At 61.0% G+C, this 126,322-nt stretch overlaps 6 protein-coding genes across 10 annotated transcripts; 2 read left to right on the top strand and 4 right to left on the bottom strand.

Annotated features, from left to right (window-relative positions):
* The first annotated feature begins 20,958 nt into the window (after positions 1-20,958).
* SBNO2 (strawberry notch homolog 2) lies at positions 20,959-55,678 on the top strand. Of its 3 annotated transcripts, XM_012934130.2 has the most exons (32): positions 20,959-21,123; positions 28,026-28,193; positions 33,151-33,221; positions 33,974-34,064; positions 40,346-40,507; positions 42,604-42,684; positions 42,831-42,927; positions 43,381-43,535; positions 43,665-43,798; positions 43,896-43,986; positions 44,078-44,221; positions 46,410-46,527; positions 46,936-47,041; positions 47,242-47,395; positions 48,767-48,943; positions 49,113-49,210; positions 49,518-49,597; positions 49,891-50,082; positions 50,375-50,538; positions 50,651-50,782; positions 50,962-51,097; positions 51,430-51,542; positions 51,623-51,694; positions 51,851-51,959; positions 52,095-52,169; positions 52,388-52,531; positions 53,126-53,220; positions 53,609-53,701; positions 53,865-53,996; positions 54,086-54,162; positions 54,307-54,497; positions 54,594-55,678. In XM_012934130.2, exons 2-32 carry the CDS (start codon positions 28,089-28,091, stop codon positions 55,070-55,072), a joined length of 4,068 nt encoding a protein of 1,355 aa, XP_012789584.2. In that variant the 5' UTR covers positions 20,959-21,123; positions 28,026-28,088; the 3' UTR covers positions 55,073-55,678. The 3 variants fall into 3 exon arrangements, with proteins under 3 accessions (XP_012789584.2, XP_054984450.1, XP_054984451.1); XM_055128475.1 differs by lacking the exons at positions 20,959-21,123; positions 28,026-28,193; positions 33,151-33,221; positions 33,974-34,064 and adding an exon at positions 36,483-36,694; XM_055128476.1 differs by lacking the exons at positions 20,959-21,123; positions 28,026-28,193; positions 33,151-33,221; positions 33,974-34,064 and adding an exon at positions 37,934-38,228.
* Positions 55,679-56,377: 699 nt separating this feature from the next.
* GPX4 (glutathione peroxidase 4) lies at positions 56,378-58,729 on the bottom strand. The gene is made up of 6 exons (XM_055127492.1): positions 58,569-58,729; positions 57,422-57,516; positions 57,177-57,321; positions 56,907-57,058; positions 56,795-56,819; positions 56,378-56,686 (listed from the first exon to the last, which is right to left on the bottom strand). The coding sequence occupies exons 1-6, from the start codon at positions 58,650-58,652 to the stop codon at positions 56,594-56,596; spliced, it is 594 nt and encodes a 197-aa protein (XP_054983467.1). The 5' UTR covers positions 58,653-58,729; the 3' UTR covers positions 56,378-56,593.
* A 3,868-nt stretch (positions 58,730-62,597) lies between these two features.
* Positions 62,598-69,558, top strand: POLR2E (RNA polymerase II, I and III subunit E). The gene is made up of 7 exons (XM_055126294.1): positions 62,598-62,756; positions 64,656-64,830; positions 67,758-67,873; positions 68,200-68,280; positions 68,506-68,564; positions 68,709-68,787; positions 68,911-69,558. The coding sequence occupies exons 1-7, from the start codon at positions 62,700-62,702 to the stop codon at positions 68,974-68,976; spliced, it is 633 nt and encodes a 210-aa protein (XP_054982269.1). The 5' UTR covers positions 62,598-62,699; the 3' UTR covers positions 68,977-69,558.
* A 1,074-nt stretch (positions 69,559-70,632) lies between these two features.
* Positions 70,633-88,133, bottom strand: ARHGAP45 (Rho GTPase activating protein 45). Of its 3 annotated transcripts, none has more exons than XM_055127183.1 (23): positions 87,832-88,133; positions 86,533-86,863; positions 82,352-82,495; positions 82,131-82,215; positions 81,963-82,035; positions 81,590-81,656; positions 81,364-81,501; positions 81,196-81,260; positions 80,953-81,063; positions 80,753-80,833; positions 77,071-77,259; positions 76,704-76,841; positions 76,275-76,465; positions 76,029-76,138; positions 75,862-75,945; positions 75,655-75,759; positions 75,403-75,575; positions 74,336-74,524; positions 74,111-74,248; positions 73,240-73,466; positions 72,950-73,145; positions 71,634-71,730; positions 70,633-71,206 (listed from the first exon to the last, which is right to left on the bottom strand). In XM_055127183.1, the coding sequence occupies exons 1-23, from the start codon at positions 87,919-87,921 to the stop codon at positions 70,899-70,901; spliced, it is 3,330 nt and encodes a 1,109-aa protein (XP_054983158.1). In that variant the 5' UTR covers positions 87,922-88,133; the 3' UTR covers positions 70,633-70,898. The 3 variants fall into 3 exon arrangements, with proteins under 3 accessions (XP_054983158.1, XP_054983156.1, XP_054983157.1); XM_055127181.1 differs by lacking the exon at positions 87,832-88,133 and adding an exon at positions 87,646-87,744; XM_055127182.1 differs by lacking the exon at positions 87,832-88,133 and adding an exon at positions 87,646-87,744 and having other exon boundaries at positions 75,655-75,756.
* A 1,462-nt stretch (positions 88,134-89,595) lies between these two features.
* Positions 89,596-115,122, bottom strand: ABCA7 (ATP binding cassette subfamily A member 7). The gene is made up of 47 exons (XM_055128792.1): positions 115,058-115,122; positions 114,023-114,232; positions 113,845-113,938; positions 113,477-113,618; positions 113,163-113,263; positions 112,948-113,027; positions 112,073-112,144; positions 110,943-111,153; positions 110,471-110,610; positions 110,166-110,282; positions 109,838-110,005; positions 109,469-109,668; positions 108,794-108,970; positions 108,227-108,449; positions 107,902-108,123; positions 107,623-107,824; positions 106,889-106,999; positions 106,524-106,695; positions 105,953-106,084; positions 105,707-105,846; positions 104,784-104,921; positions 104,413-104,597; positions 104,222-104,321; positions 103,543-103,745; positions 103,300-103,360; positions 101,278-101,388; positions 101,043-101,194; positions 100,269-100,393; positions 100,066-100,167; positions 99,643-99,888; positions 99,063-99,095; positions 98,384-98,561; positions 97,890-98,056; positions 97,481-97,658; positions 96,505-96,620; positions 95,552-95,696; positions 95,303-95,426; positions 94,417-94,546; positions 93,475-93,595; positions 93,341-93,403; positions 92,655-92,761; positions 92,291-92,432; positions 91,654-91,788; positions 90,994-91,097; positions 90,661-90,753; positions 89,939-90,179; positions 89,596-89,810 (listed from the first exon to the last, which is right to left on the bottom strand). The coding sequence occupies exons 2-47, from the start codon at positions 114,086-114,088 to the stop codon at positions 89,667-89,669; spliced, it is 6,414 nt and encodes a 2,137-aa protein (XP_054984767.1). The 5' UTR covers positions 114,089-114,232; positions 115,058-115,122; the 3' UTR covers positions 89,596-89,666.
* Positions 115,123-116,076: 954 nt separating this feature from the next.
* Positions 116,077-125,851, bottom strand: CNN2 (calponin 2). Its single transcript, XM_055127202.1, has 7 exons — positions 125,717-125,851; positions 122,610-122,731; positions 121,524-121,590; positions 121,306-121,443; positions 119,635-119,751; positions 119,388-119,534; positions 116,077-117,278 (listed from the first exon to the last, which is right to left on the bottom strand). The coding sequence occupies exons 1-7, from the start codon at positions 125,777-125,779 to the stop codon at positions 117,006-117,008; spliced, it is 927 nt and encodes a 308-aa protein (XP_054983177.1). The 5' UTR covers positions 125,780-125,851; the 3' UTR covers positions 116,077-117,005.
* Positions 125,852-126,322: the final 471 nt, after the last annotated feature.

The raw sequence follows: 126,322 nt of genomic DNA, 5'->3' as shown, positions 1-126,322 counted from the left end.
CAGCGACGTGCCCGCCGGTTGGCCCCGCCACGGAGCCCCGCCCCCACGGCCGCCGAGGATTGGTCCGTTGGGCGCGGTGGGCGGGCGCCAGAGTGGGGATTGGGTCGCGTGCGGCCTCGCCCCGGAGTGAGTGAAACGAGCCTCCCATAGGTCCGCGGAGACGCCCGTCAGGGGCCAGGAGGCGGGGCGGGGCCTTGGGGTGCAGTGGGGGGGGTGTCCGAACCCCCGTGACTTTGACCTCTGGGTGAGTAGGGTCGGGGCCGATGCTCGCGATCCCTAACGGTCTCCTCGGAGCAGCAACGGGGCGGGAGTGACCCTCGCGCACCCTACTGGGGGCTTCGACCCCTCTTTGAGGTTGGGTCAAAGGTCAAAAAGTGGCTTTAAGTGGGGTCCCAGACCAATACAGCCAGGAGAGCGCTGGTCTTACACACCAACGAACAGGGTTCGATCCCCGGCACCCCATAGGGCCCTGAGCCCCTCCAGGAGTGGCTCTGAATACAGTTCAAGGAGTCAGCCTTGAGCACTCTTGGGTGTGGTTCAAATACGGAAAAATAAACTTTAATAAAAGCAATCCCCAGAAATGTCATCCAAGGAGGCCAATCTCAGGTCATTAAGCAGTTCTGAGGACCCCAGAGGAGCAGAGAGATGCAGAGGATATCACCCACATTGCTGGCAGGTGGGATAACTGATCCCAGGAAAAGGCTCGAATTGAAAAAGAACAGGCCAGAGAGATCATACACCAAGGAAGGTGCTTTCCTTGCACACCTGCTGGCCTGATTTCCGGCCTCCGGCTGGACCAGGAGTGAGCCCCTAGTCAGTGATATCATAAGCACCATCAGTTGTGGCCCAAAAAAACAAAACAGTACAAGAAAAAGAACAGGCAAAATAGAAATGGAGAAATTTAAAAGTTTTTTTTATGTGTATCTACATGTGTGTACACATAGAAACACATTCACAGAAATATTCATGTTTGGGGGCCTCACACAACAGTGCTCAGGACTTAGTCCTAGCTCTGTGTTTAGGTATCACTCCCATGGGGTGCCTGGAATACAACCTTAGTTGGCTGCATGCAAGGCAAGTTCCCCACCTGCTGTACTATCTCTCTATTCCCTGTATCTATTTAACTTTTTAAATTTTGTGTTTTTGGTTTTTAGGCCACATCTAATGGTGCTCAGGACTTATTCCTGGCTCTATAGTCAGGGATCACCCCTGGTCTCAGGGGACCCCAATGGAATGTCGGGGCTCCAGCCCAGGCCTGCTGAGTCCAAGGTGAGGGGCCTTCACAATGTCCTATCTCTCCGGCCCCCAGGTTAAGATCCTTGCCTTATACCTTGGTCGGAATCCCAGGCACCTCATATGGTTCCCCAATTATCATTATGTGTGACCCCTAAACACTGCTGGATGTGACCCAAACACCAACAATATATCGGTAAGTAAAAGTTAATTAAGCTTTTAGCAGCCAGAGAGATAGCACAGAAGTTAAGGGGTGTGGCCTCATATGTCTCAGCCCAGTTCAGTTTCTGGCACCATATATGGTCGTCTGAACACTGCCAGGAGTGATCGCCGAGCACAGAGCCAGAGATAAGCCCTGAGTACCATTAGGTGTACGCCCACAAAAATACAAATAAAATAAAATCATCTTTAAAAAATAAATTTTTCAAGGGCTGGAGCAATAGCACAGCGGGTAGGGGGTTTGCTTTGCACGCGACCGACCCGGGTTTGATTCCTAGCATCATATATGGTCCCTAAGCACTGCCAGGAGTAATTCCTGTGTGTAGAATTACTTGCCGGGTGTGACCCAAAAAAAAGCAAAAAAAAAACCAAGCAAAACATTTTTTTTCTTTTGGGTACAGCTAGCTGTGCTCAGGGGTTACTCCTGGCTCGGTGCTCAGGTATCACTCCCTCCTGAGGACTCAGAGGACCTTCGGGGTTCAGTTTTGTCACATGTAAGGCAAGAGCCTTACCCACCGTACTAACTCTTTTCTGGCCTTTTCTTTTTTCTTTTTCTTTCTTTTTTTTTTTTTTGCTTTTTGGGTCACATCCACGATGCACAGGTGTTACTCCTAGCTCTGCACCCAGGAATCACTCCTGGCAGTGCTCGGGGGACCATATGGGATGCTGGGAGTCAAACCGGATTGGCCTCGTGCAAGGCAAACGTGCTACCCACTGGGCTATCTCTCCAGTCCCCTTTTCTCTTCTTTTGTAGAAATGTGTTAATGGTTCTTTTTGTCTGTTGGTTTGCTTGGCTGGTTTGGGGGCCACACTCAACAGTGCTCAGGGCTTACTCCTGGCTCTGTGCTCAGGGATCACTCCTTGCAGGCTTGAAGGGCCATATGGAGTGCTTGGGGATCGAATCCGGGTTGGTCACATGCAAGGCAAACGCCCTCCCCCCCGTGCTATCCCTCAGGCCCAATGTCGGTGTTTGGATGCCGTGGTACAGCCCTGGCACCGGGCATTAGGGTACTGAGCTGCAGGGAATGACCACGTAAGCTCCTGATTCCATAGCCCAACCCAGAAACTTTAGGAATTGAAAGCACTAGATTTGGGTTCCCCTCTCGGAGAGTCCGACAAGCTACCGAGAGTATCTCGCCCACACGGCAGAGCCTGTGAAGCTACTTGTGGTATATTTGATATGCCAAAAAACAGTAACAACAAGTCTTGCAATGGAGACGTTACTGGTGCCCACGCAAGCAAATCGATGAGCAACAGGATGACAGTGACAGTGACAGATTTGGGTTCCAAGGCAGTGGGGATGCTGACCCCCAAGATTTGTGAACTCCCTACCGCTATGTGTGCAGAGCTGAATGTGCTAAGAGTATGTTTATGGAGAACAAACAGGGCATTCCAGGGGACCTTGTAGGAAGGGGACAAGGAGCTGCAGCCATAGAACAGCGTGGGGGCGGAGGTCGCCTTGCTCGTGGCCAGCCCTGGTTCCAGCCTCTGTGTGGTCCCCTGAGCCCACCAGGAAGAAGAATGTCTGAGCACAGAGCCAGGAGTCATCACTGAGTACTTCCAAGTGTGGCTTTTCACCCTGCCCACCCCCCAAAAAGTAAAAGGAATAGAAGCTGCAAAGGAGGTTGGGGCGGGGGAGGAGGCAGGAGTGGAATGAGTGAAATTAATCCATTTCAGCTGTTCACCCTCTGGTGGTCCTGAGGGTGATTTGAGTTGCCCTGGGTACCAGAATATCCTCTCCCTTAGCTCCAGGGTCTTGCAGGGATGTCTCCAGCCCCCTGTGGCCATCAACTGGCTCCCCCACATCTAGGAGTCCATCGGCCTGCACCGACCTCATGCACCGGAGCCTTCCCTGAAGAAATACTGGTGCTTGTGCGTGGGTGCGTGTGTGTGTGTGTGTGTGTGTGTGTGCGCGCGCGCGTGCTCATGCACAGTTGCATGATTTGGGCACCACTCGCTCTGAATCAGCCTTGCTGCAGGAACTGTCATTTTTGTTTGTCTTTGGCATTTTGGTTCACACGTAGTGATGTTCAGGGGCTACTCCTGGTTCTCCACTCAGGAATCACTCCTGGTGGTGCTTGGGGAACCGTATGGGATGCCAGGAATCAAACCTGGGTTGGCCCCGTGTAAGGCAGATGCCCTCCCCGTTGTACTATGGTTCCAGCCCTCAGAAGCGATAGTTTTGTTTTTCCTTGGTGGGGCTTGGGGAGCCACATCTGGTGGTCTGAGGGGGTCTGTGCTCGGAGCTCGGAGCTCGGGGCTCTCTCTCTCCCAGGGTAGGGGAACCATCCCAGCCAGAGCAGCCTTGGAACCCTCAGCTCTTGCACGCAAAACCTGCACTCAGCCACTCAGCCTGTCGGGTTTATGCGCGCTTGCTGGCTCTGTCTCTGTCTCTGTCTCTCTGTCTCTGTCTGTCTCTCTCTTTTCCTCTCTCTCTCCCTCTCCCCCTCCTTTCTCTCGCCCCCCCTACTCCCGCCGCCGCACTTGCACCACTGGACTCCGGCTCTCTGCTGTCCCCTGCAGGCCGAGTGTAGGACTCCACCCGAGATGCGCCCAAGGCAGGATTTCCACAGTCGCCAGCAGGGGGCAGCATCGATCCGCGAAGAAGCCAGACCGGCTCGTTGGTGGGGGGGGTATCTCAGTGTAGTTCGCCCCTTCCAGAGGGGAGCGAAGCAGTGACACCCCGTTAGGACCCCAGAATCTTTCCTTTCCCTCTATTTGGGGCCATCTTCATAAAGATGTGTCCCCTGCACCGATATCTCATACATGTTTACATATAAATAATCAAAGAACCAAATCACAGAGAATGTCTTTTTTTTTTTTTTCTTTTTGAGTCAGTCACACCCGGCGATGCACAGGGGTTTCTTCTGGCTGTACACTCAGGAATTACTCCTGGCGGTGCTCAGAGGACCATATGGGATACTGGGAATTAACCCAGGTCGGCCACGTGCAAGGCAAACACCCTACCAGCTGTGCTGTGGCTCCAGCCCCAAGAGAATGTCATTCTTATCATAGCACTGTAGCACTGTCGCAAGCGGGCACCAGTGACGCCTCCCTCCGTTGTGAGACTTGTTACTGTTTTTGTCATACACCACAGGTGGCTTGCCAGGCTCTGTGGGGCAGGCGGGGATACTCTCGGTAGCTTACCAGGCTCTCCGAGAGGGACAGAGGAATCGAACCCGTGTCAGCTGCGTGCAAGGCAAACACCCTACCTGCTGTGCTATTGCTCCAGTCCCATTCTTATCATGAGCATAGAAATACAACAATATTTTGTATTTTGAAATTCACACGAATTTCACAATGAAATTCATGTGAAAGATTATATTTACAACAGTAAATAAGCATATGACTAAAGTAATTAATTAATAGAAGATCGTGACAATGCTGGCCAGAGCAATAGTACAGCAAGGAAGGGCTGGCCTTGCACGCAGCTGACCTGGGTTCCATCCCCAGCATCCCATAGGGTCCCCTGAGCACAGCCAGGAGTGATCCCTGAGTGCAGAGCCAGGAGTAAGCCTTGAGCACCGTTGGGTTAGACCCAACCCCCCAAAAAAAATTGACGGGCCGGAGGGCCGGAGCTATAGCACAGCGGGTAGGGCATTTGCCTTGCACACGGCCGACCTGGGTTCAATCCCCGGCATCCCATATGGTCCCCCAAGCACCGCCAGGAATAATTCCTGAGTGCAAAGCCAGGAGTAACCCCTGAGCATGGCTGGGTGTGACCCAAAAAAGAAAAAAAAAATTGACGGGCCAGGGCCTGAGCGATATTACACTGGGTAGGGAGTCTGCCTTGCATGCGGCTGACCTCAGTTCAATCCCCCGGCATCCCATATGTCCCCCGAGCACCACCAGGAGTGATCCCTGAGCACCGAAGGGCGTGGCCCCCCAGAAAACAAAACAAAAAAGATCGTGACAATGTTTAATTAGCTGATAATTTTAATATTCAATCACTTGAGGGGGTGGTTTGGGCCACACCCGGCAGTTCTCAGGGCTTCCTTCTGCCTCTCCACTCAGGGATCACTCCGGGTGGGCAGCTTAGATGCTCCCATGCAGTGTGTGTGATCAAACCCAGGTGAACTGCATGCCAGAAAAGCACAGCCCTGGGCTGGAGCAATAACACAGCGGGCAGGGTGTTTGCCTTGCATGCGGCCAACCGGGTTTGATTCCCAGCATCCCATAGGGTCCCCTGAGCACTGCCAGGGGTAATTCCTGAGTGTCAGAGCCAGGAGTAACCCCTGTGTATTGCTGGGTGTGACTCAAAAGACAAAAAAAAAAAAAAAAAAGCCTAGCCCTCGCCTCGGCCGCTACGGCAGGCACTTTTCTTCTTTCCCTCTCTCCACGGGAGAATGTCGAAGAAGCTAACAGGAAGGCTGGGGCGATAGTATAGGGCTTGCCTTGCGCGCCCCCAAACCAAGTTCACTCCCTGGCACCCCCTAGTTTCCCAAAAGCCTTGCAGGAGTGACCCCTGAACCCGGAGCCAGGAACCAGCCTGGAGCACCACACACCACTGGGTGTGGTGCCCAAACCCCAAACCAAACAAACAAGAGAGATAGCATGGCCGAAAGGATCTTAATAAGATCGTCAGGTATTTATTCCGGGCTGGAGCGATAGGACAGGAGGGAGGACGCTGGCCTTGCCTTTTGCATGGGCGTGACCCAGTTTCAATCTCCGGCATCCCCTAGCCCCGCCAGGAGTGATTCCTGAGCACAGAGCCCTGAGCCAGGTGTGGCCCCCAAACCAAAATAAATAGAGAGATCAAGATCATAGACTCTAGGGGGCTGGAGCGGTAACACAGCAGGTAGGGCATTTGCCTGGCATAAGGCTGACCCGGGTTCGATTCCCAACATCCCATAGGGTCCCCTGAGCACCTCCAGGAGTAAGCCCTGGGTGCAGAGCCAGGAGTAACCCCTGTGCATCGCCGGGTGTGACCCAAAAAAAGAAAAAAAAAATCATAGGCCCTAGCCCAGCTTACATCAGATGAAAGCAGGTTCCCCAAAACCTGCTGCCCTGGAGAACCCTCGGGTCTGTGTTTGGGGGTACTTGTGATCTTCACACCAGTGCTTGCTCCGAGCACCTAAAGGGCAGGGCCAGGGTTGCTGTCCCACTTCCTCCTCAACAGCAAGAATCCTGTGGTACCAGAGGGCAGGGCACACAGCCAGAGACGCACCCAATGTACCTCCACCATGCTCTCTCAATTCCATGAAATGGAACTTCATTTTTTTTTTTATGGCTTTTTGAGTCACACCCAATGGTGCTGAGGGCTGACTCCTGGCTCTGCACTCAGTAGTGTTTAGGGGACTCTAGGGGGTGCTAGGGATTGAACCCGGGTCAGCCGCGTACAAGACAAGCATCCTACCCACTGTTCTATCACTCGGTCTCCCTGAAAATTTAAAAACTTTTTTTTGTTGTTGTTGTTTTGTTTTTTGTTTTTTTTGTTTTGTTTTGTTTTGTTTTCTTTTTGGGTCACACCCGGCGATGCACAGGGGTTACTCCTAGCTCTGCACTCTGGCGGTGCTCGTACCACATGGGATGCTGGGATTCAAACCCGGGTTGGCCGCATGCAAGGCGGCTCTGATTTTTTTTGGTGAGGGGCTACCCAGCAGTGTTCAGGGGCTACTCCTGGCTCCGTGCTTACGGGGTGTACTCTCAGCTGTACTTAGGGGAGGACCGTGTGGTGCTGGGGTTCTAACCTGGGGGTGCACATTGGAAAGCATGCTCTCAGCCCTTGGAGCTGTCTCCTCCATTCCCTAGCATGTGGGGTGTGGTGGGGTGGAGGAATCCTGAGGCTCTCAGGAATGGCTCCTGATGGCGTTCAGGGTGGGGGGTGGCACCACATGTGGTTCACGAGCTTCACCTGAGGTCAGCAGTATGCAGGGCTCCTCTCTAGCCCCTGGCACACTCTCATCCCTTCCGTTCATAGACTTTTCTCTTTGGGGAGGCCACACAGTGCTCCGGGTTCTGGGCTTACTCCTGGGGGAGTGGTTCGTTGGACTCTAGGGGATCCATGTTGGCTTAGTACAAGGCTTTCGGGGTCACCCGTGGCGATGCTCAGGGGTTCATCAGGAATCACTCCTGGTCATGCTTGGGGGACCCTATGGGGTGCCGGAAATCGAATCCGGGTTGGCTGCGTGCAAGGCAAACGCCCTCCGCACTGTCCCAGAGACCTTTTTTTTTTTCTTTCTGGGTCACACCCGGTGATGCACAGGGGTTACTCCTGGCTCTGCACTCAGGAATTACCCCTGGCGGTGCTCAGGGACCATATGGGATGCTGGGAATCCAACCCGGGTCGGCCGCGTTCAAGGCAAACGCCCTACCCATTGTGCTATTGCTCCAGCCCCCCAGAGACTTTTTTGATGTTGTTCTGTGTTTAATTTGGGGGCTACACCCAGCTGTGCTCAGGCCTGACTCCTGGCTCTGTGGTCACGGATCACCCCTGGCGATTGCTCCAGGGCTGTATGGGATGCCGGGATCGAACCTGGGTCGGTCGCATACAAGGCAAACGCCCTCCCTACTGTCCTATGGCCCAACCTGAGTCAGACAGCGGGGTGCTTGCTTGCACGTGGCTCACCTGGGTTCGATCCCCAAAACCCCACAGGGTCCCCCAAACACCTCCAGGAGTGATCCCTGAGTGCAGAGTCAGGAGTCAGCCCTGAACACCGCTGGACGTGGCCTAAAAAACACTTCTTTTATTCTTTTTGGGTCACACCCACCGACCACAGGGGTTACTCCTGACTCATGCACTCAGGAATTATCCCTGGTGGTGCTCGGGGGACCATATGGGATTCTGGGAATCGAACCCGGGTCGGCCACATGCATGGCAAACGCCCTACCCGCTGTGCTATTGCTCCAGCCCCAAAACACATTTTTTTTAAACTTTTTTTTTTCTCTTTTTAGGTCACACCCGGTGATGTTCAGGGGTTACTCCTGGCTCCTGCACTCAAAAGCTACCCCTGATGGTACTCGGGGGACTATATGAAATGTTGAGAATCGAACCCGGGGTTGGCCACGTGCAAGGCAAACTGTACTATCACTCCAGTCCCAATTTTTTTTTTCTTTTTGGGTCACATCCGGCAATGCGCAAAGGTTATTTCTGGCTCTGCACTCAGGAATTACTCCTGGTGGTGCTCAGGGGACCATATGGGATGCTGGTTATTGAACCCGGGTTGGCCGCATGCAAGGCAAACGCCCTACCCGCTGTGCTATTGCTCCAGCCCCCAGCCCCAATTTTTTAAAAAAAAACTTAGAAGAATTCTTCTTTTCAGGGAGCACACACCACTGGGGGTAAGAATCACCCGGAGAAATCCAGGCTCAGACAGTGACCCTCACAGCCCTAGGGATAGGAGCTAACCAGTAGGTGAACAACACCCCAGAGCAGGGCTGGAGCCACAGGACAGAGCCTAGGACCCTTGGCTTGTATGCAGCGACCCAGGTTGGACAAGTGATCTGGCCACTGGACTCTTGCACTGGCCCCTGGACCCCTCCGTTTTCTTGGATGGAGGTATTCACTCTCCCAGGAGGGTCTGGCTTGAGGAGGAGGGTGGTGCATCGCGCGAGCGTCCCTGGGAACACTCCACTCAACTCTGCAGCTTGACCTCGTGCACGCCGCGCGTGCTCGTGCACGCGTACCCGGTGCAGTGTGCGCGCGTGTGTGCGCATGATTGAGACGTGACTCAGCAGGGCCCTGACTATACCGTTCAGTTTCCTGGGGAAGGTTCCAAGGTGAAGGTTCAGGGAGGCCTGGAGCAGGTGACCTCAGCATCAGCCGCTGGCCAGCGCCCCCACCCTGGATGGCCCCCGCCCGGGGCGAGGCTTGGTCCAGCAGCCTTGGTCCTTGAGGCGCCCCGCCCCCCACTCTCAGCTGCAGCATCTGGCCGCGGGGGTCACGCACGCTCCGTTTCCCCTGCCTGCCCATAGCACTTCAGGGTTGTTTTTTTCTGCTTTTTTTAGGTCACACCTGGCCTGGACAGGACTCGGGGGACCCTCTGGGATGCCGGGGATCGAACCTGGGTTGGCTGCCAGTGCCTTACCTGCTGGCCTATCACTCTGACCCATTAGTGCTTAGGTTTATTAAAAATAAAACTGGGGGGGCTGGAGTGATAGCACAGCGGGTAGGGCGTTTGCCTTGCATGCGGCCGAACCGGGTTCAAATCCCAGCATCCCATATGGTCCCCTGAGCACCGCCAGGAGTAATTCCTGAGTGCAGAGCCAGGAGTAACCCCTGTGCATCGCCAGGTGTGACCCAAAAACCAAAAAAAAAAAAAAATAAAAAAATAAAAATAAATAAAACTGGGGGGTGGGCTGGGATGATTGGACAGTGGGGAGGGTGTTAACCTTGCAGGCATCTGACCTGGGTTCGGTCCTGGGTAGCCCAGTGGACCCCAAGAGTCCGCCAGGAGTGACCCTTGAATGCAGAGCCAGGAATCAGCCCTGAGCACCGCAGGGTGTGGCCCAAAGCAAACAAACAAACAAAAAGCCCACTTTTGGGGGATGGGATGGGGGAGTGTTGGTCCAGGGCTGACTCCTGGCTCAGTCCATACCCTGGGTTTTGCTCTTTCACTTTCTTTTGGTTTGCAGCTCACACCTGGCAATGCTCAGAGGTTCATTCTGGCTTTGTACTCAGTAATTAGTCCTGGGCAGTGCTTGGGGGACCCTATGGGATGCCAAGGATCGAACCCGTGTCAGCTGCAGGCAACTCAGGCACCCTGCCCTCTGTACTAGCCATCCACTCTTTCACTTTTGCTTGAGGCACTCCCAGCTCTGTGTCAGGTATGACTCTTATGGGTACTGGGGACGGTTGTAGTGTCAGGGGTCAAAACTTAGGGCTGGGGCTGGATCGATAGCACAGCGGGGAGGCGTTTGCCTTGCACGCAGCCAACCCAGGTTCAATTCCCAGCATCCCATAGGGTCCCCTGAGCACCGCCAGGAGTGATTCCTGAGTGCATGAGCCAGGAGTAACCCCTGTGCATCACCAAGTGTGACCCAAAAAGAAAAAAAACAAGACACAAAACTTAGGGCTTCTGAAGCTCTCTCATTCTTTGATCCATCGATCTAGCCCCCACCCCGTAAACACTGTTGCTGCTTCTTTATATTATCATTTAACAAATAAATCCAAAAAAAATTTTTTTTTTGCTTTTTGGGTCACACCTGGCGATGCATAGGGGTCACTCCTGGCTCTGCACTCAGGGATTACTCCTGGCGGTGCTCAGGGGACCCTATGGGATGCTGGGAATCGAACCTGGGGTCGGCCACTCGTAAGGCAAATGCCCTACCCGCTGTGCTCCAGCCCCAATAAATCAAATTTATTATTAAATAGACAACTACAGATCTACTTTATTATCAGATTAACGAATAGTTGATAAAATGTTTATTTCACCAAAATATTTTATGATGCAACAAATCAAATTCATTTAATAGACAAATGTATACAATGTATTATCTGATCAAAAACTTTTTAATAAAGACTTATTAAGCTATATTGATTACTTAATCAAATTTGATTTTTTTGAACCACATCCGGTGGTGCCCAGGGCTGACTCCTGGTTCTGTGCTCAGGGATTATTCTTGGCAGTGCTTGGGGGCTCCTATGGGATGCTGGGGATCGAACTCGTGCAAGGCAAACACCCTCCCCACTTTCCTATTGCTCCAGCCCTGTAAATGTGTCCCTTCTGGTTGGGTTTTAGGCCATACCCAGTGATGCTCAGGGCCAACTCTTGACACTGTGCTGAGGGTCACCCCTGATAGGGGGCTGGGGTGCTGGGGACTGACCCAGGTTGGTCACCGGCAGACGAGTGAGCACCTTTCCCTCTGGACTACCGCTCCGGCCCCCATCAGGGCTTCTTCGGGCTGTGAGGCCCAAGCCGTAGCACAGCGCCGCCGAGGAGGGCAGTTGCCTTGTATGCAGCCGCCCCGGGTTCGATCCCCGACACCTCCTAGGGTCCCCAGAGTCCCACCGGGAGTGATTCTTGAGTGGAGAGCCGAGAGTCAGCCCTGAGCCCTGCCAGGTGGAGCCCAAGAAAAACGTCAACAAAACAAAGATAAAACAGGTCTGCCTGGGCGGTGCAGCCCCTGAGCACGCGCCCAGCCTCCCCCGTCTGTCTGTTCTCGCTCCAGATTCTTCCATGGCTCCGTGTTACGTCCCCTCCCCCCCAGGAAAAAAAAAAAAGTCTTCTTCCAGCCCTCTGGGGCCCTACACCCCGTCCACGCTGGGCCCCTTCCCTGCCGTCCTGCCTTTTGGGTGGCCACTTGCCCTGCCCCCCCTCCTGCCCACACAGGGCGCGCAGAGGGCCATGCGGGGCGGATCTCAAACCCGTCAGACAAGTTTGCTGTTCCCTGAAGTCTCGCTCAGAAGCAGCCCTGGCCGGGCCCGGCTGGTTCCTGCTCTGGGCTCAGCTGGGGCCAGCGGGCAGCCCGGGCAGCCCCAGGGCCACTCTGCTGCCCAGAGGACGCTGCCGCCGGGGCAAGGGCCAGGTGAGTGCGAGTGGGGGGGTGCCCCGAGGGGGTGTGGCTGCCCTTGCGGAGGGAGAGGGGGGTGGTGAAAGGGCACGAAATGGGGAGGAAGGGAGAGAAAGGGCCAGAGGATCTGGGAGACGGACAGACAGACAGACAGAGAACTTGAGAGCTTGGCTGAGAGAGGGAGGCGGACAGGGACGGAGACAGCCAGACAGCCAGACAGGCAGAGGGGGGGATCTGAGACTCAGAAGCAAACGCCAGGGGCAGAGACTGAGAGGGACGGACAGACACCCAGGGAGACAGACACCCAGAGACCCAGGGGACAGGGAAGCAGGAAGAAGGGCTGAACAGCGGGAACGCGGGGGCTGTGCGATCTTGGGGGTAGGTACTGTCCCCCCCCCCCACCACCCTCCCCTGCCTCAGTTTCCCCTTCTGCACTTTGGGCCTCAGGGGAGAGGCTGGCGCGGGACGGGGGTGGGGGCCGACTGCCGGGGACAGGCCAGGGAAGTGGGTGTCAAAGGGAGAAGTGGTCAGGAGCTGCGGAGGAGGGCGCTGGTCCCAGGCCGGGGAACACTGGGGCTTTCCAGAACAGGGAGAAACAGGAAGCAGCAGCAGCAGCGCCCTGCCCCCTGGGGCCGGCCTGCCCACCTGCCCCTCTCACCTGCCCGGCCAAGGCTCCTCCCACCGTCCAGCCCCCAGGGTCGCCTCTGTTTACCCTCAAGGCGGCCACAGCCCCAGAGGAACGTGGCTGGGCGTGGGGCAGGGACCAGCAGAGCACCTTCGGGTGGGGAAACTGAGGCAGTTGCAGGTGGCATGAGGCACACGCGCACACACTGTCTTTTCAGCTGCGGTCATGTCCAGTGAGAGAGGGAGCCTGTCCCCCTCAGGCAGGCTGGGGGACCCTATTTTTATGGACAGGTATCCCTCCTTCCCTCCTTCCCTCCCTCCCTTCCCTTCTTTCCTCTTTTCCTCCCTTCCCTCCTTTCCCTTCTTCACTCTCTCCCTTCCTCCCCTCCTTCTTTCCCTTCTTCACTCCCTCCCTCCCTTCCCTCCCTTCCTCCCTCCCTTCCCTTCTTCCCTCCCTTCCTCCCTTCCCTCCTTCTTTCCCTCCTTCCCTCCCTTCTCTTCCTTCCTTCCTTCCTTCCTTCCTTCCTTCCTTCCTTCCTTCCTTCCTTCCTTCCTTCCTTCCTTCCTTCCTTCCTTCCTTCCTTCCTTCCTCCTTTCCTTCCCTCCCTCCCCCTTTTGCTGCCCCACCTGGTGGTACTCAGGGCTGACTCCTGGCTCTGTGCTCAGGGATCCCTCCCGGCGGTTCTCAGGGAGACCTACAGGGTGCTGGGGATCCAGCCCGGCTCAGACGCGTGCCAGGCAAGCGCCCTCCCCGCGCTGCCCTGTTTCTCCAGCCCTGCTTAATTTTTCCAGGAACAGCGCGCACGGGGCTGGAGAGTGGGTGGGGCTTTTCCCTTGCTCGCAGCCGCCCCTGCCTTGCTTCGATCTCGGGCTCTGCCTGGAGCTCCCCAGGCCACTGGGCAGAGGGCAGCCCCTCGGCACTGCTGCCCACGGCCACCCACACAATCCGCTATTTTGGGACTGCGGGCGGGAACAACACCGGGAACACCCGGAGGCCAGGTGTGGAGGTTTTGTTTACAAAATTCTCAGTTTGGTGGGGCTGGAGCGGGGAGGGCGTTTGCCTTGCGCGCAGCCAACCTGGGTTCAACATCCCGTAGGGTCCCCTGTGCACCTCCAGGAGTAATTCCTGAGTGCAGAGCCAGGAGTCACCCCTGAGCATCACCAGATGTGACCCCAAAAACCAAACCAAAAAACTAATTCCCAGTTTGGGGGAGCAGGAGAGGTAGGACAGTGGGCAGGGCTCTTCCCTTCAGTGGCTGACCCTGGCACCCCACAGCGTCCCTCAGTAGTACTGCCAGAGCGAGGCCTTGAGCACAGAGCCAGGAGCTAAGCCCTGATCTCTGCCGGGTGTGGCCCCAAACGAAATAAGAACAAGACATCCGGTTCGAGTGGACTCTGTCTCCCTTGCCACGCCGTGTGCGAAACCCCGGCCAGGGGGAAGTTTAGGGGGTTCCTGCATGGAATGGGGCCCAGGGCGGTGACTTCAAAGGAAGCAGCAACATCACAGAGTCACAGAGGGGATGGGGAGATAAAACCGCGGGTCGTGGGGGGGCGGTGCTCACGTGCCCATCCCAAGGCTGTATCCCTGGCACTGCAAGCATGACCAGGTATGACCCCCCCAAAAAAAAACCCTAAACTAAATTGAATAGAGTCTTATCGGACAGAAGCTTGACCTTCAGGGCCCCTGTCCCAGCAGGGTGGGACCTCGGCACCCATAACCACCACCGCTCCCGCGCCCCGCACATCCATGTCGTCCAAACCCTCCTTTTCTGGGTAATTACCGCACGGGGCTAGTGCGCATACGCGATGCCCAGGCGGCGCCCTCGGCACCACGTGGTTGGTTCCCCCAATGCTCCCTAGGAGAGACTCCTGAGCACAGAGCTGGGAGTAGCCGGAGGGGACCAGTGGATTTTCAGGGTTGTTTTTTTTGGGGGGGTCACACCCAACGATGTGTTACTCCAGGGTTACTCCTGTCTCTGCACTCAGGAATCACTCCTGGCGGTGCTGGGGGCGGGGGGACCATAGGGGATGCCGAGGATCAAACTCAGGTCAGCCACATACACGCAAGGCAGACGCTCTCCCCCCCCCCCCCCCCGTCCTATCGCTCCGGCCCTCAAGCATTGGCGGGCATTTGGGTCTAACCCAACAGTGCTCAGGGCTGACTCCTGGTTCTGTGCGTGGCAATCACTCCAGGTGGTGCTCAGGGGACCCTATGGGATGCCGGGGGAGTCAAACCCGGGTCAATAAGGCAAGCGCCCTCCCTGCTGGACTATCTCCAGCCCCAGATCGACATTTCTGGTTGGTTGGTTGGTTGGTTGGTTGGTTGGGGGGCCGCACGGGCCATCTCTTACTCCTGGCTCCGCGCTGAGGAATTACTGCTGGTGATGGGCGGAGGACCATGTGGGGTGCTGGGGATTGAAGCTGGGTTTGCCGTGGGCAAGCAAACGCCCTTCCTGCAGTCCTATCACTTCTGTCCACCCCCCTCCCACCCCCCATCTATATATTTTGATCATGCCCAGCAGTGCCAGGGGTCCCTGGCATGCAGTGAGAGGGACTGAACCAGGGGCTTCCTACTTGCAAAACCCCTTGAGCTCTCCTCAGGCACCACCCCCGCCCCCCCTTGCCCTCTTGAAGTACTCAAAGGCTAAGTGCTAGCGCTAGTTCCTTAGTGGTCTGAATCTGTAACAGCCTCATGACAGTTTGCCGGCTTCCTTTGAGGCCCAGAGAGGTTAAGGAGTTTTGTGAGGGTCACACAGCATGGTAAGTGCACTGTCCGCAGGGCTGGGGCTGGGGGTGGGGGTGGGGGGGGCTGCAGCTTTCACGCCACTGAGGTCCTGCGTGCTGGCTTCCTTTTGCTTTCTGAAGGCTGCCTGGAAATCCCCAGATCTGATTAACTCCCGAGACATCCCCTGACGATGCTGACTCCCGTCTTGCTCAGAGCACCAGACCCGCTCTACCCGGGGCAAAGTGACAGGGACAAACCCAGCCGCTTCCCCAGCTGGGTGTGACAAGGAACAAGAATCTCTGTGCCCACCCCACCCTCCAGGGCCTGAGCGATATGGAATCAGGGAGCGTGCGTGCCTGGTGTGGGGCTGGGTCCATTCCAGGAACCCCAGAGTTTCCCCAGGCCATCAGGAGGGATTCCTGGGCACCGCCAGGCGTGGCCCCCTCCCCAGATAAAGACCATAGCCTTGCACCTGACTGGAGCGATAGCACAGCAGCGGGGAAGGCATTTGCCTTGCACGTGGCTGACCCGGGTTTGATTCCTCTGTCCCTCTCCGAGAGCCCGGCAAGCTACCAAGAGTATCCTGCCCACATGGCAGAGCCTGGCAAGCTCCCCGTGACGACATATTCGATATGCCAAAAACAGTAACAACAAGTCTCACAATGGAGACGTTACTGGTGCCTGCTCAAGCAAATCAATGAACAACGGGACGACAGTGCTACAGTGCTACCCTTCTACCCCAAGTCCCTGGGACTAAGTTGGGTGTCCCCTTCACCCTCTCCTCCTACCTGTTTCTTGTTTTTTTTTTTTTTCTTTTTGGGTCACACCCAGCGTTGCACAGGGATCACTCCTGGCTCTGCACTCAGGAATTACTCCTGATGGTGCTCAGGGGACCCTATGGGATGCTGGGATTCGAACCCGGGTGGGCCGCGTGCAAGGCAAACGCCCTCCCTGCTGTGCTATCGCTCCAGCCTCAGGAATTACTCTTGGTGGTGCTCTGGGGACCCTATGGGATGCTGGGGATTGAACTAGGGTTGGCTGCGTGCAAGGCAAGCACCCTCCCACTGAACGATTGCTCTGGCCTCCTCTGTCGTTATTTTGTGAGTACGCCCTCCCCCCACTGCTTCACCCTTTGACCTCAATTTAATTTCTTTTTCCTTGCGGAGAGCACACCTGGCAGTACTTGAGCTACTTCTGGCTCAGGGGACCTTATGGGATGGCAGGAATCAAACCCCGTTGTCCAAGTCAAGGTGGGCTCCCAGCCTGGGGTGCTCCAGGGACACTATGGGATGCTGGGAATCGAACTGGGTCGGCTGCGTGCAAGGCCAACGCCCTCCCTGCTGTGCTATCGCTCCAGCCCCCCAACTTTAAAATGTTTAATGTTGTGGCCGGAGCCACAACATTAGGGCTGGGGCTGGAGCGATGGCACAGCGGGTAGGGCATTTGCCTTGCACACAGTCAACCCAGGTTCAATTCCCAGCATCGCATAGGGTCCCCCGAGCACCCTCCAGGAGTAATTCCTGAACACAGAGCCAGGAGTAACCCCTGAGCATTGCCGGGTGTGACCCAAAAAGAAGAAAAAAATTAATTTTGGGGGGCTTGAGTGATAGGACAGCGGGGAGGGCATTTGCCTTGCAGGCGACACAACTGGGGTTCAATCATAGGGTCCCCCCAGCACTGCCAGGAATAATTCCTGAGTGCAGAGCCAGAAGTAACCCCTGAGTAGCGCTGGGTGTGGCCCCAGAACTCCCTCAAGAATCATTTTTTTAAATGATGATGATGATGATGATGACGATGATGATGATGAAAATTGTTATGCCTCATCATCCAGTTAAGTCCTTACCTGAGAATTTATTCAGCTGTTTGTTGCTCGTCGAGCCGTCTATGTTACAGTTTGTGTTGGTTGAGTTTGGTCATCTTCTACGTTACTTTCCATCTAATTTGGGGTGATCCTATTGGAATTCCAGCGTGGAGGAATTCGGAGGGGTCACGTGGCCACATATATGGCTGCACAGTCGAGAGACTTCAGGATCTCTGGTCTGGGCTGACGAATTGACAAGGTGGTAGCTGTAGGAGGTGGGTGGGTGGGGCTGCCTGGACTTCAGGAAGTAGATGGACAGATGGACGGAGGGAGGGGGTGCTGTGTGGGAAGGCTGCCCATCCCAACTCTGAGAAGACCCCAGAGTTCTGGGCACTGGGGTAGCTGAAATTATGTGCAGTTCTGGCTCCCATGCAAGTAGCAGGTTTTATTTTATTCGATTTAGGTTTTGGGTTATCCCCTGCAGCACTCAGGGCTGACTCCTGGCTTTGTGCTCAAGGATCAGTCGTGGGGGGTTTTGGGGGCCCTCTGGGGTTCTGGGGATCAAACCTGGGTTGGCTGTGTGCACAGCAAACACCTTAGTCGCTTTCCTGTGGCTTGGCCCGCTTATTTTTATTATTCTTATTTAAGAGTTTTGGGGCCGCCCAGGGGCATTGCTCAGGAGTCCTTCCTGGCTCTGTGCTCAGGGGTCCTTCCTGCTGCTTCTTAGGGACTGAGCTGGGGTGAGCTGCATGCAGGGCAAATGCCTTAGGCCCTGTACTTTCTTTCTGGCCTACAAGTCGGTTTTTGTCTATTTGTTTTTGGACATATCTGGTGGTGCTCAAGATTTACTCCTGGCTCTGTGCTCAGGGATCACTCCTGGCAGTGCTTGGGGGACTGATGGGATGCCTGGAATTGAACCTGGGTTGGCTGTGTGCAAGGACAGTGCCCTCCCTGCTGTACTCTTTCTCTGGTCTTAGCAAGTAGTTTTTTTTTTATTATTATTATTTAATTAATTAATTTATTTTTTGCTTTTTGGGTCACACCGGCAATGCTCAGGGGTTACTCTTGGCTCTGCACTCAGGAATTACTCCTGGCAGTGCTCAGGGGACCCTATGGGATGCTGGGAATCGAACCCGGGTCGACTGCATGCAAGGCAAAAGCCCTCCCCGCTGTACTATGGCTCCAGCCCCGTTCTTTTTTTTTTTTTTTTGGCACATCCAGCAATTAATCCAGCAATTAATTTTCAAGGGTTGCTCCTGACTCAGGAATCACTCTTGGAGGTGCACAGGGACCCTATGGAGCGCCGGGGATCGAACCCAGGTCAGCTCGTGCAAGCAAGCACCCTCCCTGCTATACTCTGGCTCTGGCCCTCAGGGCAGATCGGTTCAAGTCACAGGGAAGCTGCGTGCTGTGCCATGCACAGTGGCATGCCTACTGTCTGTGAGCAGGGCAGCAAATCCTGTTACTATTTTGCATAGGGCTCCTGGAAGGGAAGCCTCCGGGGAGGCTGCTGGCTAGATCCCTGTGGAGCTTTCTAGATCCCTGAGATCCCAGCCAAGAGCTTTCTGCTCTCTGCCTTTTTTATGTTTTTTTGTTTCAGAGTCACATCCGGTGATGCTCATGGCTCACTTCCGGCCGCGGGGCTCTGGGGACTTTATGTCCACGTGCACGCGCCTTACCTGTTGGATGATTGCTCAGGGCCCAGTACTTTGTTCTCTGGTGTCTCGGGGTGTGGCCCCTGGGATTTATCAGCCGCCCCCTCACTGTCATGCTCACCCCCACCATTCACAACCTTGTTCAGGTGGGAAGGAAGGAGGGCAATCAGCAGACAATTCCAGCTTGGCGTGGGAATGGGGGCGGAACCAAGGAGAGTGGCCAGCGCACCGGGACCAGGGTAAGGGGTCATAAGGGGGTCAAGAGGGATTCTTTTAATTTTGCTTTTTGGGTCACATCCAGCGATGCTCAGGGGTTACTCCTGGCTCTGCACTTAGGAATTACTCCTGGTGGTGCTTGGGGGACTCTATGTGATGCTTGGGGGACTCTATGGGATGCTGGGGATCGAACCCGGGTTGGCACGTGCAAGGCAAACGCCCTCCCCGCTGTGCTATTGATACTCCAACCCCTCAAGAGGGATTCTGAGACGAGTTTTTCTTTTTCTTTTTTGGCTCTTTGGGTCACACCTGGCGATGCACAAGGGTCACTCCTGGCTCTGCACTCAGGAATTACTCCTGGCGGTGCTCAGGGGACCATATGGGATGGAGTCGAACCCGGGTCGGCCGCATGCAAGGCAAACGCCCTACCCACTGAGCTTTTCTTTAGCCTCGAGGGCTTCTCCCAAACAGGGCTCAAGGTGCGTCCTGGGTCATTCCAGACATGCCAAGTCCTGACTGCGCTCTGGGACCATGCATCCAACTCAGGCTTCAGTCAGCCGCACAAGTGCACCAATCCTTTGAGCCCTCTCCCTGGAGTGAGGCCGGCGCTTGCTTTATTGGGGGTGTAGACCATACCCGGCAGTGCTCAGGACTTAGTCCTGGCTCTGTGCTCAGGGATCACTCTTGGTGTGGCTGGTGGGACCACATGGGATTCCGGTGATTGAGCCTGGGACTGAAGCTGCGTGAAAGGCCAGCACCCTTCTCGCTGTACTATCGCTCTGGCTCTTGAGGCGCAAAGCTTTAGACCTATGGTAGGAGTGATCAGAGCACTCTGGTATTAAAGACCAGGGGTGCATCAAGGCAGGACACAGTCCACGCAAATGCCAGACGAGGGGTCTGTAAGTTGAAGAAGAGAGAGCAGGTGGGTCAACCAAGTGCAAAGTACCGCGTGGTGGCCCGGGTGGGATTCGAACCCGAGACTAGCGCGCCGCGCGTGGGCGTCCGGCTCTCTAGACCCCGCCCCTGGAGCCCCGCCCCCCGCGACCCCGCCCCGCAGCATGACCGGAAGTGCGCGGGGGCTCCCAAGATGGCGCCCGAAACCCGGAAGTGAGCGCGGCCGCCGCGAAGCTCGGAGACACGGAGGCGCCGCGGGCTCCGCGCCCGGCCGGACCCGGGTCCGAGGTGAGGCGCGTCCGGTCGCTCCAGCGGCCTCCCCGCCGCCCCCTCCCGCTCCGAGCTGGAACCCCCGGACCCGCGCCCCGTCGCGGCCGCCCCGCGCCCGGCCTGGGGGTTCCGGGATTCCGCGGGCGCGGGGGACGCGGCGGCGGTGGGACCCGCCCTCCCCGGCCGAACCCCCCGGTCCCCGCCCACAGCCGCGACCCCCCAAGACCCCGCCCACAGCCGCGACCCCCGCTGCTGCCTCGCGCTTCGGCCCCGCCCCCGCGGGGGCACCCCTTCCGCCCCCTGCGCTCAACCCTGACAGCCCCCCGAGTTCACGACTTCGGGGACCCCCGACCGCCGTCGTCACTCCTGAATCAGCCTTGTGACTCTGCCACGACCCGTCACCTCTGCTGTGACCCCTGACCCCATGAACTCCGGGCCCCCCCCACTCTTTCCATGAGACCCCTAACTTTGACTTTTTCCTCCTCTGTGACGCCTGTGACACTTCCGGAAGCCCTTCTTCCTGACCCCCCCACTTGTCCCTTTGCTCGTGGACCCCAGACCCCTCCTCTCGCCGCCCCGAGCCCCTCGGGCATCCCCCAGCTGCAGATGGGACAGAACCTCGGGTCACTGCACCCGTTCTGGAGGCCGCCCCCGGCCCCCCACTCCCCACGCCCCTGGGCTGGGCCGGCCCCAAGAGGCGGAGTGGGGTGGAGCGTCGGCTGGTGGGAATCCCTGGGGTCCTGCAGTGCTGTCCCTTCCCAGCCCCCTGGAGTCCCCCAGAAGGGGACGGGGGATTGTCCCCTGGTGTGTGGCGCCTCCCCAGCCCCCCGTAAAGTCATCAGCATTCCAGAAAGGGGGGGAAGAAGGCCGGGAGAGGCTGTGTGCGCGGACACCCTCATTTAGTGCTTCCCAGAATCCTCGTTGGACCCGCCTGCCTGCGGCCTCCTTCCTGCCTCAAGGGCCAGCTGCGGTCCTCTGCCGGCCTCCCGGGGTCCAGGAGGGTGCCCCAAGAACCGACTGACCATGGGGGGGTGGTAAGTGGTCTGGGGTGGGGGGGGGGCTTGAGGCGGCTGGGATCTGCGTTTGACCCTGCCTTTCCCGGCTTTCCTGCCCTGTCCTGGGCTTTCAGCATCCCGAGGGTCTCAGGAGGCTGCTGGCAGCTGTGTGCTGGGACCCCCGTCCCCAAGTGCCGTCACTCCCATGTCTGCGCGGACTCTGAAAGTGACCGGGACAGGGCAGGGCTGGACCCTAGAGGAGATGCCCACCGGCCACTTCCGGGGAGTCGGAGGTGGGGAGGTCCCCCCTCGCCCCCACGGACTGAGGTGGGGGGGTAGGGAAGTGGCTTCGTTCAGCCCTGAGAGTGCGCCTGTCACCTTTGGGGGGGAGGGCGGATGTGGGTGTGTTTGGGGAGGGCTCCCCGTTCAGGGAACCCCAAGGAGAGCCTGCTCTCTGTCTGTGCCCCGGGGGGGGGGGGCCCGGGCTGCAGGGGGCCAGCCAAGTGCCCCGCAGCTGATGTGGGGGGAGTGGCCTCCGGCTGGCCCAGCGGTGCACTTCTCGCAAAGCCCCTGAACCCCGCTGGGCCGGGGCAGCCGGAAACGCTGACCCAGGCGGAATAAAGAGGCAACTGTGTCGGGCCAGCAGGGCCAGCAGCCACCTCCCTCCCGGAGGCCTCCCTGCAGGGCGGAGGAGGGGGGATAGTACAGGGGGGCTGGGGACCCGTCGGTGCCCCTCTGGGGAGAGGGTAAACACAGGGCAAGTCCTGTGCCCGGTGGTGGAGCGGGAGGAGACCCCCCCCCCCGGCACCGTCCCTCCGGAGATCAGGGGCGTGGGTATGTCCAGGCAGGCATCGGCGAGGGGCCATGTGTGTGCCCCGTGAGCGTGCACCTGTGTGAACACACGTGCGTGCAGGTGTGCATGCACAGGCGAGGGTCTGTGTTTGCGGGTTTGTGGGTGCCGTGCAGGGAGGGGGCCCGGGGGCCTAGAGACACTGGTGGTGTGTGTGTTGGGGGGCACCTGCGCCAACGTGGGCTGCGTGGGCTTCCCTGGGGGGGGGCTGGCTGTGTGGAGAGTGGGGCGCTCCCCAGCCTGGCCTGGCCTTGCTGTCAGGGTGACCCCCCCGCCCCTGTGGGACCCCAGACGCTTTTTCGGGAGAGAGCCACACGTGGGGGAGACCCCCACAGGGCAGACCCAGGACGGGAACCTGGAGAACCGGCCCCGGACACAGAAGACACACTTGGTGCCAGAGCCTGGGGGTGGGGGTGGGGTAACTCCTGACGGGGTTCCTTCGGGGCGATGGAACATTCTGGAATTAGCGGCAAAGGTTGTGCAAGTCTGAGAATGTACTGAAGGCCACTGCGCCGTGTGGGGTGAGCTGTGAGGGGTGAGTGGTGAGGGGTGTCATGGATGGTGAGTTGGGGGGGTTGTCAGGGGTGAGTGGTGGGGGGTGTCATGTATGGCGAGGTGTGTGGAGTGAATTGTGTAAATGGGGTGTCATGTGGGGTGAGTTGCATGGTGGGGTGCTGGTTTTAGCCCCCCAACCCAGAGGGCTTAATTAGAGGTAGGGTCTCGCCTCGCTCCCCCCTTCCTTCCCTGAGAGCCCAGGGGTCCACCTAGCCCTATCCCCCAGGTTGTGGGCACTGGCCCCCAGGCCTGGACTCTGCAGGGGATGGGGGGGCCTCTGAGGGGGGCTCCTTCCTGGAGCCCAGAACCTGTGGGAGGGCCGGGGAGGGGGTGTCACCACGGTGAGTTCAGGGGGCTGTGAGGTGGGAGCAGGCCCCCAAATCATGCAGGCACTGGGTGCCCTCCCTGCATGTCACGTGTGGCCCTGGGCTGGCTCCCCGCACCGCGCCCCTGTACCCCTAGGCTGGGCACGGGGCGGCCTGGCAGGGAGCAAAATGAAAGCGAAAGAGAAGAAAGCGCCGCGCCTTCCTGCCACTGCCTGCCCCACTGAGGGCAAAGGGCACAGGAAGCCTGGTAGGGGTGGGCCCCGCGGGGCCCGGGGTCCAGGGTCTGGGGTGCACCTACGGCTTTATGGAGCTGACTCACCGCTGGGGACGGAGAAAGGCTCTTCCGGGCGGCCGACCTCAGCGGCTCCGCAGGAAGGTAAACTGAGGACAGGGTGAGGCTTGCCGACTCCTTCCTCGCTTCCCCTTCCCCCTGCAGCAGGGTTGTGGGTGTGGGGTGCTGGGGTGCTTGTGCCCCCCAGGACAGGCTCCTCAGCCAGGCCCGGCCTGGGACACGCTCCCTGGGGGCAGGGGAGCGGCTGGGGCTGTATTTCAGGGGTGGGTTGGCGCCAGATGCTGCGGTGACGTGGAGCGTGGGGTGGGCAGGGCTCTCAGGGGGGCCCCAGACTCGGGTGCCGTGGGGGGCCAGGCGGAGGCGCTCAGGGGTGGGTGACTTGAAGAGCCAAGGGGCGCCGTGCCCCCAAGTCCCGACACTCGCTTCTCAGGAAAAACCAGCCAGTCTGGCAGTCCCGGGGCACATTCCTCATTCCTGAGGGGCGGGGACCTGCTCGAGCCCCCCCCAGGCCCCTCACCATCCCCCCCCAGGCTGCTGGGGCTCCACGGGCCTAGAGCGAGCTGCGCGTGTCCTCACCCCGGGATCCAGGTGGGGGGTGAGGCCCCCCATTTGGGTGAGCCTGGGTTCCCCTGCCCTCCTGAGCAGACAGCACACCCCCCCCCCGGGAGGCTGGGGGCCCCCCTGCGGAAGTGTGTAGTGGGGGTGACCTGGCTTGAGGCCCTGTCCCTGTTCGTGGAGTCTTGGGGTTCCTGCTAGGGCCACTGGGGGTGGTCTGCTGCAGCCCGAGGTCGGGTGGGACCCTGGTAACAAAAGTGCTTGCTGGGGGACCTGGCTGTGGGCAGTGCCACCCCCGGATGGCAGTGGCTGGGGGAGGGTCCCTCCCAGAGGACAGGAACGGGGGGGGGGGCAGCCATGGGGTCCACACAGCGGAGGGAGGAAGAGCCGGGGACCAGAGGAGACCACCAGCTGAGGGTGACCTTTGAGAGACCCCTGGGGCTGTGAGGAAGCAGGGGTCAGAGGTCACCAGCAGCGGGCAGGGGTGGTGGTGGCCCCCTGCTTCCCTGTAGTTGACCGGCTGGGTGTGGACATCCCAGGTCCCCAGCTGGGAATCGGGGCTCCCCGACTAGCTCCCCACTCCCCTCTGGGCCTCCGAGCTTGCTCACTGGGAAGTGCTTAGCACCCCAAGGCTGTGTCCCTGAGGACCATGTCCCCTCCCCCTGCACGGTCCTCTGGCTCTGTGGGGCCCCTGTCACCGCCTCCCCGAGGCTGGGGGGCAGGCCAGGCAGCAGGCTGGGGCGCCCAGCTCTGTGGTCGCACAGATGGGGTCCAGCGTGTGACCCCTGAGCTCCCAGGGTGCCTGGCCCTGAGAGGTGGAAGCGGGGGTGGGGGGGCAGGGCACCTGTGGATTCAGCATCTGTTTGTTTGCCTTCTTGTGTTTTTTGCTGTTTGGGCCACACCTGGCAGTGCTCAGGGCTGACTCCTGGCTCTGTACTCGGGTCACTCCCGGTAGCTCTGGGGACCCCAGGGGATGCAGGGATCAAAGCCTGGTTGACCGTGTGCGAGGCCAGCGCCCTCCTCGCTGTGCTGTCGCTTGGCCCCGGCGTGTCCACTGCCCCTTATCCATGTGGGCCTCCCCCCACCCCTGTGGTTGGGTGCCCCCGGCCCCAATCTGGGATCCACTGCCTGCAGGGCCGTCTGGCAGCCCCGGGGGACAGGATTTGGGGGGCCTTCCGTCTTCCCCCAGTGTCCGACTCTGGGGCTCTGGGTTCGGGAGACTGCAGGGGGGGACCTTCTTTTTTTATTTGCTTTTTGAGTCACACCCAGCGATGCTCAGGGGTTACTCCTGGTGGTACTCAGGGGACCATATGGGATGCTGTGAATCGAACCCGGGTCGGCCACATGCAAGGCAAACGCCCTACCCACTGTGCTATCGCTCCAGCCCAGGGAGGGACCTTCTGGGGGCCCCGTCACCCCACCTCTGCCTCCACCTGTCCCTCGGGCGTTCTGTCAGGTCAAGGCCAGCCAAGCCCTTGCCTTGGGAGTCTCAAGGACGTGGGCCCCCGGCATGCCATTGCTGGGGTGCAGGGGGCCCTCAGAGGAGGTCGCTGCAGGTCTCGGGGGAGTCAGGACCCTCCAGGGAAATGACTTTGCCTTCTCGATAATGGGTGCGGGGTGGGGGTGGGGCTGCAGCCCCGAAGGTCCTTCTCACTGCCAGGAAGGGGCCTCTGCTCGTGGTGATTTGGGGTGAATCGGGGTGGTGGCCCCTGAGGGAGGACCCTGCCCTCCGGTCCCCTCCTGTCCTGCCCACAGGAGTCGGGGGGCTGAGTCTGGGGTGCAGAGGGCCGGGTGTCGGGGTGCGGGGGGCTCAGTGTCTAGGGTGCAGGGTGTCGAGTGTCGGGGGTGTGGTCTGAAGGGCAGCATCAGGGTGGCCTGTGGCCTGGGTCGGGGTCAGGGCCTCCAATCCCAGAGGCGCCAACCCCCCGCTGAGGTCCAGCCCAGGGAGCAGCGGGTGGGGTGGGGAGGTGGGGAAGGGGGAAGTTTCCCAGGACAGGCGTGTGAGCCGTGCGGGGTCTGGCGCCCCCGGCTCCCTCCTCAGGCCCCACCCCCTGCCTGCATCTTCCTCTTTATGGTGCTCATTTGAGAACTTTATGTGAGAAGGAAATCCCCGGTGACGCTGTGTGTGCATGTGCATGTGTGTGCATGTGTTTGTGTGTGCATGTGTGCGTGTGCACGCGTGCAAGGCCCTATGTGTATGTCTGTGTGTGCCTCCATGTGTATGTGTTGTGCCACTATTTGTGTGGATGTGAATAAGTGTGTCTGTGTGTGTGTTCATTTATCCAGGTATGTGTGTTGTGTGTCTCTGCTGTGTGTCTGTTTTGTGTGCATGTGTATCTGTCATGTGTATGTGTACGTGTGACTTTGCTCATGTATGTTTGTGTATGTGTGTCACATGCATGTGTGTCTTGTGAGCATGTGTGTGTCGTGCGCATGAGAGTCTGCTGTGTATGTATCTGCCATACATGTGTGCGTGTGTGTGTGCACGTGTCTATCATGTGTCTGTGCTGTGAGCGTGCGTGTGTATTGAGTGTCTGTGTGTGTGTGCCCCTCACTGTCACCAGGCTCCCGTGTCAGGGGTTGCTGCCAGACACTGAACACCCCCAGCCCTGCTGGGCAGCGTTTGCCGCACAAGCCCCCCTCCATCCCCACTTGAACCCCGTTTCATCGTGGGCACCACAGGGTCTCCGAACCATTGCCCGGAGCGCCCCTAAGCTTGGAGTCGGGTCAAAAGGCAAGAAACTAGGCTGAGAGAGTGCAGGGGAGGGTGCTGGCCTTGCACACAGCTGACCCGGGTTCAGTCCTCATACGGTCCCTCTACATCCCATCAGGAGTGAGCCCTGAGCACAGTCAGGAGTCAGCCCTGAGCACAGAGTCAGGAGTCAGCCCTGAGCACCGCTGGGTGTGGCCGCTGAAATGGGAAATAAAAAGAGGGACCAGAGCGATTGTGCATTAGGGAGGGCGCTTGCCTGGCACGAAGCTGTCCTGGGTTCAATTCCTGGCACCCCTACCCTCTCGGATCCCCTGAGCACAGAGCCAGGAGTCAGCCCTGAGCACTGCTGGGGGTGCAGGGGCTCTGTGGTGGCCGTGTCCGGGGAAAGGGGAGGCCACACTGAGGGGAGCTCTTGGGGCGGCCTCTGGGCAGAGGGGCGCTCCTGTCTGTGGCGGGGTCTGCTCGGACCCTTTCCAGCTCTGGGCCCTGCCTGCTGGGAGCCTCCGAGCTGGGCTCCTGGTGCCCCCGGTGGGGCGGGAGTGAGGTGGTCCAGCAGCCTGCCCCTCCCCGGCCCAGGGGTGCTGGCACTGGGCACTGGCCCTGCAGCGGGTGCCCCCTGGGGGCGCTGGGCTTGTGGCTGTCTTACTGCGCCAGGAGCTGTCCAGTCTTGGGCCTCCCTCCCCCACGCCCCTGCGGCCAGAAGCACCTTCTGAGGTCCCCGGGCAATGCTGGGTGTGAAAGCAGAGATGTGGGTCCATCGCCCCCAGCCCGCACCCCTCAGAGGGCGTATTCAGGGGGTGCGGGGTGGGGTGCTCAGGCTTGATGAGCATGAGGGGGCAGGGACTCAGCTGCTGGGGTTCAGTGGGGGGCTGGGGCAGTGGCTCCCCCTGAGGGTGCCCTGGGTGCTGGCCCCTGGCCCACACATGGGATCCCCGAGCAGCAGCGGGAGTCTCTGTGTGAACAGACTCTGGGGGTGAAACCCGTGGGGGGGGCACCCTGGGGGCCTAGGGGATGGTGGGACTTGGGGGTCCAAGAGGGAGTGCGGCCCTGGGGGGCCCGGGGCGCTGCGCCTGCTGGCCCAGCTTCAGCCAAATGGTGGCCACACCTGCTCCCGCCGGCCGGGTGCGGTAGGATTGCACAAGAAGACCTTACCGGAAGTCAGGCTTTCTCCAGGCAGGACCGGGAGGGGCTGCACCCCCTTCCTGCCTCTCCGTTCTGGGGCGCCACGCCAGGGCCGGGAGAGGCCGCCTGTGCCCTGTGGGTGGGCCCCCAGCAGGCCCACCAGCACGGGGGTCCCTTGCAGCTCCTGGGGGCCCCGCCCTCCTCTCAGCCCCCGCCCAGCTCTGCTCTGCTGCTCCTGGGGGCTCCAGGGCAGCCGGGGCCCTGCCCCGCCCCCGCCCCCGCCCCGTGGCCCTGGGTGTTGCTGGACAGTGGACGGGTGTGTGGTGCTGGGGGTGCTGGGGGGGGCCCTGCAGTGACCCCTGGTGCCCAGAGACCCTATGAGGATGCTTGTGCCCAGTACAGCGCAGAGTGAGGCTCAGACCACCAGGGCACCCCATCTGGCCTGGAGGGGGGGAACTGGTCACTGGGGTCCCCCACCATCACGCAGCGCCCAGCCGCCCCCTCACGCGGCCCTCCATGTCTCCCCAGGTCGTCATGATGCCGCCGCCGCGGAGCAAAAAGCCCAGATAGAGGCCGGGCGCGGAGGCGCCGATGCTGCCAGGGGCCACCATGGACGGGGACTTCCCTCCGCCCGAGCCCCCGCCGGCGGGCAGCGTCCTGTACGGCACCCCACCCCTCTGCGGGGCCAGCGTGCAGGTGAGCGCCGGCCGCGGCACCCGCGTCAGCCGGAGTCGGGGGCTGTCTCGGGGGGCACAGGCGGGATCCTGGAGGGGGGTGGTGTTTGCCCTCCTGACCTGGTAGGTCCCGCGGCCCCCACTATCTCGGGGGGAAGGGGTCAGACCTCAGGTGGTGCTCAGGAGGGCTGACTCCTGGTTCTGCACTTGAGGACTATGCATGGTACGAATTGGGGCACCAAATGGGGTACAGCGAGCGAATCCGGGTCCCTGCATGCAAGGCAGGCACTCTCCCCCATGTGCTCTCACTCTGGCCAGTCCCAGGTTTTTTTTTTTTCTTTTTTTTCTGCTCTTTGGGTCACACCTGGTGATACTCAGGGGTTTCTCCTGGCTCTGCACTCAGGAATTACTACTCCTGCTCAGGGGACCCTATGGGATGCCGGGGATTGAGCCCAGGTCGGCCACATGCAAGGCAAATGCCCTACCCACTGTACTATTACTCCAGCCCCCGTTCCAGTTTTTATATTCATTTATTTTGGCAGAGGCTGGGGTGGAGCTCAGGGTGCCCCACTTGGGCCCCCAGCCCCTGCCTTGCGGGAAGGCCCCTGCTGGAGTTCCCATACCACAGTCCCTCCCACCCAGCCGTCAGGCTCACTTGGTCATGGTCGCAGAGACTTGGGGACCCACCATGGCGCTGCCTGGTGTGGGGTCTGCTTGGCTGCTCAGCCCCTTTCCTCTCACCTGGTGGCCTGTCCCCTTCCCTAATGACCTGGATTTCCCGATAAAGCACCAGAGGCTCTCACGCCCCCCTCTCACTGCCAGCAGGACCCCCAGCCCAGGGCTGCCACGTTGCGTCTCCCTGGGTGCTGGATACTCTCCGGGTTTGGTCAGGGGCCTACCAGTCTCTGTCCTTCCTGCCCGTGCAACCCAGGGTGGTGACTCAGCCCCCCACAGGCCTCCTGAGCCTCAGCCCGGCACCCCGTCCTCCTGCTGCCCGTTTCCAGAACAGCAAGGCCTGGGGGTCCCCTACTGAGCAAGCGGCAAAAGTCCTTTTTCATCAGTGCACTTTTTTCGAGGGGCTGGGTGCCACCCATGATCTGAGGGTGACCCCACACCTCACCGCCCTCCCCTAGCCTCGATCTCTGAGATGAAGCCTCAGAAGCAGCAGAAAGGGGACCAGGGCCAGCTAACGGGGGGCTGAGTGCACTCTGTGTGCGGCCCCCTGCCCCCCAGTACTGCCGAGTGACCTCTTAAAGATGGAAGTAACAAAATGACCATTTGGGGGCTGGAGTGAGTACAGAGGGAAGGATGTTTGCTTTACATGTGGGTTCTATCCCCAGCATCCCATAGGGTTCCCCTGAACACTGCCAGGAGTAATTTCTGATTGCACAGCCAGGAGTAACCTCTGAGGATCACTACTGGGTGTGACCCGAAAAGCTTAAAAAAAAAAACCCAAACAACAACAAAACAAAACATAACTATCTGTGGGGGGAGTCAGTCCTCCTGAGATGATCAGAGAAGAACTGGAGGCCCCGCCAGAAAAGGAAAGAACATTCTAGAACCTGGGCATGGAGATGGCTATAGGGCTGAGTGCAGGCTTTGCAGGTGGGAGCCCCGGTTTCTTTTCTCTTCTTTTTTCTCTTTTTTTGGGTCACACCCGGTGATGCTCAGGAATCACTCCTGGTATTGCTCAGGGAACCATATGGGATGTTGGGAATCGAACCCAGGTCAGCCGCGTGCAAGGCAAACGCCCTCCCCGCTGTGCTGTCACTCTAGCCCCGAGCCCAAGTTTCTATCCCTGGCACCACATGGTCCTTGAAGCACTACCAGGAGCAACCCCCAAGTACCAGCTGAAGCTGCCTCTGAGCCCTGCCTGTGTGACCAAAACACACACACACAAACACACACACACACCACAGGCACATATGCACACTCACACACACATACACACTCACACATGCACTCAGCCAGTCACATACACTCACTCGCACACACACACAAGCATATACACATACATACACTCATGTACACACATGCACACATTCAGTCACACACTTGCACATACTCAGTCACAAGTACTCATAGTCACACATATATACTCACATACACTCACACAGTCACACACTCACAGTCACACACAAACACACACAGTCACATACACTCACACACACACACACACACACACACACACGAAGGAACAGAGGACAGCAGGAAAGAAACCCCAGACTTTCCAGAAGACCCTGAAGGGACACCTGGGTTTGGGGGCCGTAGGTCCCCACAGCAGGTTGGAAAGGGGTATGGGGAGCATCTGAGCCCCAGAAATGCACCTCTGCCCAGTGTACCCCCCCGGGGCCCAAACACGGCAGAATGGGGACTGGGAGGCTACTGAGAGCCTCCTGGGGGGCACGGCTGCACCACCTCACCAGGCTCCCACCTGTGACGCAGCTTCCTCCATGTCCCCACGTTCCTGTGCTGTCCGCGTGGCCACACGTGCACCCCGTCCACCCTGCACCCCGCCTCTCCTCCCTGGGAGCTCTTCTCTGCTCCTGTAATTGGCTTAATTATTTCCCTATTGTTGGGCCTTTGGGACGTCGCCAGCAGTGCTGCTATAAATAGCCCTGCCGTGTTTCCTGCGCCTCAAGGATTGGTCCCAGGGGTGCTTCCAAAATAGAACCGGTAGACTGGACGTGGGTGATCATCCTGCAGGCATGGGAACCCAGGTAGATGCCTGGCACCTGGGTGAGTGGGTGGGGGGAGACTGGAGGGGTGGGAGGCAAATGGGGGCCCTGGAGCCCTGTGCTCTGGGGAGTGATGCCTGAGTTGCAGGCACAGGGGCACCCAGCGCACGCAGAGGGGAGGCAGGGGGCACGCACACTCAGTGCCCCTCCTGTCTCCTGGTGTTGCCTGGGTCTAAGCACATGGAGATATAGGCAGTGCACAGGTCCCCAGGGATAGCTCAGGGCGTGGAGCACAGGCTTTGCACATGGGACCCCTGAATTTGATCCCCCCCCCCAGCACCTGATTCCCTGAGAATCACTGGGAGTAACTCATGAGCACCTCCAGGTGTGACCTACCCTCCCCCCAAAAAAGGGGGAGGGGCGGGTCCGTGGAGATTATACAACAGTTAGGGTGCTTACTTTGCACACGGCTGCCCTAGGTTGCATCCCCAGAACCCCAAACGGTTCCCCAAGTGCCACCAGGAGTGATCCCTGAGCATAGAGCCAGGAGGAAGTCCTGAGTGTCGCAGAGTGTGGACCCCAAATGAACAAAAAGACCTGCAGATGTGCAGGGAACAGGAAGTTTCACATAAACACAACTGATTTCTTAGCACACGTTCCACGGGTGCCCTTACAATGAAGAATATTTGCATTTTATCAGACTCCACTGTCGAGAGCTGCTCTGTATTTTATCAGACCACCGTATTTTATGCTTTCATGTGTTGCAAAGGCGACTCACCTGAGGCCCAGGGCCCCTTCCTGCCGTGGTCCTAGAAGTCCAGCCTTTTCCCACCCTGAAAATCCCAAGGAAGGCTCGGATTGGCTGGCCAGAGTCAGCTGCCCTTCTCTGAAGCAATTGAGTGCCTCCCCTTTTGACTACCGCTGGGAACTCTCAAACAAGGCTCTGATTGGCTGCCTGGGACCAGCCTCTACCTCTGGACCAATCCTGCCTCACGGGAAGGGGGGGGGTCTGACTTCAAGAAGCGAGGCTCCTCCTCCGTCTGCCAGGAGGAAATTCTGTGGCAGGCTTGGATTGGCTGGCCCTGTAGTGGGCGGGGCTTGGGTACCATTGATTGGCTGCTGTACCAACCACAGCTGCTTAGCTTGGAAATGACCCGTCAGTCCTTTTTCTGCTCTGCCCGATTCTGGAAATGCCCCGTATCTGGAGAAGTTCATGTCCCTTCAGAACCTCTGTCCCTCGGACGGGGGCTGAGTGCAGAAGTGACACTTGACTGGGGCTCTGGGGAGAAGTGGGGGGTTCCTGGGGAGTCCCTGCCCCGCTCTCAGAGGCCCGGTGGGTGGCTGTGCCTCCTTCCTGAGGCTTCCCCAGCGGGGTGGGGGGGATGACTTGCGCTGCTCTGTTCCCTCACCCCCAGCCCCAACCTCCCTGGTCATCACACAGCTTGGTGGTTCCTGCATGGTTCCCTTCTTTCCGGGGTGGGGTGCACAGCTGGCCCTGGTGGGGGGCGGTGATGGGAAACTGAGGTCGGTTCCTCCCTGGGCTCACAGTGCAGCAGAAGGCCTGGGCGGTTCCGGCCAGCGGCTGGTTTGGGGTCAGCTCCCCGGTAATGAGCCTGGCCGAGATGGAGGAAGTGACCGCCTCGGGATTTGCATCCGGCTGTTCCCCTGCCCCCCACCAGCTGCAGACTCGTGGTGGGTGCCGTGCTGAGATAAAAGCAAGAGTGGGAAGGAGCTCCCCCCACCTCAGCCTCCTGAATGGCCCAGCGGGACAGGACACCCTGGTGGGGGCGGTGCCTCTGGCCCCTGGGGCCCCCTAGAGTGCTTTTTCTCCAGGATGGCAGAAATGTCAGAGGGTCTTAAAGCTTCTGCATTCTAGAATTGGGGTGGGGGGGCTCTAACCCAGCCCCAGCTCTCAGGCTGTGAGTGAAATCCAGGACAAGGGACTTGGGATGGGCCAGACTCGGTGGGGAGGGGTTGGGTTCTTTTTGTTTGTTTTGGGGCCACCCCTGGCAGTGCTCAGGGCTGACTCCTGGCGGCACTCAGAGCACCCTATGGGGTGCTGGGGATCAAACCCAGGTGGGGTGTGTGCAAAAGTAAGCACCCTCCCCATCATGCTATGGCTCCGGCCCCAGGGTTGGGTTCTGAGGCCCCCCACGTTGGGGAACAGGGGTCACCGTGCTGGCCCTGGGGATTCTGCCGTGATCTTCCTGCTCCCTGCCACCCATTGGTGGGTCGCCTCCAGAGGGGTAGATGTCTCAGGGCACCCTTTGCCAACGGCCCTGCACCCCCTCTCTGTTCCAGCATGGCGTTCTGCACTGCCCCTGGTGGACCGGCTTCCAGACCCCCTACCCAGCCCTCTCCAGCCAAAGCCAGTAAGTGTGTGCATGGTCTATGTGCATGTATGTACACGTATGTGCATGTTCAGTGTGTATGTGCGCGTGCACATGTGTGTGCTGTGGCTGTGTGTTTCCCCACGTTTCCCTCCAACTGGAGTCATGACGTACGGGGCTGGGGGTGGAGAAGCGCTTACGGGCAGAGGAGCAGCGCAGGGGTGAAGTATGCACCTGCCCTGGGTTCATCCCTGCCTCCACGTACAGTTCCCCTCGGCCCCCGGCAAGAGTGACCCCTGAGCATAGAGCCAGCTCCTGAGCACCACTTGGTGTGCTCCTCCAGAACCCCCCCCCCCCCGAAAGTAAAAGCCTAGGGCTGGAGCGATAGCACAGCGGGTAGGGCCTTTGCCTTGCCCTCGGCCGACACGGGTTCGATTCCCAGCATCCCAGATGGTCCCCTGAGCACTCCCGGGAGTAATTCCTGAGTGCCTGAGCCAGGAGTAACCCCTGTGCATCACCGGGTGTGACCCAAAAAGCAAAATAAAACAAGTAAAAGAGCAGAAGCGGGGTGTCCACGGGGCCCAGTCAGTGGAAGCTGTACCCCTCCCCCCAGTCAGTCTTCAGAGTTTGCACCTCCTTCAGGCTGTGGGCAGGTGGCCTCTGTCCTCTGTGTGTGTGTGTGTGTGTGTGTGTGTGTGTGTGTGTGTGCGCGCGCGCGCGCGCGCGCAGGGGGACATGAGCTGGCACCCCCCCTCACACACACACACACACTCACCTTCTCCCCTGTCCCCCAGCCCATTCATCGTCAGCCAGTCCTACTTGGACACCAGCTTCAGCCCCGCACCCACCACCCCCAGCTTCCCACCAAAGACTGACTTTGCTCAGGTAGGACTTTGGGGTCTCCCAGGTGGGCTGGGGTGGTCTAGGGAGTTCGGGGGGGCCCCCGGAGCTCTGCTCACCTTTCTCATCTGACGTGGTAGTGTTGCCCAGCCGCAGGAGGGCTGGGTTGAAGGCTGTGTTGGGGGGGCGGGGCTGCCCTGGTGACCCTGTCACTGCTGTGTGTGTGCCCTGGGTATCAGCCTGGGGTCCGGGGTTCGCTCTTCCCAGGTCCCCTCCCTGGCTGGGGGGCCTGTTGTCATGCTTCCCTCCTGTCTGTTCATCTGTCTCTCTCCCTCACGTGTGGCCCCCAGACTCATCCACCTGGTCACTGTGGGGGGCCAGACAATGTCTCCTGACCCCCAGTGCTGACATAAGCCGCCGTGGGGCCACACCCATCTCCCCTATGAGGGCGGGCCAGGGGCAGCCCCTTGTTCCCTGCCCAGCCCGCAGGTACCCTCTGGGCACTCGCCTGAGCTCCCTGCAAGGCCTGAGTGGCCAGAGCGATAGGCCAGTGGGGAGGGTGTTTGCCTTGCACGCGACCAACCCTGGTTCAATCCCCAGCACCCCATAGGGTCCCCCAAGCACCACCAGGACTGATCCCTGAGCACAGAGCCAGGAGTCAGCCTTGAGCATCACCAGGTGTGGCCCCAAAACAAAACAAAAAAAAATAGTGCCTGAGTGGGGGTTCTTAGGCAGGAGACTAGGCTGGGTGGCCGGTTTTGGGGGGCTGTGGTGTGGGCACAGGTCCCCCCAAAACAGAACCTGCACATAGAGTTTAGAGTCTGTCCAGGGCCTTGATGTCCAGAGTGGGGACAAGTGGTGGGGACAAGTGGGCTGCATCGGGCCAGTTCCACCGTGGGGGGTGAGGGGCAGGGGGCAGGGGCTGTGTTGTGGCCCCCGTGAAGTCTGAAGGGGAGCACCATAGCAGCAGGTGGATCCAAGGGGAACCCAGACCCTCAGCACAGAGCCCCATTTGGAAACGGGGTCTCTGTGGCGCAGTTGGTTGGTGGGCTGGGGCGGGGTGGGAGGAGTGGGGTGCAGGCCTTGCAGGCCAGGTCTGATCCTTGACACCACCTGGTTCTCCAGACACCCCCTGAGCACCACACTGGGTTTGTTTGTTTTGTGTGTGTGTGTGTGTCGGCCTGGTGCGGCCCCCAGACACGAGACATCGAAACAAACGTTCTGGTGACCCCAACGGCCCTGCCTGTGCACAGGCATGGAGGAGCGAACCCGTGGGGTCAGAGCAGAGACCTGGGGTCCTGGAGCCGGAAGACGTAGGGGGACCCTCCCTTGGGGCCACCGCTGGGGGGTGTTCAGGGCTGACTCGGGGCTCTGTGCTCAGGGAGCACTCCTGGTGGTGCTTGGGGACCCACTGGGGTGCTTGGAACGGAACCTGGGTCAGCTCCGTGCAAGGCCAGCGCTGCCCCCCGCTGCCCTCTCTCTCTAGGCCCCTGTTTAATTTGAAGTCCCCCACCCCCATCATCTGGGGACCTTTTTGTTCCCCTCCCCCCCAGCCTTCTGGACAGCAGCACAGGGGGCAGGTGTCCACGTCCCAGCCAGGCCCCTCTGGACGCTGCCCTCCACGGCTGCCGGCCGCCCCCGCCCCCCTTCCCAGCTGCCCCTCGGATGCCGCACCCGCCTGCCCCCGGCTCTGCCAAGAATCGACGCGGCTTCTCAGTCGAGAATCCCGGGGGGCTTCCCTCAGCGGGCAAAGAGCAGCCCAGGCCTGCCCCGCTGGAGCGGAGCCGCCCATCCTGGGGGGCAGCATGGATGTGGGCGGGGACGAAGGACCTGCTGCCAGCACCGCCCACAGCCCCTGCTGGCTGTCCTCGCAGGTGGGGGGACCCAGACCCCAATTCCCTTCCATGGTGGTGGGACCTTCCAAGAGAATCTCCCCAGTGCTGAGAAGGGCGTGGCCTGGGGGCGGGCCCTATAAGGATGTGCCCCTTACGCTGCCCGCCGAGCCCCCGAGCCTGGACCCAGGGCACGTCTAGTCTGCTAAGCCCCAGCCCTGCCTCCTGACACCCCAACACCTGGTCAGATGGCGGGACAAGGGCAAACATTACAGCGACCGACCAATAGGACAGCGGGGAGGGCACTTGCCTGGCACACGGCCCACCCGGGTTCGATCCCCGGCACCCCATAGGGTCCCCCAAGCACCGCTAGGAGTGATCCCAGAGCACAGAGCCAGCTCAGGAGTCAGCCCTGAGCACTGCCGGGTGCAACCCAAAAGCCAAAACAGCACAAGGATGCCCCATTGTGGGCCTTGCACCCCACGTGCTGGGGCGCTGCAGGCCCCCGAGATGGGGGAAGCTACAGGCTCCGGGGGCCCAACATCCCCCCAAAGTCTTCAGCCCGCAGGGGAGGGGGATCTGACTCAGACGGGGGTGGGGGGAGAGGCTGTGCTGGAGGAAGCTGGAGACGGTCACACGCACCCGTGCCTGGCACTCATGAGGGACCCCTGGCAGTGCAGGGCTCCCGGGGTGCCAGGCAGGTGGCTCACATCCTGCCCCGGGACTCAGACCTGCAGGGCGGCACATGGGCTCCATGGCCACAGCGGGCAGGAGCTTGGCAAAGCAGGAAGACCCGTCTCCAAGGAGCGGGCGCATATCAAGGCTGGAGTGACAGCACAGCAGGTAGGGCGTGTTCCTTGCACGCGGCTGACCCGGGTTCGAGTCCCAGCATCCCATAGGGTCCCCTGAGCACCACCAGGAGTAATTCCTGAGTGCAGAGCCAGGAGGAACCCCTGGGCATCGCTGGGTGTGACCCAAAAAGAAAAAGAAAAAAGCAAGCCCCAGAGTGCCGTGGGGGCCAGAGAGCCCCTCCCAGCACACCCCCACTTCTCCAGGAGGGGCCCTCCCCCTCCGACCCGAGGGCAGTGACTGTCCCTGGGGAAAGGAGCCCTCCTCTGCTCAGACACCCCCAGCCACCTCCCCCGAGCCCCTCACAGCGTGGGGGTGGGGGGGCAGCCACTGAAGGTGGCCGTGGTGTTTTCCGTCCAACCTAAGCTGGTGGTGACGCATCTGCCGCTGAGCCGATGTCCGCAAACCTCAGCGCTCGCCCACTTAAAGTCCGGCAGCAGCCGGCACCCACCACCTCCGGCTAGTTCCAGAAGATTCCATCTCTCCCCAGGGATCCCATCTCCTCCTCCCGAGGTGCCCCCAGACCCACTTCCTGCCTGAGAATGGAGGGGCCCTTCTGGATGTTTCCATTCCCAGGACCTCACCTGGAGGGAGGGCACCCCAGAGCTGCCACTGGGTCATCTGTGTGGGGGCGGGGGGCCAGCACCCCCTTCTGTCCCCATCTCAGCTGCAGTGCATCCTGGGTGGTGGGGCACACAGGGGTCTGTTTGCTCTGGGGGACCCTGGGGCCATGCCCGGCTTTGGGGTGAGGGGGTGCGTGGGAGCCTTGGGGGTGGGTTTTCTGGAGGTGCTCTCCTGCAGCAGACTTGCTGGGGGTCCTGCGCGGTCCCCTCCCCCTGCTCTGTCCCCACTGGCCTCTGCAATGGGGCAGTAAGTTCCGTCAGCAGCTGTGCGGAGGTGGGGGTGGGGCACACGGCACCCTGGGGGGCCTGGACCACCCTGCCCGACAGCAGCTGAGGGGTGCAGGGCAAGAATGGGGCACCATTCTGGAGCCCTGAACTCCAAGATGCGGGCAAGCTGGGGGTGGGCAGGACTTCTTTCCTGTGACTGGGGAGGGGGAGTGGGGGCCTGCCGTGGGATAACGAGTGTGGTGGGCTCCCCAGGCCCCGTCTGGAATAGCCGAGGCCAGGACGGGCCGGGGGGTGGGGGTGGGGGGGGCTGCGGCCCGGGAGCCCCGAGCGCGGCCCTCCCCCTTCCCCCTCCCGGGCCGGGCGCGCAGGGTGCGCCCCAGGGCGGAGGGCGGCCCCTGCGGCCGGTCCGCCCCGTACCGTAAGGCGGCGAGGCTGCCGGTAAGCCCGGCTGGGCAGAGGCATCATTTCCTGAAAGTCAGCGGGGCCTTCGGGAAGCCGGCGCCGGCGGTGACTAACCCACATGTAAATGCCGCCCCAGCGCCCCGGCCCTGCAGGCAGCCAGCATGAGGGAGCCGCGCCCGCCGGCCGGTGGCCTCGCCGGCCGGGACCCCGCCGGCCCGGGCCCCGCCGCACCGGCCCCCGCGGGCTGGTGGCTGCGCTTCGCGGCTCTCAACCAGGTACCTGCCCGGGGGCGCGGGCGCGGGGCGGGCGGGGCGCACCCTGCGCACCCAGGAGGCGCTTCCTGGGCGCGGGGGTGGGGATGGGGGGGGCGGGTGGCAGGGGTGGGGGATGGGCGGGGAGGGCCAAAAAAAAAAAAAAAAACGAAAGTTCTGGCCCAACTTCTGGACAGGCGCGGTGCTGGGGCACAGCCAGGGCGGCCGCGGGGTGTGGGACTTGGCAGGGATCCTGGGACCTGGGACTGGGGTGGGCGGGGTTCCAGGGCACAGGTGGAGACACCCACCTGGGCCCGCCATCCCGCTCCTGCAGGGCAGGTGGGAGGGCTTTGCAGGGGTCTTTGGGGTGCAGTCTTCCCCCAGGGCAGCAGCTTGGAGCTGCCACCGTCGGGGCCGTTGGTTGAGGGGACTCTAGGCAGCAAGGGGGTCTGGGTCCCGGGGTGGACAACAGGAGGTGCTGGGGGGCGGGGGCACTGCCCACAGGTGGGGCAGGGCCGTGGAGTCTGGGGGTTCTGGGGAAGGCAGCACTGGACTGGGGGTGCTGGGCACCCAGGGAAGCCAATTCTCAGATGGAATCTTTTGGGAGGGGGGGGCTGCTGGCTGCTGGAAGCAAGGAGGGTGGGTGATCCCTGCACCCCGCCCGATGTGCCCAGACCTGGGACTGAGACATCAGGGATTGGCTTGGGGGGGGGTGGTAGGAGGGTCCGAGTCCCCCAGCCCCGTGCACTGCGCACCCAGCACCCCCTAATAGGCAAATCCCAGAGCACCATGGGTACTGCCCCATCTCCCCCTGCGGGGACCTCGCGGTTCCATGGGGTCCCTAGGATTGAGCTGCACCTTGGGACCCTGTGCTCGGATGCTCGCGGGAATGGGGCGGCCCTGCAGGCCACCCCCTTTCCATCTTCCGCTAAACTGCAGAAGTGAGCAGTCAGCACTGGGGAGGGGCGTGAGGGGGATGCCCAGACAGCCTGTGGCCTCCCGTCTCTCCCATGGTGTCCCTGCCTGCTGTCCCCGCCACCTTGATCAAACTGGGGGGTGCTCCAACTCCCCTCTGCACGCGCCACCGTGCGGAAGGCTGGAGGACCCTGCTGGCCCCCCCAAGGGGCTGATGAGCCGACTTGTCCTGGAGGTGGGTCCCGGCAGCCTCTCTCCCCACGTGCCTGCTGGGACCGCTGTCAGAGACACCCTCTTCTTTCTTTCCTTCCTTTTGGGATTTCTCGCTCCTGGCTCTGTGCTCAGGGGTCACTCCAGGTGGGGCTCTAGCGACCCTGTGGGGTGCCAGGGTCCAATGCAGGTCAGCCACATGCAGGCAGACACTTCCCCCCCTGCGCCAGCTCCGCCCAGGACCCCCCCGCCCTCCTTCTGAGTGTAGTCCCACACCTGAGCTGGGCCACCTCCGCCTTGTGCTATCCTGAGGGTGGCCATGGGCCTGCACCCCCGAAGTGGGTCCCCCCATCTGGCACCTTACACTGCTCCCCCAAGGGGCCTTTGTGGCTGGTGGTTGTAGCTCCTCCAGGCGTTGTCAGAGTGCTTCTCCAGGGGTCCTTGTCCCGCCCTTCCCTCCACCAACCCAGGGCCCCCGAACAGACTCCTGGGGGTGCCTTTCTGCCTGTGAGGGGGGCCAGAGGGTTGTGCGCAAGGAGCATGGCGCCCCCTGGTGGCCATTGACTGTCTTGCTGCAGCACTGCCACCTCTGAGCCCAGCCCTCCCCAGCTGAAGAGTCCGGAGGGGTCCCAGAGGGGTGCCCAGACTGGATGGGAGGAAGATGGAGACGGATCACCCCCAGGGGTCGCCCACTCTTGACCTGTGACCCCTTCTGCCTCCACACCCATGTCCCTGTCACTGTTCATTAAGGATTTGAGCCCTGGAAAAGGGGGGGGGCTGGGGTGATGCTAGGGGACTCCCCACCCTCCCCCCCATTCCCACTTGGCTCCTGGAAGGTGACCGAGCTGCATATGGGGATCAGGCCAGTGCGGGCTTCAGAGATGCAGCCCCGGGCTACAAGTATGCTTCCCCTACTTCCCCGAGCCCCCCCCCCTTCCCCATCTCACCATGGGGTGCTCTCAAGGGGGCCTCTGGGGTCCCCCCCCACACTCCGCTTCAGCTCATGCATCTCGCAGGACTCATACTTAGAAGACCTGGCCACAGCCTCCATCTTCTCCTCATCTGTGGACTCGCTGTCCGACATCGCCGACACGCCCGACTTCCCCGCCGCTGACAGCCTCAGCCAAGTGCCCACCATCTGGGACGTCGTGAGCCCCGGCCCCCCGGCCCCTGACAAGGTCAGCCTCGGCGGGGCCCACCCCCGGGGACCCTCACCCCTGCTCTCGAGGGGGCTGCTCCTTAGGGCCACAGGGGCCCCCAGAATCCGGTGAGGGGGGGACTACTCAGCCCTAACAACCTGCCGCCACACGGCCACTAGCTGCGGGGCTAGAGGCACAGGGCAGCCCAGAGAGGGGGTTCCCAAGTCACAGAAGGGCACAGATGGGGGGCAGGGCCCCTAAGTCCTGGGGTAACCCTGAAAGGGGGCTTAGGGGCCCCTTCAGCATAGACTGGCCCAGACAGGTCCTTAAATCATGGGATGGCACAGTTGGGAGGGGCCCTATCATGATGTGGCATGAATGGGCAGGGGGAGGGGGTGTGCACCGGGGCGGGGGACGGGCCTCGGCAGTGCTGCTCTGAGAGGGGCATGGGGGGGGCATTACAGCAACTCACTAGTGAGCAGTGGGGGTGGGGGTCCAGAAGGGTCCCAGGTGAGCCGCATTCCCACCCCCCACCCCCCACCCCTGCCCTCCACCCCCGCCATGTGCCAGGCCCACAAAGCCCCATTCTAGGCCTTTCCGGAACCCTCTAGCCAGGCAGATGCTGGGGAGCAGGGACCCCAGTTCAGGGCTGAGAGGTGAGGCTGGAGATAGGGGTCCAGTCCCCCTAGGTGTCAGCCCCTCCCCTCCCGCTTCTGGGGGACGCACACTCCCTGGCACCAATGCCCCCCCCCACCCCCCAGGAGCCTCAGAGCCCTTGTCCTCCCCCTCCCCGTGCCTGCGTCCCTGGGACAGTGAGACTCAGCCCAGCCCTTGGCAGCCCCTCTGGGCATCTCCCGCGCAGCCGCCGGGGCACCGCAGCTGGACGGCCCGGGCCTCTGAAACCCAATGCCCACTGCCCGCCGCCCTGACTCAGCCTTCCAGGAAGCCGCTGGCCTGTTTGTTTTGCTCCCGTCTAAAAGAGGGAGCTGGGACAGGCGGGGAGGGCGCTGGCCTCACATGTGGCCCAGCCGGGTTCCATCCCCATTCCTGCTTCGGGTCCCTCCTGAGCCCCTACCAGGGGTGAGCCCCGTTCTCAGAGCCAGGAATCAGCCCCCACCCCCTGCCCTGAGCCTCTCCAGGTGTGGCCCAAAAAAGCAAAACCTAAAATAGGAGGGTTGGAGTGATACGATAGTGGGGAAGGCATTTGCCCTGCACACGGGCAACTGGGTTTGATCTCCGGCATCCCACAGGGTCCCCCAAGCACCACCAGAAGTGAATCTTTTTTTTTTTTGGCTTGTTAACCCTGCCGGTGCACAGGGTTATTCCTGGTGGTGCTCGGGGGACCTCTATGGGATGCTGGGAATCGAACCTGGGTCAGCTGTGTGTAAGGCAAATGCCCTACCCGCTGGACTATCACTCCAGCTCCCAGAAGTGTATCTTGATTGCTGAGCCAGGAGTAAGTTCTCAGTGCTGCTGGGTGTGGCCCGCAAACGAAAAAAAAATAAGAAGAAGAAAGAAAAGAAAAAATGAAGCAGGGCAAGCATAGGTTTCTGGGTCTCCTCCTCTTTCATGTTCCTCACCCCAGCCCCCTGTCCCCAACCTTTGCATTTCTGCTCCCTCTCAGGAGCCCTGGCCCGGCAGGCATCTAGTGGTTCTGGGCTGGCTGGGGGTGCGTGTGGGCACTGGGGCCCGGAGGCATCCTCTCCTTTGTCTTCTGGGACTCATGGCCTTATACAGGGGGGCAGCTCCAGACCAGGGCAGAGGGCTGAGCCCACCAGAGGCTGCGGCCCCCCAAGAGTCCTGCTGCTCCGTCTAGCCCTTCCCCGGATGCACACGAGCATCCTTCCACTCTGAGCACCCGGCATGTGCTACCTGGCCCCAGCAGAAAGGGGGCAGCACACTGGAGTGATAGCACAGCGGGTAGGGCGTTTGCCTTGCAAGCGGCCGACCCGGGTTTGAATCCCAGCATCCCATATGGTCCCCTGTGCACCGCCAAGGGTAATTCCTGAGTGAAGAGCCAGGAGTAACCCCTGTGCATCGCCGGGTGTGACCCAAAAACAAAAAACAAAACAAAAACGGGCCGGGCTCCCCGCCTGTGTTCTGGAGCTCAGGCCACGCCCTCTTCTCCCCTCCAGCTGTACCTGCCCAGTGGGACTTTTCCAGGACTCGAGGACACAGTCCCCTCCCTACCCAGCACCCCTCATCCTAGCTACCAGGTGAGCGGGCCCATCCACCTGCTGGGGGCTGGTGTCCCTTTATAGCTGTGGGAACAGGTGCGGGGAAAGGCCTCGTGGGGGACCAGTCCCCCCTCTCCGGCAGGAGGCGGGCTGCCTGATGCCCCCATCCCCTGCCCCAAATTCAGTCTCAGAGTCAGCCAGAGGAGGAGGAAGAGCCTGAGGAGGAGGAGGCCGAAGAGCTGGGCCATACGGAGACCTACTCGGACTACGTGCCCTCCAAGTGTGAGTGCGAGCGGGGACCCCGCCCAGCCCCACACCTGCGCCCCATCTTACCACTAATGCAAAGTGGACACCACGGGTGTTGGGCTCAAACTGAGCGCGCTGAGCATCCGTACCAGCAGGTACGGATCTGGAGGGTTTTCTTATCCATACCTCAGGTCTGGGGCAGAGCGTTGCTGGGACCACTCCACCCCCCTGGCCTCGGTCCCCACCTAGGCCGCTCAGACCCTGAAGTCTTAACCACGCCCATATACAGTTTCACCATGCCCCCATTTATACTGGCAGAGCTTTGACCACGCCTGTTGGCTTCACCACGCCCCTTATGGCCACGCCCAAATCCTGGGCCGAGCCCACTCTGAAGGCACGTCCACACACTGCTTTGCCACGCCCCCTATGACCACGCCCCTTCGATCCCGGCCCGCCCATTGATCCATCCTCTGGCCCTCACCCCTGCAGCCAAAATTGGGAAGCAGCACCCAGACCGCGTGGTGGAAACCAGCACGCTGTCCAGCGTCCCCCCGCCGGACATCACGTACACCCTTGCCCTGCCCACCTCGGACACTGGGGCCCTGTCTGCCCTGCAGTTGGAGGCCATCACCTACGCCTGCCAGGTGCCCCGGGGTCCCTCCTGATCCCAGCCCACCGGAGGTCTTAGGGGCGCCCTGGGGAGAGGGGGCGTCAGGGGCAGCCCTTTCCCTGCCCCACACCCAAGGCACTGACCTCCGTCATCCGGCCCGCAGCAACACGAAGTCCTGCTCCCCAGTGGGCAGCGGGCTGGCTTCCTCATCGGTGACGGGGCTGGCGTGGGCAAGGGCCGCACTGTGGCTGGGGTCATCCTGGAGAACTACCTGCGGGGCAGGAAGAAGTCCCTATGGTGAGCGAGCGCCCAGCTGCCTGAAGGAGGCAGTGCAGGAGGGAAGGGCGGGCAGCCAGGCCAGGGACCCTGACACCCACTGGCCACAACCCCCCAGGTTCAGCGTGTCCAATGACCTCAAGTACGATGCAGAGCGCGACCTGCGGGACATCGAGGCCCCCGGGATCGCGGTGCACGCGCTGAGCAAGGTGGGTGGACGCGCTCTGCCTCGGCCCCCTCTACCCTCCCCCACCCCCCAGGAGGGGCCAGCCCGATTCCACGCCCGCATCTCTCCCCCAGATCAAGTACGGTGACAACACTACCTCAGAGGGCGTCCTCTTCGCCACCTACTCTGCCCTGATCGGGGAGAGCCAGGCCGGCGGGCAGCATCGCACGCGCATCCGGCAGATCCTGGAGTGGTGTGGCGAGGCCTTCGATGGCGTGGTATCCTGACCAAGGGGGCGAGGGCCAGGCCGGGAGGGCAAGGCAGCGGGCGGGGTGGGGGGAGGGGAGCCTTTCGGGGGAGAGTCCGGAATAAATGCTGAGCACTACAGGAGTGACCGCCAAAAAAAAGAGGGGGGCCTGGGACTGGGCTGTGTCTGGGGCATGGAGCTTTAAGAGGGACGGGGCCAGGGTGGGACGGGGCGGAACTGGAAGGAGTAAGTTCTAAGCACTGCAGGTATGACCCCCAAAAAAGAGGGGGGGCCTGGGATTGCTGGAGGGCGGGGGCCTGGGTTGGGGTGGCAATCGGGGCTTGGAGTCTAACAGGGGCGGGGCCTGTGAGGGGGAAGCCGTGGGGCGGGGCCTTGCGTGCTGGGGGCGTGGTCTGGGTGTGGCTTAGCCTGAGGGCGGGGCCTGCCCGGAGCTACCTCTAGCCTGGAATTTCTCAGTGCCAAAGGCCTTCCCTTTGCAGGAATGTTCTGGGCCGAGGCTCACCCAGACTGAGGGTAGTTATCTGCTTCTCGAGGTCTGGCAGGGCCTCCCGGCTCCAGTGAGCCTGGCCCGTGACCACAGACCCAGGGGCGGGGACCGCTGTGCCACCACTGGGCTCGGGGAAGTGCCTTCTGGCGGAGGTGTGGGGGCGCAAGGGCGCCTGCCTGGCCTGTCCCGTCCCACGCACCCTGGTCCACCCAATCCGGGTGGCCGCATACCCAGAGGGCCATGTGCCAGGTCGCCTCCCTCTTGAATGAAAACTTGGTGTGCTGCGCCTCCTAGCGGGTGGGGACGGGAACTTTTCCTGTCCACAGCCCATGTGACGAAGATGACACACCCGTTGCCTGTGGAAGATTCTGGCTTCAGAACCACGGGGTTTGCCCTTGGGGGGGTGCATCTGGGGGGTACACTTGGCTGAGGATGATGTCCTGCACCTAGTTTTAAGGTGGTTCCCCAGCCCTGTCCCTCCTGCCCTGAATCCGGGGTACATTTAGTTTTCTAGCTGCCACTGTGATCCCTGGGGAGGTCAGGGCTCCCCTCAATTTTTTTGTGTGCTTTGTTTTGTTTTGGGAACCACACCTGGCAAGCTCCTGGTTTTGCACTCAGGAATCACTCCCGGTGGTGCTTTGGGGTCAGCAAGGCCAGTACCCTCCCTGCTTTCCTATCGCTCTGGCCCTGCCTCGTTCATCCTTACAGATGTGGGTCCCAGTTCCGGCCTGTTCCCTGCTGCTCAAGAACAGATCAGCTGTGTCTCACATGTGTGAGGTGCACCAGGACCGTGTAGTTGAGGCCCTACGTGGGTGCCCTCTGAAGCCCAGGAAGGCTCTGCCTCCGGGGTGCCGTGTTCTCAGCAGGGAACTTGGGCTAGGAGGGAGAGTCTCCTAGCACTCCCTCAGCACCCCACACTTTCCCTGTTTCAGAACAGGCCCCAGGAGGCATGATTTTCTGAAACTTGCAGTTTTGTTGTTTTGGGGCCATACCTGGCAGCTTATTATTATTTTTTAAAATAAATTATTATTTTTTTGCTTTTTTGGGTCACACTCGGCTTTGCACAGGGGTTACTCCTGGCTCATGCACACAGGAATTACTCCTGGCGGTGCTCGGTGTACCATATGGGATGCTGGGAATCGAACCCGGGTCGGCCGCGTGCAAGGCAAACCCCTACCTGCTGTGCTATCACTCCAGCCCCTGCTCAGGGACTTTTAAATGAGATCGCCTTTGGCCAGAGAGCTTCGCATGTTGCCAGCTGACCCTGGTTCCATCTTAGGCACCTGAGTTCCAGGGGTGTTAGGATTACTCCTGAGCAACTAACCCCAAAATGAGATCACCTGTGTGCTGGAGAGAAAGTACAGTGGGTTGGGCACTTGCCTTGCATGGGCCATCCTGGGTTCGATCCCCGGCATCCCATAGGGTCCCCCAAGCACTGCCAGGAGTAATTTCTGAATGCAGTGCCTCCTGGCTCTGAGCATCACGGGGTGTGGCCCCAAAACTAACAATGACAAAAAGCAATGAGATTGCGAATGAGGTTGCATCCCTACGCACACTGAGCGCTGACCTGGCCGCCCCCAACCTCAGCCTGGTCTCTTCAGGAGACTATAGCTTCGTCCGTGTGCACTCTCTTGGCCTCTCCCACCCCTGGGCCCCCCACCCCCACGCCTCTGCCCACCTTTCAGTCCAGTCCTTAACCTGTGCTGCCCAGATCGTGTTCGACGAGTGTCACAAAGCCAAGAACGCCAGCTCCACCAAGATGGGCAAGGCCGTGCTGGACCTGCAGAGCAAACTCCCGCTGGCCAGGGTGGTGTACGCCAGCGCCACAGGTGAGGGGCGCAGCCGCCGTGGGATAGGTGGGAGGAGGCCACCGGTCGCACGCCAGCCAGCACCCCGGCTGCAGCCCCCGAGTACTTGCCCTTTCCCCTGCTGACCGTGTCCCGGGAGCCTGCCAGCGCTGAAGACGGGGGGGTGGGGGGGGGTGGGGGGGGGTGGTGCCTGAGCCCTCCCTTAATTAGTGGGTGGGACTGACACAAGTTCCCTCCTCCTCTGCGCAGGCGCCTCTTCCCCGCCCCCGCGTGGGCGGGGCTAACAAGGTCCCGCCCTCTCCCCAGGGGTCCCTGATCCTGAATGGGTGGGGTTGCCCCTGAGCCCCTCAGTTAAGGTTTCTGCCCCCTATACCTAGGGACCTCTGTACCCCATCGGTGGGGCTAACCGATTCCCTCCCCCTGTGCCAGGTGCCTCTGAGCCCCGGAACATGATCTACATGAGCCGCCTGGGCATCTGGGGCGAGGGCACGCCCTTCCGGACCTTCGAGGAATTCCTGCACGCCATCGAGAAGAGGTGAGTGGCGGGGATCAGGGTGCGGGGCGTGGCCATCTGAGGGGAGAGGACTTCCATGTCCCCCTCCCGCACCCCTACTGCCTTTGCCCTCTGGTGTCAGCATGACACCTCCCCAGCGGGGCGCTGTCCCCCTGGGTGGGAGGAGGTCAGTCCTGCCTTTGCTCCGTGCTGAGGCAGCTCCCTCCTCCCCGCCCTTCCAGGGGTGTGGGCGCCATGGAGATCGTGGCCATGGACATGAAGGTGAGCGGCATGTACATCGCGCGCCAGCTCAGCTTCTCCGGCGTCACCTTCCGCATTGAGGAGATCCCGCTGGCACCCTCGTTCGAGCGCATCTACAACCGCGCTGCCCTGCTGGTGAGAAGCACTGTCCCAGGAGCCCTCCCGGGTCGGGCCAGGGGGCACGCACCGTGCCTTTACCAGCCTGAGCTATGTCGCACATTTCACCCAGTCCACCTGGAACATCTCTGCTTAAAGACGGGCCAGCTGACCTGGGTTCCATCCCTGGCACCCCCATTTGGTGCCCTGAACACACCTGGGTAGCACTGTAGCACTGTCGTCTCATTGTTCATCAATTTGCTCAAGCGGGCACCAGTAATGTCTCCATTGTGAAACTTGTCGTTACTGTATTTAACATATCAAATACACCACAGGGAGCTTGCCAGGCTCTGCTGTGTGGGCGGGATACTCTTGGGAGCTTGCCAGGCTCTCCGAGAGGCCACACCTGGGTATGGCCCAAAAATTAAAAAAGAAAGATAAGTCTTCCTGGAGAGGTTAGAACAGCAGTAGAGCAGGCCAGCGCCTGCCTGACATACAGGGTTTGATCCCTGGCACCACAGAGATCCCAAACCCCACCAGGAATGAACCCTGAGCTCTGCTGAGTGTGACCTCTACCCCCCAAGAAAGATAGTATGGGGCCAAGAAATAGCGTGAGGGTCTAGAGCCATAGCACAGCGGGTAGGTGTTTGCCTTGCACGTGGCCGATCCGGGTTCGATTCCCAGCATCTCATATGGTCCCCTGAGCACCGCCAGGAGTAATTCCTGAGTGCAGTCAGGAGTAACCCCTGTGCATCGCTGGGTGTGACCCAAAAAGCAAAAGAAAAGAAAAGAAAAGAAAAGAAATAGCGTGAGGGGTAAGCCCTGCTAAGCCCTGCCCCCTGCGTCCCTGGAGCACTGCCAGGGGTCACTCCTGAGCACCACCCAAAAAGATATTACAAGGGCTGGCCAGGAAGAAGGCGCCCAGGGCCCAAGTGCGGGCCTCACCTCGTGGGAGCTGTGGGGCTGGAGCCATAGTACAGCGGGCAGGCGCTTGCCTTGCACACAGCTGACCCAGGTTCGATCCCCGGCATCCTGCATCGTCCCCGGAGCACTGCCAGATATCATTCCTGAGCACACAGCCAGGAGCAAGCCTGGAGCACCACCAGCCCAACCCCCTCCCACCCACTGAAAAAAGAAGATAAAAGCACTTGCCTTGCACGCAACTGACTTTGGCAGCCCATCGAGTACCCCAAAGAGTGATCCCTCTCTTTGGGACCAGGAATAAGCCCCGAGCACTGCGGGGGGTGGCCCCGGATCAAAAAGTTGCTTCTGGGAGGTGTCTGAGAGCGCCAGTGTGCCCCCCCCATGCCCAAGCATCCGTGTCGGTGCCCACGCAACCCTCTGATCTCATCAGGCCCCGAGGCCCTGCACTGCAGTGACCTGGCCTGGCTGGCCCTTGTCTCATTGCAGTGGGCCGAGGCCCTGGGCGTGTTCCAGCAGGCGGCCGATTGGATCGGCCTGGAGTCTCGCAAGTCGCTGTGGGGCCAGTTCTGGTCGGCGCACCAGCGCTTCTTCAAGTACCTGTGTGTGGCTGCCAAGGTGCAGCGGCTGGTGGCGTTAGCCCGCCAGGAGCTGGCCCGGGGCAAGGTGAGCAGCCGGGCTTCCTACCCGAGGGGTGCCAGCCCCCCCCACATCGTGCCACAGGCGGGAAGAAGGCAAGAAACCCAGGCCGCCCCCTGCATCAGGGGGTGCATCAGGGTGGGGGCCCAGAGCTGGGGCCTGACCCGTGCGGCCGCCCCCACCCCGGCCCCTGCAGTGTGTGGTCATCGGGCTGCAGTCCACCGGGGAGGCGCGGACCCGTGAGGTGCTGGACGAGAAGGAGGGCCAGCTCGACTGCTTCGTCTCAGCGGCTGAGTGAGTGGCCCCATGCCCCTGGCCAGCTTCCCGGGGAGCGGCTGGCTGGGAAAGGCCCCTCTGCCCAAGGGACGCCCCCTCTCTCAAACAGCCAGCCCCAGCATGGAGTAGGGGGAATTTGGAGGGGGCAGCCTGCAGGGTCCCTGAGACTCTGTTGAGGGCTGGGCACTCCCCAGCTACCGTGGGGAGTGTCCCAGTGTGGTTCCTTCCCCTCCCTCTGGTTCCCCCCATTCCTGTGTTCCTGTCCCTGTCTGTCCCATTCCGGTGTGTCCATCCCGTGCTGACTGCGCCCCTCTGCCCCTCCCAGAGGCGTCTTCCTGTCCCTCATTCAGAAGCACTTTCCCTCCACCAAAAGGAAGCGTGACCGAGGCGGCTGTAAGCGGAAACGTACGTGTGACACCCCCCCCAACCCCGCCTGCCAACTCCCCTGCTGTCTGCACCCAATCTCTGCCCTTCCCAGACTGAATAGTAAATCACTCCCCACACCCGCCCCTCGCCCCCAAGATAGGCAGGGGCAGAGCTAGGGCCACCCAGGCGGGGACCCTCACCCTTGGGGCATGGCGGGGTCCTGGGTATGGGCCACCCCCAGGAGAAGCACAGGGACTTGGTGACACTGGACCCACAACCCCTGAGGCCTGAGGGTGCCCGGCGGGGCCTCCCTGATCTCGGTGTCCCTGCAGGTCGGCCCCGGGGCCGCGGGACCAAGGCGACCCGGCTGGTGTGCGAGGTGGGCGGCGTGATCCGCGTGAGCGACGACAGCAGCACCGAGTCAGACGTGGCGCTGGACAGCGACTTCCACTCGTCCCCCGAGTCGCTGGTCGACGACGACGTTGTCATTGTGGACACCATTGGGCTCCCTGCCGATGACCGCGGTGAGTTCCCCCGCCCCATCCATGTACCCCCAAGGGACAGAACCTTCTAGACTCCCGCCCACCTGCTCTGGGGCACTGTCCAGGTGGTGGTGTGGGACCCAACCTGCCACCCCTTTGGGGTCGCCCCAACCTGTGCCACGCTGTGGGAGCTGGCCTCAGGGAGCCCCATCCTGAAACGCGATTTCACCGGGTAACGGTCCGCGGTGCGCTCCTGTCCCCTGTGCCCCGGGCCCATGGGGCTGGGCCGGGCAGCTGGTGGGTCCCCTGACCCTCTCCACCCGGTCCCCCACAGGGCCCCTGCAGCAGCGGGACCCCCACGGCCCTGGTGTCCTGGAGCGGGTAGAACAGCTGAAGCAGGACCTTCTGGACAAGGTGCGGGCGCTGGGCCGGGAGCTGCCGGTCAACACCCTGGACGAGCTCATCGACCAGCTCGGGGGCCCCGAGCGCGTGGCTGAGGTGAGCTCCCCCCGGGGAGGGGGTGCCCCCCGGTGAACACTGACAACCGCCTCAAGGTGGGACCTTCCCCCTTGTGGGCTGGTCCCCTCACCCTGCTCTCCCGTGACCGCAGATGACCGGCAGGAAGGGCCGCGTGGTGTCCAGGCCCGATGGGGCGGTGACCTTCGAGTCCCGGGCAGAGCAAGGCCTGTCCATCGACCACGTGAACCTCAGGGAGAAGGAGCGGTTCATGAGCGGGGAGAAGGTACGTGGGGGACAGCGCCCATCGGGTCACTCCACACCCTCCAAGTCTCCACGCAGCCCCACGGTCCCCCACCCCTTCCTGCTGAGAGGGTCATGGCATCCCAGGACCCTGTGAGCCTATGGGGCAGGGGGAGCAGGTGGCTCTCACCTCACCGGTCGCCCCCTTTTGTGTCGCCCTAGCTCGTGGCCATCATTTCCGAGGCCACAAGCTCCGGTGTCTCCCTCCAAGCCGATCGCCGGGTCCAGAACCAGCGGCGCCGGGTCCACATGACACTGGAGCTGCCCTGGAGTGCAGACCGAGCCATCCAGCAGTTCGGTAATTGCAGGCCCTGCCCATTGGCCCACTGCCCTGCCCAACACTCATTGGCCACGCCCACCGCACCCCACTCACTGACCTGGGGCCTCCCACTGGCCCACCATGACACGCCCACTTGGGTGGCTCCCACTGGCCCCGCCCTCTGCGGCCCCGCCCACCAGTCATTGGCCCCCACCAATCCGGTCCCTCCCCTGGCCCAGCCCCTCTATGGCCCCGCCTTCCCCCACTAGCCATTCCCGTCAGCCCGGCTCTATCCCTCCCGTCCCTTTCCAGGGCCCCTCCGGTCCACTCTGCCCCCAGGACCCTGACGTTCCTCTCTCTCCCGCCTGCAGGCCGGACCCACCGGTCCAACCAGGTCTCGGCGCCCGAGTATGTCTTCCTCATCTCCGAGCTCGCCGGGGAGCGCAGGTTCGCCTCCATCGTGGCCAAGAGGCTGGAGAGCCTGGTGAGCTGGCGGGGCGAGCCTCGGGCTGGGTGCAGGAATAAGTATGGGCCTCGGCTGACGGCCTCCATCCTTCTGGGCAGGGGGCCTTGACCCATGGGGACCGCCGCGCCACCGAGACCCGGGACCTCAGCAAGTACAACTTCGAGAATAAGGTACGCGTAGTCTGCTGGCTGGCTGGGAGGGGAGGGGCTGGGAGAAGCTGCTCAGGGATTGGGTGTGCGGCAGGGTGGGACGGGGCCTGGGGAGGGGTGCCCCGGGCAGCATCAAAGTGCCCCCCTCCCACCTACTCCCCCTGCTCCCTCCGTCAGTACGGCGCCCGCGCACTCAGCTGTATCCTGGCCACCATCCTGAACCACGCGGAGAACAAAGTGCCTCCACCCCAAGGCTACCCCGGAGGGGACACCGCCTTCTTCCAGGGTGAGCAGGAGTGGGGGTGCTCCCGGAGGGCCCACACAGCGCCTGTGCCAGCTTTTGCCCTGAAAGCCCCCCCGCCGCCACATGGGCTCCCCAGGGGACAAGGAGGACCTGTGCGAGCCCCTGTGTCCTCCACAGACATGAAGCAGGGCCTGCTGTCGGTGGGCATCGGTGGCCGGGAGTCCCGATCCGGAGGCCTAGATGTGGAAAAGGGTGAGTGTTGTCCCCCTCACTCAGACACACAATCTCCCCCATGCCCTCGACCAGCCCCTGCCTCCCAGGAGGGTCCCTCATTGCTTCTGAACCTCCAGCTCTGCCGGGTCGGTGCTCCTCACCTCTCCTCGGTGGGCCTTCCTACAAGCCCCAGGGAGTGCCCCAGCCCACCTTGGGTGGCCAGCGGCTGTCTGGAACCCCCCTTTGGGTCCCCCCAGACTGCTCTATCACCAAGTTCCTGAACCGCATCCTGGGGCTGGAGGTACACAAGCAGAATGCACTGTTCCGGTACTTCTCGGACACGTTCGACCACCTGCTGCAGCTGGACAAGAAGGAGGGCAAATACGACATGGGCATCCTGGGTGAGGCACGGGGCTCCCGAGTGCGGCGCGCAGGGCTGGCAGCCCCGGGGCCCCTGGCTGCCAGAGGGAGGGTGGCCACTCGCTGTGCCGTGCCCGCGCAGAAAGGGGGAGGCCGGTCCCCCAGTGACTAGTGAGGCGGGCCTGTAAGCCTCCGCTCACCAGTGTGTGCCAGGGGCCATAGAGCCTCCCTCTTGCGGTGCTGAGGACCCTATTTTCAGGAAGACGTGGAACACTGGGCAGCAGTGAGCCGGGCACTGACGGTCCCCTAAGGACAGTGAAAGCCTCTCCCGCCCCCATCTCCCCCCATCGCCAGAGTGGGTGAAGCAGAGCTTGATTCCCCAAGTCCGCGGCTAAGCCTGGATGCACACCGGCATCAGGGGCAGGCAGGCGGGGACCCCCTCAGCCACAGGTTGCAGGGCCCCTCCTGCACTGGCTCACCGCGGAGTACCACTGGGGTACACCCGAGGGCGACGGATGAAGCAGGACTCCCCCCTCAACACAGGCCTGAACCTGGAGGCTTGGGCTCTTAGCCAAGCAGGGGCCTCAGTCAGGGCCCTGCTGACCCAGACACCCCTTCCCCCATCCTCTCCCCAGACCTGGCTCCGGGCATCGACGAGATCTATAAGGAGAGCCAGCAGGTGTTCCTGACGCCCGGGCACCCGCAGGACGGTCAGGTGGTCTTCTACAAGGTGAGGCCGCTGGCCCTACCTGAAAACAGAGTGTCCTTCCCGGCCCTGCCTTCCCGCCCACTTCTAGGTCCCGCCCTGGCCCCGCCTTCCCGCCCACCTCTAGGCCACGCCTTCCGCCTAATTTGGGCCCCGCCTTCCCGTCCAATTTAGGCCACACTTCTGGCCCCACCTCCTTATCAACCCGGCCACGCCCATGTCCCAGGCCACGCCCTAAATTTCCCGTCCACTTCTAGGTCCCGCCCTAGCCACGCCTTCCCGCCAACCTCTAGGCCCCGACCCAACTTGGGCCACGCCTCTGCCCCCATCTCTGGGCTGCCCCGGCCCTTCCTGCCCACCTGTAAGTCCACCTCCCCGCGGGGGCCCTCCTTGACTGCGCGTTCCCTGGCAGATCAGCGTGGACCGCGGCTTGAAATGGGATGATGCGTTCGCCAAATCCCTGGGACTGACTGGCGCCTGTGAAGGCTTCTACCTCTCCTACAAGGTGGGCGCCCAAGCCCTCCAGGGCCGCACCCCCGGGAGGGGCTGGGGGGCCCCCAGGAGCCAGATGCCTTCTGGCGCAGCGGGGGTGAGGGGGTTCCCGGGCGGGGGTGGGAGTCCCACGCGCCAGGCAGCCCCCGTCACCCGCGGCCCCGCCCCCGGCGCAGGTGCGCGGGAACCAGCCGAGCTGCCTCCTGGCCGAGCAGAGCCGCGGCAAGCACTTCACCGTGTACAAGCCCAACATCGGCCGGCAGAGCCAGCCCGAGACCTGGGACAGCCTGTGCCGCCGATTCCGCCAGGTGCGCCCGGCGGGCCGCGGGGAGGGCGCGCGGGAGGGGGAGCGGGGAGACCTGGCCGCGTGACTCCCGAGCCGTGCGGTCCCCCGCAGGTGACGGCAGAGGAGGCCAGGGAGCATTGGGAACACATCTACGCCTTCTCTCTGGAGCACTGCAGCCACATGGCGTGGTGAGCGCCCTGCGGGGTACCAGCGGGGCGGGCCAGTGTGAGGGACCATGCCGGGACTCGGGACTCGCGGGCCGGGGGCCCCAGGGCGGCGGGGGCGAGGGTCGCCGCGGAAGAGCGCGGGTCGAGCGTCCCCTCCGGCCGCAGGAACCGGCAGTGCCGCCTGGTGCAGGAGGGCAAGGACTGCCAGCAGGGCCAGCGGCTGCGGCACCACTACATGCTGTGCGGGGCGCTGCTGCGCGTGTGGGGCCGCGTGGCCGCCGTCATGGCCGACGTGACCAACAGCAGCCACCTGCAGATCGTGCGCCTCAAGACCAAGGACAAGAAGAAGCAAGTCGGTGAGCGGCGCAGGCGCGGAACTGGGGGGGGGGGGTGGCGGCGCGCGCGGGCCACGATGGGTGCTGAGCCCACCCCTCGCACCCCGCACCGCGCAGGCATCAAGATCCCCGAGTGCTGCGTGCGCCGCGTGCTGCAGGAGCTGCGCCTCATGGACGCCGACGTGAAGCGCAAGAACGCACGGGGCCTGAGCTGCCCGGCGCCGCCCGCCCTGCGCCCGCTCACGCTGCCCAGCGGCCCCGGCGAGGTGCTGGACCTCACCTACAGCCCCCCGGCCCAGGCCTTCCCGCCACCCGCGCCCTTCACCTTCCCGCCGCCGCTCCCCGGGGAGCCGGCACCCCCCGCCGCGCCGCTGCTGGGGCCGCCCGAGGTGCTGGGGGACCCCTCGGCGCTGGTGACCCAGGGCTGCGACATCAACTACAAGGAGGTGCTGGAGGAGATGCTGCGCTCGCTCCACACCGTGCCCCCCGCCGAGCCCCCGGGGCCGCTGGATGTGGTGGGCGCCGGGGAGGGGGGCGGCGGGGGCGCCGAGCGCCAGAGCGTCATTCAGTTCAGCCCCCACTTCCCCAACTCCTAGGCCCGGGCGGGCGGCAGCCCCCCCCCCCACAAGCAAGCATGCCCCTATGGGCGAGGTGGGCCCGCTGGGCCGCACCTTCCCCCTCCGAAGAAGCGGGTGGTGAGCGGGGCCAGGACCCCGCGACTACTGAGGAAGTGGGGCCCGGAGCCCCGAGGCCCCATCAGTGCCTTTGCTGCCAGCGCCCCTTGCTGGGCCTCGGCCAGGTAGGAGTGGCCCTGGCAATGACGCCGCGGGACGGGCTCAGGGCCCCGGGGACCTGGACCAAGGCCGGGGGACCCTCTGCTGCCTTTCAGGCCTAAGCAGGGGCTCCGCCCCGACCCCTTAAATCTGCAAGACTGGGTGACCCCAAGGGCTGGAAACTCAGGAAACCCCAGGTGCTCAGGGCCCCGCCTTCAGTCGGGGGCTCCGCGGGGCGACCCCCCAGTAATATATGCAATCCTCCTTCCCTGCTCTCTGCTCCCTAAATTATTACCCAGCTGCCTTGCCCAGGCCCCGGCAGGATGTCTTGCTTGGGGTGAGGGTGGGGCACCCCGATTTCTATGTATTTATGACTTCAGGTGTACATATGTAAAGAAATCTTTTTTAAATATATGTGCCTTTTCGCTACGCCCTGGCCTCTCTCTCCCCCCCCCACAAGGGCCACAGGTGCAGCGTGAAAGGGGGGTGCAGAAGGTTCCCTACCCCTACTGCAATCAGGCCACTTCTGTGGCAGCCACACCCCGTGGGGCCATCGTCCTATTGTGGAGGCACTGCACCAGCTGCCAGCCATTATCAGCAGGGCTTCCGCGGGCTTCCAGCAGCTCCACTCAGGGCCTTGGGGCAATATCCTTCTGGAAACAACCCCCGCACCCTAACTGGGAGCCAGGAACCAGCCCTGCCAGGCCTGCCCCGAGGGAGGGGACAGGACAGCTGCTACAACCCCAAATCCCCTGAGGTGAGCCCTGGCTCCTCCCCCAACAGCTACTGGGGGGAGACCCCCCTTTCTGACCTCAGCCCACCCTCCCCCGCCTTGTGGAGCTGTAAACAGCACCCCGAGTCCCCAGAGGTGGCCCCAGCTCACAGTTCACCCCGCCCACCTCCTGGCTGGGCGCCCAGCACCCACACACCCAGGGCAGAGGACTGGGCTCCAGGGGACAAAGAGGGATTATCTCCTGCTTGGTCAGCTCAGAGGCCCGGTGCTGAATAGGAACCTTGAAACCCCCTGCCCTCCGGTGTAAAGACCGCCCTCTGCAACCCCGGCCACCAGAGACCCCCATCCCACCACTTCTGCTCCCCCACCCCACCCCCCGCGGAGCAGGAGGTGGCCAATTTGTATGTTTTATTCCAAGAAGGCAGCGGGGGTGGGGGGCACCGAGCCTTAAGCTGGGCCTTGGGGCCTTCCTCCGGCAAGGGGGTGCACGCCGGGTTCTCGGGTCTGCCCCACCAGCGGGCTGGTTTGCAGGCAGACCGTCATGGGCGCCGGGTGGAAGGCTCCGAGGGGCACAGTTGGGGGGCTCGATGTGGGGGCAAAGATCGGTGCAGTTATAAGTAGCAAGGCAAGTCCTTCTCGATCACCAGGGGCTCTTCCATGGGGCCGTAGCGCTTCACCACACAGCCATTCTTGTCGATGAGGAACTGTGGAGAGGGGGTGCTTGCTGCCGCCACGGGGTCCTAACAGGCCCCCCACGCCCCCCCTCACTGGCCAGTCCCCACAGCCTCCCCCCCAGCCCGCGGACCCCTTACCTTGGTGAAGTTCCATTTGATGGCACTAGGAAAGAAACCAGAGCCAGTGAGGCACTGCGTGCTGATCAGAGCCCATCCCTGCCCCTGGCCCTCCCGAGGGGACCCCACTCACTTTCCCAGAATGCCCCTGCCCTTGGGCTGGGCTTTCATCCACTTCCACAGCGGGTGGGCATCGTCCCCATTCACACAGATCTTGCTGAACAAATCGAATTTGACGTTATAGCCTGCAGCGAACTCCTTGATCTCTGCATTACTCCCTGGCTCCTGCAAAGTGGCGGGGAGGCAGGGGTAGCGAGGCGCCCAGAGGAAGAGACCTGGACCTCGGCCCTCACCAGCCTTAGTCCTCCCCCGTCTCAAGGTTTTGGGGGGCACACAACCTCACCTGCTTGCCAAACTGGTTGCAGGGAAAGGCCAGGATCCGTAAACCGCACTCAGCATACCGGGCGTGCAGGTCGACAAGCTGAGTGTAGTTTACCTCGGTCTTGCCTCATTGCGAGGCCACGTTGGTGACGATGCACACGTGGCCCCTATGAACCGGAGGGGGTCCGGTTAGGTCCTTCCAGGCAGCCCTCCCACCCACGGCGACAGCTGCGCCCCCAAGCCAGCCCCCAAGGTCCATGCACGCACCGGTACTTGTCCAGATTCACCATGCGCCCATCTATGTCCTTGGCTGAGAATTCGTGCATGGAGGTAGCACAGCGCCAGTCATCTCGGGACGCGCACTACAAGCGAAAGGGGATGCTGAGGGGCTGGAGTGATAGCACAGCGGGTAGGGCGTTTGCCTTGCACACGGCCAACCCGGGTTCGATTCCCAGCATCCCATATGGTCCTCTGAGCACCGCCAGGGGTGATTCCTGAGTGCAGAGCCAGGAGTAACCCCTGTGCATTGCCAGGTGTGACCCAAAAAGCAAAAAAAAAAAAAAAGGGAAGAAAGGGGATGCTGAGACCTCGGCGGAAGGGATGGGGGCGGGGTTGGAGGGAGGGCACCAGCTCAGTGGGGGATCCCTAGACGGATGGGCTAGAACACAAGTCATGGACACACGCCCCCACTGCGTCCCTGGGCGCACGGGGTGGAGGCGGGGAGGCATCGGAGAAAGCGGGATCCCGCGCGGGCTCCGGGCCGGCCAGGCGCCCCACGGGGCGGCTCGGCCTGCCTCTGAGTGCTGCGACGACCCCGAGCTGTCCCGACTCGACTCCCTCCCGCCGCGAGCTGTCCTGCGCCGGCGCACTGGGCCCTTCCGCCGCCCGCAACCTCTTCGCCGCCGCCGCCGCCGTTGTCGCCTCCTGCCCGGCGACCGGCGGCGGGACCTCCCGCTGCACCCCCGGGAGCCCGCGGCTTCGCGGGACATGCCCGCCCCTCTCCGGCCGTGTTTCTGCCCACCCGCGCGCGGCTCCCGGGTTGCCAGGGTCACCGGCGCCCAGGCCGCCCTCTGTGACGCCACCGCACAGAGCGCACTGGGGCGCACAGGGAGGGGGAGGGGCGGGGACGCCCCGCGGCGCGTGACCCGGGTGTCCGGCGCGCCCCCCCCCGCCCCGTAGGGGAAGCCGAGGGCAAAAGGCGCGATCCAGCTGCCCCGAGGCGGCCCACCCGAGGGTCCCCTCCCCCACCGCCCAACCCCCTTAACCCCGCGCTCCTCCGAGTCGCGCGCCCACCCCCTCCCCAACGCTGACCCCGACGGCAGCGGGGGGCGGGGGGGCCAAGCGCGCACCGGTCATCGCGTGCGACCCTACCGGCGCGCCCAACGGCCCCCGCCCGACCTGGCGTCGCACTCACCATGGTGCTGGCCAGGCCGGGCACGGTCAAAGCTCCGCACAGCAGCGCCGGCTTCAGCAAGCGGCAGAAACGGCTGAAACTCATCGCGGCGGTGGCGGCGGCGGGGGGTACCCGGAGCAGCGGCTCCTCCCCTCTCCGAGCCGGCCAATGGACAAGCGCCGGCGAGCCGCTCCTCCCCGCCCTCGACCACGCCCACCTCTGCTCTTATTGGTCAGCCTCACGGGCGCTTGTTAGACGTACCGGAGACAGCCAATGGGAGACCATAGGGGCGGGGCAGGGGTGGGGCCGTTCCGTGGCTTTGTTGTTGAGAAGGACTGCGCATGCGCACTGGCAGCCCGCGGGTCCCAGTCCCTCCCTACCTTGGGACAGTTAGACAGGGGTTGCAGGTTGCGGGACAACTCGAGGCGATGACCGGTCATCGCGTGGGGGGCGGGGCGCAGACTCACGGAATATCACGCTAGCTTACGACAAACGGGAGAGGGGAGTGATTTCCTTGGGAAACTTAATAAAGTGGAATGGGAACAAATCCAGTTTTCAGGGTGGGTTTGGACGCTCTGCCCTTAGGTTCACTCGGATTGGCAGCGGCGCTATAAGGAGCGCCTCAGCGAGACACTGTGTTGGGGGGTGTCCTTGGAGGACGTCCCCTTCTCCGCCCCCCCCCACTCCCCGGGCGCAGACTGCATTCAGTTGCCTCCAGTTAACGCGCGGTGGCCTGCGTGTCCCCAGAGCTGGCAGGCAGGGATGGGGATGAAAACGGTTAACGTGTGAACCGTGACTCCGTCCCACCGGGACACGAGCCGCGGGGCGCTGGGCCCTGCGTTTCCAAAGAAAAACACTTAAATCCCGGGGCTTCTCCCACCTAGCCCCAAGAGGCAAAGCGCACCGCCTCTATGCTCAGGCACTTTGCCCCAAACTGTGCTCTGGACTTGAGTATTTGGTTGTGGGAGTCCAGTCCCGCCTCATTCCTGGGAACTGACTCACGGGATTCCACGGGGGGGGGGGGGCGGCTAACCCCTGCCCCCGAGCCAACAATGCCTGTGTCTTGCCTTCAGAGCCCCCACCCACCAGTTCGGTTCTGCAGAGGCTGCTGCTATCTGGACCCGGACTGGGTCCGCCTTGGATATGGAGCAAGGAGCCCACGCCGGTTGCTCCATTCCCTAATTGTGTCAGGGCGGCTGGTGGCTGCTGCTTCTCCCTACAGCCTAGTCTCAGTGGGGTCCCCCTAACCCAAGTACCTGCGTTCCCCTCCCCCCTCAGCTGCAGCCTAACTCAGCTGTTTTGCGGCAGTGGGGATCCAGCATCATCGTGACCTGGTCACAAGGGAGCCGCCCAGATGACTCTCCATTTCAGGGGGGGGGGGGCAGAAAAACAGTTCGGAGAGAGGGAGGCCCCTGTGCGTGGGTGGGAGAAGGGATGAGATGAAGCCAAGCTTCCCCTTTTTTCTCACCCCAGCCGGCCCTGTTAGATAAGAATGGGGTGGGAAAGCCTGGTCTCCAAGAGCAGGAAACTACACCCCGGCTTCCAGGGGTCTCCCATTTTCTTGATTGGGGGTCACACCAGGTGATGTCCAAGGCTTTCTCCTGGCACTGCTCTTAGGGGTCATTCATGGTGCAGCTTGGGGATTGAGTGGGGGGGGAAACGTGTCAGGCACATGCAAAGCGAATGTCTTTTCTGCCTCCCCGGGCTTCCCATAGAGAGATTTCCTGATCACACAGAAAATCGGTGGGCCCTCCCTCGCCTCCCCCCGGGACCCCACTTCTCCAAGCACCCCAAATCCTGCCTCTTCCCTCTCTTGTCTCCCAGCCTAAAAGCCACTCCAAACCCTCTTGCCCTTCAGCTAGGGTACCCCCCGCCCCCCACATTGCTCCAGTCAACCCCTGTTGAATTTTCCGTGCTCCCTCCTGGAGATCCAAGTACTCCCTGGAGCAAGAGTCCAGCCCGGTGCTCGGTCCATACCTTCCCCCTTGCATCTGCAGAGGCCTGCCCTTGGCACCAGGGCTGGGGACCCTCCTCTCTTTCCTCCATTTTTGGGAGTGGTTTGGGCCACACCCACAGAGATAGTGGGAGCTACTCTTGGCTCTGAGCTCAGGGGTCACTCCCTGCGTTGCTCAGAGAGCGCGGTGATGCTGGGGATCGAACTGGGGTCGGTCTTATGTAAGCAAGTGCCTTTCCTGCCATGCTCTCTCTGCTCCCTTTGCCGCATCTCAGGGCCAGTTGCCTCACAGAGCTGGCACCGCCTCCCATTAGTTCCTGGAGGTCGGGGGAGGGAGATAGCCTGAGGCGTGCAGGGAATGAGCTGTCAGAGCAGGACGGACCTTGACACTCGGTTGTCCCACTGTGCCCCCTGCCCTCCTTCCTCCCACCAACTCATACCTCCCATTCTGCCCTTCTGCTTCCTTTGGCTCAGTGACCACATCCAGGGGAGCCTCCTGGGAGGCCAGGCCCCTCCCCATCTGCCACCTGATGGACTCTGGCGACCCTCTGGTTCTCCCTCCCGGTCTGTGACTCTCACCCTTACATCTGGTCATCTACACATTCTGTGGGTACAGCCTTGAGCACCCACCTGCTTCCTCCTCGTCTCTGGCCAGGACACCCTCTCCAGCGACCCCCTCCCCCGCTTTATCTCGAAGCTGGGAAATGCTTAAGAGGATTTCAGAAAAGCCCAGGGTGGGGGCGGGTCTGAGCAATAGCACAGCGGGAAAGGCGGTTTGCCTTGCACACCGCTGATCCAGGTTTTGTCCCTGATATCCCATATGTTCCCCTGAGCACTGCCAGGTGTGACCCCCCCAAAAAAAAAGCACGGGAGCAGGGTGGTGGGTGGTGCTGGAGCAATAGTAAGGTGGTAGGAGGCTTACTTGCACGCGGCTCACACAGCTGGCCCGGGTTCCATCCCTGCATCCCATAGGGTCCCCCAAGCCCCACCACCAGGAGTGATCCCTGAGTGCAGAGCCAAAGGTCTTGAGCACTGTGGCCTAACTCCAGTCAGTTCCCACCCCACCCCACCCCCACCCCTGCCAAGAAAACAATGACAACCTTTTGTGGCTTCTCAGGAACTGCTCCTTATTCCTCTCTGACCTCCCTGCCCTCAAGGGCAAAGTCCAGCCCAACCCCCTCCTCCCTTCTGCTGGGCATCTGGAAACCCTCTGACCTACTTCTCCCTACTCCCTACTCTACCTGTTCCTTTTTTGGATTTCCTCGTCTTACTTCCCTTTCGCTGGCCAAGACCTCCCACCTCCTTCAGCCTGTCACTTTTCAGATACTTGATCACTTGCTTGATGACATTCAGTATCTCCTCCCTAATTTGTCCCTGCAGTGTAGAGTTAGCCTTTGGTTCATTGTTCCTGTGTTGCTCAGGAAATATTAACCCGGGCAAATGAATATGTTATTGAACAAGTTACTGCTTCAATCGGGCAGATGTTGGTATCTGAGTGGTGGATGCCAGCAGAGTCTAGGGTTCATGCAGTGTCTTGGGCGCGCTCGGGGATATCCAGGCAGAGGCTGGGCTGGGACTAGATTGCAGAAAGAGAAATGAGAGCATCTGATAAGCCCCGAGCCTTCTGCCGAGCTCCTCCCAAAAATAAATATCCCTTCATTCTGTGCTAACCCTATTAAATGGAAACACTTTATTTCCTAAGTACAAATTGGGAAAGAGGTAGAGGAGCCCCTGGCCCCTTGTAATATGAGGCACAAATATTTAAGTCAAAGCGCCACCCAGTCGACTCAACTGTCCATGAGAGGCTAGAGAACTCACCCTGCCCAGACCTCAGTTTCCCCGCCCACACCTCCCTTCTGGCTCCAGGACTTCCAAGTAGCCACCAGGAGGCTGGTGTTGGAGGGAAACTACAAGTCCCGAGAGGCCTTGCGCCCAAAGCCACGCGAGAACACCGGGGTAGGCGCGGGAGTGGGAGGGGCCTGTCTCATGCGCCCAGCCAACCGCCGCTCGCAGAAGACAGCTCGGGCTGCCCTCGGCGCTGCCGCCCCAGAAGTTGCAGCTTTCCGGCGTTCGCTGAGGACAGCCCCGCGCAGAGGGGGCCTGCGAAGGGGCCTGACTGAAGCCTGGCGCAGGCGCAATGGTCATGAGATCCTTCTAGACGCCGGCACCGAGAGTCGGGCACAGCCGCGGCGGCGACCATGGACGACGAGGAGGAGACGTACCGGCTGTGGAAGATCCGCAAGACCATCATGCAGGTGCGCGGGGCGCCCGCGCTGGCTGGGCGCGGTGGGGTCGGGCCTTGGCGAGGACCGGGGGCCCTGGGAGCTGCGTGGACGGCGTCGGGCGGGGTCTCACGCCCCCCCAGGATCACTCTGGATTTTCTTGGGAAACTTAAAATAGATTCTTCTCTTTCTTCTTGGGGGAGTCACGTCCAGCTTAGGTGCTCGGGGCTGACTCCTGGCACTCCTGGAATCACTCCTGGCGGTGCTCGGGGGACCATGTGGAGAGCCGGGGATCGAACCCGGGTTCCCGCGTCCACTAAACCCCTTACTGGCGGCGCGATCGCTCCGGCCTCTTTTACTTTTTTTTGGGTTTTGGGTCACATCCGGCTTAACTCCCGGCTCCGTGCTCAGGAATTACTCAATGGCGGTGCCCGGGGACCCTGTGAGATGCCGGGGGTCGAGCCCGGTGGGTGCCCTCCCCGCTGGATGGCTGCCCCGGCCTCTTTTCTTGGTAAATGTTATTTTTCCACACTTGGCACCTTACAACCTCAGAGCTGGGAGTTTGGGAGCCCGGTCGTCCGCCTCTGGGGACGCTGGGCTCTCTGGTCTGGTTGCAACAAGCCGTTAGATGAGGGACCCAGTAGTGACACCCCACCCCAGAAGCTTTTTTTTTTCTTTTTCTTTTTGGGTCACACCCGGGGCTGCTCAGGGGTGACTCCTGGCTCTGCACTCAGGAATTACTCCTGGGGTTGCTTGGGGGAGCCTATGGGATGCTGGGATTGAATCTGGGTCGGCTGCGTGCAAGGCAAACACCCTTACCCTATCCACTGTACTATCGATGGGGGTGCCCCCCCCCTCACTTTTGACCCAGGCACTACCATCACCACCACCACTACCAGCCTCCCGGGGTCCTTGCCCTGCTTTGGCACTGCCGCCACATTCCGCCTGGCCCAGCCCCAGGTGAACAGGGTGGAACTGAAGCTAGTTCGCAGCTGAGGAGTCAGAAAATAAGACAGATGAGGAAAAAAGTCAGGGGGTTAGGACTGCTCCTTGCATTCAGTATTTTTTCTTGGAACAAGGAGTCATTGCGGGAATGAGGAGGAGATGTTCTCGCACGAACAGCCAGTCTGAGCTAAATGGCAGGATGTGAGACTGGACAGGTAGTACAGTGGTTAGGGTATTTGCCTGGCATGAGGCCAACCTGAGTTTGATCTCTGGCATCCCATATGCCTCCCCCTCCCCGCCCAGCACTGCCAGGAGGGTCCCTGGGTGCAGGAGTAACCCCAGAGCATCGCTGCTGTGACCGGAAAGTTTTTAAAAAAATAAATGAAGGAACTCTCTACGACATGTCTTCCAAAGGGACAAACTTTTTTTTGGGTGGGGGCTTGTCTTTTATGTATTTATGTTCTACCACACCCAGTGATGCTCAGGGTTCCTCCCCGCTCTGCACTCAGGCGATCACTGCTGGCAGACTCTGGGACCTTATGGTGCCCAGAAATGAACCTGGGTCTGTCACGTGCAAGCAACCTGGATCTGTCACGTGCAAGCCCTACCTCCTGTACTACCTCTCTCCTGCTTCATGTCTTGGGGCGGGGCGGGCGTGCACTCCTGGTGGGACTCGGGACCACGTGGGGTGCTGGCTGGTGGGCTTCAAGGCAAGTGCCTCAGCTGCTGGAATCCCTCTCAGCCCCCGCCCTCTGGCTTAACCCTTTGTGCCTAGCAAGGATCTGAACAGTGAGGGGCTTCAGCTGACAGTGTTCCCCACTTGCCCAGTGGGGGGGGGGGTGGCTCAGGAAGAGAGTAGATAGTGGGGGGTGCAGGGAACCCCAGTTTGATGCCTGCCATGTCCTCTTCCCCAGTCCGGCTGGTCCTGGATGCAGGGGAGCAGGTTCAGAGTGTGCTCATCTCCGTCCCCTTGCCCCCTTCCTGCAGCTGTGTCATGACCGGGGCTACCTGGTGACCCAGGACGAGCTGGACCAGACGCTGGATGAATTCAAGGCACAGTTCGGGGACAAGCCGAGCGAGGGGCGGCCGCGGCGCACGGACCTCACCGTGCTGGTGGCCCACAATGACGACCCCACCGACCAGATGTTTGTCTTCTTCCCCGGTTAGGCCCCGGCCCGCACCCCACATCCCTCACCGGCCAGCCCAGGGACCCCCACCTTTTCCATCCTGCTCTTGGATACAGTTGACTTCTGATACCCTCCCCCAGCACCTTTTCTGGGTCCCCTGCTGTGTGTTAACAAAAGAGGGATTCAGTAGTCTCAAGCTGCTTCCCCCACCCCCTGGAGGCTGATGACCATGGGCAGGTGAAGGAGGAACAAGTGCCAGGCTGGTCGGTATCAATTGCAGTTTATTCCAATCTCCATTCCCCTTCTGCTTCTGCCTCTCCACCCTTCTCGCCCTCACTTCTGACTCTGACTCACCCACTTTGTGCTCTTTCTTTCCCCTGCTTCTGGCTCTGATGACTCCCTTGTGCCCTGCTGCTGTGTCTTCCCCCCTGCTTCTCCTACAGTCTTAGTTTATATAGCAATCACATAGGGCGGTGACACAAAGGTGGGTCAGAACTTTAACAAATCAACAAAGAGGGGTAAGACCACTCCTCAAGGACAAAATCTCATTTTAAGGAGATTACTCCAGGTTACTAGGAGATCCACTCAAGAGTGGGATCCAAACAAGGGTGTGTCACTTTTTTCTTTCCTCAGCTAGTAATCCACTTAAATAGTTGTAGTAAATCTACTTCTAATATTTCTAGCAATGTCATAATTCTGTATGAGCACAGTAAGAGATATAACCTTAAAGTTTGGTTCTTCCTGAGGACATCTTACTATATATTCCAAACCACAGTCCTCAGGCCAGGTTAATCTTCCTAACCCCAGCAGGGTCCTAATCTCGTCGTTACCTTTGGATCATGACAGCATTTGTTCATGATCATGCCCTCAACTTATAGTTGAGTATTGTGACGCTTTGGCCTGGCCCATTTCAGTGCCAGGGTAGCTCACAGCTTGCCCTGGGTCCTTTCAGTCCCTCATCGGGACCCTGCTTTTGGGGTGCTAGGAACTAAGGGCAACTGAGTCGAGAAAGCAGATGCCCAGAAGTAAATATTATTGGAGTCAGTCAACTCCCAAGTTACAAGAGCATACTATTAACTGTCTTCCTGTGTCCATACAGAGGGGACATTGCTTTAAGGTAAACTATGCAAAAGACACTAACTTACAATACAAATTCAGAGTCCTTAGAAGGATCTGATCTTACAAGATAACAAAATTTGATCAGGGGAAAAGGTGATTAACTGGTTGGGGAGGAGAGCCCAGAGAAGAGTTGACTGCTAAACAGAGGAACCAGGAACGGGAGTGTCTCCAGAGCCTTAACCCTAAGCTCCCTGTGGCAAGGGAGGAGGGACAAACTGGTGTTACCCTAAAGTGTTTAGAGCTACACTCCAGCACCCTGCCCTGTTCCTCGCCTGGGGCTGCTGTCAGTCACCCTGCTGGCCCCCTTCTCACGGGCGATACTCTCCTCCTGGGGGCTGGGGGGTCCAAGCCGGCTCCTCCCAGAGCTCTTCTGAGGGAGCCAGACTCCTCAGGGGTGTCCCAGCACTCTGGATCCCTTAGTCCCTGCCTGCTCCCCACAGTCACCAAGGGGTAGGCCTGGGGACCAGCTGTCACCAGCACTGTGGGGACATGGACAGCCCACGTGTCCTTTGGTTTTGACGCCACACCCAGTAATGCTCCGGGGTCACACCTGGCTCTGGGCTCAAGAGTCACTCCCAGGGGCTGGAGCGATAGCACAGCGGGTAGGGCGTTTGCCTTGCACGCGGCCGACTCAGGTTCAATTCCCAGAATTCCATAGGGTCCCCCGAGCACTGCCAGGAGTAGTAATTCCTGAGTGCAGAGCCAGGAGTAACCCCTGAGCATCTCTGTGTGTGACCCAAAAAGAAAAAAAAAAAAGAATCCCTCCCAGCAGTGCTTGGGGGACCTACGGGTGCTGGGGATCAAACCCAGGTTGCTGATGTGCAAGGTGAGGGCCATCCCTGCTGGACTGTCCTTCTGGCCTGACCCCGTGGTGGTTTTATGGAAAGGGTCCTTGTGGGGGTGGAGAGTATGGGAAGGCGCTGCCCTGCACTTGGGTCCCCCCGCCCCCCACACTACCCCGCATAATCAAGAAGGTCCCCGTGGGCAGAGACAGGTCGAAGGGCCGGAGCACAGGCTTGCAGACGGGCCCTGACTCGGTCCCCCGGTACCTTATGGCGCCCCCCCCCAGCAACAGTGCGTGGCTGGCTCAAAACATAAACCAGGAACGAGGGGACCCCCACGCTGACCAAGCCCTGCCAGAGTTCGCTGTACTCTCTGTCTCTGGGGGGCTCTGGGCTGTCACTGTCCCTGACAGCAGAGGGAGGGTGGGGGCGGGGGGCAACAGGAATAGGCCAGACCCCCGGTTGGCCACAGGAAAGACATCGTTCCTCGCCTCCCATCCCCGCCCTGGCACCTTCGGAGGGCGTGGAGGTTACACACAGCAGTGGTTTGGGGCTGCTTAGGTGGTGCTTGGGGGGCCCTGCGGTGCCGAGGATCACAGCAGGGCGAAGGGACGGGGCGCGTGGCGGTTCCTGAGCGGTGGGCTGCGTGTAGCTGCCAAACCCCATTGACAGGCCAGTGGAGTGGGTGCTTGCTTTGCGCTTGCTCACCCGGCTTCAATCCCCAGCACCCCAGAGGGTCCCCCGAGCCCTCCGGGAGTGATCCTTGAGCAGCCCCAGGCGTGGCCCCAAAACAAACAGGGGGAGAGCGAGTAGCGCAGCCCCGATCTCTGCCCCCCGCCCCCTGCCCCCCCCCCCCCCCCGCGTTCTCCTGGGACCTTGCCCCGGGCTGTCACTGCTAGGGTCTGCCCAGCGCTGTGGGAGCTGCCTGGGTCAGGCCGTGCGGAGCCCACGCGGGGGTGGCTGATGGGTCTCAGCTGCAGGGTCGGGGCGCCCTGCCCAGGGCTCCCCGGGCTCCGCCAGCTGCCTCGTTCCTGGGCTGAGCCGCTCCCGTGTGCCCGCAGAGGAGCCCAAGGTGGGCATCAAGACCATCAAGGTGTACTGCCAGCGCATGCAGGAGGAGAACATCACCCGCGCCCTCATCGTGGTGCAGCAGGGCATGACGCCCTCCGCCAAGCAGGTGCCCGCCCCCTCTGCTCACAGCCTGCTGCCCTTGATGGGTGGCTACGCCCTCGGGAGCCCCCAGGCCCAGCAAAGCTCCCCCCATTCTGGCCTGTGGAAAGGGAGGGGCTCTCCATGGGGGTGGCCGAGAAGGGGTGCAGCTCCCCGACTCACCCCCCGCCAGGGGTGCGGGTGAGGGACTGGGTGGGGGACCCAAGGGTGGTGTGGGGGGTCTGACACATGCGTTTCTCTCGAAGTCCCTGGCGGGGGCTGTGGATCTGGTATGCGGGTGTCTCTCGCAGCCCTGGGGGTGTGGGGCCGGGGGTCTGACGCGTGTCTCCGCAGTCCCTGGTCGACATGGCGCCCAAGTACATCCTGGAGCAGTTCCTGCAGCAGGAGCTGCTCATCAACATCACGGAGCACGAGGTGGGCCCGGGGTGCAGCAGGTGCGGGGGGGGGGGGGGGGAAGCAGAGCCCAGCCCCCAGGTGGGGCCACAGGGAGGGGGCTCTGTGGGGCAGTTCTAGGCCCCCAGAGCATGTGGAATGCGGGGTTGCCCCAGGGTTCAGCGACACCCCCCTACCCCTGCCTGGTGGTTGGCTGCCCCCCTTCCTTGTGGGGTCCCTGGAGCACAGCAGGTGTCCTCTTGGCAGCTGGTCCCGGAGCACGTGGTCATGACCAAGGAGGAGGTGACGGAGCTGCTGGCCCGGTAGTATCCTTTGTGCTGCACCCCGTCCCCCACCCCGCCACCTCGCCCCGCACCCAGATCCCCCATTCCTACCCTCTACTCCCGTCTTGCACCCCCAGAGGCCCCCCCACCCTCTAGTTCGGGGCCTTTTCCTGACTAGCACCCCAGTAAGCTCCGTGAGAACCAGCTGCCCAGGATCCAGGCCGGGGACCCCGTGGCACGCTACTTCGGTATAAAGCGGGGACAGGTAAGAAAGACACCCCACCCCCACTCTCCTTTTCCCCCAGTGGGGCAGACAAGCCCTGCAGCGTGGGGCCAGGGCGCGGGGGTCCCCGTGGCCATGACAGGACTCAGTACATGGTTGTCACAGGTGGTGAAGATCATCCGGCCCAGCGAGACAGCCGGCAGGTACATCACGTACCGCCTGGTGCAGTAGCTGCCCCCGAGATGGACCGAGGGACAGCGAGGATCTGCCTCTGCCCGAGCCCCATGTGACCCCTGGGTGCGCCTCAGGCCCGGGTCAGCACTGCTGCCCACCGCATCTCCAGCTGGGGACCCTGATGCTTGAGGGAGCAGGACAGGCCATCCATGGGCTTTGGGGGGCTCAGAATGTGGGGGCCTTCATAAGGAGACCCGGGGCGTGCTCACTGGGACAGGCCGGGCAGCTCGCCTCCCTCATCCTTCCTGGTGGGGTCTGAACTTCCCCCTCCCACTTCCCCCTGCACAGGCCAGCGCCCTGCCCGGAACTTGGGCACCCCCCTTGTCCCTCCATACGTCCGGTTTCAAAGGTGGGACCCCTTGGATTCTGAGGACACTGGGGTGTGGAAAGCTGCCCACGAAATTGTGTTCTGCTGACTGGTGTCTGTGCCCAGTGATTGCTCTGGCTTCTGCCTCAGTTTCCCCCAGGGCTCGCTGCCTCAGTCGTGACCTTGGCTGCTCGTGTGAAGGTCACGGCCCTGTGAATGGTTTCCTCTGACGTGTGTTTTACAGAATAAAAATCCTTCTGGCTTTTGAGTAAGTCCTAGCAGTGATTTCTGAGGGAGGGGGGGAAGCAGTGATTTCTGAGGGAGGGGGGGAGTCGGGGCCACGGCTGGGGGTGCGCAGGGATCAGACCTGACTATGCTGGGGCCCCGTGAGGTGCGGGGTAGAACTGGATTCAGGCATGTGCCAAGCTCTTACCCCAGCCTGATCCTCTCTCCGGCCTCTCGGGGCCATTTCTGGAGGTGCCAGAGCTTCCTCCTGACTCTGTGCTCAGGACTCGCTCCTGGCAGGCTCGGGGACCTTCTGGGGCACCAGGGGTCAAACGGGTCAGCTGTGTGCAAGGCCAGTGCCCTCCCTGCTGCATCGCCCTCTGGCCTGCTTGATTCCCCCCAGCTTGTTTGTCTGGTGCTGCCTTAGGGCCCCAGGACGCCCAATCTGCTGAGTTTCCGGCCTGAGTGAATCTCAGTCAGCTCTCAGCCCCCAGCAGTGCCACTGCTTGTGGTTGGGAGCCTTTGGGACCCCTGCGGTTCCCTGTGTGAAAGGTGGTTGGGGGCGGGGGGTATGTGTCGCACAGGGGCTGTAGGGACAGTCCCTTGTGGCCCCTGAGCACTGCTCATTCGGCCTGTTAACCTGGCACCCGGCTCCACATCACGTGCCCAAGGGTCAGAGTATATCTTGTTCTGAAATCTGGGAGCGAGCAGAGGGTGTGGCCTCACTGCCCCTGCACCTGGATCACACCACACCTGTAGCTGGGCCTACCTGTGCCACTGACACTGGGCACACCTGTGCTCAGGCATCTCGGGGATCTCTACAAACCACGATGCGCCTGTTTGTCAGTCTGGAAGCCCCTGGGCATCTCAGCGACTACAGGCAGCTCAGTCAGGCCAGCCCCGGCTCCCCCCATCCCCCCTCGCCCTGAAGCAGCCAGTGGGTCTCGAGGGCTGGGCCTGAGCAGGAAGAGGCAGCCTCACCCCCTCTTCCTGGCTGCTTCCTCAGGCCCGGGCACAAACTCCCCGAGTTCTGCGTGGATGTGGGTCTGTGTGCCCATGGACCAAGGCAGCCTCCTCCTGAGGCACCTCATTCTAGGAAGCTCAGGAACGATGGACGGGGGCCCCGTAAACAGCATTAACTTTATTTAGAGTAAAAGAAAAGAAAAGACAGCGAGTTAAGTGCCACCCCTGATCCTTTGAAAGCCCAAGTTTACTCTGGTGTTGGGGCTGCTGAGGCGGCCGTGCCTCCCCCCTGGTTTCCCGTGAAAGTCAGACGCAGGACAAGAGCAAGGACGAGAGACCAGGACAGAGCAGGGCCCGGGGTGGCGGGGCCCCAGCGACCACTCCGCTGGGCATGAACCCAGGACAGGCCCGGGCCAGGATTCACCTAGACAAACTGTGGCTGCCTGTCCAGGCCACCGGCCACGGCCACCCGGCCCCCGCGCACCCTCACGGCGGGCAGCCTCGCGGGCCGAGGCTTGTTGTTGGACTGGTTGGAGTTGTACGCGGACAGCCCTTCCCAGGGCCCGCGCTCGGCCCCCAGGCCCCCGAGCGACGCCTCGCCGTCCCCCACTTCCGCGCCTGCCCGCGTCTCCAGGAAGCTGAGGTGCTGGAGGGCACTGTCCACGGAGGAGTCCAGCGGGTCCGGGGTCTCGTCCAGTTCCGAATCTGAGTCGTTGGAGGCGACGCGAGATTCTGGGGAGTCGCATGAAGACAGACACGTAGCTCGATCCATCAATCACAGGATCCTGGGCGAGCCCCATCACACCAAGAGACCCTCCCTCTCTTCTCCCCAGGCTCACACACACTCCAGGGCTCTTGTGGGCCTCCACAGACCCGTTCATCCCCTGCCCAAAGCACATCTTGTGTTGGCAACAGGTAGCAAACAAATGACCACATTTGGGGTGCTGGGAAGATGCCCCAGGTTGTGCAGTTTCAGGGCACTTTGGTGCAGTCCCCAGACTTCCTCTCCCATCAACTACCATCTCCCAGGTTGGCTCTGAAGGCCAGGGCAGATGTGAGCCTGCAAACACCTCTGCCCACCCCTGCTTCCCACAGATAAGCCACTGTTCCCTCCTGTGCCCCTCCCTGGCCCAAGAGCAAAGCCATGGGGCCTACTGACCTTGACCTCCATCCTCAGCCTCCTCGCTGGACTCTGGGTATGACACCTGCACCACCACTTCTGCCCGCTGGCTGGCTGCCCCGTCCTGCGGTGACAGCTGGGGGGGGAAGAGGGAGTCAGGGCGGGACCACGGGGACAGATCTGTCTTCCAGACTAACCAGATTGCAAACCCTAAAATCTGTTGGGGATGGGGGGGCAGAGTACAGTGGACAGGGTACTTGTGCTTTTTTTTTTTTTTCTGGGCCTCACCCAGTGATGCTCATGGTTGATTCCTGGCTCTGAGCTCAGGGATCACTCCTGGTGCTCATGGTGGGGGGTCTTATGGGGTGGGATCGAACTCAGTTTGGCTGCATACAGGGCAAACAACCCTCCCTGCTGTACTATCGCTCAGGCAGGATACTTGTCTAGCACACAGGCTCGATCCCAAGCACCCCATTAGGTGTCTCCTGAGCCCCACCAAGAATGATCCCTGAGTCTAGAGTCAGGAGTTAGTCCTGACCACCTCCAGGACCTCCAGGTGTGCCACCACTGCCACCGAAAACCCCCCAGAACGTTCTACTGGCTGGCTTGAGGGCCACCCATCCCCATGTCCCTTTAACCAACATATTTCCTTAAAACTGAGGACCCAGCACCCCCAAACATAGCAGTACTAGGAGGCCGCTCAGCCAGCAAGGATAACTCGGGGAAGAGAGGCTTTGGAAATGGACACCCCACCACCACCAGGACAGTGGAGATTCAGGGCCAGACCCCAGCTGAGTAACCGTCAGGCCAGACACTGGGAGGTGGGGGCAGCTGGAGAGGGGGCGGGTCGAAGGCAAGGGAGGCCCTGGGCACTACTGGGGGACAGCACCCCAGATCTGAGCCTGGCCCAAAACACATCTCCAGGGACTGGAGTGATAGTAGAGCAGAGAGGATGTTAGTTAGCCTTGCACACAGCTAACCCCGGTTCGATCCTCAGCATCCCATATGGACCCCTGAGCATCACTAGGAGTAATCCTGAGTGCAGAGCCAGGAGTAACCCATGAGCACTGCTGGGTGTGCCCCCAAACAAACATCTCCAGGGACGGGAGAGATAGTACAGCAAGCAGAGAGCAGCTTTAACTGTGCCTGATTAAATCCTTGGCACCCCACAGGCCCCCATTCCAGCCTCTCCAGGAGTGATCCCTGATTGCAGGGTACCGCCAAGTATGGCCCATAAACCAAAATAAAACCTCCCACCCACCAGCCCCCAACGGCCAGACGCTAGGACCTGCGCCCCATCCCCCAAGAGCTCGGCCCTGGGGTCCACCTGCCTCCCTCACAGGGCCCGCAGGCACCTCCTCGGGCTCCTCTTCAAAGACCAGGCCATAATGGGCGATGAGGGTCTCCACGACGCGGGCCTGGTGGGGATAATCCACCAGGGATGAGAGGGACACAGTGGCCTCTGTGGGGCGTGGCCGCAGCAGTGTGGGTCCAAACACGATGCCCAGATTCCCGGGGGTCATCTTGTTGTCTTGCTCCACCTCCACAATCCTATCCGGTCCAAAGGCGCAGGAAGCAGGTGTGAACGCCCTCCCGCTCCCACCTCTCGCCCCCCTCCCCCAGACTCGGCCCAGCCAGCCCGCACCTGCGCAGATGGCGTAGAAGATACTGTAGCGTGGCGCGATTCTCGTGCGGCAGGTCCCGCAGGAGCTCCCGCAGCCGGCTGGCCATGGCCACCGCTGCAGCCTCGCTCTCGGCCGCATCCAGCCGGCCCCGGGAAGCCGCCTTGAGCTCGGCTTCCGCCTTGAGACTGTCCTTGGCCAGCCCCACAAGCTCGTGGTAGAAGCGGAATGAAATGAGCGGCTCGGGCAGCTGTGGAGGACACGGCAGGTGGACAGTCAGTGGATGAGATCGGGTCCCTAAGGGTCTTACTCTGTTCTGGTTGCTGCGAGGCGCTGATGCCATCCGTCTGCCCCAATCCCGCCCCCACCAGTGCTCGCATGCATAGACAGAGAGCTGGGACCAAGCTAAGCACCAAGATCCACCCAGGTATAACACCCCACCCACTCTGGCCCCGCCCACAACAAAGCCCCACCCATACCAATAAGTTTAGTCCCAGGTATAAAGCCCCACCCACCCTGGCCCCCCGCCCATGACAAAGCCCCGCCCACAGCAACATAAGTCCAGTGTTATAAAGCTCCACCCACTCTGGCCCTGCCCTAGACAAAGCCCCGCCCACACCAACATGAGTGCAGTCCCAGATATAAAGCCCCACCCACTCCAGTCCCACCCTACACAAAGCCCCGCCCACACCAACAAGAGTTGTCTCAGGTATAAAGCCCCACCCACAGCAAAAATAAGCCATCTCGGCTGTAAAGCCTCACCCCCTGGTTGCTCCAGCTGTCTACTTAGTTCTTGGCCACTCCCTCGGTCATCAGTCCCACCCCCAGTCGATGTTGGCCCCTCCCCACCCCTGCTCCCACAGCACCCAGCTGCCACCTCCCCTCCCTTTGCACCTGGCGCAGGTAGAGCTTGAGGACATTGCTGATGTCGTGGGGCGGGGCCTGTGACAGCTCCACCAGTTCCTTGCCGTTCTCAAAGGCCTGGCACAGCTTCTCCACACGGGTCTTCACCCCGTTGACCCGGTAGATGCCCTATGGGGTCACACATTCTGCCTCAGCCCACACCCCCGTACGGTGACTCCGCCGGCCAGGGAAGCCCACCGGCCCCGCGGGGGTCACCTTAGTGTGCAGGGCACGCCGCTCAATCTCACAGATGCACTTCTTGATGATGAAGGGCACACCATCCGAGGTGCTGCGGGCTGCCTGGCCGAAGTCTTGGCCGAAGAGCTGCAGGCGGCCCTGCAGTTTCTTGTGGCCGCACTGGATGGCCAGAGTCTCCAGACACTTCTTGTGGCAGGCCAGGCAGCACTGGGGTAGGGGCATGAAGGTAGAGATTGTCCCGAGCCCCCAGCAAAGGGACTCACACATACCTATACACATCATATGCACCTTGTATACACCTAGTTACTTCATACGCACCACACATACACACCATTTACACCACATATTCACCTCGTATACACCCTAAACACACCCCATATGTAACTCACATATACCCCATACATACTTCATACCCTGTACACACCTCAGATACACACCGTATACACCTCATATACATCTTCATCACACCGTATACACACCATTTACACCTCATAAGCACCTCATATATACCCTAAACACACCCCATACATAACTCATACGCTCCCCATACACACTTCATACACACCTCAGATACACACCATATGTACCTCCTATACACATCATATACACCCCATACACACCTTAAACACACCATACACACCTCATACATATATCACACGCACACCATAATTAACAGCCCACACATATCACACACATTCACCTCATACAGACACTACACCCCACACAATGCCCCTTGTATACAAACACCATACACACATCCATGTCTGTACACCGTGACATCCATATACTCACCATAATAGCCTCATGAACCCGGAAGCACGCCCTATCACCATCAAACCACACATACTGAAAACACGCACCCGCAGACCACCCACACCTCATATGTTCATGTGCACACACACCGCATACCTCAGACACACCCCGTCACCCTCTGTACCTTGCACCCCCAGGACCCTGCCCACCAACCCACTGCCCGGCTCCCCCAGTGCACCCCCACTTGCAGGCCTTTTGCCCTGGCAGTGCCCGCCATCCTCCCGGAGACCTTGCTGGTCCCCAACTGCCCCGATGCCCCCCCCCCTCCGCACCTCCTCGCACTCCGCGCCCTGGAAGTAGACGTAGCTGTTACACTCCCGGCACTTGGCGGGTGTGCGCAGCTTGCGGAGCCGGTGCGTGCGCGCCGCCTTGGACAGACCCACGTGGCGGAAGGGACCGCTGGGCACGGCCACGGGCAGCTCGGGGGCCATGGCGCTGAGGTCCTCTGTGGGGAGGGAAGGGTCAGCCTCACCAGGCACGCGGGGGCCGGGCCAACTCCCCATTTACACTGGGGGGCAACTTACCCTGTTCGAAGGTGGCAGCCCCAGGACCACCTTCCTGCTCTGCCAGCTCCTCGCTGGAGGACATGGTACCACTGGACGACGTGCGCTCGAACTTCTTAAAGTCTCCTTATATTTAACAGGGATGGCCTCACTGAGTCCTGGGGGGGCGAGGGGGGCACGCCCCGACCTGCACTCCCCCAGCTGAGGGCAGGAAGGCCCATTATTCACCTGAGCCAGTGCTGGGGTCCAGTCCACTCTCTGGATCTGAGATGGAGCTGGGCCGAGACTTATGTACCTTGTGGCCGCGTTCACCTGCAGAGTGGGCAGCGTTGGTGACCCACTCCGCCCGGCGCCAGCCCACCCCACCCGGCCCCAGCCCACCACGGACTACTCACTTCTGGGCTCCTTGGCCAGTACCGCTTCCTCTGGTGGGGTGCCCGCTGCCTCGGCCCCCACAGCATCCCCACCGCTGAAGCTATCTTTGCGGACGTGCATGACTGGCGACCTGCAGGGACCAAGAGGCAGGAGGGGAGCCATGCTAGGAACCGGGTCCCCGAAAGCTGCTCACGCACCCCTCCGCCCCTCCCCTGTTGAGTGGGCGGCCCCCGCTCCCGGCGCGTAAGTCGACGCAGACGCGGTACCAGGCATTGGTGGGGATGTGGGGTTCGAAGTCGTAGTGCACGTAGGGCTCTTCGCCGCGCTGCAGCTGGCGCACGTGCGAGGCGTACTGCTGGCCCGGGTCGTACAGCTTGCTGCTCTCATACAGCATCTGGAAGTGCACGGGCAGCGGCGCTGTCTGCATCTGCATCATCTGGTAGTAGGAGATGGTGACCTGCAGGCACGTACCCAGTCACTACGGCTCAGGAGGCGGGGCCTGCAGATGCCCCGCCCACTTGTGATGACCACGCCCCTAGTTGCAACCACGCCCACCCCTCTGATGCCACGCCCCCTGCAGCCTGCTCACGTGTGGGCACCCTGCCCACTAGCAGATAGCACTGGCGCAATGCTCCCTCCTGCCCACACAGACCCCCCCCTCTCTCTCATTCCCTTAACCCCCCCAGCACGCGCACCGACTTGATGGTCTGGTCACTCTGTCGGATGACCTCCTGGATCTGTCGCAGCACCGTCACCTTGGTGTCCTCCAGTTCCTGCTTCTGTGTCTTGGCATCAGCTACGCAGGTGCGGTATGTGGCCATGGCTTCCTCTGCCTGGGGTGGGGGACGTGGCGGTGGGGTCCGGGAGGTCTCAGCCCAGGGCTATGCGCTGACCCAGGTTCAGCCCTCATGAGGAAGTCCCAAGCGGCAGAAAAGCAGAGGGAAGGAATCCGAGGCTTGTTTTTGCACCAAGCTACACTGGGTGAAACGGTTGGGGTGGCACCCAGGGCAGCCCACAGCCAGGCAGGTGCTGTGACCGCTGAGCCGCACGACCTGGCCTCACCTTGTTCTTGGCCTCCTCCTCCAGGCGCCGCCGCTTGTCCAAGGCCTTTGAGACGGTGCCACCGGCCCCGGGCCCAGAGCCAGCCTGTTCCTCCTCCGCCTTGGCCACCAAGGAGCGAGCTTTGTCATGGTCCTCGCAGCGCTGCACGTAGCCCTGTTTGGCCTTGCGCAGATTCGACTCCGCCTCTTGCTGCAGGAGGGAGGCAGGAGGCTTGGGGCATCTTCCCTTCCCGCACACGGGTCACCCCATCGTGGTACCAGAGCAATGTGCAGGAGACTAGGGGGCGCCATCTACAAGAATCCCTCCCCATCTTGCTGGTGTACGTATGTGCTTGCACACGCGTGCACGACCGGCCCAGGAAGCCCGGGCAAGTCTGAGCCCTGACGTAACCGCCAGTTTCATTACCCGCTGACAGGGGTGGTGGGGACACAGTTCGCGGTCTCTCTCTCTCTCTCACTTCCCTTGTTCTACATGCAAGAACAGAGGTGGCCCGGGCAGGAAGTCGAGCACCTCAGAGCCCTCTGGGGTGGCAGGAAGAGCCGGTGAGCTTCTGGCAACCACACCCCACAAGCCACACCGACATAAACAAAGAAGAGAACCATGATGTGCGTTCCCAAGCTGAGAAAGGAGGCCCTTCCCCTGCGCCCTCAACTCCAGAGCCCTTAAACGAGAAGTCTGCTGAGACATGGCATTCTGGGGGGCTGGCGGGGACACGGCAGAAGGTGCCTGTGTCATCGGCGGTGGCCCCGAGTTTGATCCCTGGAACTGCATGTACCCTGGGTGTGCAGTTGTGCAGTGCACAAAAGGAAAGAGACCACTGTCCAATCCCAAGTGAGGAAAAGAACCACCCACCCCACCATTTGTCTTTAATTTTTTTTTTTTGCTTTTTGGGTCACACCCTATGATGCACAGGAGTTACTCCTGGCTCATGCACTCAGGAATTACTTCTGGCAGAGCTCGGGGGACCCTATGGGATGCTGGGAATCGAACTTGAGTTTGCCACGTGCAAGGTAAAGGCACTCCCTGCTGTGCTATTGCTCCAGCCCCATTCGTCTTTTTTTTTTGGGGGGGAGGGTGGGGGGGCCACATCTGGTGGTGCTCAGGGTTTATTCCAGGCTGTGCTCAGGGATCACTTCTGGCGGAGCCTCAGGGGAGCATATGAGGTGCCGTGGATGGAATGAGCATTGGCTGAGTGCAAGGCAAATGCCTTTCGTGCTGTACCATCTCATCGTCTCCCCAGCATTCACTTCTGAGAAACAGCTCTGAGATAAATGCTGGGTCACAGAGCTAAGGGATGGTGACAAGCTTGTTCCGGCCTGGTGTTTGCAAGAGTGGAGCCAAAATGAAAGTGCCTCTGAGGGCCAGGGAGGTGGCTCAGTGGGCGGAGCACAAGCATGTGGGAGGCCCGAGTTGAGCCTCAGCATCATATGGTCCCCCAGGCACTGCCAGGAATTACCCTGAGCACAGAGTCAGGAGCACCACCCAGTGTGGCCCCAAAACTTTTCTGGTTTTGATCCACACCTGCCAATGCTCAGGGTTTACTGAACTGTGCAATCAGGGATCACTCCTGGAAGTGTTTGGGGACACCATGGCATGTCAGGGATTGAACTGGGGTCAGCCATGTGCAAGGCAAGTGCCCTCCCTGCTATACAATCTCTCCAGCTCCCAAAAACTTTTTTTTGGGGGGGATTGTTTTTTTTTTGTCTTTTTTGGTCACATCCGGCAATGCTCAGGGGTTGCTTCTGGCTCTATATACAGGAATTACTCCTGGTGGTGCTCAGGGGACCATATGGGATGCTGGGGATTGAACCTGGGTCGGCTGAGTCAAAGCAAATGCCCTTTCTGCTGTACTATCGGTCTAGCACACACTCCCCCCAAAAATGTAAGGGACTGGGGCTAGAGCTATAGCACAGCGGGTAGGGCGTTTGCCTTGCACGCGGCCGACCCGGGTTCAAATCCCAGCATCCCATATGGTCCCCCAAGCACCGCCAGGAGTAATTCCTGAGTGAAGATCCAGGAGTAACCCCTGTGCATTGCCGGGTGTGACCCAAAAAAAAAACAAACAAAAAAAAAATGTAAGGGACTGGAAAGACAGAATTTACCTTGCACCTCGCTGATCCAGGTTCAATCCCTGGCACCCCACGGGGCCCCCAAACACCTCCAGGAGTGACCCCTGAGTGCAGAGCCAAGAGTAGGCCCTGGGCACTCCCAGATGTGGGACCCCCCCCCAAGACAAAACAAGAACAAATTGCTACTTGGAGGCCAGAGAGATCTCTGTACGTAGGAGTTCTGGGTTCGAGCCCTGTACCTGCATGCTCCCTGAGCACTGCCAGAAGTGAAACACCCACACCGCCCCGGCACAGAGCCAAGAACCCCTAAGCTCTACTGAGCGTGGCCCCAAAATGAACATAAAAAGGAGCTTGGACCACCTGCCTTCCAACCAGAAGGCCCCGAGCTGCCTCCCCGGGCACACCCACATGGGTCCAGCACAATCTCTGCGCAATTTTTGTTTTGTTTTTGTCCCAGACCCAGGATGCTCGGGGCTGATTCTGGGCAATGCACTTGGGGGACCCTAAGGGGTGCCGGGGATTGAATCTGGGTCAGTGGCGTACAAGGCCAGTGCCCTCCCCGCTGTGCTATTTTGCCAACCCTGATCTGTTTTCCTCGACCCTCTAGGGACTGCTACAGCCGCAGCAAAAGGAGCAAAGAGAGAAAACAACCGAACAGAGAACAGGTCGAAGTAGGCCTGCGCAGGGGAGCACGAGAAGCTGCCTATTCTGGGCCCCGGGGTAAGGTGGATCTGGGGGTGGGGGGAACCCAACTAATGTATCTCCAGAGCAGGGGTGAAGTTCCCAGGGCTGCACAGACCCCCAGAAGGAGGGTAGTAAGCAGCAGAAAAAGGCATGTCCAGGGCTGGAGCGATAGCACAGCGGGGAGGGTGTTTGCCTTGCATGCGGCTGACCCGGGTTCGATTCCCAGCATCCCATAGGGTCCCCCAAGCACCACCAGGAGTAATTCCTGAGTGCAGAGCCGGGAGTAACCCCTGTGCATCACCGGGTATGGCCCAAAATGTTTTTTTGTTTTTTTTTTGCTTTTTGGGTCACACCCGGCGATGCACAGAGGTTACTCCTGGCTTTACACTCAGGAATTACTCCCGGCGGTGCTCAGTGGACCCTATGGGATGCTGGGACTCGAACCGGGCTCGGCCGCGTGCAAGGCAAACGCCCTACCCGCTGTGCTATTGCTCCAGCCCCAAGTTTTTTTTTTTTTTTAAAAAGCATGTCCAGTCCACCCAGGGCTGCCACGGTCCCACCCCACCCCACGCCCCAGCCCTGCTCCTGCACACACGTGGACCCCCCCCTTTTTTTTTCTTAAGCCACAGTTGGCAGTGCTCAGGGCTTCTTCCCAGCTCTGTGCTCAGGCTTATCCCCGGTGGGACTCGAGGGAGCCTATGGGGTGCCAGGGATCAAACCCAGGTCTGCCAAGTGCAAAGCCTGCGCCCTCCCCGGGGTGCTGTCACCCTGAGAACACACAGGGCCCTTCTTATCCCAGTGGAGCAAACTGGGAGCTCTGGGGGCTGGTTCTTGCAGAGGGATGTCCCCAGCAAGCACAGGAGAGGAGCACAGGGCAGGGCAGGCCAGGGTGGGGTCCCGGGTGGGGTCCAGCCACCACGCCCACATACCAGCTTCCTCTGGGCACGGTGCCACATCTCCTTAATCTCCTTCCTGCGCTTTTCGTGTTCCAGCCTCCGCAGGTTCAAGGGCTACGGGAGAAGGCCGTGAGAGAGGAGGCCCCATCCCCCCAACTCCCCACACCCCGACTTTGATGGGTGGGGGTCGGCCGCGGCTCCCCCTGCGCCCTGCTCCCCACCCCCACACCTACCTGGATAAAAGTCTGTGTTTGTAGCGTGCTCACCGCCTGCACCAGGCCGTGGCCAAACTCCAGGTCCTGCTCAAGGGCCAGCGAGTAGATGGACAGAAGCGGCATGTGGGGCTAGGAAGGGGCGGGGGGAGGGGCGGGAGGTCAAGGAAGGCACCAGATGTGGGGGACCCGAGTTCGGGAACCAGCCCCACCACCTGCCCGCCGCTCCCTCAGCGGAGACGGCAGCCCCCTCCCCGGCCCCACCTCCTGCGTGATGCCCTGTCGGCAGTTTTGAACGATCTTCTGCAGGCCTTTGGCAAACTCCATCTCTGCAGAAGGGGCAGTGGGGAGGGGGTGAGTGCAGGCACATAGGGGGGAGGAAAGCTGAGACACCCTCCGCCCGTCCCCCCGCCTGCGGGAACCGGCGCTCACCAAGCACAGTGCGCTTTTCCAGGTAGCCAATGAGATCCTTCATGTACTTGGCCATGCTCTTGGAGTACTGCAGCGCCGCGTCCACGCCGCCCTCACAGCGCTGCAGCAGCATATCCACCTCTTCCGGGGGCGGGCAGCCTGGGGGCGGGGCCTGGTAAGCTCCGCCCACGGCCACGCCCGTCACCACGCCTGCCCGGCAGATGTGTGTGTGTGGGGGGGGGCTTACCTGGTTCCCAGTCCTCCGTGCCCGTTGGGGTGCTGTCGGCCCCCTGTCCGCAAAGGTTCTCCATGGACTGAATGGGAAGGGATATGGGGGCTGAGGGACACCCCAGTCCCGGGTCCAGAAACGGGGGAAGGGATGGGGAAGAGGCAGGGCCTGGCTCGGCAGAAGTAGCAATGACAGGCAAGCTTGAGGCCCCAAGTTGGACTCCTCGCTGTGCCCACATGTCAGACACACACACACACACACACACGCCTAAGACACCCCCCGCCCCAGCGTCACCAGTAAAGTGTGCAAGATGGAACCCAAGTTACTGCAAAACTAACGCAGCAGGTGAGGGAAGGGAGGGGGCCAGGGAAAGAAGCTGGTCCTTGCTCACCTGGCTGGGGTCCCCAGGAGGGACCGACAGGAGGGTGCTACTGTCCACTTCACCCAAGATGAACTCGGACACGCTGAGGGAGACCAAGGACAGGGGCGGGGGGAGGCGCTTCAGAGACCTGTAGACATACCGCCCCTCCCTATGCTGCCCCGCAGACACCCAACTCACGTGCTGCTGAAGGTGACAGCCACAGCCTCCAGTGCCTTCTCAAACTCCTGCTTGTCCGATTCATTGTTGCACTCGTAATGGAAAGCTGGGGGGGGCAGAGGCAGAAGTGGGTGCGTGGGGGGGCCATGCCCTTGCCATCTCGTGTGTGCCAAACTCCTATGCACCCATCTGAACCCACTTCTTAAATGCCCCCCTCCTTTGGGCAGCCCTCCCCAACTGACCTTTGACCTTGGCGATGAGATTGCAGGCAGCTGTCAGCGTCTCCACCGTGCTCAGCAGCGGGTACTTGGCTATCACCTGGCGCATCACCCGGAGAGCCTCACCTAGGCACTCATGGGCCAGGGGCCGGCGGGCCTCCAGGAGGTCTGCCCGGAGGAGGAGGAGGTATGAGCCCAAATCCCAGGCCCTCCTCAGAGCTCTAGTCCCCCGGCAGGGAAACTGAGGCAGAGGAGGCTAAGGGAGTTGGGGGGAGGGGAGCAGTCACTATCCCTCAATGGGGCCAGGTCTCCTCCGGCCTGCTCAAGAAGCAAAGGCAAGCTTGGGCTTAAAGCGGCAGGCCGGAAGCCTCCTCCTCCAGGCAGCACTCCGAGGGTTTTCCTGCCCAAGGCAGCTGAAGCCTGAAGGCAGTGGAGAAGCTTCTAGAGGAGTGGAAAGAGCAGATCTGGATCTCAGATGCTGCCTTTATTTATTTATTTATTTTGCTTTTTGGGTCACACCCGGCGATGCACAGGGGTTACTCCTGGCTCTGCACTCAGGAATTACCCCTGGCAGTGCTCAGGGGACCCTATGGGATGCTGGGATTCGAACCCGGGTTGGCTGCGTGCAAAGCAAACGCCCTACCTGCTGTGCTATCACTCCAGCCTCATCAGATGCTGCCTTTATTCCAAGGACTGAACATGGGGGCCCTGTGCATGCCAGGCACAAGCTCAAGCCCTCTGAGCCATCTCCCTGGCCCTCACAGTTCCTTTAACTGATTGGTTTGGGGGCCACACCCAGTAATGTCTGGGGAGCATACAGGGTGCCAGGGATCAAATCTGGGTCGGTGAAATGCAAGGCAAGTGCCCTCCCTACCCACTGCATATAGCTCCAGCCCCATTACAAAAAATTTTTTTCGGGGGCTACGCCTGGTGGTGCTCAGTGGTTACTCCTGACTCTGCACTCAGGAATCACTCGTGGTGCTAGAGAGTCTATAGGGGATACCAGGGATCGAATTCGTGTGCAAGGCCAACAACCTCACCTGCTGAACTATTGCTCCGGTCCATTTTAAAGTGTTTCTAACAAAAGGTCTTTCCAAATGGAAAGTTAGCACCTTGGGGGTCCTGGGGGATACAACTCAGCCATCCAGCACTGGCTTTGTAAGCGTGAGAACAGGGTTCCAATTCCATGCACACCCCCCCCAACACACACACACGCACGCACGCACGCACGCACTAAACATGCCCTTCGCAAGCCAGATTCTGAGTTCCCGGTTCCTGAAGCACAACTGGGAATTAGCCCCAGAGCCCAGAAACTCCCCAGCACACAGCAAGGTGTAGCCCAACGGTACCTCCCCAGTAAAAGATACCCAGCACCCTAAATGGTAGGGGTAAGAACCAGAGCCACCCAGGGCATACCTTGGGCGTTCTGTACCTGATGTAGACGCTAACAGGGCCCCAACACCGCTGGAGAGGGCCCCTCAAGGGCTGTCAGGTCAGGATTCCCCGCGGGCTTCCCAAATTCCCAGATTTCCTGGAGGCTGGAAGAGCCGCGCCGCCGCGGGGGGCGGGGCCTGGCCTGGCCACGCCCCTCACCGGGCGTTCCAGCGCGCACGGTGGTCCCCACGTCCCCTGCACTCCCTAGTCCCCTCGCTGGAAGGCTGGGCGCCGGCCAGACCCCGCCGCAGAGACCTGCTCAGCTGCGTCCCCAGCGGGCCGGTAAGGGCCATGTCCTCCCAGGCGGGGGTTGGGGGACCCCCGCGCCCCGTTTTCTCCTCTCACCTGGGCGCCCCGCGCAGCAGCGCAGCGGGACCGGGTCCAGCGCGCGGTGCACCACCCCGCAGATACACATGGCGCGCCCGGGAGCGGGAAGGCCCCCGAAGTCCCGGCCCCCGAAGCCTCCGACTTGCCTGGTCTGGGGGTCTCGGCTAGTGGCCAAACCGGCTCCGTCCGGTCTGCAGGCCCCGCCCCCTCCCCGCCCGCTGGGGTGACGCGATCCACCCCCTGACTCTCTGGACCTCGGAGTCTGTGACCCAGGGGCTCTGACTGGAAGGCGGGCTGGTGCAGAGCAGCTTTTCGGGGAAACTGAGGCCCAAGGCTGAAGCACCAGGCGCAGAGTGGCGGGGTACACCTCACCCCCACTTACCCGGGCTCTCAAGTGAGAGGGGTTCCCCGGATGTGCTGTGGACCTCCCATATCTACTACAGGTTGTGTGGGCTGAACCACTTTTCCTGGTTTTTAAATTTTTTTCCGCCCCCCGGTTTTGGGGGCACACCCAGCGATGCTCAGGGGTTACTCCTGGCTCTGTACTTAGGAATTATTCGTGCAGGTGCTTCTTGGGGGACCATATGGGATGCTGGAATTGAACCAATGTTGGCGGCATAGAAGGCAAGAGCCCTATCCACTGCGCTATCCCTCCAACGTCTGCGTTTCTTTTTCTTTTTTTCTATTTTTGCGTCTTAGTTCACACGCAGCGATGCTCAGGGATCACTTCCGGCAGTGCTAGGGGTTAGGGTGGGGGACCATATGGGGTGTTGGGGGCGGCGGTGGGGTCGACAGCCTTCAAGGCAAACCTTGCCTACCCGCTGTACTGTCCCTCTCACCCCTTCTGGGTCTTCTATGTTTTTTTTTGTTGTTGTTTAAGGTTTTTGGTTCACACCCAGCGGAGTTACTCCTGACCCTGCACTCAGCGATCACTCCCGGCAGGCTCGGGAGTGGGGGGGACCCTCTGGGATGCTGGGGATTGAACCCGAGTCGAAAGTGTGCCAGGCAAGTGCCCTCCCCTCTATACTATCACTCTAGCCCCAGAATCACGTTCCTGATAGGACGCTTGAGGCTTAGAGAGGGCGGTGACCCCACTGGGAATTGGCCCCAGCATCCCTGAGTCACCACCAGCCGCCCCCTTACCCCCCACAGCTCTGGCCCCAAAGCCTGCAGGGACCCACGGGGCCCCACCCCACTCAAGCCTGACCTCCAAGGAAGCGCCGGGGATCAGATCGGAAGGGAACAGAGATTAGAGAGTTTCCCCAGGAAACACCAGGCCCCCGCCCCAGGGAGCAGATAACCCCCCCCCCCCCCGGGCTCCCACCTCCAGCCACAGGCTCCCCACTGGCGCCCCGAAGGCGCAGAGGCTGCGGCCAGGCTGGAAGGGGGCTCTGCCTTCCGCTGACAGGAGCCGGGCCAGGCCACCCCCCCCCCCGGGTCTGGACACGGGTTTGTTCCCGTGAAACAGGTGTCCAGAGAAAGGGGCTGGGTGGTACCACTTGGCACCAGCCTGGCACTGGGGTTTGCCGGAGGAGCGGGTGCAGGCGGCCTGCGAGGTGCTGCATCTGTGGGCTGAGGTGCCCGCCCCGCTGCCAGGGACAAACAGGAAGCAGATGAAAATAACTCAGCAGGAAGCTGGGCTGTCAGGCCCTGGGCAGGGAAGTAGGAACCGCCTGGCCGAAGACTGTCCCCTCCCTGTGCTCCCCTCACCTCATCTGCCTGCAAGGCATTTCCCGCCCTGCCCTCCCACCTCTCGAGGCTCCCCCCGCTCCCCCCCCATTGCCCTGGGTATAACACCAAAGTGCCTGTCCTCGCAGTCAGCCACACGTACCCCCACACTCTGGCAGTGCCCCCAAACTATCACCCCTCTGCCCCACGCTTCTTGTTCTTCACACTTCTGAACCCACGCACACCACCTTCCTTTGGTCCCCTAAGCCTGTTTCTGCCAGAGACCACCAAACTCCTACACATCCCTCAAAACCCAGCTGCCACGGCTTGGTTTTTTTTTTTTTGGTTTGTTTGTTTTGTTTCTTTTGGGGGTCACACTCACCCGGTGATGCTCAGCTGTTACTCCTGGCTCTGCACTCAGGAATTACTCCTGGTGGTGCTCAAGGGACTATATATATGGGATGATGGGGATCGAACCTGGGTCGGCCGTGTGCAAGGCAAATAAATGCCTTAGTGGCTGTATTCTCACTCCAGCCCCTGTCATGGCTTCTTAGGATGTTTCTGTTTGGGGTGGGGCACACTCAGCAGTGTTTGGGGGTCACTGGGGTGGCGGGGATCGACCCTGGGCCGGTGGCATGCAAGGTGAGTGCCCTACCTGCTATACTGTCTCTCCAGCCCCTGTCGTGCGTGGCTGCTTCCACCCCCCCACCCCCGGGGCCTCCTCCCTTGGGGTCTGGGGTACCTGTACCTCACCCAGCCTTTGCCCCGAGCCTCACCATCGCGCAGGACACACTCCTTGAGCTTTTCCAGGCCCTCGGCAAAGCGAGCCACGTCGGCCAGCAGGTGGGAGACGTCCTCCGTGGCCTCAGGGCCAGGGCCCTCGGCCAGGGGCTCCGACGGGCTGGGAGCCGAGATGGGGCTGCGGTAACCCCGGGCTAGCGCCCAGGAAGTGGCACCGGACAGCGGGAAGCCGGCCGCGCTGGCATGGCGGCTGAGACTCGTGGGCCGCTTGAGGGTGCCCGTGGCCTTGGCAGCAGAGACGGTGCCTGGAGGGTCCAGACCAGGTCCCAGGGACGACACATCCGGCCCCTCCTTCCGAGGCAGCTCCTGGGGGTGCAGGGGGCGGGAAAGTGGGGAGGGGGGAAGCTGATAAAAGCAGGTGCAGAGCCAGTGGCACTGCCTCAATTTCCCCCAAAGTGAAAGAGGATGGGAGAAGGGTCTTTGGGCTGCACTCCGGTGAAGGTCAAGGGTCAAAGGTCACGTGGCTGAGATTTGGGGGCGGCCCCTCCCCTACCTGTTACTCAACAGCCTCTTCCCCCCCTACCCAGCCCCACGAAATTTTCACAAACAACGGTCTGCCCAAACCACAGGCCTGGGGGTGTGGCCTGCGGGCTGCAGGGAGGAGAGGGGACGACTTCCTGGGGGGGGGGGAATGGAAGGACCAAACAGGGTCACTGGCCCAGGTAGCCCCCTCAGGCTGCTTTGGAAAGGCAGCCTACCCAAAGGGCTTCCCAAGTCCCCCCAGATTTGCAGACCCCCTCCAGGCCTGAGGACACCCCCAGAGTTGACCAGACAGACACCCTTGGGAGTGGCGACGGGCCCAGGGCTTGGCACGAGGGATCCCGTTAGACGTCCCCAACCTCTTAAGAGCCCCCGCGGCCTGTTAAGCTCATGACGGACACGGGGCGCACCTGCGAGGGGAGCACCATTCCTGAGCCCCCTCTAACGCAGACTCCCCTCTTTCCCCCGTGCCCCCCGCCCCCGGGTGGGGGGCTGCGCTGGGCCACCTATTCTCGGGGAGGGGTGGGGATCCCCATGGCCCATCGCGGTGTGGGGGGGGAAGGGAAGTGGCCCGCACCGACGCTCCGACCCGCCCTGAGGATTCCTACCAGGAGCACGACGCTGGGGTCCCCGCCTGGCAGCGCAGACCGGTAGGGGCTGTAGCTGGCGCGCGCCCCCCGCCGCTGCTGCCGCCGCCGCCCCAGCATGGCGCTGTCTGTCCCCGGGCACAGGGCGCGCCCCCGTCGGCCCCGGGTCTCCTCCGCCTGCTGGGCCGCGGGGAGAAGCGCACTCACCCCGGCGAGCTGCGGGCTGGGGCTTCCCGCCCGGTTCTTTTTCGAGATGGAAGGGGTTTTTATGAGCTCCCGCTTCTTCCTGGAGAACATGGTGCGGCCCGGGCCCAGGCCCGACGGGGCGGGCAGCCCGGGGTGGGGGGGTGGGCGCGCTCAGCGCCGCGGCTCCGGGCGCCGGCCCAGGGGGGACCACATCGCCGCCGGCTACCCCCACTCCAGCTGTCAGGCTCCACGTGCCGGGCCCACCCCTGCTGGGCGCTTCTCCGCCCCCAGCCCCAGGAAAAGGCCTCGGGGCAGGCGGCGAGGCCGACCAGGCCTCAGCCTGCCGCTCCGCAGAGTGGGCTTAATTAAGCCCGGGGTCCCGGGCCCCGCCTCCTCCGCGCCCCGCCTCCCGCTTCCGCTTTCGGGAGCCCCGAGCGCGCGCGCGCCAGTTAGACGGGGCGCCCCCGCCTGGCACGGTGCCGCGCGCGCGGGGCGCTCTCCGGGGTGGCCCGCCCGCCGCCGCCGCTCACGCTCCGGGGGGTTGGGGGGCACACCCAGCCCGCGCGCGCGTGCGCCCCCCCCCCGACCCGCAGGGACGCGGGCCTGGGACACGTGCTCGGACGCCACGAAGCGCTGCGGAGGCCTCGCGCCCCGCCCCAACCCCGGACGCAGCCCTCCCGCCGGAGGTCACCCCTGCCGAGACCTCGGGGCCCCGCAGAGCCTAGCGGGGCTCCCCACCCCCACCCCCAGTCCTACATTCCAGAGACTCTCGTGCCGCCCCGCAGACCCCCCGACCGCCACCGGATGGCGGCTCTGGATGGCGGAGCTGATAACCGGCTCGCGCGCCTCCCCGGTGCCCCCGGGTATCAGCCGCGCGCAGACCCCGCCCTCCCCCCCTCCCCCGGCGCCCGCCTGCTCCTCCTCTTGCCCCGGCCGCCCCCAGCGCCTGGCCTCGCTGGTCCTGGAACGCACCTGCCCTCCATTCTCAGCACCAGCCCCACCCCTACGCCCGCTTTCCTCGACTTCCCTCACTGACCTCCATCGCGAGCGTCGTGGGATGTCCATGGCAGAGCGTCCCCAGGCTGCAGGCCCCCGTGCCGACGCCGTTTCTCCAGGCCCGGGACCACCCGCACACCCAGCCCACCAGCCCCTTAAGGAACCCTCGCCGGCCACTCATGGCCCCTTGGGGAGCGGAGGGTGGCAGCCGCGGCCGGCTGGAGGGTGGCCTTCTTCACCTGGTCTGGAGGCCGGAGCTGGGGGCCACCTGTGCTGGGGCGCCTCCGAGCTGCCCCGGACATTCCGGAGCCCTGACCTCATGCCCACTTCACGCTCATAGAGCGCAGGCCCCGCCCGCCCTTTGGCGCCACGTGGGCACTCAGGGGGCAGCGCTGGGCACTCTCTCAGCCCGCTCCAGGGGCCTTCACACCTGAGGGGCGGGAGGTCCAGGTCTCTATGCCCTACAAATTTGGGGTGTCCGCACCCTTCGCCTCACCCCTCACCATGGGCACACTCAGGGCAAGAGGATATTCAGGGCCTGGAGCCATAGTACAGCAGGTGGGGTGCTTGCCTTGCACTCGGCTGACCCAGGTTCGAATCCTGGCTCTCGGAATGGGATCCCCTGACCCCCACCAGTGGAGATCTCTGAGCACCGCAACAGAAGCCCTGAGCACCACTGGGTGTGCCCCCACCCCCTAAAAAAAATCTATATGCAAATTCTTGCATATGTGGCACAGCTGGATACACGCGCACACGGTTTTCCAGACTTTATTTCCTCCCTGACAGCTGCTCCCCCAGGAGCCTGAGACACGCCCCCTCCCCCAGCTCTAGACCAGCCCCCAGCCCCAGGGGAAAGGGTCTCAAAGCACCGTCTCCACCTCTGAGCGGTCATCCAGGAACTGGGTGATGAATTTGGGGCGCTGGGGACCTGGGGCCTCATCCTCCCCCTCTTCTCTCTCCCGCTCATCCTCTCTGCCCTGATCCTCGGAAAAATGCAGGAAGACCTAGAGGGTGTCCCGCCGCGAGAACAGAGAGAGAGGGGGAGGGGGGTCAGCGTGCGGGTCCGCAGCATCGCCACCACCCCCCTCGGTCCCCCACCCCGCTCCGGCCCTCCCCCTGCAGCCGCGGCCACCTCCTCCAGCGTGGTCTGGCTCACGGAGAAGTCCTCCACGCCGCACTGGGCACCGCGGGCCGCCAGTTCGCCAAAGACGTGCGCCAGGGTGCAGCGCCCTCCCAGCGGCAGCTGGAAGCTCAGGCGGCCACCGTGGGCCTCGCGCAGCTGGGCCCCCGGGAAGACCTCCGCCACGAAGGCCTGGGCGCCTTCCGACCGCGCCGCAGGTACCCGCAGCGTCAAAGTGTAGCCGGACCCGAACCTGCGGGTGAACAAGCGAGGGGCTCGGGGGCGCGGCCCTCTCCGGCTGGGGGCGGGGGGCCGGTCCGGGGAACCTGCGCGGCGCGGAGAGGGAGCCCCGTCCCGCCCCCCCGCCGCCCCGCCCCCCCGCCGCCCCGCGTCCTCGCCCCGCCTCGGGGTCTCTAGCCCCGCCCCCTGTTGAGATCCCAGGACGGTCCACCGGCCACGCCTCTTCCCTAGTTAGCGCCAACGGGTCACAGGGCGGGCGCGCGTCCCTTTTCCTACCCGCTTTTCCTACCCGCTCCCCGCACCGGCCCCTGGAGGCAGAGTCCCCAGCTCACCTGTTCTTATTTTAATTTTTTGTGTTATTTTTCCTCTCTGGGCCAGACCCAGCGATGCTCAGGAGTTACTCCTGGCTCTGCACTCAGAGCTCGGGGATGCCGGGGATGGAACCCGGGTGAGCTGCGTGCAAGGCAAACGCCCTCCCCGCTGTGCCCGCTCACCTGTTCTTGAGGTGCTGCACGCTGCCCAGGCAGCGGAACCTCCCGTTCACCATGATGGCCAGGCGCGTGCAAAGGGCCTCACACTCCTCCATGCTGTTGGGGACCGAGCAACCCGGTGAGCGCTCCCCAGCACCCCTGGGCCTGGACGCTGTGAAGGCCTCCAGGTCCATCCCACCCTCTGCTTCTGAAGCCCCTCGATCTCTGCTCTGGACACCTTCCCACTGGGGTCAGAACCGCACACCTGATGTGTCCGCTGTGCTTCACCTGGACCCGGACGAAGGGACCCAGTGCATGGGACATGGGGTGCAGGGTGGCTGGGAGAGGGTGCCCTACCTGTGTGAGGTGAGCACCACGGAGCGGCCCTCTCGGACCACCGACAGAAGGCTGTTCCAGAGGAAACGCCGTGCACCGGGGTCCATGCCCGTGGTCGGCTCATCCTGGAAGGGGCGCAGCTGTCAAGCCCAGGCTCCGCCCCCTCTTAGCCCCACCCATGTCAGAGAGATCCCACCCGTCCCAAATACCACCCCTACCAGAACAGGCCCCGCCCTCCTTCTTGTCACCACCCCTGCCAGCAAGGCCCCGCCCCCTGCACTAGCCCCACCCCAACCCGCTCAGGCCACACCCTCCACCCTACCCCCCCTTGGCATAGGCTCCCCCCTGCATCTTAGACATGGTGTTGTTAGCAAGGCTACATCCTCCCTCTTGACCCCACCCCTGCATCTTAGGCCCTGCCCTCCCCCTTGGCCCCTCCCCTGTCGGTTTAGGCCCCTCCCTCTTTGCCCCACCCCATCGGTTTAGGCCCCGCCCCTCCTTCTTGGTCCCACCCATCTGCACAAAGCCCCGCCCCTATCCCCACCCACCACTATCAGCCCCGCCCCCTTTAGCCCTATTCTGCCAGCACAGGTCCAGCCCCTCCCTCTTGGGCCTATCTTCCCCAGCAAGGTCACGTCCTCCAGAACCCCCAACTCGCCAGCACTAGCCCCATCCCCGCACCAGGAAGATCACGGCAGGCTCTCCCACCAGCGCCACCGCTGTGGCCAGCTTCCTCTTGTTGCCCCCACTGTAGGTGCCCGCGGGCCGGTCCGCATACTGCTGGAGACCCAGGCGCACCAGTCCGCGGCTTGCTGTCTGCAGGGCGAGCCACAGTTACAGGGGGCAGGATTGCAGGGGACAGAGACTGGGCAGATGGGATGAGAGTGGTAAAGGGCCGGAGAGACACACGGAGCTTGGGTTCCATCCCGAACCGTGCTGGCGTGCCCACTTCGGCAGCACATATGCTAAAACTGAGACCGAACACTGCTGGGTGTAGCGCTGGGGAAGCAAGCCAAGCCCCGAATAAGCAAGAACCGTGAGTAAGGGCGTGAGTGACAGGTTGGCCAGACTGAAACTTGGGGCATCGCAGGCAGCGTGGGGACGGGGTCAGCCCCAGGGGGTGGAGCAACTTTCAGGGGCGGGGCCATCCCAGTGGGCGTGGTTTTATGTGAAAGGGGCGGGGCCTAGGAAGAGACCCTGCAGGTCAGCTGAAGGGCTGGCAGGGTCTGGGGTTGGCAGGGTCTGGGGCCCGGTGAGGGTAGGAGCTATGTGCAGGCTTAGGAGAATGGGGTGGGCAAGGATGAGAGATGGGGATCACCTGGGCAACCTGCGCCTCGGGGATACCACGCAGACGTGCAAACAGCTGTAGGTGCTCCCGCGCGGTGAGCTGCGAGAAGATGGCATCGAACTGCGGGCAGTAGCCCATATGAAGGTGGGCAGCCGTGGGGTCCTTGGTCACACTGGGGAGAGAGACAAGGCTCAGGAAACTGAGGGGCGGGGTCCCTGGTCATCCTGGGGACAGAATCAGGGCTCCCCAGCCCCGAGTGCCCCCCCACACACACACACAGTCAGGGACAGGCACTGTCCACGCGGCGGTTCACGGGGTTCAGGGCCAGCGTGCCCCCACCAGGCTGGCACAGTGGGAAGCGGGGAGCCCACTCCCCGGCCCAGGGCCCTCTCACCTGTGACCTGCCAGCACGGCCTCACCCCTGCTGGGCAGCATGTCCCCTGTCACCATGCGGAATGTGGTGGTTTTCCCAGCGCCGTTTACACCCAGCAGTCCGAAACACTGGGGGGGGGGGTGCAGACAGACCGGGGCTCAGCAATGCCTCCATGTCCCCACTGTGGCTGCAGCAAGGGGTCCTGGCAGTAGATGCGGGGCGGGGAGGGGGGGCAGTGTGGGAAGGCATAAAGCTGTTGCTTACATGGGCCGAGTGAGGGGACAGAAGGGAGGGCGTTTGCCTTACACACGGCCAAGCTGGGTTCAATCCTCAGCTCCCCAGGCCCACCGCCAGGAGAGACCCCTGAGCGCAGAGCCAGGAGGAAGCCCTGAGCATCCTTGGGTGTAGCCCAGAAACCAAAACTCTAGTGTTCTGGGTGGGCTGGAGCGATAGCACAGCGGGTAGGGCGTTTGCCTTGCACGCGGCCGACCCGGGTTCGATTCCCAGCATCCCATAGGGTCCCCTGAGCACCGCCAGGAGTAATTCCTGAGTGCAGAGCCAGGAGTAACCCCTGAGCATCACCGGGTGTGACACACACACAAAATAATAATAATAATTTTTAAAAATCTAGTGTTCTGCTATTAGCACACTGGTGGTGTTCAACAGAGGCAAGAAAGGGCCCGGGGGGGCCCCCGCTCTGAACTCACCTCACCAGGGGGGATCCCCAGGCACAGACGGTTGACAGCCGGGGTTCTCTGCCTGCAGTACACCTAGGAGAGGGTGGGTCCTTGAGAAGTGCAGTCGGGCCCGGGGGAGCCCCCACCTGGCCCTCTGCACCCACCTTAGTCAGGTCTTTGAGCACCAACACATCCCCCTCTGCTGTCCCTTGGGTCACCCGCTGCCGCTCACGAGCCACGTCCTCGTCCTCCTCCTCCAGGGGTGGCAGCGGTCTGGGCTTGGGTCTGAGGACAGAGCACATGATTGGCTTGTTGTTGTTGTTGTTCATACCTGGCAGTGCTCGGGACTGACTCCTGGCTATTTGCTCAGGGCTGACTCCTAGTGGGGGTCGGGGAACCCTATGGGATGCAGGCATTGAAATTGTGCCAGGCGCATACCAGGTGAACACCCTCCCACTGTGTCCATCACTTTGGCGCACAGAGCTGTGACTGCTTTTTTGCTTTTTTTTTTTTTTTTTTGCTTTTTTGGGTCACACCCAGCAGTGCACAGGGGTTACTCCTGGCTCTGCACTCAGGAATTACTCCTGGCAGTGCTGGGGGACCATATGGGATGCTGGGAATCGAACCTGGGTCGGCTGCGTGCAAGGCAAATGCCCTACCCGCTGTGCTATCGCTCCAGCCCCATGTTTGGTTTGTTTTTTCTGTTTGAATGTGGCCGGGCAAGCTACCCGTGGTGTATTTGATATGCCAACAACAGTAACAAGTCTCGCAATGGTGACGTTACTGGTGCCCGCTTGAGCAAATCAATGAGCAACAGGATGACAGTGATACAGTGATTTTTCTTTTTGGGTCACCACCCGGCCAGGCACAGGGGTTCCTCCTGGCTCTGCACTCAGGAATGACTCCTGGCCGTGCTCAGGGAACCCTATGGGATGCTGGGAATCAAACCTGGGTTGGCCGAATGCAAGGTAAACGCCCTACCCCGCTGTGCTATCGCTCCAGCCCCACAGAGCTGTGACTGGGCCCAAATCAGAACCCCGGCTACTCTGCTGTCCCCCTCCCCACCCCCCACACACACACACACTCTCCCAGCCATTCCCACTGACTGTAGCCACAGGCGGTCCCGGTGTTGCAGCAGGAGTGTGACAAGGAGGAAGAGAGGCCCCTGCACCAACATGGCCAGAAGGTTCTTGCCAGTCACATCCCAGCGCAGGGGGGACTGGAAAGAGTCTTCTCCTGCAGGGAGAGAGAAGGGGCCTGGGTCCTGGGTACCCCAAATGCCAGCCCTCTCCCCAGTCAGTCAGGCTGCTTGGAGATTTTGTTGTTTGTCTGTTTGTTTTCATTTTGACCTTTGGGCCAGCCCTGACAGTGTGCAGAGCTGACTCCTGGCTCTGTGCTCAGGCATCACTCGTGGCAGGGCTCAAGGGACCCTTTGCAGTGCTGGGGATTAAATCTGAGTGGGCAGCATGCAAGGCAGGGGCCCTACCCCGCCCCCAGCCACCCCGTACAACTGCTTGGGCCCCTTACTTTGAGTTCCTAAGGAAAAAGGACTCAGAATTGGATTGGGCGGTCAGCTAGGGTCTGATGGGAACGAAACAGTGATGTCACTGCCTTCCTTATTTTGAGCCTTAGACATCTGTGACCCAAAAGAAAATTAAGCTTGATAACAGTTTCACTGCACATCTGATTTGTTTCAAGCTTAAGGTCACCTTTTTCATGCCTTAAGGGGGCGGGGGGGAGCAGTGGGGCATCTAACAGAGCCTTGAAAAGTACTTCCGTACTCCAGGGAAATTTGTTTTTTGTTTTTTTGCTTTTTGGATCACACCCAGCAATGCTCAGGGATTACTCCTGGCTCTGCACTCAGGAATTAGTCCTAGCAGTGCTTGGGGGACCCTATGGGATGCCGGGGATCAAACCCAGGTCGGCCGCATGCAAGGCAAACGCCCTTCCCGCTGTGCTATTGCTCCAGCCACACTTCAGGGAAGTTCTCACCCAGATATGAAAACACATCAGCCATGGCCTGGTTCCGCACCATGTCGATAAGACCCCGTCCCAGGCAGAAGTGGGGGAAGATCAGGAAGACCCGTTTCAAGATCCGGTTCACATTCTGCAGGTTCTGCTCAGGGGCAGGAAGAGAGATGTAGATCAGGGGGCCAAGACCAAGGCTCTTGGGCAGCCTCAGTACCGATGGGGTGGAGCATCTTGTCCTGCGAGTAGTAGGGGGGAGGTGAGGGGTCCGACCTCCTCCGATAAGAGCTCTAGCACGAAGGTGGCCATGCTGCCGTTGATGCCGATGAAGAGATTGACGCAGGTGAGTGCCACATACGCCGTGCTGGGCTCGGTGAAGAAGAAGGAGGCTGGGTACATGAGGGGCGTGATTGACCAGCTGTGGGCGACAGAAGTGCCGGGTGACCCCACAAGCAGGGGCCCGAGACGCAAGCGTCCTCCTCCTCCTCCCGTCCATCTGTGTGGGCGGCCTCTAAGTAGGAATCATGGACAAGATGACCTTTTTTCTTTTCTTGCATTTTGGGTCATACCCGGTGATGCACAGGGGACACTCCTGGTTCATGCACTCAGCAACCACTCTTGGCCGTGCTCAGGGGACCATATGGGATGCTAGGAATCAAACCCAGGTTGGCTGTGTGCAAGGCAAACGCCCTATCTGCTGTGCTATCCTCCAGCCTCTTAATTCTTATTCAATTTTTGGACCACACCCAGTGGCACTCAGGATTTACTTCCTGGCTCTGTGCTCAGAGATTGCTCCTGGCAGGGCTTGGGAGGCCCTATGCTATTCTAGGGACTGAACGCGGGTCGCAGGTCTGCTACGGGCAAGGAAGGTGCCCACCTTGCTGTGCTATGAGCTTCAGTTTCCAAGATAAGCTTGCTTTATTTATTTGTTTATTTATTTATTTATTTTGGTCTCTGGGCCAATCTGACGGTGCTCAGGGCTGAATCCTGGCTTTGTGCTCAGAACTTAGTCCTGGTGGTGCTCTGAAGACCCTATGAGATGCTGAATGAAGACTGAACCTGGGTTGGCCATGTACAAGGCAAGGGTCCTCCCTTGCTGCTCTATTGTGCCCACCCCCACCCTGATGAGCTTTTAAGGTCACCCTGACACACCACCACAATACCTCCCACCTGGAGTCCATGATCCCCTCCAGACACAGCCCCTGGGTTGTGAGGGGGAGGCTCACCCATACAGGAGCAGCAGCAGCACCAGGGCCAGCAGGTTGGGGGCCGCCACATAGGCCTTCCGCTGGAAGGCCAGAAAGATGACCACCACAATGCACGCCGACACCAAGTAGTTACACTGCATGGGGGACCCAGGGACCCCGTCAGAGCACAGGCACAGCAAGGGCCTCTGCACCCCTGGATCTCACCCTTACCTCCCTGCATTATGCTAGGAGGCCTTGTATTGGTCTGGTTTGGCTTGGGGGCTACACCCAATGGTGTTCAGGACTGACTCCTGGCTTGGTACTCAGGGACCACTCCTGGCGGTGCTCAGGGCTGATTCCTGGCTCTGCACTCAGGGACCACTCCTGGGGGTACTCGGGAAGCCCAATGTGATGCAAGGCCAGCACCCTCCCCACTGTACTGTCTCTCCAGCCCATTGATTTTGCTTTTCTTTGGGCCACACCCAGCAGTGCTAAGGGATGACTCCTGGCTCTGTGCTCAGCAGTCAATCCTGGTAGTGCTTGAGGGACCCTAAGCGGTGCCAGAAATTGAACCTGGGACAGCTACCTGCAAGGCAAGCATCCTCCCACTCTCTCACCGTTCCAACCCCCCACAGGAGGCCTCAATTTTGGACAGGAGGACTCCCCCAGTGCCTAAGACAGCACCCTGAACCTGCTCCCCCGACCCTGTGCCAGGTGAATCCCTGTCTGAAGGGTTAAGAAGGGGCAGAGGGGCTGGAGTGATAGCACAGCGGGTAGGGCGTTTGCCTTGCACACGGCCGACCCGGGTTCGATTCTCAGCATCCCATATGGTCCCCTGAGCACCGCCAGGAGTAATTCCTGAGTGCAGAGCCAGGAGTAACCCCTGTGCATCGCCAGGTGTGACCCAAAAACCAAAAAAAAAAAAAAAGAAGGGGCAGAGGTGCGTGGTGACTAAGGGTCCCCAGCCCCCCAGCCCCCACCCCTGCCCCCGTCCCCATCCAGGCAGTCCCCGCACCATGTCCCAGAGGAAGTTGCTGAACCAGTAGAGGGTGGGGGGCAGCCCCCCCATGAACTGCAGGTGCTTGGCTCCAGTGGTGCGTTCCTCAATGAGGACAAGGGTGAAGCTGGCTGGGACGAAGGACATGGCGAAGACCACGCAGATGGACACCAGCACATCCACCGAGGAGGCCATCCTGGGGGCAAGGGCGCGAGGCATCATCGTCAGGTCAGCCTGGGCAGGAGCGACAGACAGCACGGGAGACGGCGCTGGCCTCGCATGTGGCCGGCCCAGGTTCGAGCCCCGGCCACCCCCACCCCCAGAGATTTCCCCGGAGCCCCCTGCCAGGAGTGACCCCGGAGCACTGCCAGGTGTGTCCGCAAAACAAACCAAAGGGAGGCACCGAGGCGCGGGCAGAGGGACTCACAGTGCGGCCTCGGACATCTGCGTCTTGGTGAGGTTCAGGGGGTGGTTGACAGTGGTGATGCTGTGGGCGCGGCGGGAGTCCGGGGGCAGGTGGGCACGGAGGAGGGCATTGTTGGCTCGGTTCACAAAGGCCACCATGGCGTGCCAGCCCTTGTTGTTGAACCAGATCTGGGGGGTGGGGTTTAAAGCAGGTGGTCAGGGGGGCCAGAGCCATGGGACAGCGGGGAGGGTGTTTGCGCCTTGCACACGGCTGACCCAGGGTCGATTCCCGGCACCCCACAGGGTCCCCAGAGCCCCACCAGGAGCCATTCCTGAGCACAGAGCCAGGAGTCGGCCCTGAGCATCTCCGGGTGTGGGCCCCCCCCCAAAAAAAACAAATAAATAAATAAAAGAGCAAGGGGTACAAGCAAGGGACCCTCCCCCAACTCTCCTACCCCAGTCTCCCTGACCACCTGGCAGCCCGTTTCTCCTGCTGCCCCCACCTCCGGGCCTCACCTTGAGGTTATTCCAGGTGTCCCAGTGGTGAACCCGCTCTGTAAGCTTCTGCAAGAGGCGGGCCAGAGGCCCATCGTCTTGGAGGTTCATCAGCACCTTCAACTTCTCCAGGGAGTCACTGACACCTTGTCCTGATGGCTGGCTCAGGTCTGGGCCTCCCAGTGAGAAACCTCCATACCTATGGAGAGGGGGGGCGGGGGTGGGACAGCAGAGGGGAGAGAAAGGTGGATGAGGGGCTGGAGTGATAGCACAGCAGGTAGGGCATTTGCCTTGCACGCGGCCGACCCAGGTTCAATTCCCAGCATCCCGTATGGTCCCCTGAGCAGCGCCAGGAGTCATTCCTGAGTGCATGAGTCAGGAGTAACCCCTAAGCATCACTGGGTGTGACCCAAAAAGCAAAAAAAAAAAAAAAAGGAACAGTGGATGAGGGCCGGATCAACAGTACAGGGAGCAGGGTTTTTGCCTTGTACATGGTTGACGTGGGTTCGATCCCAGGCACCCCATATGGATCCCCCGAGCACTACCAGGAGTGATCCCCAAGTGCAGAGCCAGGAGTAACCCCTGAGCAGCACCAGGTGTGAACCAAAAAAAAAAGGGTGAATGGGAAAGCCCAGCCCCCCGCACCCCAGTAGGTCTCTGGGGTGCAGACAAGACAACTAGGCAGGGTCCCTCTACTTACCTGACCTCATTCACCCACTTCTTGGTCCTCAGGCTGAAACAAATGAACAGAGAAAGACAGAGAGCGTATGAGGGACACTTGGAAATCTAGTGTGATGGGCCAGAGAGAAAGCACAGTGGGGCGGGTGCTTGCCCTGCATGCGGCAGACCCCGGTTCCATCCCTGGCATCCCCAAGGATCCCCCATGCACCGCCAGGAGTGATCTCTGAGCACAGAGCCGGGAGTTGGCCCCGAACAGCGCCAGGTGTGGCCTCCAAAACGGAAAAATAAAAAATCATCATGCGGGGGCTGGAGCAATAGCACAGCGGGTAGGGCGTTTGCCTTGCACGCGGCCGACCCGGGTTCGATTCCCAGCATCCCATATGGTCCCCTGAGCACCGCCAGGGGTTAATTCCTGAGTGCAGAGCCAGGAGTAACCCCTGTGCATCGCCGGGTGTGACCCAAAAAGCAAAAAAAAATCATCATGCTGATGAGAGAGCGAGAGAGCGAGAGAGCGAGGAGCGTCAGGCCCATACCCCAGCACCACACCCAGCTCTGCCCTTGGCCGGCTGAGCCCGACAGTGCCCCCTGGCGTTGCTCACCCCGGGCGCACGAGGCCCGGGTAAGTCTTCACCAGGTAATCGGACAGGTTCCGGCCCGTGAGATTCTGCACGATTTCTCCGGAGCGGGTCAGCACCTGGGGTGGCGGGGGCCCCCCGGCTTCCACCGGACAGTCAGGCAGCAGGCGGCGGGCCCCGGGCCGGCTGCACTGACAGGAGGCCGAAGGAGACCAGAGCGTCCAGTTCGCCCTGCCCACGCCGAGTGTCGTGTCTTCAGGAAACTTGGGTCTGGAGAATTGGCGGGAGCAGGGCTGTGTTTGCACGGGGGGCCCGGGGGGGAGGCCGGGGAGGAGGGCTGGAAGGGCAGGATTGTGGGCGCCCACGGTGTGGATATGGGGGCCATGACAAACGCCCAATGAGGGGACAGGCTGGGGGACGGTGAGGGGACCAGGGGGGCTTCCTCACCTGCTGCTCCTGTTCTTTTCCAGGTCTGGGTTCTCCCACCCAGCTTCTTCCAGCACATTCTGAAGCAGGAGACTCCGTTCAGGGTTCCCCGGAGTGTCATCACTGCACATGGCGGTGGGGGGGTGTCAGGTGGGCCTCCCACCCTGAGACCCCACACCGGCCCCCCACAGTGACAGCTCATGTGCGCCCCTGCCAGCCCTCACCTGAAGAAGGTCATCTGGGGGTCGTACATGCTGGTGTTGAGGACCAGCCCTGGGTAGTACTCGAACGGCGGAACGATCAGGCTGAAGGTCAGGGCCAGGCCCACAAACAGGGCCGGGAGGATGACCTGCGGGGGACCCAGGGGGGGACCCAGGCAACCAGCTCATGGGGGGCCCAGCACCTCCTTGCCCTGCTCTGGCTCTGCCACCCTCCAGGATTTCACTGTGCTGCCCAGCAGAGGAAATCAAAGTTGGTGGGGGGAGGGCTCAAAGCTGACAATCCTGGGGCTGGAGCGATAGCACAGCGGGTAGGGCGTTTGCCTCGCACGCGACCGACCCAGGTTCGATTCCCAGCATCCCAAATGGTCCCCTGAGCACCGCCAGGAGTAATTCCTGAGTGCATGAACCAGGAGTAACCCCTGAGCATCGCCAGGTGTGACCCAAAAAGCAAAAAAAAAAAAAAAAAAAGTTAGTGGGGGGAGGGCTCAAAGCTGGCAGTCCTGGGGCTGGAGCAACAACACAGCGGGTCGGGCGTTTGCCTTGCACGCGGCCGACCCGGGTTCGATCCGCAGCATCCCATAGGGTCCCCTGAGCACCACCAGGAGTGATTCCTGAGTACAGAGCCAGGAGTAACCCCTGAGCATCGCCGGGTGTGACCCAAAAAGCAAAAATAAATCCAGTCCTGGGTCGAATTAGGCTGCCTCAGGCGGGCACAGTCAGTGGGGAGAGCGGCCCCCTAGGGTCCCCCCACATTCCCGCCGGGCGCACCCCCCCCACCTGGGCAAATATGCTCCTGCGGCTGCGGCAGGCCAGCAAGAAGCGTTTGAGAAACAGCGCACCCAGCTGCTGAAGGATCAGGGCGCACCCGGTGACGCGGTTTGGCGTGCCGGGCTCCAGGGCCTGCAGGGCCTGCGTCTCCAGCGAGGCCCCTGGATGGTGGACAGAGAGGAGGGTTAGGATGGTGTCCGGGGCAGGGGGAGGGGCAGGGCCGGGGCAGGAACGGGGAGCGCACCCAGTTCTCCGTTCTCCAGGGCTGACTGCTTGGGCACCACCTTGGCCTTGAACCGCGTGACCAGGTCTGCCGGAGCGATGCCCGCGCGTGGGAACTGCTTGCTGCTACCATCTGAAAAATAATAATTAAAAAAAAAATCCATCAGGGGCTCGAGCGATAGTACAGCGGGGAGGGCGTTTGCCTTGCATGTGACCGACCCGGGTTCGATTCCCAGCATCCTGGTCCCCTGAGCACCGCCAGGAGTAATTCCTGAGTGCAGAGCCAGGAGTAACCCCTGAGCACTGCCGGGTGTGATCCAAAAAGAAAAAAAAAATCCACAGGGGCCGGGAGAGAGCACACAGAGGGGAGGGTGCACGCCTTGCATGTGAGTGACTGGTTCGGTCCCCAGCATCCCATATTGTCCCCAAGTACCACCAGGAGTGATTCCTAGGCACAGAGCCAGAGTCAGCCCTGAGAATCATCAGCTATGCTGGCCCTGAAAAAAAGAAAAAACCTCAAAATGCAAATAAAATAAAATAAAATAAAATAAGGTTGAAAGGTTAAGGTTTGGCTGGGTCACACGTAGTTGGTTGGGGGTAGAGGGGCCAGAATTTGGCTGGGGTGGGGGGAGGACATTTAACTTGCAAGCAGTCAACCTGGGTTTGACCCCCAGCACCCCATAGGGTTCCCTGAGCACAGAGCTAGGAGTCAGCCCTGAGCACAGACCAGGAGTCAGCCCTGAGACTACCATGTGTGACCCAAATGACAATGACAAAAACAACAACAACAAAAATAAAACAGAATATGGAGGGTCGTTAAGAGAGGAGAGTCCATGATGACAATACTGGTTGGAGTTGTCTTGTTTGTTGTCGTTGTTGTTTTGGGTCACACCCGGCGATGCACAGGGGTTACTCCTGGCTTATGCACTCAGGAATTAGGCCTGGCCGGTGCTTAGGGGACCATATGGGATGCTGGGACTCGAACCCGGGTCGGCCTCGTGCAAGGCAAATGCCCTACCCGCTGTGCTATCGCTTCAACCCCCCCCCCAATTTTTTTTAAACATCTGGAATTTGCTGGTGGGCGGGAGACACTGTCAGCGGACAGGGCACTTACTTTGCTGAGCCAGCCCCCCGCCCCAGACTTGGTCCCAGCACCACACATGGCCCTCCAGTCCCACCAGGAGCTGGGTGTGTGGCCCCCCCAAACACAAAAAACAAACAAACAATTTAGGATAAAGTCACATTGGGGACTGGGCGGGAGAGATGGGGCTTAGAGGCAGAGCCTGTGCCCGCCTGCATGAGACCTGGGTCCGCCCCCTGCCTTGGCCAATGAATACAGGAAAATGATCATCAGGGGGCGATAGCAGAGTGGGGAAGGCACTGGCCTTGCATGCAGCCCCCCTGGGTTGGATCCCCGACACCCCCTAGGGTCCCCTGAGCACTGCCAGGAGTGATTCCTGAGTGCAGAGCCAGGATTAACCCCTGAGCATCACTGGTTATGGTCCAAATTTAAAAATAAATGAATAGGGGGCTGGAGTGATAGCACAGCGGGTAGGGCATTTGCCTTGCACACGGCCGACCCGGGTTCGATTCCCAGCATCCCATAGGGTCCCCCAGCACCACCAGGAGTAATTCCTGAGTGTAGAGCCAGGAGTAACCCCTGTGCATCGCTGGGTGTGACCCGAAAAGCAATAAATAAATAAATAATAAAACTCATTCATTCTTGGCACGCATGAGGCCTGGGTTTGACCCCCTGAGCACGTCAGGGGAGACGAACCCTGAGCACTGAGCTAGGAGAAGTGTGAGGTTTGGCCCAGAAAAACATAAGAAAAAAAAGGAGGGGTCAGAGCAATAGTTCAGTGGAGGGGTAGGGGGGCAGCGGGGGGTTCTTGTCTCACATGTGGTCAGTGCAGACTGGATCCCCGGCACCCCACAGGGTTCCCCAAGCTCTGCCAGGAGTGATCTCTGAGCACAAAACCAGCCCTGAGCACTGCCGGGTGGAGCCCTCAGTCAGAGAGAGATTGGCCAGGGTGGGGGGTTAAACCTGCAGCCTCCTGCTCCAGATTTGTGTCTTCCGCACTTTCCTCGATCACCTTCAGGAAGATCTGCAGAGAAAAAAGCAGGGATGGGGGCTGGAGCGATAGAACGGCGGGTAGGACGTTTGCCTTGCATGCGACCGACACGGGTATTTGATTCCCAGCATCCCATAGGGTCCCCCAAGCACCACCCTGGTCAGCAGCCCCTCTCCGTACTTCTCTTCCAGGCAGCCCTCCGAGATCTGCCTCACCTCCTCCATGCTGGTATCAGAGATCCCGTAGCTAGAAAGTCCCAGCTCCTGCAGATGCAGGTCCAGGTCCTGGAAGAGCCCGGCGAAGCTGCCGTCCAGGGCCCCCGCGTAGGGCAAGGTCAGCACCAGCTCGTGAGGCAGCACCTCCGCCAGCTGCGCCCCCGGCACCCAGCGCTGCACCAAGGCCAGTATCTGGGAAACACCTGGAAGAGCGGCAGAACATCAGGGGACCACCCCCCTGCCTGTTTCTACCCCCGTCTCTCTCTCTCTCCCTCCCTCCCTCTCTCTCTCTCTCTCTCTCTCTCCCTATTTATTTATTTATTTATTTGCTTTTGGGGTCACACTCAGCAATTCTCGGGGCTGACTCCTGACTTTGCACTCAGGAATCACCCTGGCGGTGCTCGGGGACCATATGGGATGCCGGACACCAAACCTGAGTTAACCAAATGTAAACATCTTCCCTCCTGCACTATTGCTCTGGCCCCTGCCTTCACATATATGGAAATTAATGTCTTTCTTTGTTTTTTGGTTTTGGGGTCACACTTGGTGATGCTCGGGGGTTACTCCTGGTTCTGCACTCAGGAATTAATCCTGGTGGTGCTTACGGAACCCAATGGGATGCCAGGAATTGAACCGGGGTCAGCCTCATGCTGTCCTATCACCCGCCTGCCAGACCCACCTCGACTGAGCCCCGGCGGGCCCTGGCTGGCTATGCTGTCCACGTGGTCTGCTGTCCCTGCCTGCCCAGCGTCCACATGTTCCTTCACGTCGGCACTGTCCTATGGGCAGAGACAAGTGACCATGATCCAGGCCACGGGGGCTGGACAGGACAGTGCAGGCCAGGGGTCTGGGGTCAGCACCAGCCCTTACCTTCCGACTGCCGGCCAGGGGCGGTGCCGCCTTCACCAGGGTCAGGTAGTAGCCAGAGCCCAGATGCCGGCGCAGGAAGAGCGGTGACCCGCAGCAGCACAGGCGGCCGGCTGCTATTATGGCCACACGATCCCCCAGGAGCTCTGCCTCGTCCAGGTGGTGTGTGGACAGGATCAGCGTGCGACCTGGACAGAAGGCCCCACCGACACCAGCTCAGTCCAACCCCGGCTTGGAGGAGGCAACCCCTGTCTGGAGCGCAAACTCCTATTCAACCCCCAAAGCCTCACTCTCTGCTCCTCCTCCACAGAAACCTTCCTGGCACCCTCGTGCAGGAGGCAGGGCACTGTCAGGCCGCCCCGACCACCTCTCACCTTCTCGGTATTTGAGCAGAAGCTCCCAGATGCTGCGGCGGGAAGCAGGGTCCACACCCGCTGTGGGTTCATCCAGGAAAACCACCTTGGAGCTGCCCACAAAGGCAATGGCCACAGAAAGCTTACGCTGCATCCCGCCTGGGGGGGTGGGTAAGGGGGACACGGTCATTGGGATGGATATCTCCCATCTCTGTGCGACACTCTCCACAGACCCTTTTATTTAATTTTTAAATGTCTTTTTTTTTGGTGGGGGGGCCACATCTGGTGGTGCTCAGGGGTTACTCCTGGCTCTGTACTCAGGGATCACTTCTGGTGGGGGTCAGGGGGCCCTCTGGGATGCCGGGGATTGAACCTGTGTTGGCCTCGTGCAAGGCAAGCGCCCTCCCTACTGTACATTCACTCCCGTCCCGTGCGTTTTGTTTCGGGGCCACACCAGGCAATGCTCAGGCCTTACTCCTGGTTTGGTGCTCAGGGATCACTCCTGAGAGGCTCAGGGGATTATTTGGGATGCCGGGAATCGAACGTGAGGAGGCTACGTGAAATGCAAGTGCCCTATCTCTAGGCTCTGTGTGTGTGTTTGTGTGTGTGTGTGTATGTGTATGTGTGTGTGTATATGTGTGTGTGTGTGTGTGTGTAACACCCACCGGTGCTCAAGGCTTATTCCTGGCTCTGTGCCCAGGGATCACTCCTGGCAGTGCTCAGGGCCCCTATGGGATACCAGGGGATCGAACCTGGGTCGGTCGCATGCAAAACAAATGCCTTCACCACTGTACTATAATTCTGGCCCGCACTGACTCCTCTTGCCCCGCCCCCATCCAGATCCAGATCGGTGGCTTCTCCTGTTTTCCCCTCACCCTGGGGCTCAAGGCCCTGGGACCCGCCTCAGCTTCCTCCCATCGATGGCCTCCCCAGGTGGGGCTCACCTGAGAGGTGTCGAGTCTCTGTGCCGTGCTTGGGCGTCAGCCCCACGTCCTCCAGCAGACGGCTCTGCTCCAGGCGCAAAGCAGAAGTGCTCACACCCTTCAGCCGCCCGTAGAACCAAACGTGCTCAGCCACGGTCAGCCTGCAGGCACCGGAGGGGGAGAGTGGGCACTGGCGGCGGAAACAGTTCCCCTCACCCCTCCGGCACTGTCCCCCCACCCCCCGCCATCAGGGCCCTGGGGACACACCTGTCAAAGAGAACATTGTATTGTGGGCAGATGCCCAGGTAAGGACGGATGGCATCCATGCTGGACCGAATATCGTGCCCCAAGATGAAGGCGGAGCCCCCCGTGGGTGGAAAGAGGCCGGTCAGGATGGACCTGGAGGGTGCCGGGATTTCAGAATCCTTTTGCTCTGTTTGAGAGCCACCGCTGACTCTGCTCAAGGTTTACTCCTGGCTCTGTGCTCAGGGAGCACTCCTGGTGGGGCTCAGGAGGCCCTATGGGGTATCAGGGATCAAAGCCGGGTCAGCCGCATGCAAGGCAAGCACCCTCCCGCTGTACTATCTCTGGTATCAAACAACAGTTTTTGTCGTTGGTTTTGGTTGGGGACCACACCTTGCAACGCTTAAGGTAAGGCCTGGCTCTGAGCTCAGAAGTTACTCCTGGCAGTGCTCAGGGGACTATACGGGATGCCGGGGATTGAACCCCGGGAGATCACGTGCAGGTAGCGCCCTCCTGGCTGTGCCTCCTGGTACCAGACAACACAGTTACGAGCTCCTCATGTTCACAGGGGGACTGGGGGGGTGGCATAGCTCACATCGTGGTGGTCTTGCCGGCCCCGTTGTGGCCCAAGAAGGCAGTGACGTGACCGCTGTAGAAGTCCAGGCTGAGGCCTCGCAGGGCGGGCTGGGGGTTACCAGGAAAGCGCTTTTCCAGGCCACGTATGGAGATCCCTGCCGTCAGACCTGGCGGCTCCTCCTCTACCAGCACTGGAAGCAGGAAGCACATGCTCACGCTTAGGAGCCCTCAGCGTGGGGCTGTGGCTGCGGGAAACAGTGGGGCTGGGTTCTACTGAATTTTGGGGAGGTCCCTGGGGCGCCGGGAAGTTGGAGGGGGCACCAAGGCCCATGACTAGGGAGGTAGGAGGCAGCAGCGCCTGTTAAGTCTCATGGGGGACCTCACCTTGCAGGTCCTGCGTTACAGAAGGTGGGGCGAGAGTCTTGGGGGACCGAGGTCCAAACCAGTAGCTCCTCCGGAATGGAAAGTTCCACGGCTCAGGGATCCCATACTGGCCTGAGGGAATCGACACTGTTACCCCTGGAGCCCATCCCCACGGGAGTGCACCAACCCAGCCTTTGGTCTTTACACCTGGGATGGGGCACCCAAGAGAGGGGATGCTCAGTGCCCAGGCCCCGCCCCTTAAGGATAGCGGCCAGTGCGCATGTGCCAGAAAGCATCCCTACCCCATCCCTCGCATCCAATGGTTGAAGAATCTGCCCCATGTGGCCCCGCCTCCCACCTCAGGACCGCCCATTACCCCGCCTTCTGCTCAAACCACGCCCCCACTTCAGACCACGCCCTCAGCACCTCCTCCCTTAGGCCACGCCTCTTACCCCGCCTCAACTTCCGTCCCTATCCCTATCCCAAGGACCACCCCTCTGTCCCACTTCCAGCTACTCTGGCGCCGGTAAGAGGGTGCTGAATCTCCCTCTTTTTTTTTTTCTTTTTGGGTCACACCTGGCGTTGCACAGGGGTTACTCTTGGCTCGTGCACTCAGGAATTACTCCTGGTGGTGCTCGGGGGACCCTATGGGATGCTGAGAATCGAACCGGGTCGGCTGAGTGCAAGGCAAACACCTTACCGGCTGTGCTATCGCTCCAGCCCCGGTTGCTGAATGTCTTACTCTTCCTTCTTACCTGGGTACACAGCCTCCAGGTACCAAGTGATCAGGCTGTAGAGTACAGCATCGAATACCAAAAGGAGCGAGACCTCGCCCAGGCTGAAGACATCGCCAGCAGGGCCCGTGCCCAGGTTGTGCCACTGTGCGCCCGTCCCCTGCTCCTCCAGCAGCGCCAGGCTCTCGCAGCCAAATCCAAAGGCGACGGGGGATAGGAGGCTCTGGGGGTGCGGACCAGGGCATTAGTGAGTGCCCACAGAGCAGTGCTCCCCCCAACTCTGGCCAGCCGTGCCCTCACCGTCACCACGTGGACGCCCGGGGGCAACTGGTCCCGCCAGGCCACCAACAAGACGTAAGGCAGATAGAGCACAAAGTAGGCGAGGCCTCCACAGGCCGCCGCCAGGTTGGCTCGGAAGAAGAAGACGCTCAGCAAGAAACTCTGGACCACCGTGGCCAGCGCGAAGGACGCGAAGAACACGAAGAGAACCACTGGGTGGCTGTAAGGGAGAATGTCCCCCAGCTGCGGGAGGCAAAGGGAGGTCGGATCCACTGCCTCCCGGATCTGCACATCGGGGCAGCCAGCGCCCACCCCGAGGCCCCGTGGGTGACCCAGGAACACCCACCTTGAGCACCAGCACGAGCAGCGCAGCGCTGATAAGGAAAGGCACGATGCAACTGAAGAACCAGCCAAGCCACAGCACCCCGCGGCTCAGCCCCATGGCACGCATCGTGTCGCGCAGCCGTTTCTCCTTCTCGCGAACCACGGCCTTCACGGTCATCGCCACGGAATAGATCCAGGCCAGCGTCAGGAAGAGGGGCAGTGATCGGCCCAGCACGCTCAGGAACCTGTGGCAGGGAGTGGGGGGGCGGGGTGGAGCGTTGTAGGCAAAGACTCCGTGCATTCCCCAAGCAGCACTAGGAAGCGGGGTGCAAGGCTCTGGGGGATTCCACGTGTCCGCCAGCTGGAAGCTCAGACCATTTCCCCGCACCGTGCACCTGAACACCCGGACTCCTTATGGCTCCGTTCAGCTCTCAAAGGAACTGGAGTCGCTAAACTAACGGTGCACGGCCCACACCGCAACTACGTTCTGGATGGAGCCCACGTCCCAGCCCAAAGGGAGAGAGGCGAAGGGACGGTTTGGGAAAGGACCCCGGGGGGGACAGGGGAGAGCAAGGGCAGGCGCGCTCACGCATCATTCACGTGGCACGGGTAGGGCATCTGCTGCACGTAGAGGCTGGTGCGGGGCACCGCACCGCTGAGTTTGCGCACGACTGCGCGCTCCAGCAGGTCTTGCAGGTACACGAAGCCGCCCCACACGTAGCGCAGGTCTGTCAGCGGATCAGCTGCGGGGCCGGGGTCCCAAAACCTGCCAGTGAGCGTAGTGAGCATCTGGAAGGATGGGCTGTGCGCCTTGATTGTTGGTTCCACCCCCACCCTGTTCCCCATTGCGCCTGTTTCCCGGACCCCATTCCATCACCTAACCTGAAAGTTTCCCCTCCTCAAATACCCAGCATCACCCAGGACCTCAATCCAGGTTTTGGCCCAGCCCACCAAATCTAGGTGGTACATCTGAGGCCCCGCCTACCTGACCAGACCCCGCCCTCCCCACCTTGAATGGCACAGCGGGGGAGGAGGGGCTTTGAGGGTGTTCTGGCCCCGCCCACATAGCCGCAGGCCCAACCCACAGCAGGCGGTGCAGCTGGTTATTAGCCTATACTGTCTCCTAGGAGCCAGCCGCTCTAGACCCCGCCCACCGTTTTTGCCCCGCCCACAAAGGGCAGGGCTTATCATTTCCTGATTGCGGATAGGTGGAAATCTCTCTGGTCCCACTCCCAGCCTCCCACGCTCATGGTCCCGCCCCGACCTGTTCCGGATCTTATGGGTTTCCATGACTTCATCGATGTTCATCCGGATCTTGATGCGCAGGTGGCTGGGATCCTGGGATTCCTCCAATCCCAGAAAGACGACACCGGCCCAGAAGCTGTGCTCAGTGAGCAGCTTCACGGCCCGCCCTACCAGGGCCTCCTCGGTCGGCACCGCCTCCAGCTTGTCCAGGATCATGCACTAGGGGAGCGACCTGCGAGTGGGTCCCTGGAACCCAGCGTCCCCCACGGCTCAGGGCTAGAAGTCACTTTCCCGCCTCCGGGCCCGGGGCTGGGGTGGCCCCATCAGACCCCTACGTCTAACGCAGGATGGGGTCCCTTCCCTCAGGAGGTTGCTCTGAGCCCCTCACCTCTGCCACTAGGCCCAGCGTGCCCATCATTTGCTCCAAATCCGCGCGGGCGTCCAGCCAACTGTACCCGCCCCTGGAAGGGTCCAGAAAGGCGTGAAGGGCCTTCTCCGCATCCTTGCCTCCAGGTCTGGGCTTCCCGCTGTCTCCATTCTGCATTTGCAGGAGCGTCTGTGGGGAAGAGGGAGAAAGGCAAGCAGAGAGCATGCACGTTGCATGGGGCATTCAGGTCACCCTCTACTCCCAGCCTCGGGACCTGTCCTCACCATAGGGGCCCCATGCCCCCTCCACACCCAATGCCCCACAGCGGGGGCCCCGCTCCAAGGTCCACCTGCAGTAAAGCCACATTGGCACTGTCGTTCAGGAAGCTGAAGACCTGGTGTCCCAGCGACTGCCACACCTCCTGTATGTCCTTGAGCAGAGCCATCTCCTGGAAGGTCTGGTTCACCTGCAGGCGGCGGGGGGCCAAGCTCCCTGTTAGAGGGAGGGCTGGGGAGCTGGCACTCACCGGGCCGCAGCCCAGGCTTGCATGTGGGAGCCCTGGATTCCATCCCTGGCATCGCATGGGCCCCCATAGCCCTGCTTTCCTGATGCCAGGGCATTCTCCTCGGGAAGCACTGGCCTCGCCTCACCCACCTGGGCCATGAGTTGCCTCGTGAAGGCTGTGTCTGGCGTGAAGAGCACTTTTCCCAGTAGCAGTGGCTTCAGACGCCTCCAGAAAACGCTGAACAGTACCTCTCCTTCCATGTTCTGTATTAGCTTCTCACAGGCAGGGCCTGGGGGGTGGGAGGTAGGACGGGGGTGGGGTGGGGTGTGGAGGGCAGTGGGAGAGACATGCCATGAGGTCCTGCCCCCATGTTTGTTTGTTTGTTTGTTTTGCTTTGGGGTCACACCCGGCGATGCACAGGGGTTACTCCTGGCTCTGCACTCAGGAATTACTCCTGGTGGTGCTCGAGAGACCCTATGGGATGCTGGGATTCGAACCTGGGTCGGCAGCGTGAAAGGCAAACGCCCTACCCGCTGTGCTATCGCTCCAGCCTCAAGGTCCTGCCCCCATGAACACCTGCCCAGATCCAGACGGGGGGCCCACACCTGTGCAGGCACTTACTCAGGTTCTCGTCCGGGGGCACCAGCCCTGGGTCCGACCCGGCGAAGTCCTTCACGTCACTGTTGTCATACCAGCTCAGGGAGAGCCCCCTGCGGCTGCGTGGCCCCTTGCCACTGCAGAGGGCTGCGGACATCACCTCCAGGCCCCTGTTTGTTTGTGGGGTCCTCTGGAGCAGGGTCCTTAGTTCCAGCAGGCTGGGCAGTGTTAGGAGCTGGAAGGGGGGTGGGGGGTGTGTGTGCATAAAACCAGTCTGAGCCTGGAACACTCTCGCCAGAAGCATCTGCACGTTCTCTTTCAGTTTTGTTGATTGGGCCATAGCTGGTGGTGCTCAGGACTGACTCCTGGCTTTGTGCTCAGGGATCCCTCCCTGGCTTGGGGAACCCTACAGGGCACCAGGGTATCAAACCCCGGTCAACTGCATCCAAGACAAGCCCCCTCCCTGCTGTGCTATGGCTCTGCCCCCCAACACCTATGTTGGGGAGGCCATCCATGCCATGTTCAGAAGGTCAAATTGGCATTGCTGGGGCCCTGCCGTGCGGGGGACGCCCACCAGCCCAGGGGTCACCCCAACAGAGCTCATCCAGAGGTACCTCTGATGATATTCAGGGGGTGGTACTGCGCAGCGGCTCTACCTCGGGTCCAGCACAGGATAAGCCTGCATGGTGACCCCTGTACTCTCGCTCCAGCCCCAATTAGACACTTTTTAGGGGGAGTCTGTGTCACAGCTGGTGATGCTCAAGGGTCACTCCTGGCTCTGCACTCAGGAATTACTCCTGGTAGTGCGTGGGGGACCCTATGGGATGCCGGGGATCAAACCTGGGTCAGCCATGTGCAAGGCTGTAACCCTTCCTGCTGTCCTATTGCTCCAGCCTCCCCAATCAGATACTTTCATTTGTTTATTTATTTTGCTTTTTGGGTCACACCCGGTGATGCTCAGGGGTTACTCCTCGCGCTGTGCTCAGGAATCACTCCTGGTGGTGCTCGGGGGACCCTATGGGATGCTGGGAATCGAACCGGGGTCGACCGTGTGCAAGGCAAACGCCCTCCCCGCTGTGCTATCGCTCCAGCCCCCTAATTAGATACTTTTAAATCTCCTGGCTGGGGGTGCCCCTGGATAAAACAACTCTTACCTCCTGTACCAGGTCTGTTGCGTCCCCCACAAAATCACCCACGGTCTTCTGTGTTAGACCCAGTGTGGCATTCTGGGGAGAAAGACAGCAAGGATCTTGACTGAGATCTCCCGGGTTTGTTTTGGGTTTTCTTTTTTCTTTGGTGGTGGGCGTTTGTGATGCCAGGAAATTTCCAACAGCATGGCTGCCAGATCATGTTCAGGCACATGTGTGTCACGGGGGATTCAAACTCGTGACCATCCGCTTGCAGGGTTGCAGAACAGCTGCTTCCAGCCACCAAGATTTTTGTTTTTCTTTTTTCTTCTTGGGTCACACCGGGCAATGCACAGGGGTTACTCCTGGCTCATGCACTCAGGAATTACTCCTGGCAGTGCTCGGGGGACCCTATGGGATGCTGGGAATCAAACCCGGATCAGCCGCATGCAAGGCAAATGCCCTCCCCGCTGTGCTATCGCTCCAGCCCCAAGCCACCAAGTTTTTGCTCCAGGTACAGACCCCACTGAACGCAAAGGGAAACAGGGAATGCCTTCAAGGTCCCGCAAACTCCACCATCACCCCAGTAGGGCCTGTTGGAGCAGGATGGACTGAGAACGGTCACTCCAGGAATCCAACCAAAGACTGTAGTCTGGAGAGATAGGACAGTGAGGAGGGCGCTGGTCTCGCACACGACTGACCTGGGTTCAATCCCTGGCATCCCATAGGTTCCCCCCAAGCCCACCAGAAGCCGAGCACAGAACCAGGAGTCAGCCCTGAGTACTGCTGGGTGCGGTCTTGAAACCAAATCAAAACCAACAAAAAGACTGGATGGTAGAACCCAGAGCCCCGGAAGAGCAAGCCCAGAATTTAGGACCTGCCTCACCCATGGTCCACCTCACCTCTTGCAGTAATGTACCCAGTAGTGCCTTAAGTTGGGCTGGATTCTCCTTCATATGGTGCCATACCTGAGGCCAGGCAGCTGAAGAACGCAGAAAAGGGAGTGTAACTGGCCAGAAATTCCCCCTCATATACCCACTACACATGCTTGGGCTAAAGTCAGGTAAGTTGAGGCCCTAGACTCAGCCTCGTGTGTCCAAGGATTTGCCCTTCTCACTGGCATTGAGCGTGGGCATCAGTTTTCCCAGGCTGTCCAGCGTCCTGTGGGTACTGGGGCTCTCCAAGACACTCAGGATGTCTGTGATGAACCTGGATACCCTGGTGACAGAGGGGAGAGGGGCCAGGAGGCGGGGTTTGCTCCCGGACCACACCCATCTCACTGACCACGCCCACCACCTCCTCCACCACCACCACCACCACCACCACCACCATGGCCCGGTCCTTGGCCCCGCCTAGCACCCCGGCCACGCCAATAACTTGGCCATGGCCAGCTCTTAGCCACGATGAGCGCCCCATCCCCTGCCAGCTCACAGAGAGTCATTGAAGTTGCTCACGATCCCCGGCTCCTCGCCTGGGGTGGTCTCCGGGAAGCAGGTGTTGTTGGCACTGCAGATAAGCCCCTGGAGCCAACGGAAGGTGCCCGCAGAGGGCAGCGGCTTGTTGTTAAAGTGGCCTGCAGGGGAATACTGGCTGTCGGGGGTCGGGCCTGAGGCCATCCCCCGCCCCCCCCCCCCCGTTTCCCACATTTTGCGGAGTGCTCACTGAGCTATTGATTAGGGGCTCCGCCCTCTCCGTGAGATCTCCAGCGATAGGGGGTGACGCTGACGCACCCCCCCAACACACACACACACACACACACACACACACACACTAACTCAAGGTAGAGGAGGGGAGCTTACATTCATGATGCTCCACTGGCAGGTGGGACTGGCGCACAGCCACCAGGATGAAGAAGAGAAAAAGGGGCCACAACAGCTCCACAAGAAGCTGGATCTGGGGGTGAAGAATGGGGGAGGATAGCGGAGGGCGTGGAACTTGGAAGCCCTCCCAGTCCTGCCCTACCCTTGGGGCAATTACCGGCTGCCTCTTGCGATACAGCAAATTCTTCCACAGCAGCAGCTTTAGCTGCGTCCAGAAGGCCATGGTGGGAACGCGCTGGGGACTGGAAGCAGAGGTCCGGTGAGGTACTTGCTGTGTGGCTGCTGGCAACTGTCTGTCCCTTTCTGAACCTCATTCCTCTCCCCTCCCGCCGCGCGGCGGGCGAGGGGTTCCAGCACTGTTGGGAGCCTGATAAACAGTGGACACTATGAAAAAGGACTCGCCTTTCCCCGGAGAAAACGGGCCAATGGGAGCCCTGCCCGCTGCCGTCCTCGCAGCTGATTGGTTGCTAGGGCAGTCGCTCCCAGAGGGCCTCATCTTAACCCCTTCATCACTAGGCTTAGCCCTAGAGCGTGGGTCCTCCGGGCTGCTAGAAGAGGACTCTACCGGAGGACCCCCGTCCGCGGCAGGAAGGGTCGCCCCATCTCTACCCTGCCTCTCCCTTCCGCGCCTTTATTATTCTTGGCTCAGATGAATGGCAGGATTCTGAGAACAAGTTAGGACAAGGAGCAACACAATTATGGACCATTCCTGATACCAAGGGATTGCTTGGAATTGTCCAAGGTTAGCCTATTTATCTGTACACATGGTGAAACGGAGGCCACCGGAGGGCAGGGGGTTGCCAGAAATGACCGGGACACACACACACACACACACACACACACACACACACAGTCACTTCCCATTCCAGGACCCTCTTTTATATCCCATGGGAATGGGGGGCGGCCTCAGTGTCCCATCTCAACAATGCTGGAAAAGGTACAGTCGAGCGAGTCAGCTGTCCCCCTCCCCCTTTAAGAATGAGTGGTCAGTTCTGTCGCCCTCCCTGGGCTCGCGGGCAAGGTCAGCCAGCACACTTATTCCCACGGAGCTCGCTTCTTCCCCCACCTCCTCCAGTCCTGAGAACCTCTCTCCCTCTCAGCGCATCTTACCGTTCCCAGCCCTTGCCTCCTCCCCCACACCCGACCCCCTTTAAGAGGACACACCCCTTCCACCCCTCCTCCACACACGCACCCTTACAACCACCACCACCACCGCCGCCCAGCCGGCGCCACGCCAGCGCCGCAGACCTTTTCTAGCGGATACACCGGCGACCACACCCAACTCTGCTTATACATTTCACCACTGGCTGTTAGCCCCGCCACTCAGTACTTTTCTGGCCAATAGAATCCACGAGCGCCCGGGGAGAGGCGGGGTCAGAGAGAGCCTGGTTTCTTAAAGCGACCACTCGCTTTTTTTTTTTTTTTTTTTCCGTTTTTGCCGCCACACTCTGAGGTGGCAGAGCGCCCAGATTCCCAGCATCTGGACCCGTCAGCTGGTTATCTTATCTTCCCAAATTGCATGATCGCCCTCAATGCCGCGGCTAGTGTTGCATGTAGTTCTTGTCCCTCTCTTCCCCGCCGCTCTCCGTCTTTTCTTGCGTAAAGGGGGCGAGCCTTAGTTAGCCTTGTTCTGTGCTCCCGGACATTCCAGGGATTGTCCTACAGAATGGGAGTTTGAACGGATCTTCACGAGTGCATTTCTTCCTTTATCCCCCACGCTCCAGCAACTAGCACATACACCTCCCCCTGATCTTTATAGAGGAATTGACTGGAGAGAAGGGAGGGGAAGAGCCACAGAATTCAGGACAGGAAGCCTGAAGTCATAATGGTCACCCTGATTTTAAAGAAAGCCTGGGATGCAGTTCACTGGAGGTGGCAGGATGAGAACCAGGGAACGTGGATCCAGGGGCTCCCCTGGCACGGGCAAGTGTGAAAGATGCACAGGGCTCCGCCAAGGGAGATGGTTTTGGTTGGGGCTTTGTGGGAGCACAGGAGTTCTCCAGGCAGGGGCATCCCAGGCCAAAGGACCATCACAGGCAAATGCCGGGGAGCTCTCAAAGTATTCAGGTGGTCAGGGTTTCCCAGGTGGTTGGGGGATGGGATCTAGACTCCAGGTTCTTCTAACCAGCACCTTATTTACACACAACACCACCACCCCCCCCCAGTGCCCCAGAAGAAATCCTCCCAACACACATATTAAAAATCACCTCCTTTTCCAAAAAACGGGTTGTTTTATTTATTGCCTTTGGTCCACAGTTGGTAATTTCACATTATCTCATGGTCCCAGGACTCCTGGTGGGAGTTGGGGGGCTGGTCCCCGTTGGGGGGGTCCTGGTGGGAGATCCTGTGCAGTGTTGAGGCAGGTGTGAAGACAAGTCGGGCAGGGGGCAGGGGGTGGATCTGGCTTTGCTTCAACTACTAGAAACTCTGTTGTACCAATGAGGCTTTCAGGGACCAGGGGACGTGATCTGAGGGTTCTTCAAAACACAACCCCCCAAAAAATTCAGGGATCTGTTCCCCTTCCTTATCATCACCCACTTCTGCAGAAAACATTTTTTCTTTTGTTTCACTGCTTGAAACCTCTGTGGGTGCAGAAACCACTAACTGTTCGGCTAAGAAAAGGGAAGATGGGGAGAAGCAAAAGGAAACCGTTTGGGGGTGGGCACATCTATCATCACCCTCCCCACAGCCACCTCACCCCAGAGCCTGCTGAGAAATTTGCTGCCTAGTCTTGTCTGGATTCCCCGCCTGGCATCCCAGCATGCCTGAATCCCTAGATATGGCTTCCCTGCACCAGATACCCCATGCAGCAGCACGAATACACACACACACAAAAAAAGAGAGAGAGAGAGAGAGAGAAGGGAGCGGAGCCATAGGACAGCAGGAAGGGTTGGTTGCCCTGTACACAGCTGACCCCGTTCATTCCCCGGCACCCCATATGGTCCCCTTGAGCCCCGCCAGGAGCAATCTCTGAGCACCGAGCCAGGAGTAAACTCAGAGCACAGTCAGATGTGGCCCCAAAACCAAAAAATTTAAAAAATAATAGAAAATAAGAGAAAAAGAAAAAAGGAGGAACCCCAGAAAAACCCAGAGGAGGAAGTCAGGTGTGGGGAGACACTCCCTCCCCCCAGCCGGATGCCTCAGTAGTCTGCTGCCTCTTGGTAGTAGGAGGGGTACTCAGGGGCGTCGCCCGGGCTTGGGCAGTCACCGGCCGGGGCAGCCCCGTCGGCCGCGGGACCTTGTGGGCAGTACTTGGGGTCGTAGATCTGCCGGCCCAGCCCAAACACCTGTCCGCTCTGGTTGGCGCCCTGCGTGTAGCCCATCTGCAGGGACATGGAGGAGTTGTCACACTTGTCGGTGCCCAGCTTGGTGTCATAGATGTGACGCCGGGTGCCAGGAGCCGTCATGCCCACCTGTGAGGGCACACAGAGCATTAGGGAGTGACCTTCGAAAGTCCAGGGAGAGCCTCCTCACCCCCAATCCAACCCCGCCTTACTGCCCTCCACCTGGTTCCAGGTGCAGACACTTGAGGCGGGTCTGAGAACCTCCCCTGCAGGCTTCTGGTGACCCCCGTGACTCTCTCCTTTGGGGAGAGCAGGGCTCGGGGGTAGTTTGGGGAAGCTGGCTTTTCCGGAATTCACCCAGATTGCGGGTGAAGCCATGGCCAACCAGCCTTTGTTTTGAGTTTTTCCATAGCAAACAGTGCTCAGGGCCCACTCCTGGCTCTGCACTCAGGAATCAGTCCTGTCAGTGCTCAGGGGGAGTGTATGAGGTGCCAGAGATTGAACCCAGGTTGGCTGTGTGCAAGGCAAGCGCCCTATTGGCTGTCTTACGGCCCCAACTCCACCACTGATGCAAGTTAGGTGCAGAGACGGGGCTGAAAGGGGGAGAAGCATATGCCGCCAAGTGCAAGGTCCTGGGTTCAATCTACCTCAACCGGGGACCACCTCAATAACTGTAGCACTGTAGCATTATTCATCTATTTGCTCGAGGGGGCACCAGTAACATCTCCATTGTGAGACTTGTTACTCTGGGTAGCTTGCCAGGCTCTGCTGTGCAGGTGGGATACTCTCAATAGCTTGCCGGGCTCTCCGAGAGGGACAGGGGAATCGAACCTGGGTCGGCCTCATGCAAGGCAAATGCCCTACCCACTGTGCTATCGTTCCAGTCCCACATCAATTAACAGCAAAGAAAAATAAGGAAAGAAATAAAAATGCTGGGGCTGGACCGATAGTACAGCGGGGAGGGTGTTTGCCCTGCACGCGGCCAATCCGAGTTTGATCCCGGCATCCCATAGGGTCCCCCAAGCAGCACCAGGAGAAATTCCTGAGTGCAGAGCCAGGAGTAACCCCTGAGCATTTGCCAGGTGTGACCCAAACAAACAAAGAATTAAAAGAAATAAAAATGCCCTGGAAGGCAAAGGGGAGGTGGAGAAAAGTGACATTGATGAAGGGATCAGTACTGAAACATCGTGTACCTGAATACCAATTATGCTTTGTAATTTCATGGTGACTAAGTAAAAATTTAAAAATAAATATGGGGCTGGAGTGATAGCCCAGCAGGTAGGGCATTTGCCTTGCACACGGCCGACCTGAGTTTGATTCCCAGCACTCCATGTGGTCTCCCAAAAGCACCACCAGAAGTAACTCCTGAGTGCAAAAGCCAGGAGGACTAACCCCTGTTCATCTCCAGGTGTGACCCACAAAGAAAATAAATAAATAAATTAATTAATTAATTAAAATGTCAGCCTTTGGGCTGGAAAGAGGTAGCTCAAGGAACAGCACACGTGCGAGGTCCTGGGGTTGCACCCTGGGCCACATGGTTTCCCCCCCTTCTCCCAGCAATGTGGAAGTCGTGACCCTCCACAACCAGAGCGACATAAAGAAAGAAAAATGGGGCTGGGGGCTGGAGCGATAGCACAGCGGGTAGGGCATTTGCCTTGCATGTGGCTGATCTGGGTTCGATTCCCAGAATCCCATAGGGTCCCCCGAGCACCGCCAGGAGTAATTTCTGAGTGCATGAACCAGGAGTAAGCCCTGTGCATCGCCGGGTGTGACCCAAAATGCCAAAAGAAAAAAAAAATGGGGCTGGAGCAATAGGATCATGGGAGGGCGCTGTCACACAGCTGACCCGGATTCAAATCAATCCCACAGGGTCTCCCCGAGCAGTGACAGGGGTAATTCCTAAGTGCAGAGCCAGGAGTAACACTGAGCATTACAGGTGTGGCCCCAAAACAAAAACAAAAAACAAAAAAAAACATGGCAGCGATCTGGAGCCGGGAGATGGTTCGAAGGGCTGGAACACAAGCTTGGTCTGAGGGTTCGATCCCTGGCACCGCTGGAAGTGGCCCCCAAACCCAAACAAAATGTCAGAGTTGGAGGGTCCTGCGGAAGTCTTTGAGGGAAACCGAGGCACAAGGTCTGGAACATGCATAATCCAAGAGGTGAGAGGGAAAGCCAGGGCGGGGGGCTTCAGAGGGAGAGGGGGGTTTCTGAGGAGCAGGCTGGCGGGCCAGGACCCACCTGGCTGGCACACTTGTTGGTGCCCATTTGCAGGCTGATGGTTGAGTGGTCCATGGGGGGCAGGATGTGGTTCTTTGGGTCATAAAGGTGCCTTCTGGTGCCATACGCTGTCATCCCCGACTGGCTGGCACACTTGTTGGTGCCCATCTGGGGGGGGGGCAGGGAGGTCAGGCTGACCCTTGGACCACTCTTGCCCCGCCCCCCCCCCCCCCCCCCCCCCCCCGCCACCGTGCCTCCCAGCACCCACCTGGAGCCCGATGACGCACTGGCCCGCCTTCATGGTGGCGTCGTCAAAGTTCCGCTCCTGCTTCTCCGAGTACTTGACACCAATGTCCACGTCACTCTGCAGGCCCTTGGTCTTGGCCTAGAGGGGAGCACTACTGGGAGCACTGCGCAGGGAGGCAGCCTTCGGTCCGGGAACCACGCCCACCGGCAAGCCACGCCCACCGGCAAGCCACACCCTCGTTGTGGCCATACCCATGGGGACTCAGTCATTCTTTTTTTTCCTTTTTTGCATTTTGGGTCACATCCGGGGATGCACAGGGGTTACTCCTGGCTCTGCACTCAGGAATTACTCCTGGTGGTGCTCAGGGGGCCATATGAGATGTTGGGAATTGAACCTGGGTCGGCCGCGTGCAAGGCAAACGCCCTCCCCGCTGTGCTATCGCTCCTGCCCCAGGGACTCAGTCATTCTTAGTGGGTCCCCCCCAGCCTGCCCCCCTCCCACCACCCTCTAGCTGCTTCAGCCTCTGCTGGCCCTGGGCTTTCCCCTCGCCCCCCCTTTTCCCCCTCTCAGCCCATTGCCCTCCAGATCTCACCTGGACACCCGCCCGCCACCTTCTCTTCCATTTCCTCTCCCCACATAGCATTCAGAGGGTCTTTCGCAGGCCCCACCCAGAACCCAATTAGTTCTATGACTCAACACTCGGGGCTCCCTCCCAGGGCTGGCCCTTCCCACTGGCCTTTGAGGCCTGGCTCTCACTTCCTTCCTAAGACATGGATTCATAATTTATAAAAGGTCATCTGAAGCACGAACCCTCATCCAACGTTCCTCTCTGATGGGCCTGCGGGCTGGGGGGAGTAAGGCGAAGTCTCTGCATCTTACTTGTTCTGTCTCTTAATTTGCTGTGAAATCAAACCACTCTGAATCATGAAAAACATGATTTGTAGGGCCGGAGTGATAGCACAGCGGGGAGGGCGTTTGCCTTGCACGCGGTCGACCCAGGTTCGAATCCCAGCATCCCATACGGTCCCCTGAGCACCACCAGGAGTTAATTCCTGAGTGCAGAGCCAGGAGTAACCCCTGTGCATCGCCGGGTGTGACCTTCCCCCCCCAAAAAAAAAGCAAAAAAAAATCAAAAACATGATTTGTTCATGTACATTTCCCTCATTAGACTGTCTCTGCCTCCCCCATCAGACTTGGCTCCTACTTCCTCCATCAGATTGAGTCTGGTCTTTCCATATTAGACTGTTTCTGCTCTGTCTGCTCTGCTTCCCCCATTAAGCTTACTTTTGGTTTTCGTTTGTGGGGTGCACCGGGTGATGCTCAGGGGCCCGGCCCTGCACTCAGGAATTACTCCTGGCGGTGCTTGGGGCCCCCTATGGGTTTCCGGAGATGGAACCGCCCTCCCCGCTGTACTGTCTCTCCAGTCCCAGGTTGTCACTGCTTCCCCTATCGAGCTTTGTCTTTGCCTCCCCGACATCAGATCGTGTCTCTGACTGTGACCCTTTATCCTCTATCATTCCGTGAGCCCAAAATGGGGTGGCGGACAGTGCTGGTCTCAGTCATTCCCAAATGCCCACTGCCTGGCTCCTGGCAGCGCTCACAAATACTTGCAAAGTGTTGCAGCAGCTGGCTAAAGTGGAGGTCGCTGTGTGACCTCCGGCAGAGCGCTGCGCCTCTCTGGGCTTCACTCACCTTCCCCGCCAGGGCGAGGAGAGACACCTGCACCTGCGTCATGTTGCCGCTCTCAAACAGGTCATTGGCCTCGAACAGGTCCACCGGGTTCATGCCGTAGCTCGCCATGGCTTTGATGAAGTTGGAAAGGTTCTCCAGCTGGGGGAGCAGAGGACATGGGGTGAAACCAACCGTCCCTCCCCACCCCTCCCAGGGGCTCCCCCAGCCCGTCCGCTCACCTGATGCCAGTTCTGCATGGAGCGATTGATCTTGGGGACTGAGCCGGGCTGTAATTTATTCATCAATCTGGCGGTGGGGGGGGCGGGGAGGGGGACATCCAGGAAGTTGGTGAGTGTAGGGGAACCTCCCTCTCCTCTTGGCCACGCCTCCCTCTCCTCTTGGCCACGCCTCCCTCTCCTCTTGGCCACGCCTCCCTCTCCTCTTGGCCACGCCTCTCCTCTGGGCCTCAGCGTCCCCTCTGATAATCTTTACCCGCCAAAGACGCCACAGTGTACCAACAACCAGTATGCAGAGATAGGACCCCCCAAACCACAGATTTGGGGGAGCCAGTCCGGAGTCGCACCTCCACACGGACATTCCATGTGCTTGGAGCTGACTTCTGGCTCTGCACTCAGGAATCACTCCTGCCAATTCTCGGGGGTCGCTCTGGGGTCCTGGCTTTGAACCAGAGTTGGCCACGTGCCAGGCACAAACGCCCTACCCACTGGACTATCTCTCTGGCCCCAAAGGTGTCAGGTTCAGCCCAGGGCACTACTGAGAATATCTTTTGTTTGTTTGGGGGCCACACTCAGCAATGCTCGGGGGTTACTCCTGGCTTTGTGATCAGGTGTTACCCCTGGGGACCTGATGAGGTGCTGGGGATCGAACCCAGGTTGGCCGTTCCCGCTCTCTCCAGCAAGTTTAGAAGCTGGAGCAAGTTTAGAAGCCCCCCTCCCTGCTCCCACGAAAGGAAGGGGTGAAGGAGGGTGGTCACTGCTAGAGACCCCAGACAATGCCATAAGACAAGAAAAAGGGGAGTGAGACAGACCCAAGACCTCGGAAATGGGGCTGAAATGCACAGTGGGTAGGGCGTTTGCCTTACACATGGCCGACCCGGGTTCGATTCCCAGCATCCCATAGGGTCCCCTGAGCACTGCCAGGAGTAATTCCTGAGTGCATGAGCCAGGAGTAACCCCTGAGCATCACTGGGTGTGACCCAAAATGCAAAAAAAAAAAAAAGAGAGAGACCTAGGAAGTCCCCAGCCAGCCCAGCGCAGGAAGTGGTGGGGGATGGAGGCAGGGGGTACCGTGGAGGCAGGACTCACGTGCACAAGATCACCCCATCCTTCAGGCCCTTCTGAAAGTCGGCGCCGATGGACAGGCCAGTGAGTCTCTCGATCCAGCTGCGGAGCTCTGCCTCCTTCTGCGGGTCGTACTTGGACAGGAGCTGGGGGGGGGGGCGCAGAGGGGGAGCTGGAAACACTGGGGACACAGCCCCCCTGACGTTCGGGAGGAGAGGCAAAGGGCCCCGGAAATGCCACACCACCAGCAGGGGCACGAGTGAACACCCGCCACCAGCCCACCCCCCCACGCACTCAAGCACCTCGGCCCGTTTCCAGTGGCCCAAGCCGGGGTCTGTGCCTGCCCACAGACCCCTTTCACCTGGGCTGGAGACAGGGACCTCCTCTGCTTTTGGTTCTGTTTGTGCTGTGCTTCTGTGCCTCCCCCCGCCAAAAAAAAAGAAGCCAGGGTGAAGGGCTGGAGCCACAGCACAGCGGGGCGGGCACTTGCCTTGCATGTGCTCGACTTGGGTTCTATCCTAGATGGTGCCCCGAGCACCGCCAGGAGTGACTCCTGAGCACAGAGCCAGGAGACAGTTCTGAGTTCCACCAGGTGTGGTATCTCCCCCCCCCAAAAAAAAAAAAGAGAGAGAGAGAAGTGGGGCTGGAGTGATAGCACAGCGGGTAGGGCGTTTGCCTTGCACGCAGCCGAACCGGGTTCGATTCCCAGCATCCCATAGGGTCCCCCGAACACCGCCAGGGGTGATTCCTAAATGCAGAGCCAGGAGTAACCCCTGTGCATCGCCGGGTGTGACCCCCCAAAAAAATAAGTTGGGGTGACACAGGCATGCAGATGCTGAGGATTCCTGGAGTGGGGGGGAGGTAAGGGGCCATTGGGGGCTCTGGGGGTGGCGTCTCCTCTTCCCCCAGCCCGGAACTCTAAGGATGCCCTTCCCCACCCCCACCCCCCACCCCACCCCTGATTCTGGGGTGACTGGACACAGCCCCCAGGCCTCAGTCCGGGTCGGGTGCCCTGGGCCGCCGTGGCAGGATATGGAGGGGTCAGACATGCGATCCCAGGGGCAGGAGGCCGGTCTGGGTCTGGAGACAAAGGCGAGGGGCGGCCGGCTAACCGGATCCGCGGATTTGCCCCGGCCCCCCTCCACCCCGCTTGGTCTCGATGTTCCCACGGCCCGGCCCCGCCCGCCCACCCGAGCCCAGCTTTGTTCCCGGAAGAGTGAGGTGGGGTGGTGACGTCCGAGGAGGAGCCAGGCTGGGGGGGATGCGCGCCCGAGTGGCGCGGGCTGATGGCTGGCAGTGTGTGTGTGGGGGGGCGGCGCGCCCCACAGAGACAGTCCTAGGGAGGCGGCGGGGGAGGGGGGGAGGTCAGGGGGCCAGGGGTCAGGGCAGAGGCGCCCGCCTGCCCCGCCCGCCCGCAGTGGCTCGCTGCCCCCTCCCCGCTGCCTTCAGCACATTCCTCCTGGCCACAAATTGTCAGGAATGTGGCCCGGCCTCCCTGCTAAATCGGGACCAGCTGTTGGGGGGTAGGGCGGGGGGGGGGCAAGGGGGGGCCGGCAGGGATTAGGTGGCCAGAGCTGCTCAGAGCTGCCGCCTTCCTCAGTGCAGCAGGTGGGGGGTAAACTGAGGCACGGGTGTGGGAACGGTGGAGGCATCTTTGGCCCTATCTCCCTCCCCTCGGAGAGCTGGTGGATGGGTCACGACGCAGGAAACTGGGTGCTCAGTAGTGGGTGTCCCCCCCATGGCTCCCGGGGCCACACCCCACCCGTCTCTGTCTCCGGATCGCCTCATGCCCCTCAGACAGGTATCAACCTGCGCCCCCTGCTCCCACTCCTGTCCCCCCCCACCAACCCCCCAGGGAAGGCACAGCCCTCACCAGCTCCCTGCAGCCCCCACCCCCCAAGCTCACCCAGTGGTCTGAGGGCCCCCCAAATCTGGGTGATTGGAACATACAATCACCAGTGTGTTTAGAAGCCAGTGGGGTGCTGGGCGCTGGGTTTGGGAAGGGTCAAACCACAACCGCTGGGTCTGAGAAGGTGGAGACAGGCAACGGGGAATTGTGCCCTTGCGTGTGTTGGGGTGTGTGTGTCGGGGGGCTGGTAAGGCTGCACCTCAGGGTGCCCAGGAGGCTCCAGCACTACTGCAGTGCAAAGGGAGGGTGGTAGGAAGGACCCCCTGGAAGGGCCCTTTTCCCCCACAGGCTGGGGGATCAGGGCCTCATACTTGGCTCCGCTGTTCCTTCATGCTGTGTGACACTCAGTGGTGTACTTCCCTCTCTGAGCTAGAGCCACAGAACTTCCTTCACCAAAAGGCGTCTTTCTCCTGGTCAGAGCCACCGCACAGCGGGAAGGACACTAGCCTTGCACTCGGGTTCAATCCCCGGCACCCCCAGAGGGCTCCCAAAGCCCCACCAGCAGGGACCCCTGGGCACAGAGCCACAAATCATCCCTGGGCACCACCAGGTGTGGCCAAAAAAGCAGAAACAAACAAACAAAAAAACCCACACAACCAAAAAAGTGTCTGTCGGGCATTCGTGCCAGCTTGCAGACCCCATACATTTTAGGGTCCCACTCACCCCCACCAGCCCAACCCCATGAACCCGTTAGTCCCCAAACAAAAGATCATGTAGAAGGGGGGGTGGCAGATCTGACTTCCTTCCGCCCCCGGGGGCCCCCCCAGGTGTCAGAGAGGTGGGGAAACTCTTGTGGTTGGGGGTACACATCCTTCCAACCACGCCCCGCCCCGCCCCTTCCCCTCTCCGAACCCCAGAAGTGGCCCCAAAAGCAGAAGTGAGTGTAGGGGGGGATGAAGAAGCCCCCTCCCCCCGCCCTCCTCCCCAATCCGCCACCTCCAGCCTCTGAGGGTCCCAGTCTGGGTGAGAGCTGAGAGTGTGGCTGTGTCTCTCGGGGAGCCCCCCACCCCACTCCCGGACTGGGGGAGGCATCCCCCGTCCGCTCCAGATGTGGGGGGCCACCCCAGATCCCTGACCTCACTGCCCCCTGCCCCCCCAGGCCGGGAAGCTCACTGCTCCCCCAGACCTTGCTCCAGTCTTGGGGAACGCCTCCCACCCCGCAGCCCGGGGGTCCCCCAGGTTTGGGTGGGGGGGATGCTGCGGGTCTCCCTCCCTCACTCACCCGGTTCTTGACCTCGGCGGACAGCCCATAGGAGGGGCCCTTGTTGAACTGCGTGGAGCTCATGGCCGGCGGCGGGACGGGACGGGACGGACGGACAGACTGACAGACGGACGCGGGCCCGGCCGCCCGGCGAGGGACCCGGCCCGGCCCGCCCCCTGCGCTGATTGGCCCCCGGCGCACATGCCCTTATAAGGCCGGGCCGCGCGCATTCCAGCCGCCGCGCGCTTCCTGCGCCCCTCGGCCCGGGGGACCCCCGCCCCGCGGGCGCGCGGGCCGGCGCCCCCCTCCCCGGCACCCGCCGGGGGGCCCCGGCCCCCTCGGAAATCGGGGGAAACTGAGGCAGAGCGGCCCGGCCCGTTTGCACCTAAGTCCGGCTCACCCTTTGCGGGGAGGAGGAGGGGGTGGCACCGGACTGAGTTGGGGGGGGGGATTCCCCAATCCCCTAGAGGCAAAACCGACAGGGACCGGCCTTACCCCACCCCCCGCAACCCACCCTTCGCTGCCCTCCGGGCGCCCCCTGCTGGTCTAGGTCCTCCAGGAACCGCCAGAGGGAGCAGAGCCTGGCTCCTCCGGATGGGCATTAGAAGTGGGGCTTTGAAGAACGCG

The sequence above is a fragment of the Sorex araneus genome, chromosome 2 (assembly GCF_027595985.1).
Source record: "Sorex araneus isolate mSorAra2 chromosome 2, mSorAra2.pri, whole genome shotgun sequence".
In the NCBI taxonomy this organism is placed as follows: domain Eukaryota; kingdom Metazoa; phylum Chordata; class Mammalia; order Eulipotyphla; family Soricidae; genus Sorex; species Sorex araneus.
This window is presented reverse-complemented; position numbering and strand designations above follow the sequence as displayed.

Coding starts and splice junctions, on each gene's coding strand:
- CNN2 (XM_055127202.1), bottom strand. CDS start 125,779: ATGAGCTCCACGCAGTTCAACAAGGGCCCCTCCTATGGGCTGTCCGCC. Junction 119,752..121,305: donor TCCTCGCCCTGGCGGGGAAG/GTGAGTGAAGCC, acceptor GCTCCCCTCTAG/GCCAAGACCAAGGGCCTGCA. Junction 119,535..119,634: donor AGTGCGTCATCGGGCTCCAG/GTGGGTGCTGGG, acceptor CCCCCCCCCCAG/ATGGGCACCAACAAGTGTGC.
- ARHGAP45 (XM_055127181.1), bottom strand. CDS start 87,744: ATGCTGGGGCGGCGGCGGCAGCAGCGGCGGGGGGCGCGCGCCAGCTAC. Junction 81,657..81,962: donor CTCCTGGGGACCCCAGCCAG/GTGAGCAAGGAC, acceptor CTTCCCATTCAG/TCCATGGAGAACCTTTGCGG. Junction 74,249..74,335: donor GGCGTGCCCTGCACACTAAG/GTGACCCCCGCG, acceptor GTGACCCCATAG/GGCATCTACCGGGTCAACGG.
- POLR2E (XM_055126294.1), top strand. CDS start 62,700: ATGGACGACGAGGAGGAGACGTACCGGCTGTGGAAGATCCGCAAGACC. Junction 64,831..67,757: donor GATGTTTGTCTTCTTCCCCG/GTTAGGCCCCGG, acceptor GTGTGCCCGCAG/AGGAGCCCAAGGTGGGCATC. Junction 68,281..68,505: donor TCAACATCACGGAGCACGAG/GTGGGCCCGGGG, acceptor TCCTCTTGGCAG/CTGGTCCCGGAGCACGTGGT.
- SBNO2 (XM_012934130.2), top strand. CDS start 28,089: ATGCTGCCAGGGGCCACCATGGACGGGGACTTCCCTCCGCCCGAGCCC. Junction 47,396..48,766: donor ACAACCGCGCTGCCCTGCTG/GTGAGAAGCACT, acceptor GTCTCATTGCAG/TGGGCCGAGGCCCTGGGCGT. Junction 50,539..50,650: donor GCCCCGAGCGCGTGGCTGAG/GTGAGCTCCCCC, acceptor CCGTGACCGCAG/ATGACCGGCAGGAAGGGCCG.
- ABCA7 (XM_055128792.1), bottom strand. CDS start 114,088: ATGGCCTTCTGGACGCAGCTAAAGCTGCTGCTGTGGAAGAATTTGCTG. Junction 108,124..108,226: donor TGCTCGTGCTGGTGCTCAAG/GTGGGTGTTCCT, acceptor TGCCTCCCGCAG/CTGGGGGACATTCTCCCTTA. Junction 101,195..101,277: donor CCTGGAGAACGGAGAACTGG/GTGCGCTCCCCG, acceptor TCCACCATCCAG/GGGCCTCGCTGGAGACGCAG.